The sequence below is a fragment of the Trichoderma harzianum genome (genome assembly GCF_003025095.1).
Source record: "Trichoderma harzianum CBS 226.95 unplaced genomic scaffold M431scaffold_14, whole genome shotgun sequence".
Taxonomy (NCBI): Eukaryota; Fungi; Ascomycota; class Sordariomycetes; order Hypocreales; family Hypocreaceae; genus Trichoderma; species Trichoderma harzianum.
Genome location: NW_020209262.1, coordinates 859,200 through 985,311, shown reverse-complemented (window position 1 = coordinate 985,311; position 126,112 = coordinate 859,200). Strand labels below are relative to the sequence as shown.

Sequence of the window (126,112 nt, the reverse complement as noted above, 5' to 3'; positions counted from 1 at the left end):
AGCTTCTTTAGCTCCTTAAATTATACTTATTTTATAACTTTTTTCTTTTCTATATATTTTTATATTTCTTTATTTAATACAGGGGTTACTAATCCTATCGTCGGGGATGTCGTAGTATCTTATTAATCCTCCTAATCTAGTTACAGTATATCTCTAAAATTAATTAGTTTAAGGCAAGTTTACTATCTCACCTAGCCTCTAATCCAGTTAATATTAAGGTTACGCAACTTAAGCTAATCGTATCCTAAGAGTACATTATATCCTATAATATTTATAATATTAAAACTAAATATATCTTTAATTTCACTAAACCAGATCTTAAGGAGATTAATTTTACAGTTAATAATTCCATTATTATAAGTGAATTATTATTTCTTAATACTCGCAAAAGTATATAATTTCTCCTTCTTACAATTATCTAACTATAGGCGGTTAACTAATTAAGGCGTAATATAGCTTATTATAGCTCCAGAGTCTATATAAACTATAATTAGATATCCTTCTAAGGTGCCTAGTACTTAGAATTTTCATAGTTTCTTTCCTCCTGTAAAAGTATTTAGGTTGTAGTAGGTTATATTATTAGCACTGTCGTAATAATTATTACCGTAAGGGTTAATATTAATATTATCTAGGTCTAAAGTAATCCATCCTAGTTCTTTATTTTAAATATTATAGCGTTTACACTAGGTATATTCGGGCTTAGGTATATATCTGGTAGTAAGCTTATAATACTTCCAAAGGTTATTCCAGTTAATTCCTTATAATTCATTATCGTCGCTATACTTTATAAGGTTAAATCCTTATCATTCTAGTTTATAAGTAACATATATAAGGGCTTAGTATTAGTACTAGTGTTTCTTATAATAATCTTTATTACAAAGCGTAAATTCCTTTTATCTACATTCAGCAGCTCCATAATCCTTATACTATTCGTTAAGCTTAATTATAATATATTATTTATATAGTAGTAGCTTATAGTTAATAATATTAGCTTTATTACATTAGTCAGTAAGTAGAATATCGTTAACATAGTATAAGATCAATTCTAATATCTTAGCTATTAGGTATTCGTCTACGTTAGTCTTAATATATTATCAAAACCAATTTCCAGGCAATTAGATCCAGTCGTAGGCAGTACTTAAATCAATCTATTTAATCTATCCCTATCGTTTAAGAAGCTTCTAGTAGTCCTCAAGTTCCTTCTATTATATAATTTCATCATAGCGTTTATTTTCTTTAATAATACCTTATATTCTATATCAGTCTTTATATTATTCCTAGTCCATTATAATTATTTTACAAAGGTAGTAGATACTTTTAAGTTCCACTAACCCACATTAGTCGCACATACGTTTCTCAAGGTTATTAATTTCTTTCTAAGTTATTCCTTCGCAAGGGTCATATTACATTAAGGACGCTATATCTCATTCCGCTATCCCATTCTTTTCTAAGTACATTTAAGTAATCTCTTCAAGTATATTCAAGGTTTATATACACCCCTTAGGGTACCATCCAGAACCTTATTTATCACTGCAGTATATTTAGCAATTATTATTATAGTATACTAAGAAGTGCAGTTTATTATAATCTACCAAAGGTTTCATAGTATTAATAATTCAGTTCTCTTTAGGTTCTAAGACAGGCGTAAATTTCTTATTGCCATCTTTCTTAAGGGCTCGACAATATTTCTTTACATATCCTTTCCTTCTACAGTTATAACATTTAACGTTCTTACGTTAAGCCTTAATAATACTAAGGTCCATTAGGCCTAGTTATCCATCGTTAAAAAAGGCAACATAATCGTTTTACTTCTTTCCTTAGTTAGCTTAGTATCCTTAAGTTCGCTTAGGTTAAACATTATAAAAGTTCCCGTTTTTTTCTTACTTCCGTTCTTTCTGTCGTTCCCAATTATAATTATTAATCTTAATAGCTTTTTAAATATAGTTAGTAAAAGTTATCTTTTTATAGTTAATTTTAAAAAGTTTATCCTTAACTTTAGGTTTTACACTATTATAGTAGACTTTTTTCTTAGTTTCCTTAGTCTAGTTGACCTTAGTTAACAGGCGTAAGAAAGTTAAAGTATACTTACTTAGTAGTCCTTTTTAGGTAATAAAACGAAGTTCTTACTTAGCTTCTTATTATTTATCTACAGTACTAAAAGACTTTTTAAGTTATTCCTAAAATTCCACGTATTTAGTATAGATTTCTTTAGTTTATATTTTAAGTTTTTTTAAATTAATCTTTCCTTCCTTATAATTCTGTATAATAGGTTGGAACTATATTTCAGCATCTCCTGTAAGGCAGCTACCTATAAAGATAACTCTATCTTCGTCATCCTTCAAAGTACAAGGAAAATATCTAAAATAAATTACAAATTCCAAGAAAAATTTATCCATCTTACGCAGATCTCCGTCAAAAGGTTCAAGCTTCATTAGTTTAATAACCTCACCCTTCTCTCTTTTCCCATCTTAAAGGTCCTAAAGCTAGGTCTTAAGAGCTTTAAACTTGGCCTTTAATTTATTATAATCAGCTTAATTAGCCATATTTTCAGCTAGCGTATTTTCAAACTTAATATCGCTATCGTAATTACTTTAAGCTTCGCTCTTGTAATTAGTATTATTATCTAAAACTCTAAAGCTTATAGGCTGCTAAGTTCTTAGTATCTTATTACCCATAGGTCTAAGGTAACCGTCTAAACAAAAGTTATTATCGTATAATAAACCAGGTCCTATAGGTACTATAGGTTAACTATTTCCAAGGGACAAACCTTAAAATAGTTCTATAGTTTATATTAGCAAAGCAATCAGGTTAATAACAGACAATCTTATTACCAGCTAGTAATATAAATAAAAGTAAATATCTATATTCTAATCTAATTATATTATAAACGCTATAGCTATAATAATAACTAGCTATCTAAGTATTTTAATAAGTAATATAAAGTAAACTTATATATCCAGTTGTATATTCTAAAGTCGAGTAGAATCGCTTATAATCTTAATTAATTCGTTCCTGCGTTAATTAGAATTAACGTTAATTCCCGTCGACCGCTTCTTAATTAGCTGCGCGGCCCAACGTTAATCCGGGAGTACCTACCCTGGAGGCCCCTTGTCGCGACCATAAGAGCTGGGTCGTGACAGGTTGGATGATTGCTAGCAATCCATTAGTCTAATTCATCACTTTGACAAATAAAGCACTAACAATCCAGGTCCGGAATATCTCTTGAGCTGTGATTAGTTAAAGGTATGATATTAGATAACATCTTTGGAAGACTGCGTAGAGTCAAACGCTCTGAATATTGGTTATAGGCATCCTGGTTATTATCAAGGATATTCCGTAGCGTATTCGCAATGAGGCCAAAGATATGACTGCCGGGTGAAAGTTTAACCATGTTAGAGTGGTTTTGGTCTATTTGTATGGTTGACGCAGGATCGGAAGTACAGCGATTGCCCGCAATCCAATATACCTCCATCAAGCACTCAGCGCAAGCCAGGTGCCTTTGAGGTCATCCAACCCAGCAGAGGAACAGCTCGATATACGTCTTGCGACCAAGTTGGGTAAATTAAAGCCTCAAAGGCTTGCCCACAGCGACAGGAAGAGACTTTCTCTTGCGCAGCAAATGAACCAGTTGTCACAGATGTTTGGGACTTGACATAAGATACAATTATTGTCTCGCAGTACACACTCGGTTAACAGAGTAATTCAGTTCCTGAGTACTCCGGACTTTTTGGGTGACAATGTCAACGTTGAGTAATCTTCCAAAGTAGAGTAGTCGTTATAATCCAGCCAGGATGTTTGGCTGAATTGAATTGAACTGAAGTTGGTATCACCTGCTGGCGCCCTAGTGAAGGCATGAGGCGTGCTAGCTAGTTTTTAAATGGGAATACATAATTCCTGGATACCCTAATTCTAACAAGTAACGGGTTGTGGACAGTTTGGTTCGCAGAATCAAATTACAGATAGCCCCTGCATCAACCTCGCAAGGCGGGCCGGCTCACCCACGCTTTTATCCGACTGAGTCCGGAGCAGCTGAGTCACATCGGCGACTTCCAATTCTAGAAGGCTATTTTGGTCTTAAGCTTACCAATTCGTGCTCTACTGGTCTGTGAGCCCAACTTTCCTAATAGAGGCCACGCCTGCGATTGGCGTCCCTTAACATTCAAGAACCTCGGCTGTGGGGCATGCGAGCTAGCCACATCACCGCAGCGGTTACAAGCCTATCATTTAAACCCTAAGGCCTTTCCATATTTTACTATCAGAGCATGTCTCCATTTCTTCGTCGCTGCAGCCTTCTGTGTTGTGTTGCCGTTGAATATCCTTGTACGCGTCCCACTTCTTTTTGTTTGTCCAAACCTAGGTAAGCTGAATGATCTCGCCGTTCGGAACTCGACTAAAATCCGGACAACATGCATTTCATGGAGAAGCTACAGCGGCTTATTCCTATGCGAGTCACGAACCGGAACTATTGTTGGATGGGCGAAATCTCAGAACTTCCGGGGTGGCATGGACCGTCTGAGCTGTACCTGACACCCAGTTGATAACTTGCCTCTAGAATATGTAAACAAGGCCCAGCTCTTATGACTACATTCAATCCTTTGGTTTAGCACGTTGACAATTCTTCTTATTACTTATGGGCATTAGACTAGGCTTTGTACCAGGGGTAATCGCTCGCACCACAATGTTACTTCCTTATCTCGTATTATTTAGCCCACTTTAGCATGACACCACCGATGTATACGAGTGGTAGCACCACCGGTTCAAATGATAGGCTCGTAACCGCTGCGGTGATGTGATTATTCCACTAGTCACCATCGTCTTTAATGGTAATACGAGGAACAAAAAAAGCAATACGAGGAACAAAAAAAGGGGGTGGTGGCACTAGTAAGGCACACAATCTTTTGCCGTGTTGTTCCCTAAGACGCAATGCAACCAACAACCCGCGATATTCCAAACCAGGCTAAGCCTTGGCGGTCTGGACCAACTGAGACCACCTCAGACCGGGGCATAATGCATTACATCCAACGCTTGCAAAATCAGCTTTTCGGAGAGAACATGCTGTGAAGTCTTGCTATATCCACGGCCTCAACCTCGCATTAATGAGGAGGACTCTGTGAGATTTTCGGGTTTTGCGCCATTGGGCCAGTAATTACACAGCCCAACGAGATGTATTCCCAATTCATTTTGAAGAGGATAGCTTTAGCTGTCAGTCTGCTTCTGTCTATACTATTATTTTGTCGATATATAACGATTTCCGATATTCGCCAACGATATCCAATACTATACAGACCCCATGGGTCTTCAGTTAGTGGAAATACTTCTTGCTTCTTGCAGAGTGCTAATAGGAAATGCACACAGATACTACCTGGTGTTACCACCTGGAAAAGGCCAGGTCATGTTTCCAAGGTCATGGCGCTCGTCTTTTTTGGGAGGCGGCAAACGGTTTCAATTCTTGACTGTTACTTAAAGGTCAGTTGGAGGATCGTCCCCAATGTCACCTCATGGCTAAAGTCCTAGAGTAATATAGCGGAATCTTGTTAAAAACGGAGGAGTTCTCGATGGTGTTATATTTGTCGTCCGAACGAAAGATGCAGCGAACCTGGCGTTATTAGATAAGATGGTGGCGAGCGAGCCGGCATACGAGAGGTTGCCAGTTAACCTCAAGTCCGAGGGATATACGAGTTCTTATGATTTCATCCAAGACGACGTGATGTATATCAAGATGGACGATGATATTGTAAACCTGACTTTGCTGCGACGCTGTTACTGGTTATCCATTCTCACAGAAAGAAATAGGTATATATCGAAGACACAGCGATCAAGGCCATTGCGAGTGCCAAAGCGTCTCGGCCAGACGTTTACATCATGTCGGCTAACGTCGTTAATCAAATTCTCTTCAGCTGGCTTCACAGAAACTTTGGCGCTGTGAAGCCGTACCTCCCAGAACTCACCGAAAGACCGGCCGATAACGACTCTGTGCCGCTCACGGACTGGAGAACGTCTGTGTTGCCATCATGGGAAGGACCAGCGGATTTTCAACAAGAGACTTGGAGCACAGAGCGGCATCCCAATCATAGATGGCTTCCAGTGAGAGGGAGAAACGCATCATATCCTCTAAACGACACACCAATAGCCAAGGTGGACTATACCTATGGCTATTCTCATAAACACTGGCAAGTAGCCGCGCAGGAGCACTACAGTTTGCTGGAAAACCTGGAGAAGGATGAATTATGGCGATACAGGTTTCCTACCTGGGATTTTCAGCTTAAGCGAATGGGTATCCAATTCGTGGCAATGATGGGTAAAGACATAAACCTAGCGAAGCCAATTCCTCCCGATGACGAGCATCATTTTACAGTGGAAATGCCAACACGGCTTGGACGACGTAAGTGCTACAGCCCCCATCAATACCGCCTTGGAAAGTTGGTGGAGGGGGTATGTGGTGTTGAATATCTTTCTTCAGTTCTGTCGATGAAGAAGATCAGTCTACAGATTGCTATTTGGGACACTGTACCACTTTTACTAACTAGATCTAATAGATGCCGCAGCTGACGGCACCGGAGTCGTAGCTCACTTCTCTTATGGGCCGCAATCAGGCAACCCCGGCGTGCAAAGTACAGATCTTTTAGACAGATATAGATTGTTCGCTCAAGAGAACATATGCAGAGGGGATTTATTATGGACACCCCGAGACGATTCTAATTCATAGAGGTAAAGTATTATTGGAGTATAAAAAAACAGCGTGACTATGAAAACTATTAAAATCAGAATCAACAGTAATGTGATCTTTGGTGTAGACGGCACAGCCTTCTGCTAGTATGAATGTGGGAACAGGAGGTCTGGGATGCCCCAGCAATGCAGCAGAGGCAACAATACACAGCCTCGTAGATAAACACTCGCTCAGCCAAAAAGGCTTCCTCATAAGGGTATCCTTATCGTCGATGGACTCCGTCGTTGTTTTTCTCTCTCTTAGTGCTCAAGCAGGTATTGAATAAAATGTGCGAGGACAGAGCGGGAAAGCATATGTTTTCCCATAAGTGGACGCCAGAGAGAATACGGATCGGGGAATAGCCCAAACTCGGATGTTAATTCAATCCAAAGCTCACATTTCTTGCCGCCTGTGTTACGGTGGCGTAGCTTACATGAATTGTGAATGCCTATCGTAATATCAGAGAGTTATCGTCGCAACACAGACGAAAATAGGAGCCGCAAAGTTAGACCCAGCCTGGGAATGTTTTGGGCGGTTGTCGGGCGGTATCACGAAATTCAAGAATTTAGTTCCCTCGTCCCCAGACGAGAAGTGCCACTTGGGGCTCAGGCCACTAATCATCTTAATGATCCTTCTCTGGCAATGATGTTTCATTTCGTGCATCTTCCATGCATCCTCCGGCGCTTTCCCTCTGTTGGGTGAACGGTATCCAATGATCAACCAACGTTGAAGATTAGACCTTTGGATGCTGGCCCATTTAACGAACTAGGATGCGTTGTAGTTCTAAACCGTGCCACCCTTCGCGTCCACAATCCGAATATTCAGCGATGAGCCCGACGGAGCTGGCCTGTGGGTGGCAACACTTTAGCCGGCGCCTGACAAGCTGTAGGACATATTCGTATTACCAAACATGAAGACATGAATTGCATCACTTGCTTCAATTGGAAATGGGGAATTGGCCAGCATCGACGGAAGTCTTGTTTTCCTCCCTCCAATGCAACTGAGAAGAGTAGTGGACGTAGACCAAGTTCTCAACATCAAGTCTAGCATTTGTATTCTACAGCAGGATAAGCTGGAGAAGCATATCCCATTTGTAAAGATGGAGTTGGACTTCAACTCAAAATTGCAGACCTTTACATTGACAATTCGCCTAAGCAAAGCCGTAACTCTCTTAACAGTCTTCATCTAGATCATCATCATAGTCATCTGTAAACTCCTACCCATCTCTACTCTTTAGGATCTGGATAACGCGCGCTTGAGCAACCTGGAGATGTACGTAAGACATTACCTCACATTTACGTTCGTTCTTAGCAATAATATCTAGGATATCTACGTTAGATAATAGTAGAGATACCATCCTTATCCTATTTAGCTAGAAATTCATTTTTTAATTATTGCAAAATCTTCCGTAATATAACTTTAACTATCCAGCGTTTCTGTCGTCTAAAATCAGTGTCACTGTTCTTGTAAGGTTGTTGGCTATCCGGGGAGTGGCCAAATATATGTGGATATTCTCTACCATCCTGCAACATTTGATGTCTACTACTATCTAATAGATACATATGCTTATACCGCCCTCCTATCGTCTGTAATCACAACATTGAGCTCCAATTGCAGATTTTTCTTTGGCACCTTGTGCCAGTGTTCTAATACTTCATCTTCTGGGACAAACCCGGAGCTGCTGGTCCAAGTCGCCGTTGCTGAACCTTGATGTACGAAATACCGAAATCCATGCCAATATTCATATGGCGTTAGCTCTGCCACGAGTTCCATTTCTTTTAGTACGGGCATCTGCAAGGCCGCGCGTGCTGCAGCGAGGTAAAGCCGCTGTATGGCTGGAGTTGCAATATCCAGGGTGAGCGACGACCTCTCTGTCGAGGCACTTGGTGCATCGGAGAGTACTGAGAACGCATCCAAAGAAATAGAGTCATCCGCATCTGGGTCGGGAAGAAAGAGTGGTTCACCCCAGGGATCATATGGCTGGTAATACAAGCCGAAATAGACGAGTCGGTCCCATCGCGGCTCTGCCAAACTCGCAGGGATCGTTCGAGGAAAGAGTATTTCATCACTGACTGGAATCCTTCTAACGCCGAAATCTTTAACGCGTTGAGATATGACGTGTAGGGACTTTGAAAGTCTATCTTCTTCCCCTTCTCTCAACATCAACACCTCAGTAGCCGCAGTTGGAGTCTGGTTATTACTGCCACCGTACGAGTCGCGCAAGTCAAAGTCATCGATTGGATGGCTGATTTGGGACAAAGCATCTGCAAGATCTATTACCCCAAGTATTAATAAATCGAGCGTTTGTTTAGCAGGGAGAGAGCCAGTAGAATTACCATTTCGCATTCTTGCAAATCTATCCGCTTTCCACCAATCGAGCCACACGTTTTCTGTTGCTGCTGGTAGCTTCGCTAACAAAGCACAAACGGCCACCACAGAGATTAGTCTCTGTCGATCTTCATTATCGGGTATTGTAAGTTTAGTTATGGTCGCAGCAGAGGGCAATCGCGCAATTCGCCCAGGATCAGTCATCTCCAGCACCGATTTTTTATATCTGGCTACCCATTGTTCCAGCGGATGATCGCGCCCCTTACGCGGCAAAGGCACGAAAAAGGTGACCTCGACACCATCTTTATGCCCCTCGGCCACATCCCACTGGCTCAGAGACTGCAGAAATGCCTCCAACACTGCTTGGAATGCCTGGTTGTTCCGTAGTTTCTCGTCAGCCGTCTCCTTGTAACTCCACGACCAAGGCTCGGGTTTAGGCAGCTTGACGCGGAGCCGAATATGGCGCACATACGCACGGCGCCGTGCCGTCACGATGGAGTTGAGCTGTAAGAGTGACTGCAAGTCAAGATGCAGGAGGGCAAAAGTCAACGGCTCAATCTCGTTTTGCCAAACGCGGCTAACGCTGGCATAATGACTAAGACGATGGCCCCGGTGGGGATCGTCAACCAGATAGGATATAATGCGCTGGAAGATTTCGGGCGGAAAAAGGACAGGTGCCATGATGATGATGCTTGATTCATGTTCTCATGAGGCGACAAGTGGAAGTGCCTTGGTCTGCTCAATGTTGGCGGTTGGCGGTTGGCGGTTCTTATACTGGACTGGACCCGTGCAGCTTTCAGTTTCCGTGTACCCACATGGGTGAAATTAAATCCTTGCTGCTTGGATTGCTACTCCGTAGTACACCAAGTGTATGTACAGGTACTTGCATACTCTCACCAACGCTACCAACGCTTTTCATTATACCCGCTTTAGGCAGGAGGCTTTTCTCTGACCAACGTTGTTTGGATCATCGACAGCCCAACAGCTCATGCACGCTGTATGGTTACATGTGCATGTACTGAAGCTGAGCCGAAAGCTTATAACGATGGAAATAAGAGAGGTTTTTCATACTAAGCTAACGCAGAGGTCTTAAATAACGGACTATACGATATTACGACACATAAGCACATGTATCTATTAAATAGTAGTAGACATTAAATGTTGCAGAATGGGAGAGAATATCCATATATATTTGGCCACTCTCCGGATAGCCAACGAGCCTCTACATGACGTACTCTACTTATGTATCACGCATATATAGAGGTACATATGCCCCTATCTTAAACTCCAACAACACAATCTAAGCAGATACTCCGATACAGTACGCCTCCGCGGCCCAGAAGCTGCAGTGACGTCAAAGGTTAACAAACTGCTCAACTTTAAAGGAAAAGAGATGTTCAACTCACTTCTTACAAGCATTCTCCAAAACCGGATTCCAAGAATCTAAAACAACAACGTTACTCGTTAGCCTGTTCTTTCAACTAGTTTGTCTCTGGTTGGAGAAACTTACAAAGCTGGGTAACCGTAATTTTGTTTCTAGTCGCAAACGATTCGCATCCATCTCCGGTCTGTGTAATTGCAAACTTGTTACATTTGGCAGGGATTCCAGATTGCGTCGGCCCAGGCGCCGTAACTTTGGTGGTGGTGCTGGAAGCTTTGGCAGTAGTGGAAAGCTTTGAGGTTGATGAGGGAGGCTTTGAGGTTGATGAGGGAGGTTTCGAGGTCGATGTGGGCGGCTTAGAGGTCGTTGAGGGGGGCTTAGAGGTCGTTGATGGGGGCTTTGAACTACTAGACGTGGTCGGTGCCTTGACACAGTAAGCATAGTCGGGCCAGAAGCCGTCGCATGTAGTAGCTGGTATTCTGTATTAGCCCATCTGTACTATAAGCGGAATCTTGGGGCCTTTTCATCTGCTTACGGTTGACGTCTGCATTCCAGGCAACAAATTGGGCGATAGTGATGCCGTTACTAGTAGCTATATCGCCGCAGCTATCGTCGGGCTTGGCAACATACCACTTCTGGCACCCTTGTACTGTTCCGGGTCTTGTTGGAGCCGGAGCACCGCCACTTGTTGTCGTAGACGCACGGGTGGTGCTAGAGGTTGTGCTTGAGGACGTCGGAGTGGGATCTTCACCCAAAACGCAGTACTATTGCATCTGCAGTCAGCAGGGCAGAGTCTTGCTTCACCAGTGGAAGCACTGTTTCGGTTCAAGAAACAGAAAGATGAAAACCACAGAATGAGAGTAGCTTACCGAAGTGCCAAGCCAAAGGCTCTGGCAATTGTTCCCTAAATGCCGCAAATTAGACAAGAGCCAGCGAAATAGAAATGGAAGTCATTCCACTGAGGAACTCACCAACAGCAGGATTCCAGGCGTAGAATTGATCGATTGTGATTCCCCATTCGGTCATGAATGTAGTGCACAGGTCATCCGAGCTAGTAGTTGGGGTTTTGTCCCAAGTATAGCATTCATCAGTAGCGCCTGCAGTAGCATCTGACGGTTTTGGTTCGTAAGGAGAGTCTTCGGTGTTGTTATAGACCGAACCAACTTATGTCAGGTAGACAGGTTAGCATGTGGTTTACTCTTTGAGAGACAGTTTCATTTCCTGACTTACGTAGAGGGTCCCAAAATAGACCACAGTACCTGGTTTCCGCATCCAGATAGCATGAGTCTCCTCTCTGCACACTAGGATTCCAGCGCACCCATGTCTGCATATCAACACCGAATATCTCCGTTACCCAAGAGCAATCCAAGCCATCAAGGGTGTTGTCATACATGATATAACAACCTGCGATTGATCCTTCTGCTAACGCATATGTTGGGGTAACCCATGGCATAGCTGCCGTCGCCGTGTTTGTTCCTGTTGACAGCGGCTCATGCGTCCAGATGGTGGAAAGACTGCTTAACTGATCAAATCCCACTGTAGTCGCTGGCGCTGAGCTGCTCGTCGTTTTGGGGCCTGATCCAGTGTTACCGGGAGGCGTGTATGGCAGCGGATTGCCGATGCACACCACGTGTCCTACCATGGCCGCAATATCTCTATTGCAGCTTAGCGTTCCAAGCATGGGATTCCACGATAGAAATTGCACGTCTGCGATGCCTGCCTTCTTGACAATGCTTGAGCATGTGTCGTTCATTGCAACTGTGTATGTCTTGCATGATCCTTCGACACAGAGGGATGACCTTGATCCTGGAAAGCCAACGCAGCCTGATGTGAGGCCATTGAGCGATAGGAGTTGCTCTGTGCCGATGTTGTGAGCGCGTGCAAAGTCGTCGCAGTTGGCATTGGTAGCTACTGGCACCATTGTTCCATGGCAAGTTTGCGTGGTTGTGCCAGTCGCGGAGCTGACGTAGACGGACCTTGTTGGAGTTGCGATGGGGGTGAGCGACCTGTGACAGGAAGAGACCCGCGATGTGTACTGCACCGCAAGGTCAGCATCATAATGGTCCGGGTCCTCCATCTGGGCACGGAATGAGCCCAGCTCACAATCATCACACTCCTGCGTGAGGCCTTCTTGGAATCGGAGATAGCACCATGCGTCTGACCCAGAAACAGCACTATGGCTTTGGTCAGTGGTCGGTTGGATATTGATGTTCTAGGGAAGAAACTGACCTATCCTTGAGGCACCCAACCTTGTACTTCAGCAAGACCAAGTCTAGTGCAAGAGATGGCTTAATGGTTTCGCCGTTGCCGCCAAAGATGTTCTCTTGGGTGTCTGTTCCAGGTAGATATACGGTGCTATTGGATGATGGAAATGTCAAGGCATCACCACTGCAGGCTGATTCAATTGCCTTGCTCAGCGAGGCAAGAGAACTAGAGCAGGAGGCGGTGCATAACGAGTCCAAATCGTCCGCTGTCAATAATGCTGGCGTGGCGATTCCGCTCATGGCATCATCTTGAGTGAGCATCGTGATTCCATCACTGAGGCATGGCACGGGAGATTCCATGGCCTGAATGCATTTTGCCGACAGCAGGTCTTCAGTGCCGGTCATATTAAACAGCGGCGCAGTGCCATCAGCAGAAGGGTTCGGATTGAGCCCGTGGGCAACAATGGCGAAACCAAATAATGACAACAACAACATCTTGAAGTCGTTGCCGAAGGAGCATAGCAAAGGGTAGAGCCAAAACTTGGAGGCACAGACTTCAGCTATTTTCTATCAGTTGCAGGCGCATAAGTATAGAGTCATCATCAAAGTCATTTCCTCGCTACTCATCTAAAGGGAACATGGGCCGGTTTCTGATTCGGCCATTCGCCTCTCCGAATTCCGCTAGAAAACCAGAAGTCAATCTACATTCAAGACCTCAGTACAATTTCTCTTTCGTAGGATCATATACCATGTTGCACTTGTGGCAAAATCTCAACAAATCCCCGAAGCAACTGTGGGTTTGTGGCTCTGCAGCGGCAGGGATCTTTTGTGCCCCTTGCGGCTGACAAGGATAGGTGTATTTAGTGTAACTGCGACGTACAGTATAGAGTAAACAAGAATTAAAGCATACATTTAAGTTTAGACAGCTTCAATTATACAAGGCGCTCTGTTCATATACCCGCATCTCCATACGTTTATCTTTACTAATATCATACGCATGTTCATTGGATCTATTATAGGAGTAACGGTCTCACTCCAGCAGACATATAATAAATGTCTGAGGTATTTAGCGATGAAATGCGGCTGGTGAAAAAAAACTTCGCCAAGTCGGCTCGTATTTCGAGCTAGTAGGTTCCATGTTCAGCGCTTGTGCTTGAATCACAAGCCGGCAGGACGAGTAATTGATCTCATTCCATTACGTTTACGGAGTAGCGACGTTGACATTACTCTATATCCATAGCCTTTACTCCATACGGATATAGATACTGTACGTAGTTAATCCGCTTTCGGCAATGCTTTCTCTGGATAATGAACGGGTCTTTCATCATTTGCGGCCAGCTTCCGGTGGTTCCAGCCGTAGTAAAATGAGATGTCCATTGGAGATGGATCCCGCACAACCAACAACATCTTGGCATTTTACAACTGCTAGGAAACACTGGTCATGACAACTGCTGTTGGTCAGATTCAATCTACAGAAGGAAACTCGTTTCTTCAGGGTCCGATTCCCCCACATATGGTGCCACATTGTTGAGAAGCTGAACATGAGTCTTGACTATCACATACCCACAAGTCTTGGCATTTTGTAGCCGCGGCTCCGAGTATATCCATGAGAAAGAGATTTCTGAGGGTCGATATTGGTCTAGATGAACCGGGACGAGAAAATACATTATTACAAGGTTGTATAGTCTGTCCCAAGAGTCATCAGAGCACTAAAAGTGACTCCATTGGTGTAAATATGTAACTGAAGGGTCTTCGGGATATCGGAGTTCATAACCAACAGCATGATTCCTCAAGTACAGATACAAATTGCTCTATACTGAGTGACTATGATAATCCGGTGGTCCTTCATATGAATACCGTCGACCCTTAGAAGACTCATTACTTGAATTCCTCTAGTTCTAACTTCCTATACCTTCTGACGACGCTCATTCACTTTTGTTTCTTATCTTAAGGTCATCGCATTGCATTGATCATTTTGTCTTAGAGTATTGCCAGAACATCACTGTACTGAGAGAGCTGATCATGGGGGAGAAGCGGGCCGCGAGGCCCCAAAATGCCAATGTTCTTCTCATGATAGCTCTTGTTGCCATACTATTCATCTTTACGTCTCCTGTAACGGCTGCTGGACCAGAAATTGGTCGAGACTTGGAACTAACGAGACGGGCGATACCCGATCTTGGAGAACAAACCAAATTGATCAATCTCTTTGGACGAGCTGCTGCTGTGGTTGACGATCACACATGCGCCAAGGGCCGTCCATGCCTCAACGGAGCTTGCTGCGGTTCCAGTGGTGCATGCGGTTACGGTCCTGTGTATTGTGGTATTGGGTGCACCTCCAACTGTGATGCTAAGGCCGAGTGCGGTCAGTTCTCTGCTGATGGCAAGACAACGTGCCCGCTAAATGTGTGCTGCTCTCAGTTTGGCTTCTGCGGATCGACATCAGTGAGTGCATTGAGATTTCTGGCATGGCTTCTGTATAACTAATTATATCCTAGGAATTCTGTGATCCTAGCTCTGGGTGTCAGTCTAACTGCGGAACGCCTCAAAGTCCTGGATCAGGAGGCAATGTTCGCTCTCAGATTATAGGCTACTATGAATCGTGGAGTTCATATTCTGGTCGATGCGGGTCTCTGAAGCCTTCTCAGCTTCCCGTATCCGCTCTCGATATCCTCAACTTCGCATTTGCATATATTAGCCCTGAAACGGTCAGTGATTATCTCCATCAACCCGGCTTTTACCTTTGCTCTTAGGTTCTAACTGAAGCAGGCGCAAATCATCCCTATGGTAGGGGAAGATGGAAGCAGTCTGGATGACCGCGAGGCGGACAAACTTTACAAAGCGGTCACTTCTGCCAGATTTGGAAATCCAAAGACAGGCTTTTGGCTGGCCTTGGGAGGATGGACTTTCAATGATAACAAGTAAGACCGAGATGATCTTCAAGTCATCGCAAGGACACAGTACTGATGAGATTTACAGCACAATCTTTCAACCTGTATTTGGTCAAATTGCGTCCAGTGGAGTTTTCAGAAGTCAGTTTGCCGAAAACCTAGTCGCATTCATGTCCGAATATGGGTTTGATGGCGTTGATATCGACTGGGAGTATCCAGGTGCTGGTGATCGTGGCGGCACCAAGAACGACTACGATAATTTCCCGCTACTCTTAAAGGCTATCCGTCAGGCATTCAATGATCACGGCCATGGGCGCTGGGGTATTTCTATTACTGCCCCAAGCTCATATTGGTATTTACAATGGTTCAACCTCGGGGAATTGGTCAAGCACGTCAACTTTATTAATCTTATGAGCTATGATCTTCACGGCATCTGGGATCAAAATAACGAGATTGGTAAACAGATCTTGGCACACACCAATCTCACCGAAGTTGATCACGCGCTGGAGCTATTCTGGCGTAATAATGTTGACCCAAAGATGATCAATCTCGGCGTCGCCTTCTATGGCCGTTCGTACAAGCTTGCCGATGCCGCTTGCAGGCTGCCAGGGTGCAGATTTAGTGGCCCTGGTGACAAAGGAGAATGCAGTAACACCGAAGGCTATCTTTCATACCGAGAGATTATGGACAAAATAAAGCAGGCTGGTGACTCAGCAGAAGAAATCTGGGACGAGGTAGCTGCTGTGAAGATGCTTGTCTACGATAGCAACAACTGTCAGTCTCCTTTCACACTTTTGCATCAGTTGGCACTCTGTCTACATAGGATAACTGACCATGTTTGTCTTCGACAGGGATCTCATACGATGACAGCACCACATTTCAACAGAAAGTAGATTTTGCCAACGAACGTGGTTTGGCCGGCCTGATGATCTGGGCTGTTGATCAAGACGACGATGGTTTCAACGCACTACAGGGACTTACAAACAAGAATGTCGATTCTGTCATCCCGGAGAGCGATTTGATGGGTGAATTTGATATCTCACGTTGTTATATCACCGAGTGTGGAGGCGAATGCCCAAGGCAATCGGGGCTTAAGGAAATAGTTTGTCACACCAGTCATATCTTCCCGCTCTGTCAACCTTTTTATTTGCCTTCACTAACTTGGTGATCGCTACAGACGAGGCTGAATCTAAATGAACAAGGAAAGGGCTGTCCCAAATCGGGCAAGGATTCTCAGCAGCGTGCCTTGTGCTGCCCTCCCTGGGGAGCGCCAGACCCAGCAACGTGTTACTGGACTAAGAGTTGCAAGGATAGATGCGACGCGGGCGAGGTAACAATCCCTTTGCTTCATTCCGGCGTTTCCAGGTTTTGAACTAACATTTTGAGTTTCAGACAACTCTAGCCCTCGACGATTACGGTGGAGGTGCTTTTTGCTCCGGCAACCGCAAGCAGTTCTGCTGTCCGGCTTCAAACATTAACAGAGCTTTGGGCGAGTGCCAGTGGTATTATGGCTTCGTAACATCCTGTCCCAAAAAGGAGAAGCCACAACTGCTCGCTGCTCTTGATTCATCAGTATTGTGCTGCCCCAAAACTCCAAGGTTCAAAAGATCTACTTGCAATTGGTATGGTAGCTCTGTCTTTTGCAATAACGCGAACTGCCCTGTGGTAAGTCTCAGCTACTCTTTGTTCTCTCCGTTTAATTGATATCTTGCCACCTTTACTGCAACAGGCTAAAGATTGACTAATCTTTGATCAGGGTAAAATTACAGTTGCGCGAACTTCAAGGGCCACTCCCCAGCGCCAAGGTTGTTACACTGGAGGCTTAAAGTCTTACTGTTGCGATTCGCCTTACGGGTAATTGAAGCATCCGCATCCGCTGAAATCCATGCGTACTAACCTCGAGATTATAGCGGCGACGCAGGTGGGACACTACCTGTTGCTCTGGACCATCTTTTTCCTGAGTATCAGGAGATTCCTGCTGATGATGAAGCTGTATACCAAGAAGCCCTGGATAGCACCTGGTCATGGGATATTGACCCTGACACTACACCGTTCGGTTCGTTCATTATAGACCCTACTTGCTTGAGCCTCATCTAAACGCCGATTATCCTGTTTGCTGTTTCTAACCAGCGGTTCTTTTTAGCTTGGGTCGTAATGGTCGGTCCCCCGGAATCTGTACAATCACTTGATAAACGGGACGGGTCTTCCCTTGAAACTTTCGATTGTCCCAACCCAGATCCCGGAGATTACAGCGTGCAGACCTTCAGGGCTATCTGCTTAGCTGAATCGGAAGATCACGATTGTGAGGATCTCCTTCTCGGCGATGGCGCCTACGGAACTATCGCTCGCCTCCCTAAATCGTGCGGACCAGACGAGTGGGTTCGCGTCGTTGACTTCAAGGAAATCCATAACTCGACTCTACCGCATCATCTCGTCAAACGCTCGACGCCCTCCTCTAAGGTATATGAGATCAAATACGATTACCGCATTCGCGATGTCGCCAGTGACGAGATATTTGTGCGAATCGATACTTCCAGCCATGAGCACTACTGGAGCAAAGTGGTGGCATCAGAGCTACAGACTAAAAAGCGCAGCGAAGGCGATCTTCAAAACAACAATGGTACCAAGAAGAGGTCTGATATCTCGGACTGGCGCGAGCCTCACATGGAGTGGTTCCGCCAGCATGAGCTACGAAAGCGCGGCGCGGGCAATGACGGCTGGTGGAAGAACTTGTTCAACAACCTCCTAACGGACGGCTCCGATGTCAGTGGTGAGAAAGCCAGCTATAAGTTCAACCAAGTTTTGTACGAGGCATCCATCAGCTGTCCGCCAAACTTTGATGCGTACATATCTGCTAGAGTCGCCGGTTCAATATATGCTGATCTCGACTATGGAGTGAGCTTGATTGGTAGAGTCAAGGACACCAAATTCGAACAGGCCTTTGCCTACTTTTCAATTAAGGAATTTGGGGCAAATGCACAAATCTATCTCGAAGGCGAGTCACAGTTCACCTTTGAATCACAGGAGGCTCATCTGCGTAAGTTACAAAATACTTGCCCCCTTGTCCACTAGAAGGCCCTCATACTGACCTGTGCATTATGTACATGTAGTTTCCAACTTCGCGCCTTGGGGGGGGAGTTTCAATATCAAAGGACTGGTAACTATTGGGCCTTTTATGGACTTGACAGCGCAGATAGACGCCATTGCAACAATTTCTGGGTAAGTACACATCTACTCTTTCATCTTTCGATGGCATTTCAGCCACTTATATATAAGCTGCAGGTTCTTTGGAAGCGGTGTGAACATTGACAACACAGACCCGACAACTGGCAAGACTTCGCCATTGACATGGATGTACCCACCCTCGATGGAAAGCCTTCCAGACCCTAAAGCGATTTTTTCGGGCATGTATCCATCCTCTACTACTATTAGACCATACAGGAAGGTTTCCGTCGCCGCTCAGGGTTCTGTCGCTCTCACGCTCACCCCGAGTATATCATTCAAGGTGCAAATCGATATCAACGGCCTTCTTCAGACTAATACACACATCACCGCTGCTTTCCCCAACCGTATGGTCGTTGGGGCGGGTACTTCCAACACTTGTCCCAATGGCCTGCAGTACAGGATGGACTACGAGCAACAGTTCAACCTCATCACCAACACAACTTCTCTGGGTTGGGATATACCCATGAAGAAGATCTACCAGGCAACCAAGCAACTGTTGCCACCCCAATGTTACTCTTTCACTGCAGACAGCGTCACCCCAGACAGCAAATTGAAATCCAGAGCTACAGGCAACGCAACAGAAATTTCCGGTCTACACTCAATTCGGCCACGCGCTGATGGGGACGATCAAGGGCCAGCCGTCAACCCACTCTTCCCTGATCCGCGGGGATCTTGTTTGGTATGCCCGAGGGACACGTACTTTGCGAGCGGCGTCTGTAGCGACTTTTATGATCAGGATGGCAATCCGATTAATCAAGAGTGCAGAACAATTGATGATGATTTCGCATCAAAGAAACGCAGCAAAGATACAGACCCTAAGTCCTTGAGGCCAGAATACGAGAGTATCCTACGATGGTTCCAAAAGCGAGGATCGATTGTCAAGCGTGCCAAGGACGCAGTCACGATTTGTGGGAAAGATGGGAAAGGTAGGAAAGATGGGACGCCTGCAATCAATTTCGCTAGACTCAACTTCCCGAGTTCGGGTACCTTGATCGGTGGTTATAGGGGCAAAACATACAAAACGTATGCGCCTGATAATGCAGGCGACTTGCACAACTACGGTAATCGCTTCCTCGCCTTCATGGGTGTGCTGCTGCTAACGACCGAATAATTAGACTTTAAGCAGCAGCCGTCGATGCCTCCTCCCACTAGTTCCAAAAATTACGATGCAGAGCATATACTCGTGAGTAACGCCAGGCACACATTTTATGATGTCTTCAATAGTATTGTGTTTACTGACTGTATCTGTGAACATAGGAATTCCAAGTTGTAAGCCTTTTAGTCACATATATCATCAAGTTCCTCGTCACCGCTAGTGCGCGAAATCGCTAACACAAGTACAACATCAGCTCAAGCAATTCTTTACCAAAGTGGTAGAATACAAACAAACCGAAAAGGATCCTAAGGCCCCCCCAAAACTCAAAACATACAATAACGCAGCAAGTGCAAAATTTCAAGCTTCTAAGACCTTGAAGAAGGATGCCTGGGTCAGGAAGTCGGAGTGGACCTTTTGCGAACATCTGGCGTTCTGGCTGGATTCGATCCCCATGACGGCCACCTGGTACGACCAACTGGTGTACCAGGATGGAGCTCTCAGCCAAACAATGTTTCAGTCGCTTCCCAACAACAGGTTTTATTTTGAAGAATTGGTTCTGCTAGATGAGAAAACAAACGGAGTCAAACAAGCGTAAGTGGTGAACCTGCTAACCTGCCGTAACAAAAGCGCGATTAGATGCTAATCACTCTTGGATAGGGCATGGAACCCAACTGTAACTTTCGTCAGAGACATTCAAAATTGTATACGAGCAAATAACTACCAGGGTGCGATTTGTTATATGCGCCAGCTTATCTTTGCAATACGTTATCATCAATTGACGACTGCGACACTTAAAACCCAAGCCCTCCGGGTCGTTGACTTTCTGTCAGTATTCACCGCTTACTCAAGCTCTCGTTCCAAATTTTTGTTTCTTTTATTTTTCTCCCTTATTTCTTGCTTCCATGTTAGATGGTATGAAGAAACTAAAAGGCTTTTTCTTCCAGGGAAAAAATGGAAAACAGCGCGGCAGTTATGATAGACCCTGATTACGTCACTCGACCATATGAACGCCTTGGCTTGGCTAGCTGTTTCAAATACTTCATGTTCGACAAGACTAGACTAGCAGGCCAGAAGCTGGGGCAGATAGATGAAGGCATGAGGGACTTGGCTAAGATATTTGAGCCAGCAGCCCCTGGAACGGCAGGCGGTGGCACCACAACGGGCGCGCAGCAACTCAACCCGGACATTAAGCAGCAATGGGAGGAGCTCAAGGAGGCGTATTTTGGCTTGGGGTCCTGGTCATGGCGCCCAATCCCTTTGAAACCAAATGACCCTTCTCACAATCCTTTTGAAGATTGGGAGACCGAGACTAAGTGTTACGAAGGCCAACTTGAATGAAGGCGAGCAAATACAGAAGCTTGTCAAAATATCAATTGTCATGCTACATCTGCATGCTATGTACTTAGAAAACTAGGAGATGCTGGTGGGATAGCATTCGATTACCTTAAAAGTGTATTAATGAGCTGTATAAGATGATAAGCTGAAAGAAATATGAAACATTGGAGATAATAATCCCGGCGTTTGGAAGATGTATGTTTATCATAAATGTAGTTTCAGGTGGGTAGAGAAAAGAAAAGTCGTTGAAGAGATACATCAACGTATGTGTCAACTGACAGCGTTCAAATAGAGTAGGGATGATGAACTAGGCCATTGAATGGCATTTTGATCATCAGGTAAATTATATTTTATAGATGTTCGCAAATAACTTCGAAACGCCTAATTCATGCTTTTTCTATAATTCTCTAAGCGATATACTATACAAATCTTAGTCCAACAAATAATTAGTATACGTTTCCTTCGCAGCCTCTTGTAGCTCGTCATTTGACAAGCTCGCCAACCTAGTCATGCTCGCTGGATCTTGTAGCGTACCCGCCCAGCTGTCTACCACCAGTCGTAGAGGAGTAATTTCGTGTGGTATCGTCCCTTTATCCCTATGGATATACCTTGCATATATCGTCATACCTGTTGCTGCAGATGCCGCTACGATGAGACTAATGAGGCTAACAAAGAGCAGCGTTGGAACGTAGGTGAGGTGGTAAAACTGCTGCATTGCTTCGCCTGTTACGTTGAAGAAATATTCGGGCCTGTCGCGGGAAGAATTCGTTGCAGCAACGTTGTATAGCATTGTCTGGGCACGACCCGAAGCGAGTACAAAGTTGGAGACAAATGTCGAAAAGTTGGTCGTACAAGCCACCATTTGCCCGGTAATGCCTGGTAGTCCGCAAGCCAGGCCTCCTCTGATGGCAGGCGCAATACCGGGGATTGTGCCTCTCTCTATAATAGCATGATAATTGAGCGCAACCTGCCAGTCTGCGATGAAAGAACGCGCGGCGCTCTTGGATGGCTCAAATCTTGACCCAGATAATTCCCAAGGCTGCCCTGTTGAACGCGTGTAGTTGGCGACTCCTTCTTGTCGAAAAAGAGAGCAATACAGAGAGTAGGCGGTAAAAACTTCGTTGATTTGGGTGATGTTCAGTGTTACAGGCTGAATCTCGCCAAACGAAGTTGATACACTGGTGTTTTCCGAATGTGATTGCAAATAACCCAGAACTGCATGCTGATAGTTTAACGAAAAGAAAACGGTTGGAAACTGCGTCGAATACTGATCCTTGATATCTTCAATAACACCGGGATACCAGTAGCTGTGCAGCTGAGCAGTTGTATTTGGGGAAGCGAGCACCCCCGTCAATTCGACTGTTGAGGCGCCCATCTGCACAGGGCCAACGGCTCCAGGAAGCAGCTTCGCAGGTTGGCATGTCGCACTCAACCGAAACGCAGGTATATCGTACAATGCTACCACTGAAGATGACAATTTATTCAAGGAAGCATCCGTCACGTTCACTCCAACGTAACCCCCATCGGAATCGAGACTTGATGAGTTCAATAACAGCATCTGGTTCAAAAGGTTTGTGAGCTGCCCGGATACGTTGGCTTGTTGTGGTATGTCGAAACCGAAACTGGTTGATGGGAATTGAACATTCACATGTTGCTCTACCTTAGAAGCAACGTGCGTTGCCGTGCTAATTTCCAAGTCGCTGAGTGTTCTAAGTGTATATTTGTCATTAGACGGCATTCTTTGAGTGTAGGCTTCGTAGGCAATGACGTTGGATAAAGTCGTCCATGCAATTGCAGAGGATAGCGTAAGTAATGTCAGAAGAAACAGTCGCCATGTCCGTCCGCGTAGCAGCGAGAGGAAGTCGACCAAGTTATAACTCCCGGTAGACATGCCACTGACGGTCACCAGAGTTGCCAGCGGTATTCTGCGCCGCTGCTCTTCTGGGACGTTTCGCGATGCCCGGATAGCCACCCGCGCATAGCTAAACCAAATGAGGTTCAAAGATGCCATTATAATCGGTGCGATAATTGCGCTGCAAAGAATGTCAATGGCTTTTGCCGCGCCTTGGGAGAAGCGTCCGCCAATCACCAAACCGGCAAATGACCCAAAAAGCTTCGATTTTGGTGCTGTGAGCGCAAGCCAGACAACCAGCGCAATCACAGGTATGACAAGAGTCGACAGTAGCATTGGGAACTTGATCATATTGTAAAGTCCACTGTGGGACGCATGGCTGCGCGTCTGTCTTCTTCCATGGCTGGGGATCTCGTCATAGGCGATATGCGGCACATCCTTCCCCGTTGGAAGTGAATGTGACGGTTGTTGATATCCTTCCATGGAGTCCGCCACGGTGGGCGAACCAGGTCGCATGTCGAGCTCTCCCGCAAGCGTCTGCTCCTACTCAGCAACTTAATGAATCGCGACGTAACACTGCCGAGCGCCGCGTGGGTAGACCATAAAGATGAAGTAGATTTTGAGCCTCCAATGGCTCGAGCCGCACACGGCAGACCGAGTTCATATATAGCGTCAAAATGGAATACTTGCCCATCTCAGCCTGAGCACCACTAAAAGTGCCTTGAGTGCTTTGCGGGGCGTCTCAAATAACTGACGAGTTTCTTTCCAGGGGTCTTAAAAAAGACTAAACCCCCTTGTGATGCTATCAATAGCACAAAGGATCGCTTGTTTTTGAGCCTCCATGTCATCTGGTTGGTTCGTTAATATTTAACCATGTAATAGCCTAGCTATTATTGGAAGTTTCAGGGTATAACACGGCGTATACTGCAGCTATTATGCAGTCTAACAGTACATTAGATAGGGTTCTCGCAGGCGAAAGCGTCCTTCAGGATTCAGTGATACTACATCGCCTCAATTAGGATTCGCTAGGTTTTAGTCCGCATGGCTGGCGGTAAGGCTGGATTTGCCGCTTGAGAGCTTCACGTGGATCCTGACCGTCTGCATCAATAACTATAAAAATTAAGTTGTCGCCCAGGTGTACAGCAAGAGCCACGTCTTGAGACGTACATCTCTCGGAATCATCGACGGAAATCGTGTAGACTCTCGCGCGCTCATCGACATAGCTTCTGGTGCCGCTGGGATCAGTGCCGAAACATACGGTGATGGAGCCATGAGATGGAACAGCCGCTTGACGAGAGTATCTTTGCCGACGCGTACAAAATACCGAGCTGGCGCGGTTGTAGGGCTCGTCTCTACCATCGTGATGGCCTCTCCCACGTCTTGTCAACCCTGCTAAGCGGAGGTTTGTTGGGAGAATTGATGAGGTTATGGTCACTCTGAGATCGTGAAACCATGCGAGAATGATTGCTTTATTGGCGTCTCAGAGTCCAAAGATTGGAATTGTTATGGTTCTGCCCACACACAGAAAGCAGATAGGAGTCTATTGCTGTCCGGATATTGGTCCCGGACAGGGCGTCGGCCGGCGACGAGGGGGGTGATTTATCGAATGATATATAAGCGCGCAGATACCTCTGGTATAAGAGTGGGGAATTTATTATATAGGTAGGATGCAAGTGCGCAATTGCCTCTGGCATAAGAGTGGATAGTTAAACAATAAATACGCGCGAAATGGTCCAGGTTGCCAGGGGGTTGCGCTCGACCCTGATAAGGAAACCTTCATCTACTGCAAATTCTTTGAGCTTGCAGTTCGAAATTTATAATACCTGCAAGCCTAGCTTATTGTTTTTAAGAATAAACTCGACCGACAAGATGGAAACGATACCAAGAGCGACGATATGGACCCGGGAGATGCCATCCTCGGCATTCATGGCCATTCATGGCCCAAAAGTTGCGATCACCATTGAATAGCAATTCCACGACTTCAAACATCGAGCCTACTGGAGCTGGCGTGCGGTGTTATATCGCCTGCGCCAACACCGTTATCCCTAACAGGTGGTCTTAGCAATAGTCGTCCAACCTTATAGTCCCATAGTAGTCAAGTCAATTAATTATGTAATGAAGATCTAGTTCCTGAGATTCGGTTAACGGAGACTTCGACTCTATCCTCCCTCTATTGGTCAGTGTAGTGACGGGGTCAAGTTCTCGATATTAGGCATAACATTTGTGGTCTCTATCAGAATAATCAGAACAGCATATCTCAATTGTGGAGGTCTCTAGGTGGAGTTCGGTTCAAATTGCAGACCGTTACATCGATAGCACGTCTAAGCGGAACCCATGATACAACCGATACTCTCTATCTGCTAATTTATTTCCACGCTTTTCATCCATATACCGTCTAGATTATAACCATAGCCATCTGTAAAGCTCTAAGTCAACCTCTCCTCTCTACAGTCTAGTATCTCGTGAGCTTAAGCATTTTAGAAATGTACGCAAGGCATCTTAATTCAACCTCGAGCCAAACAGCAGCATCGAGTAGCATTAGTCTAAAGTCTCCGCCATCTAATAAACCCCATCAGCGAAATCAACAACAACAGCCTTCTCAAGAAGCCCTCCAATAAACTTCATAAATTCCTGATGAACCGGGTCCTTCGTAATGTAATAGTCTCTATCCTCAGCTGAGGCGAATTCGGCAACAACACCATGAGTGAGCCCACCCTATCCAGCGTCAGAAATGACAAACCCACGGCAAACATCATGCAGTCAATGGTCGGGCAATACCTGCATATTTTCGGGGGAGTTGTCCTTCCCACCCTTCAACGAAATGATGTATTTCTCTCCGGAGGTCGCATGAATACAAGTATCTTTCAGCGCAAGAAATCGCGCGAAAGCCTGTAAAAAACATCCCAACAACTGGTCAGTAAAACGATGCCATATAACTGTGTTTTTGTAGATAGACATATAGCACGGGCCGCTCTCACAGCTTTGACATCGTCGGCCGATAATTCTGCCTTGAACTGGAAGAGAACGGTGTGAGTGACGCCCATTGTGCCTTGAAGCGTAGAGTATAAAAAGCAATTATAAGCCTGGTTAAAGTCAATCACTACAAATATCGTGAAGAAGGTAAAGCAAACAATTTATCACAAGCCGGCGACTATTTATTGTTGAACTAGATGTAGTGATGATGATTCGAGAGCTCGGTCAAAAAGTCTCCGCGCACGTCACATGACAGCTTTTGAACAATGCGGTTGTGTTACATTGCATACCTTACAGATAGAAGATTGCAAAATAAATACTCCGTATGCACAGATAAAAGGAGAATACGCTTCCTATTATAGAGGAGTTTAGTGCAGCGGATTGTCTATTTTTGGATGCTGATCATTTCTCAATTCCCTCGGACATTTCTTACACACTCCTTGTATGGCCAATAAATATGCTGGTTGAGAGAAGCATCATCACCAGTATCAAAGGATCGGAAACATCGGCATCCTCATCAGCCATGACAAATGACCATTCTACCAAACATTAATAGCAAATCATCCCTATCTACTACAAAACGAAAATCCCAAATGTCTTTTCATCCCTCCCCAAAAGCTCCCAAAACTCCACCAGCCAATGAGCAATAATGCCAAAGCAAATGAGAAGAGAAAAAAAAAGAAAAAGAAAGGGAGGTATCTACATATGGCTCTTGGCTCTTAACTGTCGTAAAAATCCGAAAAAGAAATCATAATGCTTTTTTCTTTCCTTCTTCCTCCAGCGATATTTTCCCCAGCAAAGTAAAACAAGAAAACGCTTTCCCCGTTTCACTTTACAGGTACAAGCTCTGGGCGGCCACGATGTCTCTCCTAATCTTCTGTAAACTCTCATCAAACTTCTTCGTCAGGTCATCGTTGCCCATGACCTTTGCGGCCTGGGCCATCTGTCGCAGGAGCTCTTCGAGGCGGCGGAAGATGCGGATGAATGAGCCTTCGTAGACATTTGCCATTTTGCTGAAAAGAGTGTCAGTAAATTCGCCGAGGTTAGGGATGTAGGAGCTTCAACTTACCAAATCTCAGCAAACGTTCGTCCCTGAGCCCATGCATACACAGTCTCCATAAGCTGCCACTTCAAGCTCTGGACGTACTCATCCTCGTTGACATCCAACTTGGACTCCTGGCTAACCTTGGCAATCATGCGAGCCTTGGCCTGAATCTCACGGAACGGCTTCTGCAGCTCCTCCTTCAATGCCTGAGCCTCCAGCTTCTCGTCAAAGACAAAGCAGCTGAGCACAGCGGCAATCGCCTCGGGAGTCATCTCGTTGAAGAATCGATCAAAGAGAAGCTCCGACAATAGGAGTTCGTGACCCTCTGTAGAAGAGATTTCGCAAGCAACACGAGCCTTGAGCTGAACGACTTCGGCATCGTTGATGAAACCAAGGCGGCGCAACACGCGCTTTCTGGACTTGAGCTCGTCCATCTGCGCAATGCTGTGAGCCTTTGCAATCTCCTTCTTCTTCTCCTTGATCTTGTCCAAGATTTGAACCTTGGCGTGATACTGGTCCCATAGGGATGGAAGCATGGGAGACAGATGCAGAGGGTTTGTGACCAGTCGAGACTCGAGAACTTCAATCTTGCGGAGAAGCTGCTTGAAGGATTCATCCGAAATATCCATATTCTCCAGCGGATCCAAAATTGGCACGCCATCCGGGAATCGACGCTGCACTTCGCTCAAGGCTTTTGAAGCATCTTTGCGCTCGTCATCAGATTTCAGGCCGTCCTTGGGAATGAAAATTCGAATCTGGCTGATGGCTTTGATGCATGTGAGGAGGCAAGGCACCACCGCAAACATGCCATCCTCCTCGCCTGATGGCTTAAGGCCCGGTGGCATGTCTCCAGAGAGCTGGCCAGGAATGATTTCGGCGCTGTCCTTGGAAATATACAACAGAACCTCGATGATGTGGGATTCCTGGGGCGGGTAATCAGGCTCACCAAGCTTGGGAGGTCGTCGCGAATACGCATCAGTAATGACACCCCAGCCAAAGTCGAGTCCACCCCCAATCTTCTCTGCCGACTCTTTCACATTGTGGATCTGCACAAGTCGACCGGGCTGCAAAAAGGGGAGGCAGTAGTTCGGGTGCTGGATGACTGCTCGCATATCTTTCGTGTAGGTATTCAGTGATTGCCTGATGGTGTAGTAATCCTTGACAGTGGCTTCATCTGGTATTGTCAGAGCGTCCTTCTCTTGCTGCAGTGCCATTAGATCTTTCTCCAAGCTGGGAACGCTGGCCGCGTTCTGGAACTGGTGGAAACATCGCTCCAACATGAACTCGGGGGAGATGGCTTCGATTCGGAGTAGATTGAGGATCATGTTGTATCCCAGATAAAAGGCAGAGTTGAGTCTGTCCTGCTGACCAGTGACAATTTGCTTGGCGACTTCCGGCTCAAGCTTGTCATCAATCATCATAATGACAACACCTCTGGCATCGAGACCACGACGACCAGCACGTCCTGCCATCTGAACGTATTCAGATGAGGTGATTGGTCGTCTCTGTACGCCGTCCCACTTTGTGACCTGGGTAAAGACGACAGTCTTGGCAGGCATGTTGAGACCAATGGAAAAGGTTTCGGTCGCAAAGAGAACCTTGATCAAGGATTCCTGGAACAGAATCTCAATAGTCTCCTTGAGAATGGGCAGCAGACCTGAGTGATGGACGCCGACACCCTTTTGCAGCAGAGGCAGGAGGTTCATGATTTGTGGCAGCTCTCGGTCCTGTTCTGACAAACTGTCAATAGCACTCTGGAAGACTTTGTTGACCATGGCCTTTTCGGAATCGTCGTTGAAGTTCAGGTTAGAGATCTTGAGGGCCATGTTTTCACACTCCCGCTTGGAGAAGTTGAAGACAATGACGGGGTTAAAATTCTTTCTAACCGTCATTCGGATGATCTTGTTGATATCAGAGCCTTCGTCAGCGCCACCCTTATTGGTCTTCTTATTCTTTCCCTTTCCTTTCATCTTGGCAGTGGGGTCAGCCGGGTCAGCGCCCTTCTTTTCCTCCACCTCAGCCATAACAAGGTTGAAGTTTTCCTCGTTAAAGCTACCCTTTTCATCCACCACCATTCTTGCGCCCTTTCCGCCGGCGGGATAGAAGTAGTTTTGTAAGGGTGTAGGTCTGAAATCGGTATAAACGACGTGGCACGCTTGGTGGTGGATCTTGGCAATCCACTCGGCAAACTGGAAAGCATTCGGAATGGTGGCCGAGAGGAAAACATATCGGACCTTGTCAGGAAGCATGATGATGGTCTCTTCCCAAACCACGCCACGAGTCTTGTCTCGCATGTAGTGGATTTCGTCAAACACAACCCAGGCCACCTCACGCATAATCTCGGAACCACGGTACAACATTGACCGCAAAATCTCGGTTGTCATGACCAGACAACTGGCCGTAGGGTTAATCGTAACATCACCCGTCATCAAGCCAACATCTCCAAAGATGGCCTCAAAGTCTCGATATTTCTGGTTACTCAGAGCCTTGATCGGACTAGTGTAGATGACCCTCTGGTTGCGCTTGAGACATTGTGCGACTGCGTATTCCGCCACCACCGTCTTTCCCGCACTTGTATGCGCTGATACAAGCACGCTCTCCTCGCGCTCAATGGATGCGACAGACAAGCTCTGGAAGGGATCCAGCTTGAAAGGGTATGTTCGTGCAGGCTCCTCGGGCGACTTGTGCTCTGAAAGAGGAATGTATTCGTAGTTGAGGTCCGGCGGAAGAGCCACTTGATGCTGGATATTGTGTGACAGAACGAGCGATGAATCTTGCGAAACGAATGTTGAGGCACCCGCAACCTCTCTTGACTCTGCTGTCTGGAAGTTGTCCGTCATGACGGGCCCAGCGCCGTCAGCCTTCTTGCGTCGCTTCTTGTCCTGCTTTTCAGGCGTCTCCGAGTCCTCTTCGCCCTCGGAGTCCTCGTCTCTGGAAGTCTCGGCGGCATCAGCCATGCCAACGTCGGCGTCGTCGTTGTTCGCATCCATGTCGGCATCGGCATTTCCATTCATAGCTTCGTCGGCCTTCCGCTTTTTGCTCTGGGCTCTGCTGCGACTCTTCTGAGGGGTTCTCTCGTCTTCGCTGGAGCTTTGAGGCTCCGCCTTGCCCTCGAAAACATCAAATAGGTCATCCATCTTGGCTGAATTTTACCACTCAATTGTGGTTGTGGAGAGGGTAGAAAATCAAGGTGATACGAAAAAAAAAAGGCACGGGTCGATTCCAGTAAATGGTCGAACCAGCCGTCCTGTGGTCTAAAATCGTAGAGTGTGGCTCTTGAATAAGCTGTAAAACAGAAAATTTCAGGTTGGCAATTAAAATGGCATATCACAGCAACCACATTAGCTACCTGGAAGACCGAAACTGCTCCCAGGGATGAGAGAATGCAAAGATTGCTTGCCCAAACTTTCCCGAGAAAGAAGTGGATTTAGGACGGCAGAAAAGAAAATAGTGGTGCCAGCAGGAGAAGGCGGTGACGGACGCATCGAGATGCAGCAGCTTGGCTCGGTCCATAGAACCCGAACTAGCCTTAGTCAGCACAGATTGCTGCAGAGCTGCACGTGACTCGCAGCGCCAAGCCTTTCGTTTTGACCTCAATCGAACCATATTGAACCCGGGAAGCTTTATAGCCGCAGAACAAGAATCTCAACCTCGCTGCAACTCCACGCCTCGCCAATCTCGAACGCCTGTCAAAGTCCGCAATTCCCTCTACGAAATAAACCATCCGCCGTGCTTCTTCCAGCTAATTGACCTCGTCCAGATGCTCTCCCGCGCCGCCACTCGCACCACCTCCGCGGTCGCCCGCCGAGGCTTCCACACCACCCGCCCTCGCATGTCCTCTCCTTACCACTACCCCGAGGGCCCTTACTCCAACTTGCCCTTCAACCCTCGCAGCAAGTGGTTCGGCGCCGGCTACTGGGCCTTCATGGCCACCGGCTTCTTCGCTCCCTTTGGCATTGCCGGTGAGTTCGACTTGCTGCCCCGCCATGGATCGCGGTTTTCGTTTTGCGCTGTGATGCTAATACCCGAGGCTAGTCTACCAAACCTACAAGACCCAGTAAACGGATTCTTCGATTACAAAAGGCTTATATGGGTTGGACGCTTGGTGCTTTGAATTGGTGGCGGACTATTGCGACAGAGTAAATAGCTCGAATTAGACGTAGGACCATTTCACAAGTCACATACATAACAAAACTTGTTCCGTGCCGGTTCCATTTTGTGTTCACCCTTGGGATTGCCACCTGGATATGATTCAAAACTTGTCATAAAATCATTGCTGCATTGCATGATGATCCCCATCGACGTAGGATAGGGCTAGTCTATATGTTTGGCAAATGCTATCTAACGTACATGAACACTTATATACAATCACACAAGTCGAGACCTGATCATAGCCACGACGTATCCTTTCTGCTCCGCTGATACTGGACATCCTCATTTCGCGTAGACTTGAGATCTTTGTCATGCAGAATGTTCTCAAACAGTGCATGCATAAACTGCTGGCGGTCCGGGTTGATATCCCACCTCTGGGACATGGAATCGAAGGTCTCGAGAAGCGTCTCGTTGGAGCAGCATTTCTTCACCGCACGCAGGGCCCAGATGACCACCCATTGGTCTATACGGAACCCCTCGGCACGCTCGTCGTGGGCCTGGTAGAAGGCTGCCAGCACACCTTCTAGGCGCTGCTCAGACCAGTCCGAGCCAGTAAATCCGCCATGTATGTAGAAGCCCTTGAACAAAGCCAAAAAGATGGTGGGTTCGATGGAGATTTTCAGATGTTTCATCTCATCCAGATATTGGGCAACCTTTTGTAAGTTGCCAATGCGAGTGGCATAGTGGTCAATCAGCAGCTTGTAGGTGTGCAGGTTTGGAGTAAGGCTGACGTTTGTCTGAAAGGATTTCTTCAGCTCTGGATGCTGCTTGCCAACTCGAGTAAACATCATGAGAACTTTGGTGACCACCTTGTTCATCATGTAGTCCTTTTGGGGAATTTCCGCTGCCATATGATGGTCGTTTTTCATCCGCTGATACGTCTCTTCAGCTGCCCCTTCCTCGCCACACCTGAGAAGGCCTGAGATGACGCAATTGAGGACAACAGTATCAATCATCTCGCCCGATTCGACCATTTCTCGGTATGCCGCTCGAAGTCCCCCTGAGTCAAGCTTCAGTCCAAAGTAATGAATGAGACTGACGTGGTGGAAACGGTTAAACTCAATCCCCCGATTCTCCATTTCCTTATAAATCATGTCGGCCAGTGTAAAGTTGCCTGCCTTGGCGGTAACGTCGAACAGAATGTTAAACGTCACATCGTTTCCCATAACCTGTGCTTCCTTTTCCATTTCTTTCCAAATCCTCAACGCCGACTCCATCTCCTCGGTTGTAGCCCTGGCAGTATATTTGGAGGCAAAGGCCAGCGCGAAATTCCACTGTGAACGGCGAAGAGTGAGTCCGGCGTTTTTGACATCCGCAACTAGGGCGAAGTAGCGCAGCATTGTGTCCATGTCTCTCTTTTGAGGTGTACCCATGACTTTCAACAATCTGTTTCGCCACTGCCACGTGAGGCATAGCATGCGAGGCTCCGGAAGTTGGCAGTATAGTTTGTATATCCCGTCGAGAGTGTAGCGATGTGGATGCCGCAGTCGTTGACCAATGGCAGTCTGAAGTCGAGTCAGAACACCTTGAGTCCCATCATCCACCATGGCTGTCTCATCCGATGAGGGATACTGCACATCGCCTTTTCTCTCCGACACTCGCAGTTTTGGTCCATCTGGAGCGGCATATCCTCGGCGGTACGGGTCTTTGTAAAAGTCAAAATACTCCTCGGCAGTCCCTACTTCGGCCTGGTCGACATATGAGAGCATCTTGTCCTTGTCTTGGATCACGACAGGCGGCGGTCGTTGTCGTGTGCCCGCGGCTAACGAGGCAGCGGCTGTCCCGTAGGCGCGGGCGGTGCGTCGTGGATTCTGCGTCTTCTGCGTTGAAGCGGTGCGGTGCTTTTCGAGGCCCGGCACAAACGTCGCCAGCAGCCATTGCGAGCTCCGTGGGCAGACGAGGCTGTGATGCGTTGCTACTGGCGTTGTTACCGGCGTTGCTGGTCTCTGCGAAGCATCTCGGGGCTGCGGCCTCGGAAACACATTGTTGCGCAGAGTTGTCGCGGCTGATGATCGGGTCGACAGCACCGCACCGCAGAAAGAGCCGTCCACTCGCCCGGGGAGTTTCATGGGCTCCTCCTCATGATGTTGTGGAGTTGATGAGGTTTTGCTGGTAGGCCGAAAAAAGCAATGGGAAATCGAGATAATTGCAAGTGGGGGCCTGAGGTTGGGCTTGGTGGGATGTGTGTGCAGCTCCAGCCAATGAGGGGCGAGGCAAATGTGTACACAGGTTCATGTAGCTGGGTGCGAATATCGTCAATTCGCACAGTACATGTATTCATGTTAGGTTTCGATGAATTATTCATTCAGGATGATACAACGGAGAAACATTGTCATGTAAATCTTGTAAATAACATGGTTTGTATAATAAGCTCATTGAAAGTCTGGCCAAAACCCTGCCATATTCACACAGGTGTCACCAAACGTGTTGGGCCTCGACAAGTTCATCATTGGCGATAATTGGATGTAGAAGCATTCATTAATGATGTACTACCTTATAAATTAAACAGAATGTACATGATCAACTCATCATTACTCTAATTCAACCCCTAGTATGTTCATATACACTCATCCATCATCATATGCACAATCATTCAGCAGTCGAGTTTGATGGCGCCGGGCTATACAGCTGCTGGCCATCCTTCTTGAACCCGACAATCACAGCCTGTCCTCTCTTCCCAACCACCCATTTGGCAAAGTCACTGGCCACCTTTGGATGAGGAGCCTTCTTTCCGACCAAAATATGGGCAGGGTTCAGAAGAGGATCGTCAGCACTGTCCGAGCCGGCCTTGTAAATGACCGTCTGGTTGCGCAGCTTGGCATCCAGAGACAGGTAAGTGCCACGGTCAGTGATAGTGTATTCATTCAGCAGAATGGCAGCTGTGAGGGCCTGGATGGGGAAAGCAATGTATTGGTGATACCAGGTAGAGTAAGCAGTCGCCCAAGGGACCTAGAGAAGAGGATAGTTAGTTACAATTGACTAGGACAATGAAAATTGAGTATAACACTTAGACGTACCTGGCCAATGCTAGCCCACAGCAGGGTGTCCTTAATGTTAGTAGCAGACTTGTCGTAACGGCTCAAGAACCGCACAGGCGGTGTAGTCACTTCATTCTCGGCAACCTGTCTGATCTGAGAAAACATGGTGTAAATGTCCGTCGACTTGGAGATATTGGCAGGGTTGAATATAGGACCGGCCAGTATAAAGTGGTCCCGGAAAGCATAGTAGCTAGGAGAAATAGCGATGCCTTGGTCAATGGCAATCTTCTCCGCAGCCGGGTTGTATGTGATGCCAACGTCGATGAGGCCAGACTGGAGATACTGGATGCTGTAGGTGGTGTCGCTGGTGTACCAGGCGACTCTGAAGGGCTTGGTGCCGTTGGAGACGGAATCTTTAATGTATGCATCTGCGAGAGCTGTTGGCAGCAAGACGTGTTAGATCTCCATTGACAAGAGATGTGATTATCCTTTCATAGTTTGCATTTACATACCTTTGATCAGACCACTCTGACCGGCACCGCCATTGCCGATGGCAAGCTGGATTGTCCCATTGTTCCCCTTGATGCCTCCATCATAAATAGCATTAGGATCAATGGCAGCAGAAGGCGCCGCAACAGCCAAAGCCACAACGGCTGCAAGCTTGCACAGATGAACCATCTCGATGCCTTATCCTCTTAATTGTAAGAATTGAAAGAGCAACTGTTCTGCCAACAACATTCCCAAGCAAAACAACGAGGCAACCGCTCTTTATATCCAGCCCTTCACTAAGGAGACAAACGCTCAACATGTCTCAAATTCCTCATCGCCCATATCCAGCGCTTGCTACTCTTGCCAGGGTTCGACCTCAGCTGGATGCTTAACGGCACTTCTAGCTTCTTTGATCGTGTAGCCCCACCGCGATGTGAGCTGTAATTGATGAATCTGGCCGGGATGGAATGTGCAAGATCGGCCATCTTGATAATTAATGGTTAGCGCTGATGAGCTAGATGAGCAAGCTTGTTTTTTTCGGGGTCCAAACTGGGACACGGCAGTGAGTCTTCGTGATGCTACTGGCGACACGTACGGGGGAGCATGACGCATGTCTCAGTTCAATGTTTTGGGTCTCGCCATGGAGGCTGTTTACGGGAAGTTATCCCCATTGTCTGTTTGTACGGTCAACAATGAAAAAAAAGGTGAGATGGCGTGACGGTTGTCATAAGTAACATTACTCGATGTCAAGTACAGGCACCGTATCCAAGATTGATGAGCTTTATGGGATGCATGATTGGCTTTTCTAGATCTATGGGCGAGACCGTGATAAGATTCACTGATAAGCTCATAGACGATCTTTAATCTAGATAGGTTATTTCGCTAGAGGAAATCTACCGAGAGTCAGGGGCACCAAAAAAGTCTTGGGCCATACGGGGATAGTGTGTATTTTATTTTATGGTGGTCCGGGCAATCCGACGAACTCCAACTCCTCATTTCAATAGTTTGGCTATTCCGAGGGTTCCATGCTTCTTTTCCTGTTCTTGTTCGATTTTTTATTCTCAAAATGCTGTAAGTGGCTCTGCTTAGGGCTATTCGTTTAGTGACGGACAGTATTGGTGTTGTCCGTCCGTCGCAGAGCGGTTAGTGAGACTCGGTGATTAAAGCTCACAGCACATGTCCATAATCGAATAGCTGGACAACAATTGACATACTCTTAAATGGAGACTTTATGATATATATGCAACCGCTGTGCGGATTTACATTGTACATTAATCCTCATATGAGTATAGGTAGAGAAAGCGGTAAGATAAATTTCATTATACTGCTCTGCTTTGCTCTAGGGTATCACGTACGGCAATGCGTCTATGGATAGCAGTGAGATAGCATCTACATGTACTCGGTAGATTCGCGCTGCCGATTTATGTACATGTAAGTACTCATCGAGGAGACCCTCGCCATGTCGGTGTAAATTCGTGCCGTTGTCGTATCATTGATCCCTGCCGAGGGAGCCGAGTAAGAATGTCCTGGGAGTAATACTGCATGCATTCAGCTTGGCACTTACAATTGCAGCATCAAATTACATGTAGGCAAAGACACCACTAAGCAAGCAAGCAAAAACGTGGGAGCCAAATTCAATTGCATCCACCTCGCCATGGCGTTATGCTCAGCCCAATCTTGAGACAACCGCTCGCCCTGCTTGAACGCTGCCAAACGCCGCTTTCAGCAAAAGCATCCATTCGCAAATAACTCTTACCCCGTATTCCGTGCTAGCAAAAAAGAAGAACAAACCCCGTCATACTCCAAAATCGTGGGGGGATTCCGGGTCTCCTTCTTGTGGGCAGCGCTCTGATTGGCCTGCATGTCATTGGTACCCTTGGCTTTCACATGTCAGCAAGCCATTCTCGACGCCTCCAACCGTCGTCACGAGGACGTACAGCGTTGCCCCCAAGGCCGAGAATCCTACCGAAAATCGGATTTTGGGCATGACATGTGCCTGTCACAAGCCTGCTCCTGCTCCAATCCCGCTTCTCTCGTAATCGGAACTCTCCCATGTTTCCTTTTGTAATCTCCATTATCCCTGGACACGCTCTTACATCAATACTACACACTACACCATTGCCTGCTGTCAAGAACTTGGGTATCGCCACCTCCGACCGACACACGGACGTTTTCGAAAGCGTCGGCCTCTAGTCGTTGGATTCAGCTCTGGATTGGCTGGATGTTTGGGTTCTTTTTCGGATTCCCTTTCTTTTCCTAATTCTCTTTTCACGAACCCGACCGACCGCCGTATCCGATGAAAGCCGCCCATCTGCAAGACGAGACGACATCCAGCGAAGCGAATCAGCGTGCTCCCTTGACGAATACCTTCAAAGCCTCGACAAACAATTGAAGACTCGAGTGTCGAATGAAATGATCCGCCATTGCACGCACGATCCAATACTACTCATAATAGGCCCGTCGCATCGAGCCTAGACGCACATAACCCATGTATTATTACACTTGACGTTACACACCCGCATATAGATCAAAATACCCTCGCGGTCTCTGTTTATTGCGCTCTTGATTTTGCTTGCTTTCTTTTCTTTCAACCTGCATCATGATAGACCACGTCCTTGGACGGCCATCGTCCAAGTCAAGGCGTCTACAAGTCCTGGCCGTATTGTCGTTTTGGACGTTTTACCTCTACAAGTACGTCTCTTGCCCTTATTGATAGATATGACCATCTCTGACTGGAACAACAGAGGCCACAAACATGGCCCATCGTTTGCACAAAAGATATCCAAATTCTTCTCTCGACGCTTGACAGCATGGCAGACAGTCATCATCACCATGCTCTACCTTTACGCCGCCCGCAACTTCAGTGCACTCGTCGGCCTGGCTAGTCCAGAGCCCATGGCTAACATGTATGATCCCACCTACTATCGGGCGACTTGGATCTTGACTGCGTTGGACGCCGGATTCTGGACTGCCATGAAGATTCGATCCAAGTGGTTGCGTGACCTTGCTAGCATCGTCTTTTCTTTATACTATGTCGTCGCCGCCGAAAAGGCAGACGAAAAGGTCCGCAAGGTTCGTGGAATGATTACGGTTGAGCACCTGCGAGTTGCCTGGAACAAGGGAACAACTCCTTACTTGGGCTTCTTGCAACGTCTTGTGCGACCACGATTCACACGATGGCCGCCGAGACAAGTCCGTATCCCGCGACCTACCAACAGTGATTACAAAGAAGCCGTTTCTGCCTGGCTTTACTACGACGGCCCGCTTGCCGATCTGGAGCACCACAACAAGCTCGTCTTGGACGTACCTGGCGGCGGGTTCGTAGCCATGGATCCTCGATGCAATGACGACAAGCTGTTTGCCTGGGCTTCAAAGACTGGGCTGCCCATTCTCAGCATCGACTACAAAAAGGCACCCGAATATCCGTACCCTTTCGCTCTGAACGAGTGCTTCGACGTCTATGTAACACTCGTCAAGTCCCGGGGTAGATGCATCGGCATGTCCGGCAAAGAGATTCCCAAAATCGTCATTACCGGAGACAGCGCAGGCGGAAACCTAGCTGTTGCAACGACACTAATGGTGCTCGAGACTGGAATCAGCCACTTCCGGCGCTCTTCAGGCGTTGGCAAGCTGCCGCCTCCGGACGGCCTCGTCTGCTTCTATCCTACGCTGGACATGAATATTGGAAACTGGATGTCGGATGAGCAAATGTCGCTTATTCGAGACAGGAGGATGAGGAAGACGAATAAATCCATCATGAAGAGGAAGAGCATGCAATACAACGACCTCGTGGGAACACCGCATCACTCTGATGATGAGGACGGGACACCTCCGCTGAAACAACCTACCGATTCCCCTGCTAACATGAATGGTGGATCGCGACCTGAGTATTGTCATGCTGGCCCCAAATCACTCAGTACTTCTCAGAGCCCCGATGAGAAAAAGGAGGGAGCGGTCTCTCATCGCGCAGAGCCCATGAAGACTCGCTTGGCGACGTCATCTATGATATCCTACTTCAACGACCGGGTCCTCACCCCCGAGATGATGCGAGCCATGATCATCCTATACATCGGCGCGCACAACCGCCCCGACTTTACGCAGGATTATTTCCTAAGCCCAGTCCTCGCTCCTGAAGAGCTGCTCGAGAACTTCCCCAAGACTTATTTCATGACTGGAGAGCGAGATCCCCTGGTCGACGACACCGTCGTCTTCGCAGGGCGTCTGCGGCGGGCAAAGGAGGCGGCAGCGCGACGACAACTCTCCCGGTCGTCCGTTGTAGATGAGAACTGGGCGTTTGACGATAAGGAGGTCACAGAGGTGCTTCTCATCCCCGGAACTTCCCACGGCTTCATGCAGTTCCCAGGCGTCTACCCGCCCGCATGGAAGCACTTTGACCGCAGCGCAGCCTGGTTCGACCAGCTCTTCCTCGACGCCGAGACGCAACGCGCAGAACAAGCCAGACGAGCAGCTCCCCCCAAGACACACACGACAAACGGCGACTTTCGACGCCAATCCGTTGCCGAGTCCAGCGGCGACGAGGACCGGCCCCTGGAAATCAGCATGACCAAGCTGTCTCGCGGACGGACCTTGACGCAGCAGAACGGGGACACAAATGGCCACACAAACGGCGACACGACAACAGAGTCGAGCTCGCCGACTATCAACGGGGAGAAGAACGGGAACGGCAGGAAGCCCAAGAAGGGGCTTCGGGGAAACAAGAGCCTGGTCAAGCTGACGAGCTCGGATGACTTGCTGGGACGCAGGATGCACGGGCTTGCGAGTGGGTTGACGAGCACGGGCGATAATGAATAAGAAGTAGCATGATTGGGAGCTGAAACAGGAGAGAAAGGGATGGTTCTTTTGTTTATTGTTTATTGGACTTTTTGTGAATTATAGAGCGCGCAAGCCCATCGACGTTTGTACATGTACCAATCATATTCTGTTTACATGTAATTTTACGTGGTTTATATGACAGACTACGAGTCATAGTGGCTTTAACAGAAGCCAACATCTGAAAAAAAAGCACCTGTTGCCAGCAAACGGCCAAGAATCGCAGCCCGTTCATTTCATCTATAGCCTGCTGAACGTGAATAAGAATAAGAAAAGGAGCTTCTGGAATGCAATGTCAGATGCCTTGTGGTGTGCTTCGTAACCCGTGTTTCCCCTTTCGGATGACGAGGCTATGCTGTTAAACACCACTACTGAAATTACCAGGCTCTTATTCGCGCTCCCCGGATATGCCTCATGCGGTGTTTTTTACAGCTCGCCGGGCATCAATAAAGGAGAAAAAAGTAAGGAGACACGATCCGCGGCCTACGAGTAATACAGCATGGGCATTAAGTACAGCCAAGTATCTGCACTTTTCAATGGGCTCCGTTTGTCTAAATCGGCAAAATCCCCGACTCGTACACCGAAAACAAGGCGAAGCAACAGAAACATGCCACGTAAACCCGCCCTAGATAAAGGAGAAGTACGAATAACGAAAGAAAAAAAGTTCTCGCAGTGTATCTTATTTGTCGAGGTTCTCGATCTGCATCTTTCTGTCTGAACGGCGCCCAGCGCCACGGTGGAGGCCGCCACAAAAGCTTTTTGCAAGGCCGGGTCGCTGGCACATGTAATGGGATCGGCCGCTGCCAAGCTGTGACGAAAGCGACATCATCTATTTGTTTGGCAACTGGGGACTTTTAGCCGTCAGATCCGATGAAGCGCTAGTGGAGAACACTTGCTTGGAAGCATCGGCATAAGAGCAAGCAAGCAGTTCTAGGAGGTGTTCACTAGCACTAGCTTGCAGGATAGAGGGGGAGGGGCAGCCATAAGCAAGGATTGGGAAGAAGAACGACTGGAAGATGACATCGAAGACTGAAAGAGGGGCAGGGCAGAAAACAGGAGCTGGGCTGTGAAATCCCATCGCCCCGTGTGTGTTAAGTTACACGTAGTTACGAGACTGAAAGAGAAGGAAAACTCGCGTTGATTAACGTAGTTGGACACTGAGAAGGGAGAGAGGCTTGTCCTAGATGAAGTCAAGCGTCTAACATTACAAGATGTGACAAAGCTCCAGCAACCCCCGCCAACTTTGCTGCCATTGGGAGCTTTCCCGGAGCTTCAGCTCGCTCTCGAATAGCTTCCCGTGGCTTGAGGGGCCTCCATGGCCCGGAGATGGCGGCCGGCCATTGGTGATCCGTCCTGCATCGACTAGTTGGTTAAGGGAAAAGGACGTTTTGCAACAGACGCAGGAGATAGGTCAGGAGACGAGACGAGCCCCCCCCCCCCGTGGATGCTTGCTTTTGTTCCAAGTACAGGTACCCTCTGGGAACCCCTCATCATGACATGCCGGGCAGATGTATGGCGTAGTTGACGGGCCTCGTGTTGCTCTGGGAACATAGAAATAGTACCCGCTCGCAGCCCAATCGCCCGGATCGTCGTCATCTTGCGAGCTGCCCTTATATATTTCCCTCTCCCATTCATTTTTCAATTTTTGAATTGCTTCTTCGTCTTTTTCTATTCTCATCCTCACCACTCTGATATTCCAATCCAATCAATCAATTCGTCCATCATGGTCCACCTCAGCGCCATCAGCCGATCCGGCTCGGTCACGCCCTCCAGCCAAGAAGCCGCCGGCGCCCCCTCGCTCTCCGTGGAAGGAAAGCCTCTGCACAAGAGCCTCTCGCAGGTCAAGCTGTCTAGCTATGCCGACGAGTTCACCACCAGCGTCTACGGCTCGCAATTCGCCGGCCAGGACCTGCCCAAGCACTGCATACCCAGCGGCGCCATGCCCAAGGACGTTGCGTACCACATGATCAAGGACCATCTCAGCTTGGACAACAACCCCAAGCTCAAGTAAGCTGTCTTATACGAGAATTGAGACGAGAAGAATGATATCTAATTGATGGCTTTGATTGACAGCTTGGCTTCCTTTGTTACGACTTACATGGTGCGTTTCTATTCAAACTCTCCAACCATTGCACCTCATATGCATAGCTTGACCCAGGTCTAACATTTGATCCCCAATCCAGGAAGAAGAAGCCGAAAAGCTCATGACCGAGGCCTTCTCCAAAAACTTCATCGACTACGAGGAATACCCCCAGTCCGCCGACATCCAGAGCCGCTGCGTCAACATGATCGGCGAGCTCTTCCACGCCCCCGCCGGCGGCGACAGCCTCGGCACCTCGTGCATCGGCTCCTCCGAGGCCATCATGCTCGGCGTCCTGGCCATGAAGCGCCGCTGGAAGCTGCGCCGCCAGGCCGAGGGCAAGCCCACCGACCGGCCCAACATCATCATGTCGTCCGCCGTCCAGGTCTGCTGGGAAAAGGCCGCGAGGTACTTTGAGGTCGAGGAGAAGTACGTGTTCTGCACGGCGGACCGGTACACGATTGATCCCCAGGAGGCCGTGGACTTGGTTGACGAGAACACGATTGGTATTGCTTGTATCTTGGGAACTACTTACACAGGACACTACGAGGATGTCAAGGGAATCAATGACCTGCTGGTTGAGAAGAATCTGGATGTGCCGATTCACGTAGATGCTGCCAGTGGCGGCTTTGTTGCGCCGTTTGTTCTGCCGGACCTGGAGTGGGATTTCAGACTGCCCAAGGTTGTGTCCATCAACGTCTCTGGCCACAAGGTATGCATCTTCTGCTCTTCGTTTCCCCTGCCCCCCTTCTCTCTCTTCTCATTCTAATCAACAAAACCACACCAGTATGGCCTCGTCTACCCCGGTGTTGGCTGGGTCGTCTGGCGCTCGCACGAGTACCTCCCCCAGGACCTCATCTTCAACATCAACTACCTCGGCGCCGAGCAGTCCTCCTTCACCCTCAACTTCTCCAAGGGCGCCTCCCAGGTCATCGGCCAGTACTACCAGTTCATCCGCCTCGGCAAGAAGGGCTACGAGTCCATCATGAGCAACCTCACCCGCACCGCCGACTACCTGACCGAGGTCCTCGAGCGCGACGGCTTCGTCATCATGTCCGAGCGCGCCGGCCAAGGCCTGCCCCTCGTGGCATTCCGCTTCAAGACCCCCGACGAAGGCGGCAAGGAGCGTCATTACGACGAGTTCGCCCTCGCTCATCATCTACGATCTAGGGGCTGGGTGGTTCCCGCGTACACCATGGCGCCGCACACGGAGCAGATGAAGATGCTGCGCGTGGTGGTGCGCGAGGACTTTTCCAAGAGCCGCTGCGACTTGCTGATCCACGATATTAAGCTGTGCCTGGGCATGCTGGAGAACTCGGATGCCGAGACGATCAAGCGACAGGAGGCGTTCATCAGGGACCACATTGCGTCGCATGGCAAGAACAAGCATCAGAGCAGGCACCACGCCTCGAAGCACTACTCGGTAAGTACGAATAAAGGATATAATAGCTGTTTGAAAACTAACAGAGGTGTGTGTGTAAAGGGCGAGGGACACTCTTTGCAGGGGAAGACGGGGAAGACGCACGCCATCTGCTAATCTGGGAGGGAGAGACGTGCTTGGGATATATAAGAAAGGAAAAAAAGAACAAAAAATGATGGAATAGGGGGGGAACAGTAAATACCACAACCTACTTCTGATGAAAAGAATGATCTTAGCCGTAGTCTATTTAACATCTTATGGGTGATGTTGCCGGGCCACTCTAGTCTTTGACCATGAGAGGTTGGAACGACGATATCCGTACTTTTTATATAGGACATACTCTTTTACTTTTTCTTCTTCTTCTCTCCGAACATTGATATGTAAATGTAACCATCGTGATGCTTTTCATATCTAACACTCAACACCTTTTATACATTTTTTGAAAACTCCCAACCAAACCAAGACCATACTGAAACCCGCCAGAACATTATACATATAAAAACCAAAAAAACCAGGGCTCATAAAACAAAGGGAGTTTCAACAACATTTCTCCCCACTACGACCGCGTAGCAACAATAGCCTCCTCCAAGATATCCAACCCATGGTTAATCTCCTCCTCCGTCATCACCAAGCTCGGCAAGAACCGCAACGTGTTCGTCCCCGCCGTAATCACCAACAACCCCCTCTCCCTCGCAGCAGTCACAATCTTCGTAGGATCCTCCGTCAGCTGCAGTCCCAGAATGAGTCCCTGGCCGCGGTGCTCCGTGATGAGCTCCGGGAACTTGGCCTGCAGCTTGGCGAAGCGGTCCGTGAAGATGCCGGACTTTGCCACCACGCTCTCCTGGAGCTCGGGCGACGAGAGCTTGGACACGACGTAGTGCGCCAGACGGCAGGCGAGCGGGTTGCCGCCAAAGGTGGTGCCGTGGTCGCCGAGCTTGATCTTTTCGGCGACGGCCTCGGTGACGAGGACCGCGGCGATGGGGAATCCGTTGCCGAGGGCCTTGGCCGTGGTCAGGATGTCTGGGTGAGCCTCCTTGGGAAGGCTGCCGTGAGCCCACAGCTTGCCAGTGCGGCCAAGACCAGACTGGATCTCATCGTAGATTAAGATAGCGCCAACTTCACGGCATCGCTTGGCGAGCGCCACCATAAACTCCTCGCTGCCGGCGTAGATGCCTCCCTCGCCCTGGATAGGCTCGACAATGACACCGCACGTCTTTTCGTTGACCAGGTCGTTGATGCCAGCGACGTCGTTGTACGTACCCTGCTTGAAACCAGGCACCATGGGCGCAAAGGGCTTCTGGTACTTGGGGTTGTGCGTCGCGGAGAGGGCGCCCATGGTGCGGCCGTGGAAGCCATGTTGGAACGACACAACGTCAACCTTTTCGCCGGACGGATCGACAATCTTGCCCACTTTCCTGGCGAACTTGATGGCAGCCTCGTTGGCCTCGGTGCCCGAGTTGCAGATGAAGACCTTTGATGCCTCGTGCATGCATCCCGCCTCGAGAGTCTTTTCGACGAGCAGCTTCGACAGCGCGCCGGTCCAGGGATTGTAGTACAGGTTCGAAGCATGGATCAGTGACTTGGCCTAGTTTTCACCCATCGTTAGCTCTTGTATCCCAGTATTCGACACATGGAGTATCCTCTGTACCTGCTGAGCAATGATGTCCGCAAACTCAGGATCGCTATGACCCAAACTCGTCACGGCAATTCCCGCCGTAAAATCAAGATACTTGCGATTCTCAACATCCCACAACCACGAACCCTCGCCCTGAACAAAGACAGGCGGCGGTCGCGCATATGTCGCGACCATGTACGGCGCGAATTCGTTGACGAGCGCCGCGCTGGGAGAATCTGGAGCGGGATCGGGGTTCGGCAGAGCTGCATCTCGCTGCAATCACTTTGTCAGCCAAATGTGAAATACCAAAGTAATAGCCAATCAATTGAAACGTTTCTTGCAAAAGCAATACATTTAATTGATCCCTTGGCCACAAGAAAAGATCACCAAACTCACCTTGATGCTCTGCTTCACTCTCGCAGACAAGCTCGCAACCGCCCTCGTCGTCGAAAACATCATGCGCCCGCCAGCGCCAGACCCCCTCGCCAAACCAGCCAGCGAAACCCTCAATGCCGCCATATTTTCCCAGACCCAGAAAAATAAAATAAAATACAGTTCGCAAAGTTGTACAAACCGCAATTCGCACCTCTTGTACGAAATGCAGGAATTGGGGAAACTTGGAATGACGCTGAAAGTTGCACTGCTTTTAAAGCTGGACTGGTGGTGGGGAGCGATATATAATTTCCTACACGCCCTTGCGTTTGTTTTATCGATAAAGCTCCGCTATCGCTGGGCTTGGGCGAAATGTGCTCTGTGACGACACAAATTTTTTTTTTGCTTGGCTTGGATGCATGCAATTGAGTCATTCCATTTGTCTAAGCTGTTGGGTCGTCAATCGACGGAGCCATCGTATCTCCTATCTTGATCTCGGGCCAAGCCTGGGCGTGAGTCTTTTGTTCTGCAGAGGACCGCTATTTGCTCCATATATCGGGATTATAGTCTACTCCATACAAAGTCTCTTACTCCATACCAAGTGATATAGTCATCATCATCATTTACAGTCCAGTAACGGCATCACGAGTGAACAAGCAAAAAAAAGGATAAAACATATTTTTATGGGATTATCAATAGTAGAACCCAAAAAAATAAATACAGTCTCTACAAATACCGCCCAAACAAAACGCAACGAAGTCTTAGTATGCAACCAGAACGCCGCCTTGCCAAAAACTGACAAGGGGATTAGGAAAAAGAAAATCAAGTACCAAGAACCCCAAGCATTGTGCATTGTATAACCCTTGTTCGCAGCCATCGCGTCGTGTCCCACCTATCCCATCCCATTCCACCCCTGGGGCCGTGAAAATGAGTTCTTTTTGTTATCGCTCAGACAGCGCTATAGCCTCCGCGACTGCCAGCGCCCTGGACGGTGTTGAGCACCCGGCGCGTCCAGTCCTTGAGGAGGTAGGGGATGTCGCGCAGGGTGTCGCCGTGGGGGAGGAGATCCCAGCCTCGTGCGCCGTAACGGTTGTAGTTGAGCCAAGAGCCAAAGATCAAGTATGCCGCAATGCCAAGGAAGACGCTGCAGAGAGGGAGAGGAACCGTTAGTCAAAATCGTCAGATCCGCATGGAGCAGTTTGCGTTGCACTTACATAATAACAAACCAAGTAAAGAAGCCCCAGCTTGCGCTTGAGTCGCTGGGTTCTTTGTCCTCATCCTTGCCGCCATCACGCTTCTCGCATGCATGCTTGGTGTACCAAGTCAGCCGCAACACGTCGGCATCCTTCTCCTTAGCATAGTCCTCCCAGATGAGAGCAGCGTTCTCGTTCTTCAGCTGGTGCTCGATGGCCGAGTCCTGCTTCCCATCATCGTCCTTGTCCTTGTCGCCATCCTCTCCGCTCTTATCATCATCCTTCTCCTTTTTGTCTCCTTTGTCATCCTCTGCTCGTCGTCTTGTCGAAGGAGCCTTCTCGTACTCATCCTCAGAAGCCCACTCGCCTTCAGTGCCAGTCTTTTCCGGGTCACACAGGAACTCGATGACGGCCTTTTGGGTCCTTCGCTCGGAGACGGGCCCGGTGAGAGGGTGTTTACCGCCCTTGAGGACCAGTCGAAGGCCCTCTTTCTGAGAGTCCGAGTTTGAGTCGCTGTTCTTGAGCCTTGTCGCCTCGTATTCGAATTGCGATCCGCCAGCGTTTTCAAGCCCACCCGCAATAGCAACGACTTTTGTGACGGAGTCTTGGTCGTCCTTGAGGAACCGGGTAATGGCACAGACTGCGAGCTTTGGTTAGGACATTCCGAAAGCGAAGATGATCAAGTAACAAAGAAAGGTAAGATGGCCCTCACCTCTTGTTCCGTTGGGACACTCCTCCTTTGACTTTGCCTTTCCGCTCTTCTTCAGGGGCTGGCAAATATCCACCGTATACGTAGTGTTGGAGTGAGCTCCCGTGCTAGATTCGAATCGCGACGTCACCACCGAGTGCGGTCCTCCAAGCGGCGACAGATCAAAGTTGTGCCCGTCCACCAGGATCTTGTTGCAGCTCAGCATCGTCGCTGCGTGCACCGGCGCCGCCAGAAGCAGCGACAGCAGCAGCGCTGACGACCGAGGAGGCTGCATCGTGACGAAAAGGGCCAAAAGTATCGTGAGGAGAAGGAGCAAAAATTAAAGGCGGCGAGTCGGAGGGGAGAGAGACAACAGGGGAGGCGATGGGGTCAAAGAGGCAGATACAGATAATGCTCAACAGAGACACTCCCCCGCAAAAAGAAAACAGGTAAAGACGGAACCGACAGCGATGCTCAAGTTCCGGCAGAGGCGGTGATCAGGCACAGGCTGCAAAAAGAATGGCTGCTTGAAAGGATGCACAGGATGTGCTTCAGCCTGGAATCACGTCAAGCTTTCGCGCAAAGCAAATGGGGCTAAGCTGGACTGGACGCTTGGATATGCTTGACGTGACGCTCCGTCATTGCTTTGGGGACCTCCCCGAACAGGCCGGGGGCACGTGACAACCGCCGTTTCGGGGCTGGACGATGATTTTCGGTTCTTTATAAGCGGTGTGCAGCAGATTTCGGCGGGAAAAAGGGGGTTACAATCGCGGGCATTGATAGTCCGTAGAGTGGGATAATACAGGGGATAGAGGATATAGTACCCGAGCTATTGATATTCTTCCAAGTTATTTAGGTATGAGTTGTGAGCACAGAGTGTTTTGGGCAATGGAATCAAGACATCACCTTAGCATGAAATAGCAGCACTACTAGATAGGTACCTGTTCTAACGTAATAGCAGATGCACGTTCTGTATGTAGGTACAAAGCTATCCGACCATTCTACTGCGCACTACTGCACCAACAAGAGGTACACAATGCATCGCTGCATTAGGTGTAGTACCTGGACTGAGGTACCCAACCATAGATTGATTCCATCTCAGCAAACCAAAGCACACTACCATGTCAACACTTCGTCACCATAAGGTACACAGAAAATAGTCAAACTCTTCATTTATTGCAATACGCAAAGTTTCTGCTGCTCTGAAAACTGGTAATATACAAGCATGTCAACTCCATTACCTCCACCAATCCTAGTGAACCACCCCCCTTCCAACGCCAGTTGCCGAGCGGCTTCGTTAGATTCATACTCGTATGAGCCAGTCCAAAAGCCGACATATAATGCCCCGTTCTCCTCGAAGCACAAAAAGAAGCAAAAATAATAATAATAAAAGAAGAAAAACAAAACTTCAAAGCAAGCTCATTGTGGTTAACCTGCCACCACAGAAAGCATCATTCCATAGGGTATTAAAACATTGTTGCCCAAACGCGGTAAAATCCTGACGTTGCCGAAATTTGTAACCAGCCTTCCTGAACTCCGTGTGTGAAAAAGACATGTATGTCAACAGCCGTCATTTCCTTTCTTTGGCATCGCCCATGTTCCAAGACGCTCATTCCCAGGTGTTTCTTGGACTGGAGCTGGCGTGCTTCTTCCCTTCTTTTTCGTTTGCCCACATCTCTTCTCGTATTTACATTCCTTGATGCCCCATCATACCGCCCATGCCCTGCATTGCTGCCTGCTGCTGCTGCTGTTGCTGCTGCATCATAATCTGTTGTTGCTGTTGCGCCTGGGCTCTCCGCTGAACCAAGTCTCTCACTGATTGTTGGGCTTGCGCATAGGATTGCTGCTTGATTTTGTCCACCGTATCCTGTGGTATGTTTTCAGGACCGCCGAATTTAGCTGCCGCCACTCCCATCAGGCGATTGTAGACAAGGCGGGCATGGGCCTGCATTTGCACTTGTAAGGTAGCGTTGCCATGTGCTTGCTGAGGTCCTTGCCCTTGATGCTGTGCTTGCGCCTGTGCCTGCGCCTGCGCCTGAGCTTGTGCTTGAGCCTGAGCGTGTGCTTGCTGGGCTTGAGCCTGAGCGTGTGCCTGGGCTTGAGCTTGAGCCTGGGCTTGAGCTTGTTGGGCCTGCGCGTGAGCCTGTGCCTGGGCTTGGGCTTGGGCTTGGGCCTGTGCCTGCTGCTGCTGCTGCTGCTGCTGTTGCTGCTGCTGCATTTGCATGGCGACTATGGCTTGCATGTTGTTGGCATTGACATTGACATTACCATTCATCATCTGCCCATTCATCTGGCCTCGCATCATGTTTCCTAGCTGTCCATTCATCTGGCCCATTCGCGCCATATGCTGAATTTGAGCCTGCATTTGTGGTGTCATCTGGCGTATCTGAGCACCTTGCATGTTCTGCAGCTGTTGAGCGTATTGTTGAGCCCACTGTTGCTGTGCCTGCTGCTGCTGTTGCTGCTGCTGTTGCTGCTGCTGTTGCTGCTGTGGGTTCATCTGCTGTTGCTGTTGCTGTTGTTGCTGTTGCTGTTGCTGTTGCTGTGCCGCCTGCTGCTGCTGCAGCATCATTTGCCGTTGCATCATTTGCATCATTTGCTGTTGCTGTTGAGGAGTCATGCCTGCGCCTTGTGAAGCAATGTTAACACCATTAAAGGTACCATTCTGCAGAGCGGCGGCCACCATCTGCTGTTGCTGTTGCTGCTGCTGCTGCAACATGGCTCGTTGTTGGGCTTGCTGCATCTGGGCCATAACTTGAGGGTTGGCCTGGTTCATAACTTGGCCGTTCATCATCATCTGCTGGCCCATCTGAGAGTTCTGGGCCATCATAGCAGGAGGAGGACTCGCTTGGGTCATGCGGGGAGTTGCAACCATTGTCGGCCGGTTAATAGGCGTGGCATGAGATATATTTGGCGTCGAGTGGGGCATACGAGGTGTGTTGGAGGGATGACTCTGCTGACTGTTTCTGTTGGACATGGCGTGCGATACTTGCGGGTTTTGTACAACAGAAGCAGGCCGAGGGGGGCTTGCTGCCATGCTGGAGTTGGTCTGCTGCATAGGGACGCTTCCCACCATCGGCGACGACATATTCTGGGGAGTACCCTGCCTGATGACAGGCGAGGACACTGGAGCCTGAGACATTTGGGCCTGGAAACGGGCCTGGGCTGGGCCAGGTATACTGTTTGGCATCGCGTTTTGCTGAACTGCCGGGGCGCCGTTTTGCATACCGTTGGCCACCACTCCGCCCTGAGCGGAGGGGTGAGCGTGCTGCGTCTGGTTCATTTGCGCTTGGTTGTTGTTGGCCTGCGCTACGGGAGTTGACGCTGCAGCACGAGCAGCCAGTGCCTGTCGCTGTGCTTCGGCTTGACGAAGCTGACTCTCCCTGGCCGCAGCCTCGCGTCGCGCCCTCTCTTGTTCCGCTTGCCTCTGGGCAGCGAGTTCTGCTGCCTGTTGTTGCTGTTGCTGTTGCCTCTGGAGCTGCAGTTTCCGGTCATTTTCAAGTTGCTTAAGCTTCTCCTGTTCCTTCTTTTCGGCATGCTCTCTCTTAATATCTTCAATGAGCTTAAAGCGTTCGAATCGAGGCTCAAAGGTAGCTGCGCCAGTTGCACCATCTCCATCTGCACCACCAGCGCCTTGGGCGCCGGTGGAGTTTGAGGCAAGCCGATCGTCCAGCACCAACATATAGCGTTCCAGCTCCGCAGCAGCAGCCTCGTCCGCGGCCATTTCGGCAACAGTCCTTTTGCGCGTCTTTGGTTTGGGCGGGTCCTCCTTGTGGCTGGGATGTGACCATTCTTCCAGCAGGGCAATGGTCTCCTCTGCGCTCTTGGTCGGCTCGAGCATTAGAGGTGCGTTGGTTGCGAGTAATACCTGGCCTTCGAAAGCATATAAGCCATTTCTATCCAGTTCATTCTTTTCTCGCTTCTGTTTCTTCGCAGGCGGCTGCATATTTGCCGTAGTCGGTGTCGGCGGCACCAGCGTTGAGGGGGTTGATGGAGGTGCCATGACCGAACTGTCATTAGTAGCACGGGCATCGCCATTGATTTTGGATGTGGAAGCTCTGAGCACGAGATCCATTTGTATACTCTCGGCCGTCGGGTGAAGGACGACAGTATAAATCTTTGGCTTCGCGGCAACTTTGCTTGATGTGTCCACAGGTACATTCGGGGTAGGCTCTTTATCAGCGTCCTTTTCATCGACATCTGCCTCTTTTGAAGCTTCTTCCTTTGGTTTCCCAGCCACTTCACCGGCGTTCTGCTCTTCCTTGGGGTATGGCACGTGGGGTGAAGGCGTAAGACACTGGTTGTAGTTGTGGATAGACGACGGTACAACAGCGCTGGAGGCGGATGAAGGTCGTTTGACGCCCTTGGCCTGGGCCACAGATTTGTGGTCGTGAATCTGTACAATGAGGCATCCCTCATAGAATGGCACGTTGCCTTCGATAAAGTAGGAGAGAAGATCGTGGGGAATCGTGCGGTTCTTCACATGGTCGAGAAACATCCTCATCGGCGACTTATACTGGAACATGCCGTCCTGACCATCGAAGCGGAAATGTGTGGGGTGCATATGGACGACCAGCGAGGGGGGTCGCCCCAAATGCTTCTTTAATACGTACGCATCGGTGACAACTGTAGATGGATGCCCTGTTAGAGTCACGCCAATATGGTGCCAACATGGGTCATGATATTACCATATGGTGGGGGTTCATAGCCATGAACCGCCATATCTGCTGCAAACGAAGCCGATCGCATTCCCGCGCTGTTTCTTGAATTGCGCCCGGCCGCCTGGTTGAGGGTATCGCGACGGATCCGGGCCATGGGCCGAACCGTTGAGGCCGTGATGGCCCGATCGCTGGCGGAATTAGGCGGCTGCTTCGCGCTGGGCGGCTTGTTGTTCGCCATGGACGGCGACGGCGACGAGGCTGACGAGGCAGCCCCGCTGGTCTGGATTCCTGGCGGCACCGGTCGCTTAATCTTGGTTGAGCCGTTCTGCTGCACCGCCGTGGTGGTGGCGGTTGCCGTGGCAGTGGTGACGTTGGTAGGTGCCATCGTGACGCCGGATGCACGACGGCGCGCGTGTTGCAGGACCTGAGACCCCGGCTTCTACCGCGCTTGCTGGGCGTGTCTCGCGGCGTCGATCGCAAGCATCTACTTGCGCCGCAATTGCAGTTCGGGATGACGAGACGTGAAGCTGGAGTCGCGGCGCGAGATTAGTGGGTTGTGGAGACGATTGCTCAGCGTGGATCCGGTGACCACGGCCGAACAGAGGCGCAAGAGGTCGAGATTAGCAGTGATCCATCAGTCGGTGATGGTTGAGCCGCTGGCGACGTCTAGCAGAAACGAGAGTATAGGGAGTAGTTGGATTCCGCCGGCGACTTGGCGATTGCGCATAAGGGACCATCTGAGGTGAAGTTGAGCAGACGTTGAACTGACTGACAAAGCCCGAGGCTCACCTATCACGTGACTCCGCCTCAACCCTTTTTAACCAACCACTCGCAAAGTATACGAGAGATGGGCGTTTTCACATGAGTACCTAGTAATACCAGTGCATGTACTAATATTCGTTTGTATTTGAATAAGGTAGCTTTGCAACGACAGCGTTTTCCTTGGAAGAAGAATCTCGGTTGAGGTTGAAATAGATCTGCGCGCCGCTATTGGCTATTGGGGCCAACTGCCTGCTGCATAAGGCACCTCCAGAATCAAAGCAACAGCAAAACAGCAAAATAGAAAAGAAAAAAAAAACATCAAGTCTCGAACTTTAAATCGGATGTATTTGAACCTTAAAACATGTGGCCTTGAGCCCTGAGCAGGTTCTATCCGTAATATGTGAGCCAAATCGGTAAAGCACGGTGTTTATAAACATGCCATGGGTAGATACAGGTACGTTACGATTGCGATATCCTCTTCATCTCCCCAACTAAGAGTAACTATAGCACTAAGTCGCACTGGTAAAAATAAGAGATCAAGTCCAAAAAATATGTATATACAAATTTACAAAATCAACGTCCTGGTATCTTCCCTTCCATTTCATTAATATCCTGATACGTACCGTCTAAGCCTCATTCCCGGCCCTGAACTCTTCGCGCCCAATCATCATTAACGCGCACGCTGTCGACAACAATGATGCCTCGTCCGCGACCGACGCGCTCGGGCTTCTGCCACCACTTCTCGACCTTGTCAGCTCTCTCGGCCTCGGATTCGCTATCAGCCAGACCGCCAGATCCGTCTTCGGCGCCCACAACAAGGACAATGTCGTGTCGAAGCCAGGTCTGGATGTTAGTGATGTAGCTACCGCTGTCGCCAGCAAGCGACTCCTGGAGGTAGATGATGTCGGGCTGCAGGTGGCGCAGGATGTGGGTGTGGCCGTTGGGGGTGGTGAAGGGAAGGATCATGGTCTCCTTGTCCACCAGAGCCAAGGCATGCGAGTACACGGCATTGAACAAGGTGTTTTCTGCCGTAGCGCCAAGACTAAACGAGAGCATAGCCATTAGCATTATCCCATAGATCAACATACACGTCGGTAAAGAAAGGGGGCTTACACTGGGCTTTTGGCCTCGGGAGTTTGAGCTTGATCATATCCAACGTTAGAGAATGACGAGCTAACCGAAGGAGGCGGGCGATTACTCGTAGCAGCATCAGCCGTGCTGTCCTTTAAGCCTGGTGCATAGATGAGGACAAAGAGCTTGATGGCAGACAGGTCATTGTGCTTGGGGATGTGGCTCAGGATGGACTATTTCAACTGGTTAGTAGCTGCGGGCGATGACGACAAGCAAAACAAAACAGGGGTTCACTCACGGCATGCTCATGAGCAATGTCATCGTCGTCGTCGGTAAAGTGAGAATCGGCAGAGATGACAATGGCGACCGTCTTGCGCTTCTTCAGGCTGGGCGCGGGTCCCTTTTCTCTCTTGAGCTCTCGTTCTTCAGGCCAGGCGCCCGTTTCGTGCTCGGGCCGGTCCTCTTCGCGGATCGAGGCCAGCGCCTTGCCGACAGCTGCGCCGGCGGCAGCGACTCCGGCGGCAACCGTCTTTCCAGCCGAGTCGAAGAAATGCTGCGGCTGCGACGTAAAGGCGCTCGCCGTTCGCGTTCCCCGTTGATTGCCCTCGGTCATCTCAGCGCCGGTCGCATAGCTGTCGCGTTGCGCATGCTCCGGCGGCGGCGCCAGTCTGCGGTTCTCGGCGCCATACGCCGGATTCTCTCCATAGTCGGCATTCTCGTAGTCCAAGTCGGGCTCTGCCTCAGCGTGGTCTTCAACAGTCTCCTTGCGCTGACTCCATACCCAAGCGGCGAGCCCGGCCGTAGCAACGGTCAGGGTGATGGCAAGAGGCACCCAATGGCTCCAGACGCCTCGCCTGCGGGAGGAGCCGTGATTGTCGTAAGGAGGCGACATTAGACGGAAGAGCGTGGCATCGCTTGCAAGTGCGGTCACGAACGGAACTGGCTACAAATGCCCAATCCGAGGGCGGTCGAGAGAGGCTGCAAAGATGCAAAACAAGATGCAAACAATGCCGCGGTTATACAAAATAATGCTCGTACTGAATAAACAAGCTTGGATCTTGTAAGTGCTGAGCTGAGTGGGGGAAGAGCTGAGCCCGGCTTAGTCGAAGGTGTGTCGCAACAAGTCGGTGGCTGGGGGTTCAGCTTGCTTCATGTCAACAATGTGGAGTTCTCTCTCCAGCAACGCGCCGCTCCCGAGGTTGCTGCGGCGGTGGAGCAATTTAAATCCCGCGCCACCGAGGCTGCGAGCGCGCACGTGAATGCCGTGCTCTGATTGGCTGATTTATTGATAGGATACCAGCCACATCTAGGAAGCTGCGCCACACATGCAAACTCTCTCTCAGCCTTGCCTTGTAGCTATGACTCTTCACTGCAAACTCGCAAGTGGGGGAGATTTTTAAAGATATTCATAACCCCGGTCAACTCTCCGTCTACAAGGCGACATCTGCATCTCACTATAACCTCACTCGACAGGCCCTTGTGAGGCATCCGTGACCGTCTCGAATATCTCGAATATCCCAGTCAACAAGCCGCCACAGCCTTTTATTCTGCGTGTCTGTCCGCCATCACAGACCCCTCCATCCAGGATGCCTCACGCCTTGTCGATGGCCTCAACCGGGCTTCAAGCCCTCATTCTGTGTGGGCCTGGCTCGTCATTCCCTACCTTTACCTCCAACCCAGATGAGAACCCAAAGGCTCTGTTACCCATTGCCAACCGCCCTATGGTGTGGTACCCTATCGACTTTTGTCTCCGTACCGGCATCACAAGTAAGCGCACCTCTGTTAATTCTCCAGCTCTAATATTTCCTGTTTGGGATTTGTCTCAGCAGTTGAGCTTCATTCTTTGTGCAACATCGATATCCATACCCAAATACTCCGTATCCCGCATATGCGGTCGTACTATTATGCTCCGACAAGGACCCCAAGTGATTCGGATCCAACGATGGCGGCTGACAACTCTTAGGCATAACTCTCATCTGTCCCCCATCAGCCTCAAAAGCATTGACAGCTGCTCTCAACACCAACCCCTATCTCACAGCTCTGCCATTGCCGCGGCCAGATGTCTTGGCTCCCGCTGATCTAGACCAAAACACGGGCACTGCTGAGATATTGCGGCTACCCGAGGTTAGAGAATTAGTAACTGGTGACTTTATCGTCTTGCCATGCGATCTCGTCTGCGAACTTGCTGGTGAGCAACTGCTCCAGGCCTGGATGGTGAAATCAGCCAGCCTTACGGATCTCCTCGGCGCCAAACAGTTGTCAAACGGCCACCAGACTCGATACAGCGGCGGTCTCGGTGTGTGGTACAACACAAAAGCCAGCGCGCCCGTCAAGGGCGAGGAGACGGATTTCATTGCTACAGCTCCTTTGCCGACTTCGCCCACCGTTCCTCCCAAAGGATCCATCTTCCCCAATGTGTCAAAACTGGTATACTCTATGCCCACAGATTCATTCAACGATCTTACAGAGGAGAGGAAGGCTATTCCCATCCGTCACGGACTAGTCAAGGCCAACCCCCGAGTTCGCATGTACACGACTCACAGAGATGCACACATCTACATCTTTCCCCGGTGGATCCTCGACTTCATCAAAAAGAATGAACGTCTGGAGAGCATTGGTGAAGATGTAGTGGGGTGGTGGGCCAAGGCGGGATGGCAATCTGGATTGGCCGAGAAGCTCTCTTTCAGTGAGGTCTGCCGCGCTGGCGACGACGACAGCGATGAAAACGAGTCTGAGCTGGAAGGCAGGTCATCACCGGCCGAGTCCGCCCCCGGCAACCAGGAAAATTCGAGGCAATCCATCTCCTCAATCAACATTGCCGTTGATGGTCAGTACAAAGGCGACAAGAATGGCTCCGCCTCAGCGGCATCAAAATTCGAACCCCCGTCTATCTTGGCCTACATTCATTCACAAAAAGACCAAGTTCCTGGTTCAATAGTTCGCCGTGTCGACACAGCACAGCTGCTGCTCGCCATTTCTCTTCAGCTAGCTAAACTTCCCTCCATCGAGGAGGATGCCGAGAACCACTCTCCATATGCTCACCCAAAGAAAGTCGCGTATCCCGAAGGCGTGAAGCCCCGCACCACCATCACCAAGCAGGACAGCTTGATTGCAGAAAATGTCACAGTTGAAGAGAAGACATCCATCAAGGAGACTGTCATTGGCGCCGGCTGCCAGATCAACGAAGGAGCCAAGTTGTCCCAGTGTCTTCTCATGGAAGGTGTCGTTATCGGAAAAGGATGCAAGCTTACAAGATGTATCCTGGGCAAACGGTGTATCGTTGGAGCGGGTTCCGTCCTCACAGACTGTGAGGTACAGGAGAACCTCATTGTTGAGCCTCGCAGTAAGTATTTCTCATTTTCTCCTTTCTCCTCTTATCTCTGACTACATTATCATTACTTCCATGTTTACTAATACGTTACTGCTATATAGCCGAGGACAAGGATAACAAGCTCATGAGCTCTGAAGGTCTGGAGGCGACCGAGGCGGAAATGGAGGAGGTCCTGCACGATATGGATGAAGAAGTCGCTGCTACGGGAGAGGATGTAGACATGGAATAGGCTATCTAAAAGTCGAATAGAAAAAAGTGAAATTACTTTGCTCGTGAAGGAGCATCTACGCATCTGATTCCCTATACATGATTAGAGCATCGCTAATGACCGGGGTGCCGTGTGTGAGGATATTACCAGCAACACAACACAAGTGATATATTCTACCCTACGTCTAATTCATTCAACTTGATATTTACTCTCCAAACCAGTGTCACTTTTAATAACAACAACAGCACAATTTCAGCAACATCCATTTACTCTGAAATCATCCATCATTCTCGTATGTAGCATGTTACAACCTCCACACCGACCTATCGACCTACCCTACAACCGCAACCTCGCAACCCCGCGCAATGACTTATCGCAACCACACTGAGACATGCATATCCCGCCAATCCAATCCAAGAGGAAATCACACCACTCTCAAACATTGCTCAACAGTAGTCCAAGTCCACCCAAGTCCAGCTGAAAATTCCAAGGCAGAGAGCCTGCCTGCAGTCATCGCTTATGTCGAAAAAACTGACAACGATCGCGGTGCTATCTGCCTTAGGCCTTGTTTTCTCTTCACAAGCGTCTTCTCTCTTCACTATTTTTCATAAGCGATCATGTCTTGCAATCCAATGGCAGACCAGCTCATCAGGCCACCCAGGAGTGACGATCGCTGCGCTAGCCCTATCCTTCTTTTTTTTTCTTTTCTTTCTCAAGTTAGACTCTCTATTTTTCATCCTTGGCCACCGCCACACCGCGTCCGTCCTTGTTGGCACTCAAACTTGCTTGCTGCAAGGGAATCAAAAAAAAGTCAAGCCACCCACCGATGCCACCTTTGATCGGCTTTCATTTGCCATTTAGAACCCGTCCATATTTTCGGCCAATGAGTAGCATGTAAAGCGCCTTGTGACCTTTTTTTCGTTGCCATTGCTTGCTTCCGTGTTCCATCTAGCTTGAGGGGGGCGCTCTGAGGACGAACGCGAGAGAGCCGAGCTGCTATGACGTCCCGACTCCAAGGGAGGGCTCTTGGCATAGACACGCTCATTTTGATAACCATTGTCACTACCGAAATCCCCCAGAAGTGTCATGTCAATACAGTTCGACCTGATCTGAAACCCCCATTGCCTGGAACACGGCCTGTGTGTGTGATGATAATGATTTGCCTCGCTTCCCCCCACACGAGAGATGCCTTTTGCATGTCAACCGAGGAGAAAAGTGTTGGGTTATCGGCGCTATCCCCATTGGAAGAGCACACCAAGATCTCGAGGGTTGGAAGGGGGGCAGAGGCTCACTCTTCGAAGCTGTCGCCCTCTCCCGGTACCTGGCAGTGTGTCTGCCTCGTGTGCTTAGATCATCCCTGAAGTAGCCGATTAGGTGCCCGAGGCATGGATCTATCATCGGCCGAGTGTGCTAGTAGAGCTGAACAGATTAGCATGACGGGAACTTTACAAACTCTGTCAGATATCATCTCTAGAAGATTGGTCGTAAATTGGGGTTAATAATAGGGCGTAGGTTTAACTCAGTAGCAACTCTTGGGAGTATTAGCAGTTGCGCCACGCTCATAGATGTCACTCGAGTTGACACACAGACGTATCTCCCGCTCACAAGATCCGTCTGCTGCCAACGCTGTTATCCAGAATATGCGCTCACTTCTCCATCCAGACTACCGAGGACTTGGCACCCGTATGGCCTTGTGATTCCAGTACCATGTTCTCGGCTCCGTTGGTCCTCCACTGCCCACCCCTGGATCAGAGATTGATCACCCTTGTTCCTAGCTAACGCTTGGACCTGATGCTTGGAACGCCCCCCCATGGCGTATATCAGCCTACCACGACTCCCAAAGCGAGTGATCCTTGGGACCAACGTCGCATTGCTAGTGCCCTTTCCAATGGGGTTGTAAATACCGGAGCAGCATGGCGTAGCCCTAACAGAGCGGCTACGATCATAGAAAGATCGCGGATATGCTGCCATCAGCCCCGGGCACACCCATCCAGCCCTTCTAGACACATCTTTGGTAATCTGCCCTGCCCGAGGTCGCCGAATATGTTCGGGATGGGGCATCCACCGCAAGTGGCGCTCCTTGATCTTCCCAAGTTTGATACATGTGCTCACGCACAGTCCACCCGCTTCTCTCGGAGCCGCGCCGGTATTCACCCGACAAATGGTAGGAATACGACGCTGCCAGTAAGCGACCGGGTATATACCTGCAGGTGATGTTTCCTTGGACGGGCCGAGACTGCGTGGTTTGTTTCTACACTGAAACGGAGAATTTCTTGTAAGAACCAACCAAGGGCATGACTAGCTCCAAGACCAGCGGCCAGGATTCACTCGGTCATGTCAAGACATTGGTTTATCCCGTGAGGTCACACCATCGACGATGGGAGAGCTTGATCTTTGGGAAATCCATGAGGGCTGTTATCATTAAGGTTAACATGAAAGCACAGCGGAGCAGCGCACGTCAAGGGACGGTCCGTATAGTGGAAACTCTGATTTTGGATATCCGCGTTGGCGGGATGTGGGAGGGTGGACGCAGCGTAAAGGCAGTAGTCATGACCTAACAAGAAGACGAGAGAACTGAATTATTCCCGCAAGCAGTGTGTGCCTGCGGAAGTACGTCCGCGTTCTCCAAGATCCTCCCCAAGCAAGATGGAGATGGGAGCGGGCCGGTAGACAGGGGTCAGAGGCTCGAGCGGGGGAAACAAAGGACCCCGATTGACGGGTCCCCAACATCCGAATTGGCCTGGAGGTTCTGGCCCGTTGTGGCGTGCGTTGCTATCAACATAGTAAAGCGACAAGTGACAGCAGCTTAATTGAGTGCGTTTCTTGACGTATACCTGGCGAGATGGAAAGGGTCGCTCTCCTTGGCACCTCATTCATCAGCACAGACTCAGCTCTGTTAGACCTGTCTGTTTCACCCGCCATCCCTCATCAACTGATACATCTTCAGCCAACAGGCAGAGACATACATGTTTAGTCGTGCAGGCACACTAACAGCGGAGGAGACAGACAAAAGCAAACACCGTCCAGATGTGGTGTGTTTTCCCGGATTGATAGATTCTTGTGATTAATTACAATCCGAGTTAGTTGACGAACACTAGCTCGAAGTGATAGATCATGTTCGGTTTGCCATGGCTCCTAGGACCTTTTGCTTGTCGTAGTCAACACTTGGAGAGTTCGAAGCGAAGAGCGGGAACAACTTGAGGCTCCGGCCGAGTATCCTTTGGTATGGAGTATCGCCGGCTTGCCTGGTTCGGGCTTGGTGCGGAGGGGGAAGAAGGGCCGACATATGCTTGGCTGGCCGGGTATAAGAGGGAAAAAAAAGAACAATGAGGTAAAAAGGGACCAAAATACGAGGTTCACCAAGAAAAAAGAAAAGAAAACACTTTCGCAGAAGCGAGTTGAGGCTGAGAATCGCCGTACAGGGTAAATCGCCACGGCCTCCGGGGTTCGATATGCAAAGAGAGCTGAACATCGCACATGTAGCGGGGCTTGACCAGGTATCTCTCGGGGCTGTGTGCCTGGATTGTGAGTTAAACCCGTTGGGTTTGGCATAAGTGCCGCAGCAAGTGATGTAACAAGGTGGTAGCAGCCAATAACTTCGCTGCCCTTGTGCCTTTCTTCCGGCCTATCGGCTTGGTGGTGATCCACGCGTGAAGCTAGGAATATGACATGTCGATTTCTCTCAGAGCGAGCTACCCACCAGCCAGGCTTCTGTCACTGAGATAACAAGACAGGATTTACAGAGGTGCATGTTGCAGCTCACTTCATTCTTTTTTGCCAGATTGGCAATATGATGCATTAGCCTTCTCCTGGGCGAATGTGAACTTGGTCTTGGCTGTCACACCGATGCTGCATGAACTAAGACATCCCCAACATCAGGATGCGCGACAGCTGTCGATTTGGAAAGAAAAAGAAAAAAAAAAAACCGACAGGTTGGTCATCGGCACTGCTGTGCTACCCATCAACCATCACCCAACAGCATCCCAAGTCTCTGGGATTTGGGTGTAGATGTATAGGCTGCGTCGTGTAACCTGAAGTGTTGCACCCCATGCAGTGTTCCTTACAGCCGACACGAGGAGATGGTAAAGCCTCATTCAACCAATGTCATTGCGGGTATTTCAAATATATCGTTCATATGGCCGTCCATGACATTCTAGTGGGGCCTTTGCTTGGTGTCTTGGAGCAGGTTGCGCGGCTGACATGCGGCAGCAGCTTGCTGGTGAACATACGGCATCCGGTGTGCTGTGTTGGAACAGCAATCTCTCCACGAGACTTCTCGGATCGTGCTGTGCTGTAGGTACAACAGCTACTACCACTTGGTACTAGGCATGATCCTATCCGGAGTACACGGAATCCGAATTAGATCAGCACTGACTGTACCTGGTTCGCGGGTGGCGGCATACTTTCTCAATTAGACTAGATGGACTCCGGACGTGGGATCGAATAGCCACTTGGTTAAGCGGACACGAAATAAGTGTATAGCGGGCTACCTCTCATTAAGCATGCATTATTCATGAAACGCCCGTTCTTTACCAGTGTCGTACCCCGCGTGAATAATGATGCTCAGAGTTGGTCGTGTTATCCCTTAGTCACTTTTGGGCCGCGTAGTACGCTCGCCCAGGACGAGCCATCGATTGACACGCGGCCTCTAAGTTGTTTGGTAGAGAGAAGTGCCATTGCTACTGCATGAGCTAGGCCAGCTGGAGTTAGAGCATATGAGCGGCCGATGCTCTGTTGCAGGACATTTCAGCCTAGCCAGCAGCTTTTGGACGGCGCGGCGGTGGGATTGAGTATCGGTATGGCGAGATCGAACCAAGCAGACGAAGTGCTCCGGAGAGATTGTGGCCCTTGCTCAGCGTCGAGCTACGGCAAAGATCCATGTCCCTGTAAGCGATGAAAGATCATATTCCCCCCTTTGGCTGCTAGAGGAGGAAACGAGCATGTACCCACTGAGTAGGATGTGGTATTAAGCTCACTGTCATCAGCTCGCATAAGTATTATGGCCGGCGTGGCGAGTTGCATCCAGCTTGAGTAGGGGTATCCTACACTTGTAGGTAGAGATTCAACTGCATCAGAATTAGGCAGCAGAGATCGAACACGCAGACAGAAATATGACACGTCAAAGGATCAGAGCACTTGAGTTGACATTTGGCGTGGTCCTCGCATGGCACTCGAAGCAAGCGAGCGCGTGGCATGACTGGGCTTCGTCCGCCGCACTCCATGCTCCGATGAGGCCAGTTCCTGCATACTCGTACATCTGCGTATCTCCGTGGAGTAGCTCGAATAAGCACCTTATTAGACATTGTTTTATAAAGGGATAGAGCTGGGGATAAACGGCGTGTGTGTGCTGGTAGTCCACCAAGGGAATGGTGTCGCCGCCGCCCTGCTTATTCCCTTGGGTATTAGCACATGTACTCACTGAAAGACACACATTGGTTTGGCCAGTAGATTAGATGTCAAACATGAGATATTACGTTACTCAGGCCATAAGCCAGGGATAAGCAGCGCAGCGAATCACCGCGAGCAACGGTCCCAGATAATAGCGGCCTCCCTTGAAGTCTGGACGCGGCTTGTACTGTAGCCGATCCTGTTTTTGGCCGGCGAATTTGCGAGAGAACTCATCTGCATTAGCCTGTGACGACAGACCTTGGCCCATCTGGGGCACTTGGCTGCGCGTGAAATGTGAAATGTAGGGCGACTGTGGTCTGCAGAAGTGAACACACTGCAGTGAGGCCATCTCCGCATGTTGTAACGGTAGCGTTGTATCGAGGGTTGCTGACACACCGAATACATCCCCGATAGCTGCATAACGGCATAACGGCACTGCGGCTTCTCCGCTCACCGATTTGCTTGCTAGTGACATCACGTACCAAATGCAAATGCCCAGCATTAATTGCGAATCACTTGACGCCTCATGCCGAGATACGAGTAATAGAATTGCCATGTCAAGCCACGCCTTATCAGCCATCAAAGCCCTAGCGGATAACTGCCCCTGACTTGTCACGGCGCGGCTCCCTCGGCCCTAAGAACGATGGACGGGTTCGTCATGAGCTAATCGCAGGGACCCGTGAACTCTATCTCTAGTGCGCGTCCGGCCCTCTTGGGTCCCTCTTGGGTGGATGCTGATGGTCTGAGCCATCACGGTGCACCAGAGGAGGCGAGCGCCGGGCGAAAAGCTGGGGCCACCTCGTACCTGACTGGCGACGGCCTCAAGAGTGGACGAGAGTGGACTCTGGCCTCGATTTTGGCCTGTGACTTGCCCTGATGAAGAGGGCTGGATGTGTCAGACCTGCGTGAACAAGCGCCAAACTCTATCCTTTGCTCTTTTCCCTGATCTGATTCTGCTGCACGCTTTCCAGCCGTTCGTCCACTACGATGAGAGACAAGTCTGGTCTCGAGATGGCGTGGCCGTTGGAACTGCCGTTCAGGTCGACATGGGATTCTTTGTCTGTAATCTGCAGCCTTCTCCCCCGGACCATGTTCTGTGGAGAGAATATGACAGCGGCTGCCGTTGCCCACGGCTTCTCATGCGGCCGAAGCCAGTGGCAAGGGCACATGTTCAAGAGAAGCACGCAAAATCCTGTTTTACATCCATGGATGCCGGCAGTTTCTCCGTGGCTGGCCTAGAAAGATAGCTACTGTACCTATGTAGCACCCTTCACACACGCTATCTGAATCTTCGATACCTTGGTATAAACTGTCTCACATTTTGTACGAACGGTGTTTGACTTGAGCAGAGGAAATTGTGGTGGTTTATCGTGCCCACATTCCAACATGTCTCTCCGTTCCATTGCCGATTCAAGTGGAGTGATTTGTGCGGAGGGTTCATTTTGGGAGCATCTGGAGTTGACACAAGCATGGGACAGCATCAAATCTCTTCCCCATGACTACGGAGTACAGCGGAGATAAACTTCCTCCCGCCATGTGGGCTTTACCTAGTACTAGTACACAGCGACAGGACTGTGTCAACTCACCGACCGATGGGCTACTGTGCCGGACGGAAAGCTGTATTCGGCTTTGGCTAATATCCATGACCATGATTTTCCAAGTTTGATTCATCTAGCGGTATACAGCACACGGCACACGGCAAGCATACCCATACTCACAAGCGCAAGCTTGATATGATAGCGAGAGATGAGATCCGTCCGCTATGCCGGCCAGCCTACCCATTGGTAGATCATCATGCAGAGACCCCAGCAACCAACCGGGCACATCCGATCTTCTTAGCGACAAGGGGGCCCCTGCTAGGTAGTGGCTCTCTGCTACTCATTGCGGAAGGGGTGCATGCAACTACCACTACGAGTACGAGCATGCACTATTACTGCTAGCAACAGAGCTGCTCGCTGCGGGCTGGGTTGGTGACATCGCTTGACAAAATGACGGGACACCAGCTCGGGGGTATCCTTTGCTTTTTGCGCACACTGGGGTTTCTTTTTGGGCTGACGGACGTCCTGACCGTTCAGCTAGCTGGCCCGTGACTTGTACGAGTCCAGGTAGGTTGGCCTCTCTTTTGGCCGTGTGTCTTTATTTCCCTGTTCTCCAGGCCGCATGCAAGTGCATGAAAGGCGGGCTGTTAATCTCATCTCATGCGTGTTATTGAATCGCAGGTTCCGTGTGCTTACACCAGCTTGGCGCATGTATTGTATGGACCCCATGTGCATTTCAGTCATCTTTGTTCTCTTTATGTTGCCGCTGCATCTTTTGGCAGCTTGGCCCAATATCCAGCCTCCAGCTTGTACGACTCTCCCAACACCACAAATGCTTGGACAGGGCGCCCGTGCCAAGCGGTAAGGCCCCCCTCCTCTCCCCACAAACAAGGCCACGATAGTCTGGGAGATTACGCTACGCGGGAGTCTACTGCATGGCAGTATAAGTGGCCACCGCACATCTATGGAGCACTATCAATTCTATCTGTCGTTTTCTCTTTCTGGGCATACTACCTAGTAGACCAGGGCAAATTGGACCCCTTCACCCCTGTATCCTGTATCCCTTCACACCCCCCGGCCATGAGCGGATAAGAGTCGAGATGGATGGCCAAAACATTACAACTACGATACAAAGTACAGCCGGTGATAAAAGTCCGTGATTCGCCCTCGCCTGACTCGGTCCTGAACCACGCCCCCCCTAGATCTCGATAAGTTCGATCTATCGAGCTATCCTTGACCTTTGCCAATACCCATACCGCACCCACAATTTCTTTTTGGTGTCTCGGTCTCTCTCTGTCACTTACTTCCAAAAGCCTCTTTTCCCGGGGATTGATCTGCAGGTAGACTTGTCTCAGGCCCGCTAAGAGCATCCCCATCTCTCATTCCAGGACGATACTATATCTTCAGTCGTCCGCCCTCGAGAAATAATCCAACATTCCCGATCAGAATTCCCAATCATTTCCCAAGTTCTTGCACACTCGATCTCTTCTCGCCTGTCGTGGTCGTTGTGCTTTTTCTTGGAGTACTCTCTCCATATTGAAGGGATTCTGTCTAAACTTACACTCCTTCAATATCCAAAACGCACTCTGTTAATTTATCATCATCATATTACCATTGAGCTTGTTGTTCTCGTTGAATATCTTTATTCTGCTCCCTTTGGCTTACTTTCTCCCGGCTATCTTTTTGTGTGCCTCTTTCTCTCTCACTCGCTCTTCATCACCACCACAATCATCCAAAATGCAACTCGCCGAGCCAGACACTTACCACCACCCCCGATTCGAGATGGAGGATTACAACAATCTGACCATCTCGTGTCCTGGGGCCAGCTTTTCTTCGGCTTCTTCTAACTCATCTTCTCCGTACGAGGTCTTCACACCCATTTCTCGTCGTTCCACGCCTAACGATCTCAGACTGGAGTTTGACGGCTACCAGTCATATAGCAGCCAAGGGGACCTCACACCGCCTACCATCATGCCTAAGTACATGTTTGGTCCCGTGAAAGCGGAGCATGACCGTATGTCTTTCTCTTCCACTGACGGAACTCTTCCCCCTTCGACTCCTCTGAGAAAAATGAGCGACATCATGCCCTACGACCACATCCTCGACATGAACAACATGGCCTCACACTCAATCGGTTCCATCACCCCTTCCGGGCCAGTGGTCTACACTGAAGCACCTCTACAGCCCGCTCCCTACATCATGGCACCTACACACAGCATCTCTCCCTCAGAGATGACAGACAGTGTACCTTCGTGGCCGTGCAACAATGACAGCCCAATCTCTTTCTTCAGGCAAAAGGTGCAGTCACCACATGATGAAGCTATGGACCTTCATCGATACTCCCAATCCCCCATGGGAAGATATTATCTTCATGGACAGCCAGTGTCTCCCAACAGGGTATCAGGTGCGCGGACACCAGTGCACGCTCTGGTTCGTACCCGCATGAAGACAGCAGCCCTTGAGCGCCAGATGGGTGTTCCAAGAAAGGTGCCCGAGAAGCAGTCTCACGACAACTCATATGATGTTGTACGCAAGGCCATGTGCAAGTGTGATTATCCCAACTGCCAAAAGGCATTCAGAAGGAACGAGCATCTCAAGCGTCACAAGCAAACGTGAGTACCATCACCTAGCTCTTTAGCTTGCGAACAGTAACAAATACTAATGCATCCTCTAGATTCCATGGAGAAGGTCCCAACCGATTCTCCTGTGAGTTTTGTGGAAAGGACCAGTTCAACCGTCAAGATAACCTCAACAACCACCGCAAACTACACGCTCGTCCAAACAGCCGCAACCGTGGGGTTGAGTTTATCCCTGCCGCGGTGCCTGTCATTGAGCAAGAGGAGCGAAGCCGCAAGAGGCGAGCACCTCCCAAGTCAAGACTCGCCGCAAATGGGGCGCCAGCGGGCGAGAAGCGTGGCAGCCCCTACTGAGAGCATTGTCTATCACTGCCCGCTCCAGAGCCGGTCAGACTTGGGCGATAATATCCTGAGTCCATTCCATACCTCGCTTCGTCCATTCGTCCACTTGTCAGTGGGGCCAAGCCACACCCGATAGACGCCGAGGCGGCGTCGGGAATGACTTGGAAGGTGACTGGCTTGCAACACGGCATCGGGTAGCAGCAACAAAAACTCCTTTTTCTTGTCTTTTTTTGCATACATGCAGGGGACGAAATAATCCTTGCCCGCTGAACCGAGTTTACTATTGGTTCGTTCTAATCACAACATCCTGCTTGACGGCTGCTGCCCAAGTAGAAGGCCTCTTCTTTGTCTATCCATTTACACCGAATACCGCCACACACACACACACACACACACACACACACACACACACACACACACACACTGGTGGTCAGCATCACAAAAAAAACAAAACAAAACAAAACCCAAAAGCAACATCGTTAAACACAAAGCATCTACTGGAAGAAACATTCCATTAATTTCCTTATTCTTATTTGGACCAAAGGTGGGAGTGGAGGATATGGGGGGAAGGGGGAAGGACACCGGCGCCTCTTTCTGTGGATCTTTACATCTCTTGATATCCAAGGTGGGAGTGGATGGATACTACATACATACATGGTTTATGCTTGGTTTTATTTCCTTTTTCATGTCGGTTTTTGTCCTTTCATCATTTCTTTCTCTCTTTTTTGCCTTGTTGACGGCTGCCCGAGGTATCCCTGCGGCAGTTGCCGCGCTGGCCCCCAACTATTTCATCATCATTACTTTTTTTTCTTCCCACCTGTTCAGCTGGGCCGCATGGCTTGGCGGCCGGGTCTTTCAGCTTTATTGTGGTTGGGAGAAATGTGTTGACGTTTTACTGATACCAAAAGATATACGAGACGGTATGGCCCTACATGGACTGTCAAGATGTCCTAAAGACACCCCAAATCAAGTGTGTATATTAGCATACACACTTGACAATGTATAATATAGTTTAATTGTGATGAAGATTTTTTTTTTGGCTTTACAATTGTTCCTCTCCCAGTGTTTGACCACACTCTCTCCCAGTGTTCCTTCTGTCTCTGTCTCTCTCGTTCACCGCTTCAGGCATTCTCGTGAGTGTTGGCAATCACGTATATTAAACTGCTGCATCATGCAAGTCTACGAATGGCAAGCCGCCATTGGCCGGTATCTTCTGATATGAGGCTGCCTGGAGCACGTCGAACCCAATGATCCACCACCAACATATCGGTAACTCTACCTTCCGAAACGGCGAGCAGGGTCTGGTCCATCCATGTCGAGGAGGGGGGGCGTGTGGCGGCAAAAAAAATTCCCCAGCCTCCAAAGGAAAAAGGAATAGCCGCCTGAATCACCGAACGAGCTCTCTCTCAAAAGGGGAGGGGGGCGGGAAAGAGACACAGACAAAAAAAAAAACAAGAGGAGAAGAGACACACTCGACGCGGGCTGATAGGAGGAAGGCCGCGCGGGTGGAACACGAAAATCCATCCCACGGCTCTCGGCGTTTGTGGGGTGGTATGTGTGCCGGGTCGGTCTGGAGGGTCCGATGTTGTCTGGGACTTACAGGAACTCTGCAGAATTGGGGCACATCATTCATTTTTTGTCTTGGGAAAATGCTAACGGGGGTCCTGTTTGGAATGGACGATGGGGGATCTGGACTCTGCGGCTGGGGAACGGGTGGCCCATCACTCTCGCTTTTTACAAATGTATTGCTCATAGACTTGAGCGTCCGAACAAAGCAAAGTTCACGGCAGACGGCAAAGGAAAAAAAAAAAGAGGCTTCGAGCTAAGCGCAGATCCTTGATCCCTTGCTGGCTCTCTCTCGGGAACAGCCAGAGTGTAGTTTATGCTCTTTCTCTGGCCCTGGTCTAAGATCTACCCAACTAGGCAATGCCATTTCCAAGGGTTACACATACACAAAAAAAATTGGGGGCGTGTCTGTCGGCCCAGGGAGGGATGGATGGAAGGGGAGGAGGGGGCGTGTAAAGTGGCAAGCGAATGAGAGCAGTGGCAATGTGTTGGCAACCTAAACAGCTGTGCTAATCAAGGTACACATGCATTTTGGGCGAAGAGTGTCTTGGGTTCCTTGGGAATATGTTGAGGAGGGGAAGTAGGGCGGTTGGTCATTTTGTGCTGGGACTCGTTTTGGAGATGGTTTAGATGAGAGGAGGGGAGAGATGGAGAGACCCAACACACGTTTTTCTGTTTTAAAACTCTCTCTAACCTTTCTCTCTCTCTTAGAGTGAAAAACCGTTGAGTGTTAAAGTTAGGTCTGTGAAAGTTGGGCTTTGGTTGTGTCTAATTTTATCCCCATCTGATATGAAACGAGAGCTTGGGATGGGCTAAGGATAACATGTTGGTGATGCATCTCGGCCGGCTTTGTGCCAAGGTTCGTCCCCTCCATGACTCCACGCATCGTAATCGCTTTCACCATTAACCGAAAGCAAAGAAAAAGAGATAGTAACGGGTCTCCCAACTCTTAGTCCTGCAGCCGGTAAGGCTACGATGACGCTTGTATCTGCTATGCCAGCGCCGAAACTCAAAAAAACCAGGCCAATACAGGGAGGGAAATGAGGATATTGGCTGAGATACACCCACGTAGATACTCTAGACTTGCCTTAGCACGGGCATTAGACGACCAGGGGGGGCCAGAAAAATAAAATGGCGCGTGAAAAAAAGAGGATCACCAGTGCATTAATCTTGCAGAAGCAGCCCTTTTTCTGGTTTCAGTTTGCCAGCGCCGATTAATATAAAAGAAATACGCAACGGTCGACTTGTCTTATGAGCAAAACATGAAGCAGATCCCCTCCCCCAAAAAACGAGGGCTGGGGATTTCGATATCTCGCTGCTTAAGCGCACGCTATTATGCACATCTAACACAGTCTCAAACACAGACACAGACATGGTTTCTTCATGTCTAGAATGCTGTGCGTGTGCTAATGCATCCGTCGATGTACGTGCATACGAGTACACGTCTGTATTAAAGTGTTTCAGCCAACGGGATGTGGCGGGAGGGATGAGTGTCTGACGAGCACAAATCTCGTCCCAAGTGTCATTGCCGTGCGCTCATCTCGTTCATCAGTGCCATGAGCGGGAGAGCAAGGCAGCGGGATGCTCCTCAGCCAGACTGTCGGGACGGACTGTGCGTTTTGCTGGGTTTGTTGCATGGGATATTGGCTTGTACAAGCGCTTGACATGTTGGTCCGCAGCTGTCAGGGGAGGGGGCCTTGACATGGACTCGGTTCCTTAATCTCCTTTTCTTCCTGGTCAGCCGCAGCCGATGACCACTTGGCTTGGCTGCGGCAATCTATCACATTTTGCCATCGTCACTCGTCACCCGTCCGTCACCGTCAGTCCTGATGGTGTTGCCCAGTCAAGTTTCGCCTGACCGGTCAGTTCGGAAGCGGCTTGAAGCGTCCGAGAGGTATGACCTGGCCGTCTTAGCGGCGTTAGCTCTCCGATGGGAAAGCCGGGACACGTTCCGTGCCGCCAAGCGGATGGACTTTGGTTCAAGGCTTGGCCCAACCTGTGTGCATGGACACGCAAAGTTGGTGGTGACTGAGCCCGTGGGCACGGGCTTGCTTGCCGGCGGCCCGCGTGACGCACATTCGGAGGCGTCCGTACCCAAGCCGTGAGCTGGGGCCGTAGCAACAAGTCACTCTGTCGTAAGTACGGTAATAGTACACAACTGCAGTTGAGTTGTAGTTGTCCATCTGTGTTGTCATTTGCTGTCCTCTAGTGTACTCGTCTTATGTGGTCACCGGATAGAGTCGGACAGCTGTCACAGCACAGAGGGGGTCCAAGGCACGTAGTGATAGGCCCAAAACCAAGGCCGTGACAACTGGCCCCAAGGCTCTGGCGGTGAGAGAGTGAAGTGAGGCTGACTGCTGTTTCAGTTGCCCGTTGGCGGTCCATGATGAATACTCGTATATTGCAGTACATAGCTCGGGGCTGCCACGACACCTTGATCCCGCTTCAGCTGCAAAGCGGCCTATCAAAGTCACCGTATCAGCTGGTTAGCCCGACCACTTGCATCATGTGCACGTTAGCTGTCCATACATGTCCAATCTCGGTATGAGATGAATGCAGCTTGTGCGGCTCGTGTGGCGTGGTTGATGTTCAAAGTGCGGCATGCAAGTATCTGGAGAGAGAAGACGGATGGAGGTTTTCTGGCTTGGTCTAATGGAGGCGCCAGGGACAGGGACAGGGGCAGGGACCGCTGTGGCGCACGGTGGATAGCGATCTAGCCGCCATGGAGCACGCTATGGAGTAAGCCACAGCTGCGGTACAGGGGACAAGTTGCATTGAGGTGCGCTGACCGAGCTGCGGGCGAGGACACTTGCATGAGACGGACGAGGTACATGCAGCAAGGCGGTTAATTGTATGATGCAGCTAGGTATACTCGAAGAAGGTGTTAAGATGCAGGTGGACGTGCGATCAACTTGAAGGCGGTACCCGATACTTGCTGGGAGAGTCAGGTGCTACTGCTACCTCAGGCACAGAAGCATGGAAGGTACAGTGACGTTGCTGATACCTTACATGTACCTTATGCTTGTCAGAGGCACAGCACAGCATGGCATTGAAAGCATCCAATGGATGGCATATGTATATAGGACCATTACAGCCACAACGTGGTCTACTTTACGGGTAGACAAAGTACCAACTCGTACAAGGCCCAAGCCAACGCATTGCACTTGGTCAGCTGCTGACTGCATCAATATAGTAGGTGCCTGTATCAGCTATATTGCATTAGATGGAAGCCAATTTAATCGTCTCAATGGTCTTCTTTTCTCACTGGAGTCGCATCTGTCGTTGCATCTGCTGAACTGGGCTCTCAACCAATCCCGTGCCTGTATTACTGCTGTACAGTACATAAACAGGCTTAGTCGTAGCAGTGGTACCCTGCTAGCAGTGCAGAGTACCAGCTCCGTCACCAACATGAGGGGCGATACCTTTCGGCTCCATTGAGCTACTTGGCACGATGCCAGAGCTCCACCGCTCCTGCTGCAGCTGGGAGCCCATGAGATGAGATGCATTGATTTGATGGCAAGTGCGCCCTAGCCGTAGCGCTTTCCGACTCCACATGCTTTGGTGAGTGATGATGCGTCCATGCTCTGATGCCAAGATGGTACTTATGACTTGCTCCCTTTGCCTCACTTCGCCATGTACTGTAAGGTATCTGCCTTTGCATGGCCGCTCCTTCTTTGCTGTTTAATAAGATACAATAATTTGGTAACTTGATGCAAAGCACAGCAAGTACCTTCCGTGCGTCTTCTTGCGCTGCGGATACCTGTCTGCCAAGTCACCACACAGCCACACCGGCTTGAATCCCGTGCTCGGCTCAATCAAACCTCCATCATCCGCCTCAAGATCCTCTTCCTTGCGCCAATATTCTCGCTTCCAACTGCTAGTCCCATTCCATTCAATACCAGTCCAAACTACCAGGCATCAGCTTTCCACCGTATTTGCGTACCGGAATCCGCCTCTCTACCGCTATCCTTTGTATGTATCCCTCATTAACAGGGTACTTACAACTCACTCCCGTCTCGACTACACCTCTCGATTCTCCGGTTGCTCTCCGAAATATGCAGCATGGATGTTTTGCCAACGTATCAGCAAGCCACCACTCGACCCGACTGGCTGCAGCTAGCCGCCCCATACATAGCATTCACGGATTATCCATCCCTTTGTAGAGTCAGCCGCCGTTTCTGGTCCGTCTTCGCGCCTCAGCTCTGGAGAGACCCTTGTGCGGCGTCTAAGCGTTTGGGATGGAGCACGGACGGTGGTGAGTCTTCCCTGACGGCATCAGCACCTGGGCGGCACTCATCCGTATTTCGGCAGATACCAGACAATGGTGGGCTAATTTCATGTCCCGGACGCTACTCCAGCTGACGCCCAAGACACGGCTCCTAATTCAGGTGCTGGATGTAAGAGGCGCCGCTGGGCCGCGCGAGTTCGCCATGTACTCAGAGCTTACTGCAAACGCCTTTACGCTGGCTCTCCAGCTGCTTCCAAACGTCACGGCTCTTGTCTTGGATGACCAAGAAAGCCTTGACATCCGCTTCCTTGGCCGCAGCCCCCAACAGACCGTGCCATTGGGTCGCGCATTACGGGTGCTAAGTCTTGATAATGTTAACCATGGAGTTCTTAAAGTTCTCCAATCACCTGAAACCCTGCCAGAGTTGCTATACTTGGAGGTGTCTGGCTCTTCATGGCCCAGGCATGACCGCCTAATTGAGCTACAGCTACCCAAATTACGCATTCTCAAGCTTCGCCGTTGTGGACTCCGTAGCGATAAGCCACTTTATCTCAACGTTTTCGACGGTCGCTTGTGGAGTCTAGACGTGAGTGACAACCAACTATCCGACCTCTCTGCAGCACGATTCCTCAGCCAACTCAACTTCACCCGTCGACTGCGGACACCGCAGCATGCATCAACCGAGGGCTTGGTCGAGCGTTGGACAGAATTCGACCGCCATACCTCTATTCTGGAAGTACATGGCAGCAGCGACGTTTTTCTTCCTGGTGCCAGATATCTGGTCGATGCTCCCGCATTTACAGCCTTGGCTAATAGTCAAGAGTTGCCTGCTGTCCGCTCCGACGGCTCTGTACCAGTACGCCAAGACACGCTCGACGGTGTTTTACGTCTCCTGTCTCGGAATGATGGCATTGCTGCCACGGACCACTTGCCCGGCTCCATCGGCCTCACACATCTGCACTTGTCGGGCAACCAATTTTCGGCGGCGGGAATTGAATCGCTGCTGCGCCGCTCCAACGGACAGATAGAACACTTTGATTGCGATTCAATGTGCTTATTTCCACCTAGCGGCCATTTTCGTGTCGATGAAGAATCGGGTAGAGATTTACATCCCACTTATACTGGTAAGCTTGGCATCCATGAGTCAATCAGAATGTACGGATTCTCGGGTCTGTCACATTTATTTCGCCCTGTTTGGTGCTCCAATCTTCGATCCCTCAGGATACATCACTCGTTTGTCACAAATATACCTACGGTCAGCATTCCTGGTCTTGGTGATATTGACCGAAAATATTTTGCTGAGAAGCACATCTTCCCCGGCCTTGACTGGGCATACTCGCTAGCCTTTCTCCCGGACATGAATCCCCGGCTACAATCCTTGACGTTGACTTGCGTTCCCCGCCAATCCTTTGGCCCTCTCGTACACAAGTTGACCTTCTTCCTTCGGCTCTTGGGCTTGCAAGAGCAGGCGTTATCCATCATGAACAAGGCGGAGGCATCAAGACCAGGGCGGTCTGTGCGGTTTGTGAGCGGCCTTCGGTACCTGACACTGGAAATGGAGTCAATGGAGAATAAGCCAATGGAAATGAGCTCACCTCTCGAATTGGATGCTGAGGAGCTCATGACTAGTGGTGAGACACCATTCAGCTTCTTTAATGAATCGGCGGAGCAGTCGCCGCCGCCAAAGGAGCCGCGCTCGTACTACATCCCAGTTTGGACCTATATTATCCCCAAGGCCCCCTTGAGGAATAACCGTGTATTCCAAGTTGAAGAAATTGGGCATGACGTAGCAGCAAATTATAGCCCGGGAGCCCCCCCTGGCTATCCGCCCAGAGACCTCAGTAAGGAAAAATGGATTCGATATAGAGAATCCACGAAGAAGCGACTGGTAGCAGTTTGGGCTGGCAATACCTGGTCACGAAGTCCTGTTATCCAGAAATACCGCTGCTTGGTACTCGAGTATGGAGTATACGAGGGACTTGGGCCCACTACTATTCATCACACGAGGGCGGGCGCTCCGGTAGGATGCTTCATCTTCCAACAAACCTGGCTCTATGCCGCGTTACCGCAAACATTGGAAGTGCCACCAACTATCCAAACACCAGAATATGAAGATGTAGCCGCTGAGCTACGGCGACGCCATGTCTCGACATATGAGGAGTTTGAGCGAATACGGAAAGAGTCACCTCACCGTCCATGCTTTTATTGGGGCGGCACATTTAAGATTATCCATGCGAAGCCGAATCACGTCAGTTGAGTAGACTTGGAGTGGCATGATACAACTTGTAATGAAGCGTGTTGTTGGCAAGCAGTAGATGGATTGAGCGCCACTACTGCGAGGGCGTTCCGTAACGACGTGTGGAGATATTATGTATCTAGCATTGTATAACACCGAATCTCGATAATTCTATACAGTCAATTAATTTTGACTAGTAAGAGCTCGTGATACATGGTTTGTTGTTGTTCTTGTTACAGTGTTGAGGCGCGTATCTAGCAAAAGCTGAGACATGCATCTTCATGACGCCGCTGTTGTCTACATGACGGGTACGAAGCCCTCTGACGCTCATCTCTGCATTATCACACACCGCCACTCGAAAAGAGCTCAATCTCTAACCTGATTGTCGTATGAAGTGAAGTATCCGGGGAAAAGAAGCCGGTGTGTGGGCATCTATCCGACAAACTACGACTTACTCCGTTGTACAACGCTTTGGAATGTGCGCATCTGCATGATTGGTTGGAACACCTGACGTAGTAGTTATTCTTGTTCAGCTCATTGGGCGGCAAAAAAGCATGCACGATGGGTGTTTCTCATGCATGCTCTTGGGATCGAGCAAATGAGATTGGCGCGTTTTTTCGGAGGGGGGATCCGGGAGAGGAGGGGGGCGGAGTTAGTAGGAGTGAGTCTGCGGCTGAAACAGCGTTTTCTCCGAGAATGTGGCGGTATGTGCGGCTGAAACAGCGTTTTCTCCGAGAATGTGGCGGTATGGAATGGGTTTGCGGCCGATGAGGAATAATCGCCGTTTTCTTTTTCTTTTTCTTTATTTTTGATTCGGTGAGTTTTCTTAATTTTGATAGGTTACGGGTTAGAATTGGGGCGACGTTAGAACGAATACGGCGCGGGTTTCTGAGTGGTGAAGTGTATGAGTAGAGCTATCATTGGAACCGTTTTGACGTAGTCGTATTCCTTGTTTCATCTATTCCGTGTCTATTTCGCCGAGCGGCATGTGATAGTTTCCCAATAAAAAGGAGAAAAGAAGGAAAATCATAGTCAATAGCTCAGTTATACCCTGTAACGCGGAAATATGTCATGCACTTTTCTTTTTCCTTTCTTTCATTGATCATGTTCATATCTGTCTCAGCTCTCGTCTATTTAGCAGGGGTATGCAATTCTGCCTTGTGATTTGCTCGTCGGAGCCCAGTCCGAGAATGACACGTCTGATTTTGCTAGTGCTTGTGCGGCTGATGGAGTCAACATACCGGTTGCTCTGAGATGGTGATTGGGAGGCCAAGATTGTTTGCTGCTAGCATCGTCCCTGTTACAAAATTTACATGGGCACTAAGCCAGGAATAATATTGATTGCATTATGCAGGCTCTGTTAAGACGGGTTGTATTGTGGCCAATCAGTACCCGCTGATTTACTGTTGTGTTAACGCGCTTGCTGAAAACTAATGTTCTCTTTTCTTTTTTGGGGTAGTTTTTGCTTTCATCTAATAGAGCGGTGTCGGGACGTGGAATTGCGTCCTGGGCTTTCTATTACATACGCGAATGTAGGAATGGTTCGGCTTAGTCTGGGGATATAGGCAGCCAAGACAAGGCGAGCGTTGGGGTCTAGTTTAATTACGACGATGAATGGTTTGATTCGTTTTCTTTTAGAGTGAAAGGATCTGATTAGTTCGCTCTATGAGCACCGAACCGAGGGGGTGGCTGTCAGATGTGATGCGAGGAGTTCGATTCAGCTTGCTCAAAGGGGAAAGGAGACAACAAGGTGAGCGTAATTTGGATTAGCTGCAGCGCAAGAAAGAGCCGATGCTGTGCTATTCATGCTACGGTAAGTGGGAAGGGGCGGAATGGAGAGTGGAATAGAATTCACTTCCAAGTGATGTTCTCATGTCTGTGCGTAGGCACTATCATGAACAAGGGAGCGGTGAGAGGATGTGGAGGTGAAGAGGGATGGATCGGGGTAAGTTGTATGCTAGCATATGAATGTGAATATTTTAGGGTAATGCCATGTGTGAATAGCGGCTGCTCTTTATTGTGAATTTCAAAGTGTTCGTCAGAGCCTCGTCTTGACAAGCATGATCAATGGATTGGTAGATTGAAAGATGAAAGCCGAGGGTGGAACAGTATTGCAGCCACGACAAGGGATTCGTTTCCTAGGGAACACGGTGAAAGCTGAATGGCATAAGCGAATAAGACTAACAAGACTAGTGATGGAAAACAGTAAATGAAAGAACAAGTCTTGATTGGCTGAGTAGTTGCACATACAGTATTTAATTGGGGAGATATTATACATGTTGTGTATAATTTATGCATGGTCAAAAAGAAAACTAATACCAACAAAATGGTAGACGAACATGGAATCATATCATCCAGCAGGATACTCTGCCTCATGAGCATGAGAAAACCACATATATGTTCCGTAAGGGTTCAGAACCTATGGGCTCGGTTGCAGTTGAACGTATTGATGTTGGTCATCACTGATACTGTTAATGAAGCGGAAGATATAGCAAACTATATTATCAGTGTTAACATGATGTATTCATATAGTCATCCTTTTTAGTGCTAGAAACACAGTACATAATGTTGTGAGCGGTATGGATATGGCACGTAATATTATCTGACGATATCTGGCTCACATCTATACTTCTATTGGATCGCTTTCACGCCAGTATGAAAGAAATTACTTGCAATCTGGGCTTACCCTTTAGTAAAACATATTATTGTTTCAGAGATGGAAATAATCTTCATATTCAAACAGATATCAACGATCTGATTCATAAAATGGACAGAGTAACAAGGTTAAAGACTTTTAGGTATGAAACCAACTAAATGTAGCTCAGTGCTCCCTAATGGATTTGCCCTTGACCACATTGCTCAAATCACCCACTGGAATCTGAATCGGAAAGTCGACTATCGCAAGCGAAATGGCCAACAGAATGTACCATCCCGCCAGACACGTTACAAAAGCTGAGGCGCCAGCTCCCTAGAAAGCAGGTTAGTTTACACGGCTCTGTTGTATAGAGAGAGTTGCTCTCATTAAAAGGATGTACTTACCACAAGCAACTTGTTTGCATAGTGAGCATTGCCCACGAAATCCTCTGCCATTGCCCAATACGCTCCAGTCAACAGCCCAAAAGCAATAACCAGTGTCAGGAAGATGATGAAGAAGGCGACATTGGTACGCAGTGAACAAATAAGAAAGACAAGACTAAGTAGTCCCATGAAGAGGAACCAAAAGCCTACAACACCATGATTAGCACAACAAGTCATAGTACATATGAGTGTATACATAGGATGGCTTACCCAGGCTGGCATTGAAACCAGTTGTCTGAAGCCCCTCGGTACCATCTTCGCCCGCCTTTGCGTACGAAGAAAACGCAGCAAACGACGGGTTCAAAACACCTCCGTAAGATAACCAAAATGTGCCAAACGAGGTGAAGACGACGGCAGGGAAGCTGTTGCCGAGGATCCATTCGAGGAGACCGCCAACCGTCATGAGGATGCCGGCTTGGAAGAAGTATACCGGGCTAAAAGATGGACACGATACAAGTCAGCGAACGTCTTCTTGTAATGTTTAGGATAAGGGGAGGATAGAGTATTGTAAACACGTACATTGTTGCTGCGCCGCCACCGCTTGCTCCTCGCCAGCCCATAAGAGCACATGATAATGGTGTAAGAGCCATGAGAAAGCCCACAAGAGCACTATCCAATTGACACAATAAGTCAGTCTCATATAATCACATCATCCACGACAGTAACAAAGATAGACAAAGAGTATCAAGCATCTTACATTGGTGTTGGGTTTCCAAATGTATCTCTGAGATGGCCCTTGACCTTACTCTGCGGCGCCAGGTACAGCTTCTCGAACAACTCGGGTGTCATGCTGATGCTCGCCGCCGAGCGAAACCTATTCAACGCCTCGGCCCGCTCCGAGTCAGAGTCGACGCCATGACCCTTTTCCTCTGCCATTGTCGATAACGTTTCTGTTTTCCTCGGTATAACAAAGACAAAAGGTCTATTGAAAAGAGAAGAGATAGAAAGCAAGAACCCTTTCAATTGTAATCTAGAGAAAAAGAGAAGAGCAAACAACCCTGGATTTAAACCCCGTCTCGAATGCCATTCCCCCCAAGATATATGTACGGTAAGCCCCCTTATCAAAAAAACAAATACTCTCCGATCCTCGCCTCCTTTGTCCCGGAACCAGCATCAAAAGAGAGAATACGCCACGCACGCATGCACGAAAACTTACGAGACCGGAAGCAAGCAAGCAACATCCTCGTAGCTTCGAATCCTTTCCCCAGCTGCTGCTGCAAAGTAAGCCCCCAAAACTTCCTAGGTTCCGATTACCCAACCAACCAGCCCCCCAGCCCCCAAAATAGTCGGAACCAGGGCCTCTCTCTCCCGGCTGCCCGATATCAACAACGCATCTTCCTTACCCCAGATCTATTAGTGTCCTAACACAATGACTCCTCTTCCCCGTACGTAAATCAAGCCCCCCCAGACTATCAGGTCATCTCCCCGTAACCCCCACAAAATCTAGCTTGTCTAAAGCTTCAACCCGGTCAATCAATCTCGCACTTGCGGACAACTCCATTCCCGCTCCTCCACACACAAAGTCACAAGTTGCTCTCTCGTCATTCCCCGTCATTTCCCCAACCCAGCAATCTTTCCCTCCTCTTACTCCTCGTGCTTCTTTCTTTGTTTTACCCCAGATTTCCCGGCTTGCCCTCTTTGGTTGAATCTCTCCACTTGTCCCCCTTTGCCTTCTCCGCAAAATCCACTTACCCACTGTTTTCCGTTCGCCCGAGAGCTTAACTGGTGCGGCCCTTGTTCTTAATTGGACTTGCACATGCTTGGTTGGAACTGGAAAGCTGTACTTGAAGTCTTTATTCAGTTATGTTCTACAATGACTATTGCAATTGCTTCTAAACAATGAATCAATATTCCAGACTAGTAGTCATTGAATCTCTCTGTCTCCTCATAACGTAATTCGGTCAACACAGTCTGGACAACTTCTCCATCCCTTGCCTTTGCTCTACCCCACAGTGACAGGCATCCGTCCTCCCTCGACTTGGATCCGATCCAAGCTAAAGCGCCGCTCGTACGATGGCCATGCAAGCCAGAAAAAACGCCCACATCCTCCGTCGTCCGTCCAATTCGTCCTTGAATCCGCGGATTCTGCTCTATTCGCCAATAGACCAAAAGCCGACTCAAGCGACTCGGCCAATCGCACTCAAGAAAAGCCGTGACTAGATCTTCTCTCGTCTTTGTGCATTGGCTCTGTGACTGTGGCTTCATCTTTCTAGGACTCTGCTTTCTCTTATTCCCGTATGTCCGTTTCAATCGGTTCCTCTATTCGCCGCTCGTGCATGAGAGTTTCCCCCAGATTTGCATTGCTCTAACCCTTTTGTCCCACACTCTGTATATGCCGTAAAACTCCTGCTGCACACCAGTCGCCAAAACGCCAAATTCTCATTCCCATCGATCACCCCTTACCCCAAGAATTCCACAAGAGAGACCAGTCATTACCTATACCATGAAATGGGGCCGCCGCTTAAACCACCATCTCCCTGGGTACTCTTGCTGTAGGCTCTGGGGATCGGCACAAATCACCAGCATCATCATCACCTTTCCGGCCATGCGCCTCAACCAACTTATTCCAGGTCTCGACCGCAGCCACATCTTCCACTCGCAGAACAATATTAGATTCCCAATCGCGTTCAAAAGTCGAAACATCCTGAAGCAACAAGTCAGTTCACTAAATATGAGCGTATAATGCCCCAAGAAGCACGGCAACGTTGGTTCAGGAGGTATCTACTTACATGTTCAGCGCGATAAGGACCAAAGTCCAGTATGTCGCCGACCGAGACACATGAAGATCGCTGGTCGATCTATTGACGATCGCCTTGTTGACAACCTCATACATTGGTGGTATCCAGACAGCCAGAATAAACAGCTCCACAAGCATTGACCAGTGGTACGTTCTCATGGCATGTCCTCTGATAGAGTTCAATAAAGTCGCCCAGAAGCCCATGATGAAGGCAAACTGTTAAAACATCTTGTTAGCTCGCCACACATGCTACATAGGGCCGCAATATTAGCAAGCAAAAAGAAACAGGGGCTCACACTCACCACGACAGGGATGATCACCATCAGCTGGTTTTTGAAACAATGCCAACACAGCACCGAACCGGCAAGCACTACCATCCACTGCGCCATCCCAATCGTATAATGAAGGACTATAACCCTCTTAAACTTTTCATAGCAAGGGACATGATACTCTGGCTGGTTCCATCCCGTCTCCACCGTCACTGGAATCCCGCACCAGCGACACACATAGATGGCCTCCGAATTCGCCAGAGTGTACGGTTTTCCGACCATGAAGTACGACCGTCTCGCTATGCAGTCGAAGCACTTACTGGTGAACGGGTATTCCAAATGCAACGCGCTCCCCATCACGATTTCATTTGACTCCCTATATCTCAGGCAAATGTAGCATGTCCTCAGCATCCATTCATTGAGACGAGGAAACAGGTACATCATCACCTCCCTGTTGATGTTCTTCCGAAATAGACGGCACGTCTGGCGCAGCTGCTGAATCTCGCCAAAGTCGAGGTATCCCAAGATTTTAAACTGCAGCTCCGGCGGAAGCTGCAAGAAGCGCGAGAACATCGTCTGTCGTGGGATGAATCCATGGCTGCCGCGCGACCTCTGAATTGATAGCGGCTTCAACGCAATCTCGACCAGTTCTCTATCCCTAAAGATGATGGATCTGATGTTTGAGAGATATCGAGTGCTTCCAGAGAATTGCTTCGCCACTTTTTGTCGCAGACTCTGTTTCTGATTGTTGTCCATCTTCGCTTCTCGTTCTGACTCCCTTGGCTCACGGCATGAGGCGGATGAAGGAGGACGCCCGCTTCATACAGCGCCTGTCGCCGAGAGAAAAGTCGCTCCTATCGATAATACCACGTAGCCTTTATCTCTTCTGATCCTAATTGTTGATAGGCTTTGCGCTCTTCAAGCCACAGCCCACTCGCAATGTGAGATACAGCGGTTCTGTAGAAAGTGTATGCCCCCCACGGCGTTATAAAGTATTGGCCTAGGCAAACCGTCTGGGGCGCCTTGAAAAGGGCGAACAAATAATCGTCCAACGAGCCCAACAAACAAACAGTTTCAATAAAATAAAATGTAGAATAAGAAAAGACAAGCCGTTTTCCGACGAAAAGATAATGCGCAACCCGTATTTTCTTTTATTGCGAACGGCACATCGTGAAGTTCCCAAGAAGGAGGCAGAAAATAAGTGCCCAGATTCAGCCTCACCGGCCTCGCTAGTGGTGGGCTGTTTTCAGCTGCTGCCGCTGCGACCAGGCAGACAACTAGCACTGTAAAAAAGAGGCCGCCTAAGTAGTTTAATGGATATTCGTATTTCGAGCGGGTGGCGAAGTGAGACTGGACGAGTAGAAAATGCGATAAGATAAAATGGAAATGGAAGATGCAGAGATGCGATGCGATGCGATGCTCTGAAACTGCCGACGAGATGCGATGCAGGGCAGAAGGCGATGACGGCATAATCCACCGTTTCGGCAGCAGTTAAGCAGCTGCTAACTTTAACGGAGCAGCCAATCGCCGCACAGAATCTTGTTTACATTCTTTGCTTCACCAGCCGCAGCCCAAAATCCAAATTCGTTCGGCAATTGCTCTCTCCATCTTTGAACTTGGTGGCGCAGCTTGTGGCTGGTTCGCAGTTTGGCCCATCTCTTTATTTTGTCAATGTGTTCCTTGAGTTTGCAAATGAGTCTTCCTATGTTCACCGTAGAATATTCCTCTTTTTACTGTGGCAGCCCGTGCCTGTATTAAAAGTGATGCGTACCTCTGCACCACCAATCCCATCAACCCACACCAAATTACAGTATGGCGCCCTGGTACGTTTCGTACCTAGGTACTTTGCAACACCACACAAGAGTACCTCATGATATCATGAAGTTGAGGACTCACAGAGCAGTCAATCAGAATCTCCCAATCACGCACAAATTCGCAGGCTCCGATAGCTACAAGAGGACGATCGCGAGGATTTACAAAGACTTCATCCACGGGGAGGCTTGCAGTGATGGTTGCAGCTGCGTTGTATGAGACTGAGGCTGAGGAAGTCATTGAGGTTATCCCGGCTACCTAAATCGCGGAAGACGAGTCGGCTGAACTAGCCCGCCCATGATAATGTGTGCATATCGAATCAAAAGGGCCGGGAATGCGATTTTTGAAGGAATGAGCACTCATTGATAGTCAATAGTGTTGCTATATGAAACTTTGCATGATGATATCCTTTCCCAGTGTGCTGTACCGTATTTTGGCGTGTGGGTGTGGCAATTGCGTTTAAGAGAGTAAATGTAGCTCCTGATGAGGAGTACTACGGTGACAATAGGAAAATTTCTGCAAACAGTTGAGTTGACACCGATTTGTGCATAATTACGCTCCCGCGAATACAATGCCTCTCTCCACGTTGAACTAAGTGATGACTCTCTCAGCTGCTTCGCGATGAGCTACTATCACTATTCTTTACAATATAAAGTATCATTGTCATTCTTACTTATCCCATACATAGTTATCCATCATGTCTCAACTCCATCCATCCTATTCTTCCATAACGTGCATCATCAAACATAGTACAAACTCCCGTCAAAATGCTGTAAACATCATCACCTCATTGGCAACGCGCCAATGTACCGAGGCCCCGAGCGAACTCCAAGATAACCTCCCACCCTTCCGAGCCTCTTTCTAGTCAACAGCTCATTCAGTTCCTTCACCAGACAGCTCGCCGCCACCACTCGGAAGCTCTGAAGCGGCTTTTCGCTCTCGTGTTGGCCGTCGGTCTGGCTATCTTTCTCGCTCCCCACAACCACACAAGCCCAGCACAGTTCCACGGCATTCATTCTTTCCCTCTCGCTTTGCCCGTCATTATCCGTTGCGACCGACGCCGCGTCATCTGCAATACCCGTAGCACCCCCAGTACGATCGCGTATAAGCTTCGCAAAGAAATTCATGACTCTGTCCATCTCCTCCTTCAGCTTGATGGATGAATCTCGTTGCCGCCGCGTTTGGCTGCCTCTAGGGTTCAGAATTGACCCGCAAAAAGCTTCCACTTCACTGATGGGAGCGCGAGGACTGGTTGAAAACTGCCACATGGAATTGGAGACTTGCGTTTGATACCTATTTCAACCCCAGTTAGCCGCTTCAAAATATTGAGATGGAGGGGGGGGGTCGTACAGTTCACGAAGCTTCCATGCGTCATCAATCCGATGAGTATAGTCAACGTCTGACACGGTATATCCTTCCTCCTTTAGAGCAGCGCGCACATGCGTGTTCAACTGCTCCCATGGAGAAGGACCGCTCGCTGCCACCGGGCGCTGGACATCGTGAACCCAAATTTTCTCTTCGTCCACACCGCGATACAATTCCCCTAATATCTTCTGAGACTTGTAGTATATTTGCTTATTAATACCCATCCCATCCTCACCATCTCCATCCGATTCGGGATCTCCGATGTGGTCAATCTCGCCTCGATCGTATAAACGGGTAGGAGGAGCAGGCGCAAGGCTAGCAAGAAACAGCGAAAGTTAGAAAGTGTGCCTCTTCCAAATCGGCATGCTCAATCAAGCAACTCTTGTGGGGGAGTATAGGACAGCGAATGGTACTTACAAATCTGGGCGTCCACGTGGTGCCTTGGGCAGTTCTTGGATTGTCACTGCAATGCCCGTCTTGGAGTAGTCGACTGCGGTTGAGTGCAGCTCCGCGAGCTTGGTACACTCTTGATCAACTGTTCCCTCTTCTTTGAAGTCTGCAAAAATCTGGTGTCGGTTGGCAATCATGCCCAGGATATCACTCTCCATAAACTTGACAAAAAAGTCTGCAATGTCGTCACGCGTCACCACTCGGTCAAGTGCCGGTGGTGTGACTCTTGGATAATCGGCCGGGGTAAAGTAACTCTTTGGGATGACAAAGGGATCCCAGAAGATGCTGTACAAATCTCCATCGAGGTCTCCCCCGCTCAGCTGGCTTGGCAAATCGCGATCCCCCTTCTGACTAAAGACGACGCAATTTCTCAAATCACGAAGTGGATGCCCAGGTGGCGGCGTCGTCAGTTGAGCAAGCTGAATATCTCCGGGATGGAGGGCAGGTGAGCGTGTGACAAGCACAAACCCGTCCTTGACTGTCCGCTTCTTTCGACCCTGGGCCTTGTCATAACTTGAATCAAAAGTGACGTATATTTGGCCCTCGTCAAGATATCCCGTTTCGTCCATGATGCCAAACAGAGTCACTCCTTGGTCCACCGGAATCCGCGCTTTGTGCTTCAGCAGACGCAACTCTCGAAGAATGGTATGATCTACAACATTCTTCATGAACTTGTCTCGCCGGTAGTCGATCCCAACCTTGTTCAAGTACTTGATGAGCTTGGGAAATCCCACATGTGTGCCCACAAGTTGATGCTCCAAAAAGGCGCTGGTGTTTGGTGCTGAGGCGGTGACATTTCGAAGTATGTCGAGGGCTTTGTTCTGCTGATCTATGAACCACTCGGCGTTGGTCCCCATATCTTCCAGAATCTTGATTGTTTGGCGATTCAAAACAAGGCGCAGCGGCTTTGAAGCCGTATCACAAATGCCCAAACTCGTTTGGTCTGAGCTTGGAAACTTCATCATGGATTCTTTCCGTATGCAAATTACTTTGCCCTTGAGCCTGGAGTCGAGTGAGAGCATTCCCTTGATCCCTCCAAGGCGGACTTGAAAGCAGGTAGGCGTCGAATTTGTCGCCGTGAGGTGGTCCCAAATCTCCTCCATAGCATCCGACGAGATGGTACCAACCCCGTCGCTGAATACCCGGTTTCCGTCAGCCGTTTTCACGTCAGGGATGTACTTGATCTCAATGCCGCACTGGAGAATATCCACGGCATCAGGCGTTTCGGAAAAGGCTTGCCCGATACGCGCGGCACATTTCGCGGGGACACGAATGTCGCTAAAATCGCCCAGCGACTTGATGATGCTGTTGTTGTTCTGAAGCTCCATCTTGTCGACAAAGGGTGCACAAAACCACGCCGAGTGAGAGCGAAGAGAGGAGTGAGAAAACCCCAAAAACTCAAACTTTCGGCCAGCAACATGAATACCATCCTTCATGATCTTTCGGTATCGTTCAAAAATTGCCGAATTATTCACACTGGGCAGCAACGCCAGATCCTGACCGTCTTCGTCACCAAATATGACTCGGACAAAGTAGTCTGAATGCTGCGGGAACATCCTCAAGACTCTGTTCTTGTTCTCGCCATCAGGTCCGTGTAGCATAATGCGGGTTGGTGTAACCATGATCTTCAACACCCAAGCCTGTTGTTCCGAGAGTCGTGGGCCATAGGGCGAGGTGCGCATCGGATCCTCTGCCCGATGCATTTGCTCTACCTCTATCACATCTTCAACCAGTTTTCTTGCAAGGAGATGCTGTGGATCTATCCCAGGGCACGGGTATGGAATATTTTGGAACAATTGCTTCATCGAGTCAGTGGTGAATGGCAGCTGTTCTCCGGCCCTCTTGCAGTCCTTGGCAATCCGGTCCATGATTTCCAGCATTTTAAGCGCCGTTGCTGGATGCAAGTAGTTGTTCCACACCAAAGCCTGAAGCTGAAATAGTATCGCAAATGGTAGTAGTCGTAGTCTTGAATTGCTGGCGTTTTGGATGGAACCTTCGAATCTACTCATGCAGGTGGAATAGTCTTCCTCATAGGGTAGAGGGTTCCTTTGCACAGGCAGATGCTGTCTTGTAACGACAATGATTTTTCGAGATCTCAAGTCCTGGAGAGTTTCCGCATAATTCGCCGCGAGTGTTATGCGGTAAACCAAACAGTGAGCCACATATTTCTGATGCGCAGGCCACAGGCCCAAAAATGGTTGTCGCTCCCATTTGACATATTTCGATGACATCTGCTGAGCATAAAATCTTGGCACCTCTGTCAAGACGAGAGTCATTGACGCATCAGATGCCTCGGTGACGAGATCTTGGATAATATCGTAAGAAATATCAACGCGGTAATCGCAATCTCCTGAGAGCGTAAGCCTCAACGAGCGGCGTCCAAACTTGGCCACACCCTGAACGAGGAGGCCACTCTGTTCGACAAATGTCAAGACATCAGATTCTTGTGTAAAAATATTTTTTCCGCATCCGATATGGCGAATTTCTGAGCTGATAGCGGGTGCCTTTGGGTTGCGATCAACGGCGGCTGGCTTCCGTTTCTCTGGCTTCTGCTGTTCTGCCTTTCGTTCATCCTTTTGGTATTTGAGGTGCATGAGAATAGTCTCGTCAGCTCGTTTATTGCTCTTCTTGACAAAGATTTGTGTCTTGAAAAGGATTAATCTTGCGATTTCGTTGTGCTGAGATCTGAAATGGCTGTTGTAATTTTGGCGACCTGCGGCCTGTGGTGAGATGCGAGTGCCAACCCCATGACTTTGGAGAAATTTCCCTCCATCGTTTTCATTGAGAAAGGTGATCCAGGCATGAGGTTTGTTGAGAGGTTTGTCGCAGTGCCAGTCGAGGACACTTAATTTTTTCATATGTGGCTCAAGCTCAGCACGAAGTTGATCATCTGACAAACCCTGCGGCACTTTATTCAGAAACACCTCCATCGTGGCGTCTGCAGGGAACGATTGCCGCTTCCTGGCCTTGCGGCATCGAGAGAAAAAACGAGGGAAAAAAAAGGGCGGTTCGCAACGGCTTCTTAAAGATGATGTCTCGCTCTCTCACCCACGGAGACGAAAAATCGACTAGCGTAGGTGGTCAACACAACTCGATCACGAAGGGTCTCGACCCACGCAGCCTTGCAGCATGATGGCAGCAAAAGAGGGGTTAATCAAGGCCGTTTGGTGGACTCGAGTGTTTGACCCTCCCCGTTTGCTCTGTGGGGATGCTTCATTGGCCCTCTTCTAGCAGGCCAACCATGCGGGAGGCCCGCGAAGGCCGCACGGGGCGTGCAAACGGACATTTTGTGCGGTGGATGCCTGGTAAAATGAGCCCACGATGAGCTAGTTGCTGCACGGTGACTTGAGAGATGCAGCCCACGCGGCCTCTGCAGTGGTCGAGATAGCGGGGAAGGATGAGAGAACCGACGTGGTGAAGTGAGAGGCCGTCGTTTGTTGTTTCAGTTTGATTTGCGGTAGATAAGGTGGAAGAGGAGGATTGGCACAGTGAAATAATGGTTGCGAGGCGGTAGGAAAGGATTGGTGCAGCACTTGGGTGGTTGCTTGCTTCTTTCCAGGTTGCTCCGGCACGTGAATTTCACTTCACCAAAACCCCGCATCATGTCATCGAATTCTATCAAATTGCCAATACCAAAGTGGTCTTATTCTACCAGCGCTGAGATGAGATGCCCATCTAGAAATTGATACAACAAGGAAATGCTAAACTCGTTTGGTTCCCATCTCAGGACCCTGTCATTAACTCCCCGGTCAGCATCCGGCGAATCTTTCCGAACCCACGTGGGGCAGCTCCAGCTCCAACTCCAACCGTCCCCAATTGCCGAAAGCTCCAACATACGCGGGGCAGCCCGATTGAATATTTATCCGGCAGCGCCTCAACTCACAAGATGATGGTTCGGAAACTCACTCATCTCTGTAAAAGAATCTTGTATATTTAATTTCTCTCTGTATCTCATTTTTACAAAGAAGATAGAGAGGGAAAAAAAAAAAAGAAAAAAACGTAGGATCCGTTGACAGCAAACAAACAACCAACCAACCAACTACACCTTCACAATGGCGACCCCCGGCAACCTCTACGTCACAATGCAGCCTCACGACGGCCTCTCGCTTGACCAGTTCCACGAGTGGTACAACAACGAACACGGCCCAACGCGACTGCGCCTCCCGCAAATCTTCAGCAACGGCCTCCGCTATCGTGCCGCAGATGGGAAGCAGCCCGAGTTCCTCGCCGCCTACGATGTCACGGACATGGCGCATCTCGAGACCGAGACTTACTTGACGCTGCGCGCAAACCGATCCCCGAGAGAAGCAGACACCATTGGCCAGGTCGACGTGAAGCGGTATTTCTACGACTTGGTCCACATCGAGGAGTCTCCGCTCTTTATGCCAGTTGAGAAATTGACGGATGGCGAGGCAGAAGGTCTTGTGGCTGTAACTACTGAAGTCACTCTCAAGGATACCCCCGAGGCAAGCGACCTGTTCCGGAAGTGGTTCGTCGAGGAGCATGTCGGCTTCATGTCCAAAATCCCCGGCTGGTTGAGAAGTCGCTTGTTCAAGACCTCGAGTCTTGAGCCCGACCAGCCCACAAAGTACTTGTCCTTCCATGATTTTGCCGAGGAAAACGGACTTCAGGAGGCAGAGCGAAACGCTGCCACTTCCTCCTGGAGCAACGCCGACTTTGAGAATTCCGTCGCATCCAGGAACAGGCGCATATACTCTCTCTTCTACACCTTTGGCCCAGCTCCAAGAGATCTAGACCACTTGTCGAGGCTCCCTACAACAGCATCCTTCACTTCATCAGACTCCAAGACATCCACCATCGCCAGCCCAACTCCCATCATCACCTCCTTCATCACAACCCCAGACAATCTCTCCATCCCCTACCGTCTTGAAGGAAATCCCTCCCCCGACGCTCCCACCATCGCCTTCTGCAACTCCCTCCTCACCTCCCTCCACATGTGGGACGCCTTCATCGAGATCCTCAAGGTCAACCGCCCTCTTCTCCGCATCCTCCGCTACGACACCCGTGGCCGCCATTCTATCCCACAACCACCCGTCTCCGCCACTCTCGACACTCTGGCCGACGACCTCCTCACCGTCCTCGACGCTCTCCGTATCCCAAAACTGCACACCCTCATAGGCGTATCCATGGGCGGCGCCACAGCCCTCAAATTCGCCCTCAAATACCCCACCCGCCTCCACCGTCTCATCGCATGCGACTTCAACGCCTCATCTTCCCCCGCAAACTCCCAGGCGTGGAAAGATCGCGTTGCCATGGCTGAGCAGGATTCCGGCCGGGGCATCAAGGACCTTGCGGACCGCACCGTCGCCCGCTGGTTCCACCCCGCGTCCATGGAGAAACCCGAGCTCGTCAAGTTCATGACTGACATGGTTGCTGAAAACGACGTCGAGGGATTCAAGCACAGCTGCACCGCGCTTTCAGATTATGACATGAAGCCCGACATGCCGGCTAGCCACCTTCCCTGTGTTTTTGTCGTCGGAGAGGGAGATGCGAACGGAGCACTGGTGAAGGCAATGGATGGATTCAAGGGTCTCTATGGAGACGGCGCTGAACTCAGGATTGTTCCCAACACAGGCCATTTGCCCATGACCGAAGACCCCCAGGCATTTTGGGAAGCTATCCAAAATGTAGTATACCAACTGTAATACAGACGGTGTGCTGTAATATGCAGCGAACCTGATTTGATAGAAATCTGTACATCTGTAAAAAGGTAGAAAGATAGAGTATGTATAAAAAGGAGTGTAGTCAACAAAATTAACAATAATAACCGTCCAATTCTTTAGGGTATTTCTAAACTCAATAATGCTATTTGACAGCTCGCGTTTCCCTTGTCTCCCAAATGCCTTTTGACCATGGGTTGTATAAAAACCGTACTCCGTTTGCGCCTGAGCCCCCGGATTCCATTCCGTGACACAAATCATCCAATCCCTAAAATCACCTGATTGCTGAATCACAAGCTGCATCACAAGTACCGCCGCCATTACATCCGCCTCCAGTCCACCTCAAACGTAAACTCAAACGAATTGTCTGGGTTGCCAAAGATAAAGGGCACATTGGCAGCTACCACGTTTGGGCTCACCGACTTTGCGTTTCGTGACTTCCGGCGAAGCCGCTGCCGACGCAGCGCATGATCTTCGTACATCATACGCTTGTTCCGACCCTTGGGAGCTGGTGGTGCAGCTTGCGTCTTGAGCGATACTGGCGGGACAATATCCCACTCGCATGCCAAAACACCAAATCGCACCTTTTCGGGGCTTTTGTGACGACTCAACTGGCTTGCTTTGGCATATCGGATGAATCTGTCTTGCAGCCATTCCTGCATTCGAAGGACCTGTGGCTTCATGTCCCAAGCTTTGCTGTCTGCTTCGTAGTATGTTCGCGGGCCGCATTTGTATTTGCGCGGTGGCCAGTTGTCTGCTATATATGAGAATGAGAATTCGCTAGGATGCAGCAGCGAGCACTTCAACGGTCAAAATACTCACCAGAATCAGGATTTGATGGCGCCGCTTTGCGCAAGAGGAAGTAATCCACAAAATAAAACTCCTCCAGATTGGGCAAATGCCTTGCCAGAAAGTGATAAAGGTGATTCGGATAGATTACGTTGTTGTTCGCGGCTTCATGGACGAGTCCGCATAAGGGACATACTGAAGGTACTGGCTTCTCCTGCCACTGGTGGCAGTATCGCACCGCCACCCGTCGAATATTGTCCAAGCTGGGACAGTTGGGGTCGATGTCGTAGCTGCACCCGCTTTCAAAGAGCTCAGAAGGGAAATATTCCAGAAAGATGATGTCAGATGAACCTGCCAAGGCCACCAGCTTGCCGCTGCTCGAGCGAACAGTGCCTTTCTTGCGCATCAGGTTGTTCACCATGTCGTGAGATTCTCCACATGTCGTGAGGAGTGCTGCAAGCTGCTTGTTAAGGCCGTGATAACTGGAAATGTCGGACTTTTGGTTTGCTGACATGGGGACAAGGCGCGTATCCCACAACCGCCGGGGAGCAACTTCATTCTTGACCTCCAAAGCGATCTCGTCGAGGTCATCGCTCTTGTTGGAGCCACTATCGGAAATGGCCTGTGAAAAGGGCCTATTCAACGACACCCATCTCCAGTTCCGGCCCCTGCTCTCTAGTTTGACGAAGCTCATTCCTGGGGTCGACACGGCCTCTCTCCATATCTGCTGACGGAGCTCAGGCGGAAGGCGGGGGAAAGGCGAAAACGTTCGATGTTCATCGGGAATCTCGAATTTGATGTGAGGGGAGTCCATGGTGAGCCGCAGTCGCAGCAAATGTGATAGGTGATACAAGGATGAGGAGATGAAGAAGGCCGCTTGAGCAAAGGGGAAAGGAAAAGGCGATAAGAGCCCCAGGTGTCGGAGTCTGGAGAAAAAGCAGAAGTGTGTAATTTAGGGCGATTTGCAGGATGCAGCGTTCGATATTCTTGTGCGCGAGAGCTGCCCAACGGGATCGGAATCTTTTGGGTACAAAGAGTTAAAATAGTCCACCTGCCGATGACGTACTAAAAGCTGCATGTGCCTCTGCTGAAAGAAAAAGGAGGAAGTAGAACAGGAACGATTGCAGTGAACGGATTCCAGAGTGCAAATCGTGAGATGACGGTGATGATGTTGGAACGATCGTAAATATGGGTGGGAGAGGAAAAATACGGGAAGCTGAGCTGAGCTGAGCTGGAAGAAAAGATAAGATGCCGATGCCTAAATATGCGGGAGACAGAAAGAAGGAAACATCCGAATCGTTGAGCTTGAAGGCATCAATCACTCGTGCCATGTGAATGAGGTACATGTTGGCTCACAGTAGGCGCAGCAGGTACCTGACGGGTTTGTACTGTGCGGTGGTGCTGAATAGCGGCGGCTTACAGCAACGTGGAAGGCGTCGAGGGGAGACAGCGGTGAAGTTCAGTGGACGCCACCTGCTATAGTTTAGCACATGCCACAGTGCATATACAGTGTGTTCTTTTAGGTAGTGGTGCACGCACGCTTCTAATAATTGCGGCCCAATGATCAGGTTTGGTTCAGATCAAGCTCGCATTCAAATCTTCAACCTGATGGTTTCTGCATGAACATCACAGAAAAATTTCCAAGGGTATCTTATACTATTGCGATCGGAATCATATAAATTCTACATTCATGCATTGGCAAGAGAGATGTGACTCTATACATATTGCTGGGACGGGCTATGGCCTTATAGAATGCTGAAGGGGACTGTGTTTGCGAACATCGTTTGATGCAAATCAATGACTGGCACAAACATCAATTATGTACTGGCCAGGATCTCTCGCATACATTTGGGTAAACAACATCAAATGTCAACATGCTCTCCAGCTCATCTGATACAGGTACTTGCAAAAACCAGAGTGAATCCGAGCGCATCACCAATAATTCACTCATGGCGGCGTGATTCACTGCAACTGAGCTCAATAGATGGCCAAGTTCTGCGGCTCTATATTTGCATTCACTTTTTCTTCAACTTCAAACGTTAGGATGCAGTCAGTGGGCTTGACGAAACGAGGCTCAGGATGTTGAAAGATTATGGATGCGCATGACCTGTCGCTACACTGAAGATATTATACAAACACAGCCTGTACCGGATCGAATGCATGCATAATGCATAACCGAATTCTTCATGGCTTGCCCATTCCCCAACCCCTGTTCTAGGCGGCAATATTCTCTAGCCTCTTCATCTTCTTGTCAGATCACAGCACACATGCAGCCTGCCGTCAATCGGGATGAGAGTGGACAATGCAGGCCTCAGGAGACATCAAGGCAGGACAAAGGCCACCAGACTAGCAAGTTGCCACCACCGAATTTGGAAGAAAGTACATGGAGCTGAATGAAAAGGTTTGGAGCATCTGCTCTGGAGAGATCCTAGCCAACGGGTCGCTGCATGCGAAACAGCCTGATACTCCGGAGCCAGCCGCTCAGATACATTCGTGGCGGCAAAGGCGTCCAGCCATCAGCATTAGTGCTCATCTCATGGCCTGGATCGCAACGCCCGAAACTCGCCTTTCATATAACTTACATACCGAGAGTTTCAGGTCGAGCTCAGCAAACAAATGCCATTTGATCATAGACCCAGGACAGTGGTACAGGCTGGTAGTGCGCTGTAGATGATGGGTACCTTGCAGATTCCAGGTGAAGATTCGGAGCGCAAGATGCCCCGTGCTATAACGGGCGACGTTTCGTGGGAAGCGGGCTGAGCCAAGCAAGTCATTGAATCTGATCAGTGCTTGTGCAGTGTGAACCCGCATACAACAGCCGTCGCTCGGCAATAGGAGCTGAGTGTTCCTGGGTCCTTCAACCATACATGCTCAACTAAAAGTGCACGGTTATCCAACCTCTCAAGGATCGCTCTGTCAAGACGTACCACAGATACCATCGGGCGACTGCTCACCATCTTGTTACCCTTGAGACACCAGCTCAGCAAGATGATATGGATGGATCAATAGTACCGCCTACAGGTTAGCTGGCTTGTCATGTAGCACAGCGAGCCTTGCTAAGGTAGCTGTTGAGTCTAGGCCACAGACCCCAGACAAGGCAAAAGAGTCGAATGTAACGTCCGCGTAGATGACTTGAGACAAAAGATAAAGAGCTTTTCAATAGGTACCTTCTAGAGCATGGCCAGCGCTGTCTCCAAACCGCGACTAGATGCGTAGGTAGCCGCATCCGCGCCGCGGAACTCTTCAAAACGTTGCAATCTAAACCCAGCCCCGTTCGCCAGCTGAACTTTAAGGCTACCATCAAAACAAGAGCTAGAGAATTCCACATTGTCCCGGCCTTTCGGATCCCCCCGCGGATCACCGAGTCGTGTTTCCTGGATCTCAACCCCTGTACCTTGTAAATCCTGTTTCCACATCTGGAGGACTCCACATAATTCTCTTTTATGTAATTCAGATACTTGTATTAACTACAAGTATATTATGAGAGTCTCGAAGCTGGAGTAGGCCACCAAAGAAAGCGAACTATATTCACAGTACTCGTGCCTTTCAAACGTGAGAGTTACGCAGTATAAGAATGCTCGTGATCATTTCACACTGCGAATCACATAGACGATCTTGCCAATCAGGATGAAGTGGCTTTGATCTCTATTGGGTACTTGTAGTTGTCGCATGTCTCGTACTTATACTAGGTACGCACAGACTCTGTATATTCTAGTAGATTGCATAAGATAGTTCCCCCCTTCAAGTTTCAAGGGGACCGGGACGGAAAACCTACCATCCGGTTGATGCCCAATTTGACAGGTTGGCCTGGGCAGGGAGTTGAGGCGTAGCTGCTTGGGAACTAATTGGACTTGTAGGTTACACAGCAGCTATATGTCTTACTTCTTCCGCTAGTTGAGTGCTTGGCCGAATATTTTAGGATCTAGCAATATCCGATGCTCCTTTCCTTTACACTAATGGGTACATCTTCCGTTTAGTAGACATAGCACCGGCAGACTGTAACAACTGACCGATGCAGTTTATTTAAGGGAAATATAAAGACGTACGAGTAGCTGGAGGTATATTTAGCGCATGTTCTGAGTATGTATATGGAGCGCATATATCCCCATGTCCTCAGCCTTAAACCTCATAAGGGATATGCCAAGGATATGTACTTCTCGCCTACCTTGATCCGTTCGCCCACAAACCAAAGTTAGGCCCCGGCCCCTATCAAGCCTAATCTGGAAAACAGAGGGGGGATGCGAAAGAGGACCGACAGGGGGTTTTACACGGGAAGAGAAGAGTGTCGAGGCGCGCTGAGCTTGATGCAGCTGTTGGAGAGGTCTCTCTCGTCCCTATATATTCTACCTCCCCTCATATGTCACGTCATTAGCGACACAGCCTTTGAATCTTGACTATACCACCTATTTTATTGAATTAACGCCAGAACTTAGTTTAAAGTCCCGTCCGTTTACTCTCGGAACTATCTGTATAGCAACCGTTACGGCTTTACAACCATGTCTCCTTCATCGACCCGCGCTGTTGATGGTAGTAACTCGTATGTATTGTTTTTACAGTGGCCTCAGCTCTTTATTCGGGATTATAGCACCCCAATCTCGAACTATTCATCACCTTTCCCTACACTGTGCTACCTAGCTGTTCAAGGATACCTGTACTAATAACAACGCCACCTAGTACCACCGATTCCGAAAATACCACAGCCAACAGCCAGATCATCATCGTCCACCACATTCTCGATAATTCCACATACAACCTTGATCGATTTCTTGGCCACGTTGGGGAGGTGCCCACGGACCAACAACGGTCGCCGCCTGGGTTTGGAGCAACGCAAGGGAGAGCTGTTACTGAAGCGGAAGTTGAAACTAGAGAAAGGGAGCGTATTTCGACACAGCTTCAAGAATTTGACGTAAAGTTTAGTTCTTGCAGCGCCGTATCTCGTCGCCAGAGGAAATAATGATAAAGAATCGCATGATAGTTGGCTTATTGTATAGCTTATGAAGGCCAGATAAAAAGGTCAATTATTGATGTACAAACATTTAGGCAGAACATCCTTACTATGAAGAGAATCTTGCGATAATCACTCTTAGGATAAGCTGAGTTATGAGATGTCTATATTTAAATACCTGTGTCAAGCTGCCTCGTTATGCATCTGAGTTATGCATATCTCATGTGATCTTACAAAGCTTAGTCATGTTGATCAGAGCAGGGGATGTATTTAAGCTATGGATCCTCAAACCCCGCCCCCGCTCGAACGATCCGATCCCATCTCCACCCAACATCACTTCTAAAGGATATACCCGACACTAATACTTGCCTAACATGGCAGCTCAGTCAACTGAATTCCACCAATTTTCCCGTCTGCCTCCAGAAATTCGCCTGAAAATCTGGTTCAACTGTCTTCCTCACAGGGTCGTACAAAGAGACGACCCCCTCTCTCTTGGAGATATCCAAAGAGAGCAGATGTGCTGGTCTCTGCGATCGTCTCAACGGAATGCTTCCCTGCCGCTCATTGCCTCCGTCTGCCGCGAATCGCGGGGCGTAGTGAGAAAATGGGGCAAGTTGGTCTTGCAAGACTACTGGTTCAATCTGGGGCCTATATGGGTCCAGCCTCGCCTGGACTTTTACAACCTTAACTGCAATGGCATGTCGTGCTGGGAAGGCGATGATATTCACATCGTCATGGAGTTTTTCGAGGAGAGGTTTAGCCGATTGGACATGATGCCGCTTGCGCTGAGAGCAGAATTTTTTTTCCCATTCAGCCTGGATCCGCCGCCAGAACTCGATGAGTTTTCAGACTACCCTCATCTTGAAATCTACGAGAGAGCGAGACCGCGCGGCATGCCCAGTATGGACGACCCATACAATGAGTTTGCGAAAATTTCAGAGCGACCATTTACGAGAGTTTCTCAATCTGCTACCTTGGCTTTCATCTGCATTCATGCCACTGAAGCGCAAGCTGCGGAATCTGGTCTGTTCGGCCTACTTCTCGATGCGCCCGTGCAGCTGGTGGATTGTGATGACGAGAAAAGGCTAAGGGCATTCCATGATCTCTTTAACAACGGCCGCCGCTCTAACAACAAAAGACTCCATGTCCGCAAGCAATTTGACTCCATCTTGGCGCCTGACTTCAAGCGTCGAGTGCAAAATTGGAGAGAAAAGGTGGATTGGCTTATGATGACCTACGCGTGGCTGCGAGCGAAATATGGCAATAAACATTTCATCCCAATCGATGGGGATCCAGGTTTGGCCTGGAGTCCACCAGTTTTGGATGACCACGCCATTCTCTACATGAACAACAAAGAAGAGCCGAAAAAAACAAACGTGTTCAATGACCGTCACCCGTGGGTGATACAGGCGAAGAAAGAGTTACCAAGAATCACACCAAAGATTCAGTTTATTCTTTGCACCGATGAATGTGATGCAGACGACGATATTAGCATGGAACGCGACATGGGTATCCCACGTGGCGGTCATAGTCCCTGGTTTAGGACCAAACTTACGTATGCTGATCTTCCAGAAATTCCATAAATCATAGATAAGACTTATGACAAATCAATACACAATAAGTTTTACTGGGCTTGAAAATAGAACTTTGGCGGAGCTATCTAACAGTCATTAAAGATCAATCGTAGCTCTCAAGCTCTCTCCACTCTACTCATTCTTTAGATACCAAGAAGGTGTCATATACTGACCATCCAAACCCATCATGTTGTTTTGGACAGGAAGATTCACACTCGGAGCTACCCGTCTAGCCGTTGTATCCGTAACTCGCAAGACCAACGTGCATTGGGCATGCCACTAGCACTCACCTAGCTTGCTTGGCAGTGGTCAATTCAGCTGAGCTGTTCGCTGATAGTCTGCGTGGCAGTGCAAGAAATGATATTGGAACAAATATTATCTATAAGGCGCAGCCAAGTTGAAAGTGGAAATCGCCGAAGGGCAGAAAATCACGCATACCAAGGCCCGGAAATAGTTTCCAGCTCGCTTGAGTATTCGACGATACGTTCACGAGAATAATCATCAACAAAAAGGTACAGTTCGTGTCCCAGCATTACTAACAACTAGGCTCAATACGTCTTCGCAACATACAGGCAGATTTAAGCTTCCTTCTAAACAACATGGAAGTTAACGTCTTAGTGAGTACAAATCAAGCATCGTGACCCAAAACAAAGCCTGCCATCAACATTGCGACGAGTACGTATATAATTTGCATGTCCAACTTGGTTGAAATCGACCCGCCAGACGTAGTAGTAGACGAAACTGTTCCCCTCGACGTAGTGGTAGATGAAGTTGTCTCACTGCATGTCGTGGCCGAAGAAATTGCCCCGCTAGATGTAGCAGTAGATGAAGGCGTCTTGGTAGACGTGGAATTGTCAGGTAAATGCGGAGGAGGATCAGGGTAATGATGGAGAACAGGGTCTTTCCAAGGATCTCCGCCGGACATGCAAGCCCAAGTAACTCTAGGAATTCTTATGGTCGTAGGGTCGGTTCCCCTGCTAAACCCCCAAACCGTAGCCACGAGGTAAGTCCTGTTGTAGGCGAGTTCACGGGCAACGGGATCAAGATGGTGATGATAGCCAGTTCCAATGCGCCAGCCGTATTGTTGCGGGTTTGAGTTTGTCTGCAGAGGACCAAGAACCGGATTGGCCAGGGTGGTGCTATTGATAGCTAAGAAGTAGTCAGAAAAGTCTGCAGATTGCGTGCTTTCTCAATACACATACTCAAAATATCCTGGCGAGAGAATCCGAATGTACCAACACAATTTTGAGGAATAGGATCGGCTATGCGCTGGGAACACATGGAATCCTCATTATTATAGCCCCAATCGTTGGTCAAAGCGGCGGCGAGGTCATTCTTGCAATCCGAGGGCAGTGCGTCACAAGTATTTTTATCTCCCGATTTTTTCATTGCGGCATTTGTCGAGATGAAGATGTGGCGGCAGATGTACCACGAAGGGTGCATGGGCAAGGGTTTGCCATTGGACTTCATGCTCTTTGGGATATTGAACGTTAACCCGGTCAGGACAGTGGTCGACTTATTCGCAGCGGTTTCATCCATGAAAAAATCGTCAGAGATCATCAGGCCCATTGTGTGACCCTCATCAATGATGCTCTCTCCTGGATAAGGCTCTGTCCAATCGTAGCCGGGGAAGGAAATTACGTGTGATGTCAAGGGCTTGACAAATGCCTCCGACACTTTTGGCCAAGAGAGATTGACGACATTGCTCGAGTTCATGAAGAACTCGATATTGTCCAAATAAACAGGGGTAAAATTAGTAGCACTCATATTTGCTGGTTGTTTGAAGTAAGAGGCAACGAACCCGAATTGCTAGTAGGGAGCAGGAGGGACGAAGTCTTATAAACACCCATTGCTCTTCCGGAGAACAATGAAAGAATGACAATGTGATATGTAGGGACTCTTATCATGGACGAGGCTGAGCCTACCACGTGTAAATTGCAGAATCTTGGCGCATCTAAGCGAGCCTAATGGGTCGATGCGAAGTGACTCTATTCCCGAACGCGTGGTTGGGCAAATCCGTTTCCATATAGCTTCTCCCAAGGAACCAACATACAGAGTTCCTCTCCACCGAAGACATTTTATGGTTAAACGAACTGTCTATTTAACCTTAAAATTTGGGTTGCTAAACCAACGATCCTTGCATCATGCCGCATTGGGCCATACTAAGGAGCATGTAGCGTGGCTGTGTGGCGGCGCCATCATAAACACCTGGCACGGCTGGCAGGTATATGACTATTTTGGTCTGTAAAATGAAGCAATGCTAGATGTTTCCAATCTGGTACACATTCAAAATTCTAAGGAAGTCAAGTCTTGCTATTAGTCTACTCTCTTTAATGCCAAAGTCGAGACTTTGGTGAAAGATCCCAAACTATTCACACTATTCGCGCGCGTGCGTGTTCACTGGTCGAGAGACTTACACAGCCTCTATTTCCGCGTCAGGTCGAGAACATCCCAGAAATCAGCCTAGAGGGAAGCCTCGCCGCATCTAAAAATCGTTACAACAAGGAAATTTACACGTGTACGACGCTTCATATCGGTGGAAGCGTATCTCGTCCCGACTTTGGAACGAAATACCGAACACAAAGGATGGCTTGTCAGACCCGCCATCTTGTACGGTTACTTCAAAAGTCCGCCCAAAGTGGCGCCAGTGTTATTTTTTACGAGTCTGCAGCGGTAATTATACAGGGCACTAGCTTATCTAGGGTCCCCTCGACTCGTGAACCAGGTGAAACACCGCCGCATTACATACCGGGTATGAACGAATACAACGCAACCTTGATTCTATGTGTGTATGGTGAGGACTTACCGAATCACGATGCCTCCCAGGCAGCAGTAACCATGTGGACCGACGGCCTCTGCAAGTATGGAGGTGGCTGTGCGTAGTTATCAACGCAGCCATCATAATTCCGCTATTTCCGCTGCTGAATACCAGCTAAGAAACCCCCAAGCCAATCCCACTCGAGGAGGCAGCAGGTTATGTTTGGCTATATCTCTGTCCATACGGTTATTCTCTGTGGCATCTCTACCTGTATCCACAAGCTTACCAAATCAACCCACCCTCCGGTTCATGCACATTCCCATGTCCCAATCTATTCTATTAATATTATTGTTGGCATAAGGCTTTTTGACCAACTTTGATGAAACTGCCGAAACTGACTGCTTTTGTGTCTTCCGCGCTTCTGATACACATAGGCCAATACTAAGATACATTCAACCAGAACACCTTCGCTGTCCTTGTTTGTGGTTATCCAGGTGAGATAACTAGCGCTAAACACGTATAAGACCCTCCTTCTTGTCAGGTACTCTCTGCTCTATGCTCAATGGCAGCCTGTCCCTGTTCTCTGCCAGGTCGCAAAATTAGAACACTTTCGGACGCTACCACAACGGATGGATCAAGTGACTCATCAATCATAAGCTAGCTATCTTTATTCGGTTCAGTTTTGATCATAGAAACGAATTCATCGATCATCGGGAGGAGGCTGGCGATAGTAGGGGGTCGTGTACTTGGAGTGGACGTTTGGTATCTAGTAGAAATTGGCGAATGAGAATGGGTTCCTGAAATGATAGGCCTGTTAGGCTGGGAACTGAAAACTCCAGGATCGTATGGGGAGGCCTGGTCAAACATTACTATAAAGATGCCAACTCGACGAACATACCTGTTAGACCTGGAGAAGGCGGCCTTTCTCTGCCGTGGCAATGCATCTTCTGGTACCGCCGTAGCGTGCCCGTTGTGGCCTCTGACGACGATAGCATAAGTCGTCTGCCCCAAAGAGATGACTGTAAACTTTTAGACCAACTTCGATAGCCCGCAAGAGTTACTCATCGTAACATTTGCGACGGTAAGTATTGCCATCTACCAGGATATAAACGTGATCAGCACCAAGCTCGACATCTCGTCATTGTTATGCAGCTGGCCGAGTCCATTGGCAACATGAAGGAGATCGAGGACATTGGAAAGGGAGACAGGCGAGAGAAGAAACGCCAAACACCACCAAGAGCCTCACTTTATTTTCATAGCCGTCCCCATTGGTCACTGAAACTCGAAGCTTGAATCTCTTGGTCTCCACCAGATGTGGAGAACAGCACGGCTCCGGCCCGCGTCACGTTTGTCTCCAGCAAAGCCGGTATGCTGCTATTGCTGTGATTGACTTACTTATAGGCCGCACCATTGGCTGGCCAAACTCTGAGTGACTCCATCGGCTGTGGAACACCCGGGCCGAGCCTTGATACCAATTTGGATAATGCCTTTGCTACTCGGCAGTCGGCACTGCTGGCTCCGCACACACTTTATTATGCTCTCCAATAGCATGTGCAGCCAATCTTCAATTGACCAGCTAGCAACCAGGCGCATTCACCTACTTTCCGGCGGTCTAGCGGGGAAGGCTCTAGTGATATGTAGATGAGCTTGTTGTCTCACAGCCGCACGCCGCCCATTGGACGCCGGGCCTGAACACAAAAAAAAACCTTACATGTAGTTCAAGGGCTGATGACGAGAGCTTTCCAATCAGGTATGTTGCAAGGTAAGGGTAGGAGAAATGGAGCCTATCACAAGTACCATGGCTCACATGAATTGAAATCAGTTTGACAAGCAGAACGACTAGCTCACACAGTGTTAAGTAGGAATATTTTTATCCTTGTTTCTCTCATGTGAATATAAATATTGATTATGTCCACCTCTCTCCTTATCGTTTTACCTGTACAGCAGTCTGGATCACCCTCTCCTATTACACTGACTGCCATTACTTAGCTCATCTCTATATAAACTCTCTTCAATTGCAGTCTCTTTGGCTCTCTATTCAGAATATGCCCGGTTCATCTGCTCATATCGCCCCTAAGGTTGCCAATAGGTATGTGGCATTTACAAGTTGCTTCATTCCTCTCTCTTCTTCTCTTGCGAAAGACTTCTTCTTGTCATGCACGTGAAGCCTATACCTACTCAAAAATTTGTCCAGCATTTTTATGTAGGTAGCTCCTAGTCTATAATAATATGCTCACGTCTTTCCATGACTCATATTATGAGGCACAGTATTTGACGAGATTAAGATGTAAACAATTATATATACTTCTTAACATTGAGAGCTAACCAAAGTGTTCTTTATCTACAGCAGCCTCGAGGCTGGTGCTACCACCAGTCCCGCCCGTTTGGCTGATGATCACGACCCCTCGTACAGTATCAACCGTTTCCTCTCCGAACCAAACTACACACTTGGCTATGGTCCAGCACAGAGTCCAGCCGAAGCAGAGAAACGCGCGTTTGAGCAGTTACGCAAATTCGAGACGAAATTTTCCTCGAATAGCGACGCTTCGCAGCGTCATTAGCAGCTGAGGAAATGGGCTGCTACACACGTACGCGGGTGCTGAATTTGTTAGAGAGATATAAGCGTTCATACCAATCTATATGCATATGGCACAGATAACAGTCGTTAAACTATAGATGTTTGAATAGAAACGCTATTTATCTTGGTGTCAACTAGTGCCCTTGCTCAAGGTTGTAGGTTCTACGAAAGTCGACTGTTTGACATCCGCGCAAAATACCTCGCCTCTATTAGCTTTGTCTCTCGGGCTGAATATGTGTTGACGATGATTGGATGTCTCTTTTGACCCCGTAGCACTGAGACCCGGCAACATTATCAGCATGTCGATTATCCTCCTGGTTAAGTGACAGACATGAGAAAGTTATTGAGTAGCATCGCTCTTGATGATTTCAACCTGTTTTCAATTAATGAATGCTTCAATGTCCACGGCTTTTGCATCATAGCAGATGACTCTACATCTTCTGTCGCCCGCATCTGGGCGTCGAATAGGTTGTCGATATGAACGGGGCCCTCAAAACACCTCACATTGGCTTGGATAAATACCTGCGGACACCCCTTTCTCACGGGAATAATCCATCTGTACAATAATGGCCTTCGCCATCTCTTTTCTTATGTACATTGAGATAGTTCAGGTTCCCGTTGCCTTTATTTATGTACATTCGCCCTCTACTCTGAAACCCCCATTTATCAAAATGCCTGAGTCTTCCGCTCGTGCCTACAACGGCAGTAATGTGTAAGTATTATCTTAAAGATTACTTCTCGTACCTCCAAGTCTCCTATCTTCTTCTTTTTTTTTTTTTTTGGCGCTCGATGATCAATCTTTCCATGGCTGCCGTATGCAGAATCTACCCTCGCTCATATTACTCCTATTCTCTGTTCACATGGATGGCTCGGAAGATTTAATCACCTACCAACCCTTTTTATCAAAACGCATACAGTAATTAATGCTCTCAGGAATTGGGCGTTCTCATTTGTCGATGACTTTTCAGAAGCTGACAAGCCTCCTTCTTTGCTAGTGCCAGCAATGACGATGCTACCACCGCCAACAAACCCGTTCATGATCGCGAACCCTCGTACAGCCTTGGCCGTTTCCTTTCTGATGACCAAAACCATCCGCCCGGGTACGGACAAGCAGCGACCCTCCTCATCTCAGCGACCCTCCTCATGGTGGCGATTCTTCCGCTCGCAACTAGAAGTTGACAAATAGGGCCGCTGCATGCAAGCGCGTCTACGAAATGCATTGGAGCTATATAGAGGTATATTGGTATTGGATATGGGTCATGGGTATTGCATGGTTATTTGCATTAATTCTTAATTAATTTTGACATCTGCGAGGTTATTCCGCTTGCTCCCAAGTCTCCGTGATCAAAAAACAAGTCGTATTAACGTGATTTCGTGTGTACCCTTCCAGTTGGTGAACACATGGTATTAACGAACACCAAAGAGGTAAGGGCTGGTTGCATCGCCGACCGGAAACAACGTGGAATTTGGCCTTAGCAAAACACATCGGGACAGGCCTCCAGATAAGCGCGAGAAACACAGTTTTGAGATCTTTATAACAGCACCGTACTCTCAACTGGCATGGCGCAGGCTCATCAACAGCAGCAACGCACCACCGGACTGCCACATTTGACAGCCCGTGCAACTAAGCGCGAGAGAGCAATACTCTGCTGCCACGCCCTTATTCCGAAGGGCTTCAGAGCACCCTGTTAGGTCCCGGTCCTTTCCAGCAGTGCCTCTGCGCCGCCTGCCATTGTTGCCAACTCCAAGCCCACTTACCTCCTGTGTTACTCCGGCTCGGTAGGATGAAAGCTGGCTTCTTTTAAACCCGACTCTCCGCAACAGCCATGCTTCCGCTCATGATCGTCCAAACATCTAGCTTCCTCTAATATAAGAATGGGACGCAAATCAAGATTGGCAAGATGGGTAGAGTTGATAAGGGTTGTTTTAACGCAGATATTAATTTTCGCCTGAGAGTGTAAATAAGATGATGTTGGATCTGACAGGAGCCCGATGATGCATTCGAAAAACAATTATTGGGAGATTGGAATTGATGTGACGCCAAAGCCCGCATGTCAGTGATTGTCTTACACGCACGTGTAATGAATGTTAAAGGGTTGAAGAAAAGCTGCGACACCATGCTGTGCTACGCGCCATATGTAGCGGGAACGAAACCACGTGAAAGCTACCATACACATTCGGCGCAGAGAGAAGTTCCGTATGTAGCCGAAGTCGAGTTAGGAACTTTCATCCGCAGCCTCACGAAGAGCCGTGGAGCCGTATGGCGGAAGATTTTGAGCCGCATCCCCCAAGGCAACTGGTCCGCGAACTACATATATTCCATTGTTTGAGCCTCTCTGCCAAAAAAAAAAAAAAGGCGTCCGTGCGTCCAGTCGTGAGCCCCACAGAGCAGTCGAATCTTCATAACCCACTCAGCAATGTTTGAGCGGTGGTTGGTGGTTGGTCATCTGCAATTCAATATTTCACTCTCTCATTGTATATACGGCTTACAGCTTACTTTGATATATTCGTGCAACTACATGTTTGTATGACCGGTAACAGAAGACGTATGGCTATACCCGGATCGATACTTCGGTATGGCTGGTTCATCTGCTGGTGTGCTGCCATCATCAATAACCGCGATGCGTACGTGTCACCATGGAACCAATTCACTCTCTTTGAACTACCGCCCTTTCGGCTTGTTCATCCCAATTTGGCGTGTGCTGCAAATCGGAATTATCCGCTTGAGTGTTGACAGGCATCCTCAATAAGTGAGGCAAAATACATGAAAACTTCAGAGAGACAGGACTTCTTTCACCGGCTCGGCTTGGAGGGTCTCAATTAATCTCGGCAGTTTTTATTGGATCAGCGTGGTATTCAGTTCGATGGAGTTTCGGAAATGCAAATGTTACACACGTAGAGGGACTGAGCGGCGGCGGCGAAAGCACTCTTGTGACAAGGCTGCGAAAACTCGGTGGTGGCTCGCGGACCACCCCAGGTTGCCTTAAAAGTACCTATGTACGGTACATATAGACTTATGGGTGATTTCCTTCTGTCGTATCAGTACTAGATGTACTAAGTACATGCATACAATAGGGGACAGCACACATGACCGAGGGTAATACAGCCTAAATTCCGACATAAGGTGTAACAGATGGATGTAAAGGAAGAAGAAAAGAAGTTTCTGCATCAAATTAGTATTAATGGCTTACCACGAATACTGGGCATTGCCAGTAGGATTGCACAAAAGTCAAGCTCCAACTCGCGACGAAGACCATTGCGAGGATTTGAAGTGAGATGACATCAATAAAATGGTAAAACACATGAGTGAAAGTCACGAGCATTGAAGATGACGCAGAGCAATGGCCCTTATAGATTGTGGCGGTCTTGGCGTCAACGCATCATGTCACTCATTGTCCATTTGCAGGTGGGCCGGCTTCCGGCTCGGCTCCCGATTAGCCATGAAACCCTTGACCGTCCACTGTAGTACTTTATGGCGAGTCACAGTGAAAATAACGGCATCTTGAATCCTTAGACGACAGCTGAAGCCGCACATGTATAGGGGATCGACGCTTCCAAGCCTAACCTACATGCTTCACACGGGTTAGATAACTTTTGTGCTAGTTGCCGAGCATGGGTTGAAGACAGACTAGGGGGCGGTACGGAGTAGAGACAAAGAAGGCCACCCGCAGGCCGTTATCCCCAACGGCGTTAATCTCCTGGATGTGGACCGATTGAGGGGGTTCTTCGTCTTGGCGAGCTGAGATCAGGAGCTTAATACTCTTGTGTCCACGTTGTGAGTTCCACTACTAGCGGGGGAGCTAATGCGGGTCAGCGCATTGTCTCGAGGGGAGAAGGGAAGTCCCGAAATGTAATCTACCGTTTTACTGTGTGGGTGAGTGACATGTCATATCGGGCTTTGAGATGAGACCTTCCCTGCCTTCTCCGCCATTAGCCTTTGAAGCTTAAGAGTTAGTAAAATCACTGACAAGGTAAACGCAGACAGGCCCAGGCTCCTTGCTCACATACCTTAGCCAACACCAAGGATCAGCTTGAACTCCAAGCGCGAGCCCCCATGACAGCTAGAAAGTTGTGGGCAACTGCACTGGTGCTTAAATCAGCCTTGATCTGACTGATAGATGGCAAGGGTTAACAGATAGATGCCACTCTCATGCGCTAGAGTAAACTTTGACCTGACTAGGTAGCTCTACGGTGGCGATGGCCTCCATGCTATACCATACCACACCAATGCGGCTCATGTATATCGGACTTTTCATCTCCGTCGGGCTAAGCTACTGTAAGAAAACGAACCGACGCGTTGGTTGTGGATGATTTTCGTTTCTTTTCTCTTCTTTTCCCGCCTCTTCTTCATCTTTGCATATATATCTACTTGCTCACCCATCTAATTTACTCCCAGCCGTCCATCGCTACTCTTCTGACTTGCTAGATTTCGATTACTAAAGCTCGTGTGTCCAGCTAGGCTTCGCCATTTACCTCCCTGAAACACCTGACCACAATGTTTATTTCATCCACTAGTGCCGTCCATGGCAATAGCAATACGTAAGTATGGTGCTGGAACAAAATATGCTTTCTTCAATTTCTTTGCTCTTTCCCTTCGTTCATTTGATACAGTGTGCGCTCCTGGTATACTCGCTCTGGTGATAGCATACAAGCCTTGACTTATATACACATGTGTAATGTCTGATCTATGGTGTCACAATCCTCCTTCATCATCCTCCAACAAACTGTCTTGAATTCATTCTGCGAACAGTACTTTCACTAATTGGAAATCTGGACAGCTGCAACGAGCTTCAGGATCCTTCGGATGATTGTACTCAACCGGCCGCTCTCGCCGGTGTCCCCGACAATCCTACCGAGAACATCGATCGTTTTCTCAACAATTTCAACAATCGCAACAGCAGCACTCCCAATATAGCTGCTGAGTACCAGCGTCCGCCTATCGAATTGAGGGAGGCGCAGGGAGAAACCGAGGCAGAAACTCAAGCAAGAGTTCGTATGCTTGCTCAGTTGCAGGCTTTGGACAAAATATTCGCCTTGAGTGGCGATCAGAATTCGTGAATTATTCATTTTCTATTCAGCATGCATTAAAGCTTCGCATTGGTGTTTGTATTTTGTATAATGAGCTTTGGGCTCTGGGTACATTTCTTTCTCTAAATGAATGTAAATGGCATGGTATATGTGATTATTCGCTGTGAACCGAGAAACGGGAACCAGTTTGTTAAAGAATTCTCCTATTTGCACCGTAACGAATTCCTATTTAAACCGTAGTACTCCATTAATCAATGCGCACACACCACAACTCCCACGGGGCCACGCCCAAATATAGTGCAGCGCCCTGGTGTATTGCGTATATAAGACCATGTGCCTAGATAACATCGCAATTTCGATTAATGGCGGTTAGAGAAGAATTCGCAGTGACAGCGGCGATTGAAGCTAAGAGCGTACCGCAATGCCTTTGAAGTTGTGGGCTTATAGAGGCCGTCCCCGAGCCGAAGTTACGGCCGCAGCCGGGCAGCCGGGCTGAGGAAGTTATTGAAGTCATCCCAGCTACCCAACCCGGCGCTAAGCTGGATGAACTAGCCGGCCCGTGAGAAGCGTTTACATTGAGTTAGAAGGGCTGGAAATGCGATTTGAACGAATTGGACTGATTGATAGCTGCTGGACTTGTGTGGGATTTTTATAAGATATCTCTTCCTAGTGCGTTACACTGTATTTTGCTGCATAGGTGTGGCAATTGCGATTTAAGGGTGAACCTAGCTTGTGATGTGGAGTACTACGGTTCAAATAGGAATTCGTTACGGTGCAAATAGGAGAACTCTTGTTGAATGCTACCTCAAAATTAAAGTATCCAGAAATTTTTTAGGTAAAGATAATTTGATTGAGATGGAACACACTGCGACTATATTATTTAGTGGCTTTGTGTTCGTTAAGGTGTAAGGTGTAAGGTGAATGCGTGGTTCATTCTCCAGACATCGTCCTCTAGTATAGTAAACAACATCGCAGAGGCCCGTGTCAGCTAAGAGAAAGCGCCACTAGAGAACACCAGCGGAAAAGCAGCTAGAAAGACAAAATGAGGGTGGGGGGAGGGTTTGTTACGTCCATTGCAGGAATAATAGGATGGAGAGAGGCACGTGTGTGGGAGACTCCGACACTCCGGGCGATTTCCTTGTGGTTCGCGGTAAAGATGAGAATCTCTCGCTGGAGAAGAATCTGGCAAAGTGAACACCTCCAGCTCCTGTGGGTCTAACGGTTTACGGGCCGCCGGTTGGCGGATAATACGGGCATGAGAGCTAAACATCGGGGAGCGGCAGATTGTCCAGCGGCAGACGCTGCCGATTGGTGTAGATACGTCGAATTCCACGGAGCATTGATGCGTCAAAGGTCCGTGATGGCGGAGATGAAAACGGTGTCCCGGTGGCTCAGTGGAGGTTTTCTTGATTGGCTTTTGATACGCCACTTACACTGGTGAGAGGACACGGACCAGTAGGTAGAGGTACTGCGTAATGCAACAAATCAAACACAATGATTGGGGATGAATAAGTCGGAAGTCGTCGTTGGAGGCATGTAAACCACTATGCAGGTAGCCCGTGTACATATGCCATGGAACGCCCGATCTTGTGGAGATTGGATTATCATTGGTGCTGTTACGGCGCTTCTGCATCCACTTCTAGATTTGGCAGTGCAAAGTATACGTATATTCGGTCAAAGAGCAAACCTGTCAGCCACAATCTTTTTAACGGATTCATCTATTGGCCAGCATACGCCGTTCTTCCTGGAACCTCTAGATGACAATGGATTCCAAGGTAGATGAATAGCAGTGAAAAAGGAGTCTATCCTTTGTCTACGGTTGTTATAAATACGGCTCAAGCTCTTCCACTCATCAATCGCCGAAACGTTCATATCTCTGTGCCATCGTACCTGTTATCATAGAGTAGGCCCACTCTCTGGAAAGTTCTTCTTTGACTGGATTGCTCTTCTTTGGCTTTCTTAACAACTCACATTACACAAAATGTCTGGTCCATCCACCAGCTCAGTCTGCATTGGTAGCACTCTGTACGTGTAACCTCATCGCTGTAACAAACCTGGGACGGCTTTCAATTGCGAGGGGAATGCTCGCAATCTCATCTCAGAGCTAAACCACTGACTTTTTTTTCTCTTTGTCTTTCCTTTTTTCTTTCACTTGCAATTTCCACACACGTACTTTAAGCTAACGAAGGCTCAGATCACAAAGCGACAAAGAACACCGCGTCACCACCACCAATCACATCCAATCTTTCGAGGTCCCTCACGACCCTACCTACAATATGGATCGCTTTCTCCAGCACAACAGCGATAAAGCTGGACAAAACTACCAGCGACCTTTGCCTGGATTTGGAGAGCCGCAAAGTGAGATTGAAGCAGAAGAAAGGATACGGAGACTGATACAGGGCTTTGATAAGAAGTTTGGCCAAGGGGGCGATCATAGCGGTAGCTAAAATTGGAGCCATATGGGTTTTGGGGCACAATTTGATACCAAACACATGGTTGAACAGTCGTGTATCAAAGGTAAAATTTAGGATTGACGAATGATAAATAATGTATGCTGTTAAATAAATAAAGAACTGTTTGTATGGAAGAAGTATAAGTGAAAGAAACCCCATGATCCGGTGAATCAATAAATTTGTACCAGACATCCTAAATTTAGTCGACGAAGCTGTGAAAGTCTCATCATCAGGCATTATATACAACAAAGGAGTCTATTGACCATAGTTTTATCGCTATTTCTGTGCATGTGATGTTAAATTACAATTTGCAAGTGGAAATTACGGACAAGATCCGTTGACCCAAACAGTCACGCAAGAGGTGCATCAACAAGAAGCAGATGAAAGTGAGAACAATGCACGTACCTACCTACCACTGTAAGACAACATGCTTGCAAGCCGGGCGCCTTGTCTCATACATACTAGTACCCAGTAAGTTGCAGTAACAGCTATACAAATGTTTCAAGCATAAGATGAGAAACCCGCCAGAACATTTGTGTTTAACACTACAGATAATTGGACAGCCCTGACGCTAGGCGACATGACTTCATGGGAGAGATGATGTACAGTAGTCACAGCATTGCGCTATTTGGCTATATAAGATGCGAGATGTCGGGCTCGGGTAATTTTACGGTCTGAAATAGATATTGCTTGTCAAGGCTGTTTTCTTAATGTCCAATCGCTATGCGCATGTACGCAGCATATATGTGCAGCTACAGTTTGTGCGTGCCGAGCCTATAGCGCAAGTGTTCAGCATATAACAACGTAAGACACCCATTTTCTGCTTTGAGCTCCCAGCATGTAGTTGAGATAAGCATACATACTACATTCAGCCACTAGATCTAATAGTTGAAACGAAAGGACCTCGATATGTTTAGGCCGGTCTTTTGAGGCTAGTGCTTTCGTACCATCGGGCACTCGACGGCGTCGCTGGTGACAATGACCCCTTCTGCCCACTTGTTTCTGCGCCACTTCTGTCAGCGACCATCCTTCTCCCTCCTCAAAATTGGGAACGAAGACTTCAGCAAGAGCTAGGTCTTATGTAGCTAATTGGCGGAGGAGGTGTCGGGCTCAAATCAGATCGGACGGCAGCCACATCAATCGGTAAGATTGAGTATGTACCTCAGGCGGCAAAACACCTACTTTTTCTTCAAGGGTAAATTTTAAGGGACGTGACAGTTGCCGATTAAGGCAAAAATCATATGTTGCCTAAGAGATGCCCCGCACACAAATGCACGTCTCTAAGATGCAAGCATCCACCAATCAGTGAATGACCGAGCATGCTCAGCTCACCTTTAACGAAGGCTCCAAGGGGTCTAAAGAATTAGGTGCTCCAGAATTCAGATGCATAAGTCTATCAGGCCTGGATGCAGAGCGCTCTCAAAGACCACATGGGCAGTGTTGCGGGAGGAACCACTGAGAGCTGGCTCATAATCCTGGTCATGTGTTTTGCTAACTCGAGCAGATCAAGGGGATTCACTCTGTATACGGAGGGCTGGGTACAGATTTGTCTGGAGATTTACAAGGTCTAAATTTCTCTCGTCATCTTTCAATACTAACCATTTATTCCCTATTTGCGTCTATGAGGTATAGGTACAAGTAGCTTGATGCCGGCGCATCTGCCTTGACCGGCCGGCTGTGAGACTTGCCATTCCCACCTGCGGATATCAATTCTGCACAATGGCCGAGACGGCGACGCCAGCACATCACAAAAATCGTACATTAGTCTACTACTCCAGCCGAGCGGAGCTGGCAGGAATCAAGGTTATTAGGTCTGGCACTAAGATCCTTGTTGACGCTGCTCCCAATGGATTAACTGGTCATTTTGCAAGTTCCTCGTTCTGCTAGTGTCTCAGAGATTGTCGGCAATATTAACGCTAGGCTGACAACGCAAGAGTTACATGCGGCAACAGGTGAAAGAAAACACTGCCGGTCTACCACTATAAATTTATATGTGATAGGCGGCGCTGTCCATATTTTTTTACCCCCTTGATGTGGGTCAACGGGTCAACGGGTACTTCCGGAGGATCCATAGCTGCGCTAGGCGGTGCATACTGTACGGAAGGAGTACGCTAGCACTGGCCCCAGTGGCTGTATCTGGTTGGGCGAGCGCTCGGGAGCGTTAGACGACACCGAACTGAAGGTGCATTAGTTCACAATGGATGCTTATTGGTTGCCAACATCTCACTTTGTCCGGGGCATCTTGGTATTACGATATATAAGGAGCACGAAAAAAGAGAGGATTTGGCCATAAGGCCATACGTGCTCTTACATGCACTCGATATAAAGGCTACTCTCTCCTCTCAACAATTTATACATACCACTCTCAGGCAATTTCGCTCATCTATCTCATCTATTCAAGTTGTCGGCCAAGTACCTTAGTACCTAAGTAGTATCGAGTTATTGATAGAGCATCATCTACTACCTATGTCATCCACTATGCCGCCGTCCTCTACTCGCGCTGATTATAACGGCAGTAACGAGTAAGTCCTGTCATCTTCTTAGTATCTTCCATTTATTTCTTCTCTCTTTTTTAGTTCATCTTTACCACCACCAGAGCATCATTGTAAAACGCATGTGTCTAAGATGATTCCAATTCCGTTGATTGGCTAGCTGCATGCTCCAGCGCCACTCAATGTACCTCTATACTTGCATGTACGGATCTGTAGCTGAATACAGGTACTCGTGCATGCACTCACGAGTGTGCGGCTGCTTACGGACTCTTCATTAGAGGCAAGGAACCCCAGGCTGTGTCATACAGCCTCGATCGCTTTCTCCGTCGCAATAGCCATGTCGATCATGAGCGTCCGCCTGTGGCTCTTATGCAAGTGCGCGACCAGAAATCGGCTAAAGATGAAAGAACGGCCTTAATGCGTGCTCGTCTGGATGCATTCGATCAACAGTTTAGCTCAAGCACTAATCACTCCCGCAACTAAATCGCCGTGCTGGAATTGACTAACAGGTCCACATTTCAGGTAAACCTTTACCTTAAAAACTCTCTGCCTATTTCCAACCACTTACGTAGATGCACTAACAATGATAGCGCGTGTTTGGATGAGGCAGGTTGTGATAATGCTGCAAGTGGTGCGTGGTGTTGAGATGTGAGTAAATACACATGTCACTGGATGACGGGGGAACCAAGGGGCGAACATAGAGGGGGACGGGGTCAGTCCAGCCTTAGTCCTCCAACAGAAGTTCACATGTAGTTCCATTGCTTATGTATACATGTAGTTAGCCACCAAATGACACACCACTAATTCCACAAAGCATGAAACATGCAAGCTTTTGAGAGCAGATGTGACATACTAAAGCTGACAGCTCAATGGTAGGTTTAGACCATTTTCGAGCATCAAAATAATCTTCGCAAGTCGCAGTCTACGTAAAGGTCTATTGATGCGACAGAATAAAGGCAGTTGCTTCTTTGAGGCAACCTTGATGTGTGCTGGTTTGGGAGGAGGGGTTTAGAAGAGGCGCATAACGCACTAATGCGGTTGCCTTTTTTTCCCTCTGCTCTTTTGCGAGTCATAATACAGCACGATCAAATCAAAAATAACACCAATGGATAAGTGCAGGTTAGTAGGCAGGTCAGTACGGTGCAGTGGTTCGCGTCCTTGCTATGTACCTATACATGTAGACAGTGCCTTACATCAATGGAGTTGATGTTGGGTTGTAAATGGACGCGCACCTATTAAAATAGCCCGCCCAAGCACCACACACACTAAAGCACAAGATCAAGAAATGATCCGCTGCGACGGTATCTACGGACCTGTCATACCAGGCGCGAATACTCAATCGGGTTTCTCTTCTAATCTCTAAACATAAGTCAAAATAACTTCCTTCATCCATTCGTCCCGCACAAAGCGAAAACCATATATCAACGCAAGCCCCAAATATTACCTAGGCATTGGTTAGCGGGGGCCACTATTCGGTCAGCGGACTTATAGTGCAATTTGGCATTAACATGGGCGAGGCGAGCACAAGTGTTCTATCAGCGAAACGCAAGTCTGTGATTACCAGCACCAAAAAGGGGGGCGGCGGAAAAAAGAAACGAGAAGTTGTATCTCTACGCAGGAGATCAAGAACAGAACTACGGTGCTTAATACTAGTTAAGTCGGTTCATGGGCCCGGGCTGAAGAGAGATTGCCGGATCCCGGGCAGTCAAATCCTCCGCTCTTTTGCCTCTGGATAGCCAACGGACACAAGATCCAAGCTTGCCAAGCCACCACCCAAAGAGGAAGTAAAAGAATAGGCGAGAAAGGCAATCGCACTAAGATTTCCTTCTGGAGAATGACGACGCAGAGAGGTGGACCTCAAAAGTAACAAAGCTATGTCATCAGAGAGGTGTCCAGTACTGGTGTTGATGGGATGATCTAGCCCACACAAGAGTACTAGGTACGTGTAAGCACCGGTTCAGGTTACCGGTTGAGCTGCTTGGCTCGCAAATTTGTTACTTCACCCCTCTATTGGCCGCCTATCTCAAAGCCCCCCTCCCAAGGATGAAGTAGCTGGACCCACGACACAGGTCACCATCTCAAGCCATCGAACCAGTGTGAGAGACTCCGGAGTTAACACTCGGCTGGGAGGGAGTGGCGCAACCTGGGTCCGGAGCTGAGCCTGGAACTGGCGGTCCATGGCGCTTTTTCTCCGCCGGCAACCTGTTTCATCCCAAACCGCTTTCTTTCTACGGTCAAAGTTGCCAGGCCGGGCGCCGGTACTTGCAGGCTTGCCTCAAGTTAGCACAACGGCTAGGTATCTGTACTTGCGCATCAGCTGTGTCGCAACAGCCTCTCCCCACCTCCTCCGTCTTCAATCTTCCCAATCTTCCCATTATTCCGATTTCTTCAATCTTCCCATTATTCCGATTTTCTCATCCTGCTCCCATCTGAACTTGACCACATATATAATAATGTCCTCTCGCTCGGTGCTTCATCTAAATATCAGCGGTCATCGCTATGTTGTCTCATGCCTGATACAGAGTACTCTCTAAGCTATTTTACCCATCGATTCAATTCTTACCTGTGTACCTGTATACATCAATCGCCTGTTATATATCGCTGAAAGGCCCTTGAACCTTTGTTTAATAATGCCGTCCTCTTCTACCCAAGCCGTCCAGAACTGTAATAATGAGTAAGTAATCTCATAAATACTTTTTAATCTTCCCTTTTATTACCAGCAATAAATACGTGCATTATCGCAAAGATGATGTGTTGTATGCGAATGTCTGCTAGATTGTCCCTCTGTTAATTAACCAGATTCTCCGGTCGCCAATTAATGTTATATATATTCTTAGCTCCATACACAGGGATGACCTACATGTAAAAACAGATCAGTGCACCTGCTTACACATGCTTTACCAGAGACAAAGAGCCTCAATCTATTGAACATAACCTTGATCGCTTTCTTGGTCAAAATGGCCATGGCGATCATGAACGTCCACCTATAGCATTTATGCGACCGCGAGATACGGCGACAGCCGAAGCTGAAGAAACCGCCGCAATGCGTGCCCGTTTAGATGCATTCGATCGGCAGTTTCACATAAGCGCCAATCAAAGTGCCAATCACTCGCACAGCTAAGTCGCCGTATGGCACTTAATTAACAAGACCACACACGAGGTAAGAGTTTGGCTCAACGATTATTTCCGCCTACCTATGCAGATGCGCTAATAAGAGTGCACATGGTTAAGTGAAGTAGCCGATGTAACAGGTTGTGATGACGCTGTATGTAGTGCGTGTTATTGATCTATTAGTAACATGTTGCTAGGGAAAAATATGGAATTCAGTTGAACGCGGCGGTGCATCTGTCAAAAAGTTAATCCAGTCTCAAATCGAGTTCAAAATCATAACTACAGTTAAATAACACCGTCGACCCCACAAAACACGATGGTTTTTTAGGAGCAGACCCATCACATACTGGACCTCAAATCTAGTGGTATAGTGGTGACTCTGGTTGTTTTCAGGCTTTTGTAATAATTGCAACAAGCTACAAATCATACCTAATGATTGATGTGACATTAATTAAAGCGTCGCTTCTTCGAGGCATGTGTCAGAGTACCTATATAACGCACTAATGCGGTTGCCTCGTTTTTAGAACAGTTGCCACTTTTTTTAGAAGAGAAGAAGATTGCGAGTAATGCGCCATGCCATACATACTTAGGTGCCTGGACGTGCGTGCATGCCCGAGGAACAGGAAGAGAGATAATCAAGAACGAGAGAAAATAAGTACACTTCGTCCAAAATATGAGCACCCATCACACCGAACGTTGATGACTTCCAGATGCGCGTATTTTGGCGTGTGTGTTCGAAATTTCTTCACTGCTAATCCTCCCGTCCGTCCCCCTTGCGGGGCTGGCAGGCACCCCACAAAGGCACTCTCGGGTGTCCCATCTGCGGGTCGGCGAAGTGCGCGCCCTAGCCAACTTCAATGTGTTACATATCAAAGTACGGAGTATAAATAGTGTAATACTCCGCCCAGCTACTTGCTTTATGCTGCCAGGTAGATGACCATGGAAAAAGGCCGGAGAAAAGGTCTTCCAAGGTTGTTTTCTTAGACACTGCTATTATTTCGACAACTAGAATCCGATAATCATTCACGCCCAAAATCTCAGAACCCTTAAGGAACAGCGGGTTGATCTTACTGCTCTTTTTGGACCCTGCCCGCCTTGCCACAACTACATGACCTACTAGGTAGTTCTGACAAATATCTACGCCCATCTATCCTAAAGCATTAAAGAATAGCAGGCCTTTCGCCTCTATTTTTTTTTCGTCGACACTGTTCTTCTTGCGGCATCGCCCGTCTATCTATGAACTCCTACCTATTGAAGAGTAGCGTGTGTCCACCACAGCTCTTCTAGGTAGACACTGTTCTTCTCGCAATAACCACCAACTAATACCCTCGGGCATCGCTCCCTGCCCACCTACATATACCCATCTACTCCCGGTGGCTGTATTTAATTCCATCAACGCCATATGATACTGCAAGTTACCTGAGGTGCCCAATATGTTGTCCTCGTCTACTTGTGTGATATGCAATGGTAGTAGCAAGTAGGTTTTACTATTTAGCTGGAGATATTCTTTGTTTAGTTACAGGACAATACCTAGGTACCTAAATGGAGTAATGCCTAAATACCTATGTACCCTAAGGGATTTATCATGCGGGACATTTAAATGTCGGCTAGGTGGCTGGACGGTGCTAATGAAATGCTGACGCAGTAACACCAAGCCACACCCCGCTGTCAACGGCCACCCTAGCCGTAGCCACAGCTGTGGCATCGATCGCTTCCTTGCCGATCAGGAACAACGCTGCCCCCCGGAATTCGGCAAAACTCAATCTCCAGCAGAGGCAGAGGCTGCTGCCAAAGCGAAAATGATGACTAAGCTACTTGAGTTCGAGCAGAAGTTTGGTTCTGGCAACAAGCCGCCAGCCAACTAACCTGGAGTCGGCAACAACCAAATTGCCGTTCGCAAATGCATCAGTGGGCTCTTGCAAAGAATAGAAGGTGGAGAAGGGAGGATTTTTTTGGAATCAGGCAGCCTCAATTATTTTTTGTATTCGATGTTGTTATTAAATGGAATATTCTCGTTGCTTAGTTTCTTTTAGATGAAGATCGCATCAAGTGCCTGCTTCAGCGATGTACCGTGCCTGATTTCCTTTTACCGAATTACAACTTTCTTCCCATATGAGGCCCCAGATACCATCTAGCTTTCGGTTTCCCCCAAGTCTCCCGATTGAATCCGTCCTTTCTTCTTGCCATTTGGTTCAATTGTTGATCGCAAGTAAAGCACATGTACATATCACGAACTTCCCCATGAAGCGGCGGTGGCTTCCATGCTCCACAGCGCTAGATTGCTGCCACCGCGTGCTATAACAGCCGGTCCCCATTAGAACATGGAAGCTTAAAAAAACTACGTGCAATCGATTTCCTCTTGGGTTCCGCTATGAGGTGAGAGTTGGCTAGGATGAAGTAAATTTATTGCTAGTTCTCCATTCTCAACTTAGATATTCTAATATGAGTGTCCAGGCGAAGCCAACGTAAGCACCATGTAACAGACATTAACCAGAAGGAACTACATGCATTCATGGACGAGACGGCCACAGGCGTTTCACCCAAGGTAGGAAACGCAAGTCTGAGAGTACTTCCACCCAAATGGGGCGGCGGCCGAGGGAAAAGGGGAAAATTATACTGAGTATGCAGGTGATGAGAAACAAAAATCAGTGCAGCGCTTTGTACTCGTATTACCTAGTCAAGCTCTTTTAGGAAGCTGGGCTGAAGAGAGATTGTCGGTTCCTGGAAACTAACACATCTGATCGGCTGCGAGTCTGCGGAATCGGGCTGATCGGGCTCTGGCGCTGCACTGGACAGGGGGTGCGCGAAGCTGGAACTTGGGAGCCCAGGCGAAAGGCTTCGGTGAAATGATCGGCGCATGAATATGGACTTCGGGGAACTCGTCAAACTCGCATGACCGGCACACAGTACTTGTGTTAGTGAGATAATCTGGCGCACGCAGAAGTATCGTAATGTCTGCCGTCATCATTTTTTTCGTCCTGGGCTCACTTCGCATTTGTAAGTCGCTCCACTTATTTATACCGCACCTTTCAGCGCCAGCCAATCATCGTTTCCAAAAGAAAGAGTTGGCCGTCATTTTGCAACCCAAGTACCTGTATCCACCTTGTCTCTATACGGTCTGGATACAATATAAGGACTTTATCCGCTAGTAAAAATGTCGCCTGATCGCCGCAATGATCATTAATGTTATGTATCTCAAGGTACTGATCTAAATTTCGAGACTTGTCTTCGAAGCTAATTTTGGCGGCAGCTGATGTACTCTCGGATTGAGGCGATTTAATTGGCCACTATCCTAGAAAGATACTTCGGATAGACCATCTGGCACTCAGTGGGATGGCTGAGCTCCTGTTGTCCAAGGCGTCGAGGTTGCCTTCCAATTCCATCCATGAATGCTATTACCGCTTTCTACCACAACCTATATTCAATGTACGCAAAAATGAGGGCAGATACATTCTACGATTTGCATTATAAAAAGGCCTTCTCCTCTCAATGCTTTAGCTGGATATTAGCGGCCATCGCCAGTTTGCTCATGCAATATATAGAGTGCTCTCTAGGCTAATTATTTGTCTATTCGATTCAATTACTGTCTTTCTGTCTATCCATCATCTATTAAGTATCACTTAAGAGAACCTTAATACTCACCTAACATGCCGCCCTCTTCTACCCAGGTTAATCACAATGGCAATAATGAGTAGGTAACCCGTTACATTTACATTTTGTCCCCCCTTTCATTACTAACACGATATATGTCTTTGCAAAGTTATTCCCTGGGAATATCATCCAGATACCCCTCCACTGATAGGCTAGACATCTAATCAACACGTCCATATGTGTGGCCCCGCCTACATGTATACACTTACTTACAAGCGCTTTAGAAATAAAGAGCCCCAAGCTATTATATATAATCTCGATCGCTTTCTCGGCCGCACAGCCGACCATATTGATCCTGAACGGCCGCCTGTAGCATTTATGCTGGTACGGGACTACGCGACAGCTGAAGCCAAAGAAATCGCCACGATGCGTGCTCGTCTGGATGCATTCGATAAACAATTCGGCTCAAGTGCCAATCATTCGCGCAGATAAAGTGCTGTACTGGAGTTGAACGACGGATCACATCGAAGTCAGTGTTTACTTTAGAGAATGCCTCCAAGTATCTGGCTACATATATTTCAGGTCATGTTGTATTAACGGCATTAGCGCTTGGCAAAGTTGGCGGTTTAACAGGCTGGGGCGGTGCTGGTAAACCTGTCTATGGCGATATCGCTGAAAGACTTCAATTGTTCTTTCAGATTCCACCGCAGCGCGCGCATATGTTATAGAACTGATTACGTAAATAGAATATAATATTGAATATCGCCGTTGAGTTCACTACGTATCTGGACTTTTGGGCGCCGCATCTCATCAAACATGGTGGCATTGTGGTGAATTAAATCGCTGTCAGGTTTTCGAAACAATTACCTTAAGCTGCAGCTTATAGGCCTATATGAATGGCGGATATCATTGTAGCTGATACCTCTTTGAGTTAACCGCCGATCTTTGTTCTGTTGCTACTTTCTCTTTTTCTTTTCAAAGCTAGGGGTCTGGCATTAGCGGTGCTAGCAAATTATCTGTTCGGTTGCGCATCCAAATACAAGCTTCCAGGTTCGCGCACCAAAGCATCTTAGTAAGAGCAAACGATTACAAACGATTTCACTGACGAAACCATGAAAAGACCCCCGTATTTCTAATAAACCGATGTAGAATAGAATTACTTGCCTAACTGCTACTGGCGGATACTAATGCTGAGCTGAACACGGTTAGGAGTTGCAGTGGCCTGCCGCCTGATGGATTCAATAGAATGCACGAATGACTGGGGCATCTATGGTTATTGGGCAGAGCCCTTAAGTGTGGGGTTTAACATAATGGGCGGTCAGTGTTTCACGAGCGAAAGCAGTAAAAGTATTGGTCCCTGCAATCAATGGCAGGCTGTTGAAAAAGCCCTCCGCAATAAGCTTCAACTTCCAATATATTTGGCATTTCTCATATATAAAGCTCATGCTCCTACCAGTTGCCATGGTTGTAGATCAATTGCATTCGCTATTGCTTCCATTGACCAACACCTTGCCCTTTTTGCGACAATTCGGGCCCCAATATCACCACTTTGCAAGCGGGTATATAATCTTATCTGTCTGTTCGCCTTCCGTAGGATAACTTCTGTCGGCCAACCATCTCTCTATTCCTTAGACATCTGCATCAGACATTGGGCGTTATCTATCCAAAAATGCCGATCTCTCCTTCTCAAGCCGCTTATAATAGTAGCAGCAATAAGTAGGTCACACTCAAGATTATTCCAAATAGTTCAATTACTATCTTCTTTCTTCCATTTTTCAGTTTTTAGTTATATGCCATTAATAGGAATATGCATTTATCTGTCTTCAGTTGAAGGTATATAGGCGCATATAACTGAAGTATATATGCTTACGTACATGTAGTAACACCAAACCACATGCCACCAAGGATAGCTCCAGCCATAGCTATGGCATCGTCCGCTTCCTTGCGGATCAGCAGCAATACCACCCTGTATTCGGCAAGGTCCAGTCTCCAGCTGAAGTAAAAGTCTTTGCTGAAGCCAGGATGACGGCAGAGCTGCACGCTTTCGAGCAACAGTTTGGCCCGAGTGGCAAGCCTTCGAGTAGTTAATTCGAGGCTTCAAAAATATGCAAATCGCTGGTCACAGATATTGGCATCATCGGCTTCTTACACGTTTCACTGAAGAGAATGTCAAGTTCAGAGAACACACGAAATATCAAGAAAGCAGGCGGTTTCATTTGTATTTACACTTTATATTTTATTTTGTTTCATTATTTTCTGTTCTCTGCGTTAAGTAGAGATTGTGAAATTCCTTTCCAGCCGAGTCCAGATGACACTGCCTTGAAGCGACAATTGAAAGATCACCGGTGAATTAACTTGTCCACTACACGGCCTGTCGCTTGCTCCACAGCGGTTTGGTAGCAGCCACACGTGCGCCACGACAGTCCCACGATGTGTTAGCCCTGGAGACGACGGAAGCCAAATTAGCTCCCGTCGCACCTACTCTGGACCACCAAATTAATAAAATCGTTGCAAGGTATAGATTTACGAGGCCAATATCATTGTGAGACTATGTTGATTGAAAATAGAGGCATTTGCACGCTCATTTCGGGTCGGGATTAGGGTCACTGCTTTTTCACTGTGCAATGAATCCTCGCTAGTAGCTTGCACTCGAGTACTTAGTACCACACCTAACTATATGTATTTACCTACTCCAAGCTATATACAGGTATTCACACCTTCCACTCATCGACTATAGCACCTGCTAACTGCTTGTCGTATGTATTGTATACATCTACACCAGTAAGATGAATCTTGATCTTGGGTTGACCTGAATGAGACCACTGCTCCTCCTTAATGCACCTGAGTAGAACTTCACCAAAATAATCTTACAAGGACTCCCCAAACTTAATGAAGAAATATCATGTTCATTATGGAACAGTCCTCAATAGTAATCAAGTCCAGTCTGGCATTAACATCAGATGCTCTCACTTAATGGATAAATCATGTATAATATTCTATCCATCTTAAGACAGCATTGGTTTGATAGGGGTTCACATCTTGATGCATGTCTCAATTGCACATAATTCATTCCCTCAGAAGCACTCTGGGCCATCAAGAGCTGTGCCCGCCACACTATAGGTGAAACTTCCTTGCTCAACATGACGTCTACTTGCATTATATAGGGAAAAGACTCAACGGTCAAGTTCAGAGAGGTGGTGGATATGCCCAAAATATGGCAGGCTAAACAGCTCCTCAAATTGAGGCTCTCGACCCATCTTTTTTGACGTAATATGCTCATTAGCCTTCTCTAGTGTTCATCACTGTCTCACTATCTACCGTCACCCTTTTTAAATGGCGGATCGTTTACCGTTTAATCGTCGTATCTGTCGCCACAACTCTGGGTTATTCCATTCCTTAATAAGAATATATATACAAGATACTCCCTTCTTTCACTGCCGCCATCTATAGCAGCCATTTGTATGTACTTCAAAAAAAAAAAATCTTTTTGCTTAGTGCATAGTGAAACCTTTGAACCTGAAAGAGACAATTTCTTCATATACATTTGTATAAAAGAAGCATTAACAATCCACTAAGCATCCACTGGTCAGTTCTTCAGTATAAAAATTGGTTCAATTTTTGCTAATACTTCTACTCTGATGGAGAGAATAAATCCCTACCAGCAGTTGCCAATGGAACTCAATCTACCATCTCCCTCTGCGCCCCCCATGATATTACATACAGCATCGATCGCTTCTTAGGCTGTCTCAAAATCGGCCGATGAACACTCACAGCAACATAAACTTGGACGAGCTCCAAGCTCGGCCGAAGCGGAGAAGAATACGAGGGCCTTATTAGACATGTTTGACGCAGTTTTACTCTAGCGGCAAAATTCTTGATGAATGGAAATTGGTAGGAAACCTCGGATACAGAAAGACTTGGTGATTTTTCTTCGTCTCTTTCCATAGGCTCTCCTTCTACGGATGAGACATACTGCCGCTGTATCCACGGTAAATATTTCGTTTATGTATAGCAAACAATAACAAGAGAATTGTTTTGCTGAGCCTAATAAGCTATAGTGTGCATGTAATACGCGAATGTATTAAGATAACAAGTAGATGAAGCTTTCAAGTTAGGAAATCTGCTCACCGCAGGTTACATGAGCGCAGTTATGGAAGATTTCACCAAATTAAAAATTACGAGAAATATGTTTGTAATTGTTTTCTTTGCGAGAAGAAAGAAATGAAAGGCTTACAATTGGAATAACACAAGCGAACGCTTTGTATTTTTAGTTATTGAGTAGATCAAGGATGCAGTAAAACACCTAACCCTTCGTACGCATGACGTTGGGGTATGTTGCCAAACTGAGACAAGCACCGAGTCATGCAAAATGCATATATATGGATACCGTGGGACTTAAGTCTAAAAAGTAAAATCGTCAATATGGGAATCCTAGCAATCGCCTCTTTCTTGGGGAAACTTGAGCGACTCCTGTTAAAACCTGTCCTTGCTGTTACGGCGCCGATAGGCGAACCTCTCCAAGCTCTAAGAACTGTGTATCATAAAACATTAAACGTTTCAAATTAAAGCAGATTTTAAGGTTTTGCAAAGCTCATCATTTGCCCCTAAGGCTAACTGCCGTAGGATAGTCGCGCAAGAAATATCTCACCGCCACTCGGCCAGCACGAATGACACATTAACGGGGCATGTCAGGGTTTGCATTATGCAAAGCATCTGTCTAAGTATACTATTATAGTCACAGTATTCTTTACGTAGTAATCGGACCCAGATGATAGGTCATCGTTTCTAATCGCCACGTGTTGACGTCTACCATACATGCATATACATACATGCCTCTACCGGCTTTCGAGCTCCGCTGCGGCGGGGCTTGTGAATCGTTGCACTGCGATTCATAGCATGAACCGAGATATAATTGGACACAGATGTATGAGGATGTATTTACGCACATCTGCCTTACCCCGAAAGGCGATCGCCCGAACGTTGGAGGTTGCATACGCAAGGGAGAAAGCCACCCACACACACCATTTCTCTTTCAGCAGATTACAATGCACTTATCAATAGGCAGTTAATATTCGAAGGATCATTGGTTAAGACACATGGCCACTCATATGCCACTTGCGCAAAAGGTTTGCGCCGCGTAAGTGCGCGTTGCGCGCGATTCGACGAACGAAGCGCGCATGTACCCCAAATCACATCAGCAACACGTGGTTTAAATGACCTGTAGGAATTATATTACATCTGTACTACTGTAGGTCTCTGCTTAGTGTTGTTGATATGTGACTGCGACCAGGGGATCTTTGGGGTTGCCTTCTCTGGCCTATAGATTCCTCAGCTTACACAACCCCGCGCCATAAGTCATGAGTTTGTTGTTTGGAAACTCCAGATTTGCCTATTGCATTGTATTTATTTCAGATACATGTGCTTGGAAGGCGTGCCAGATTATGATGCTCTCAAATAGGGGTGCTGGGCTAGATCCTTCATGTGCATAGTAGGGACGGGACGGGATATAGCATCCTTCACACACAAGCTAAGCTACAGCCAATCGGGAACATCCACCTACATCAAAGACGCAAAGCGTAAGGCTCTTCAATCGTACGCCTAATTTCAAGCTAACCCAAATTTTGAGAGTTCGTAATGGAATGAATAACTTATGTAGTTGCTTCGTAGGTACAAAAAGGCAACTCATGTCACACGGCCATGGCGGGATTCTCATCAAGTCCCGGGATTCGGGCATTTAGGCCCACCACAGTTAGGCTGTCTTCTCTCAACTTCTCGAGAGAGTTTTATACTCTTCACCTCAATCTTGACCATCTCGTAACTTCACCCAATCCAGGACCCGCGTTCTTTCCCGCCGCCCATAACAGCATCATTATCCGTATTGCCTCGACGGCACGCGCGCATTAAAAGCGGCTTTATTCCCCGCCGCCAATGTATGAAATATCGCCGAAGCGCGGTATGCCTTAATTTGGGCACCAATGCAGAAGACTGGAAATTTATGCGCGCCCTGGGTACCAAAAAAGCAGGCGACTGGATGAATGGAGTAGGCAAAACAGCCTAGTCAAAAGGCGGCGACAGGTAGAAATACTCATACACACCCAGCTCTCAGCATGTGAGTTAAAATGAATCCAGTCTGCAGGACAATGGTTGGACCTGGACTGTCGAGTACATGGACTTTTACTGCGTCGGCCCGTCCGCGAAAGTTTTCTCATGATACCTGTCATACGCAGGTTCCTCCCACCTCAGGCAAAGGAATAATTCCACGGCGCCCCCTAATGGAGCAGCAATTATCATGTGTATAAGCCCCCCCGTTGCCTCTTGAGATTGGACGAATGGAAACACGTCTGGCGCTGGGAAATACAGCAAAGCACAGCAGAGTTACTACAACACCCCTCGCGAGAAAACTGCCTTACTTGCCCTTGCCGGCGCTTCAGGATTCGCTCCAACAACTCAAGCATGTGGCGATTGGCTCAATATGCGGTAAGCCAACTTTTGTCCCCTCATCGTCTCTCACTGTGTATATAATGCTTTGTCCCGACATTTGTTGGCCAAAGTTCCTCTGTAATCACCGCAACCAAGTCGTCATTCACTTGGCAGACATCGATGCCAAAGATGTCTTCCCACAATAGTGCCACGCACAAACCTGA

At 48.5% G+C, this 126,112-nt stretch overlaps 35 protein-coding genes across 35 annotated transcripts in view; 16 read left to right on the top strand and 19 right to left on the bottom strand.

The window, feature by feature from the left end:
- Positions 1–5,406: 5,406 nt before the first annotated feature.
- On the top strand, positions 5,407–6,801 carry M431DRAFT_151963 (hypothetical protein; the record flags this gene model as incomplete). Its single annotated transcript, XM_024912850.1, has 4 exons — positions 5,407–5,466; positions 5,525–5,734; positions 5,794–6,382; positions 6,537–6,801. 4 exons carry the CDS (start codon positions 5,407–5,409, stop codon positions 6,704–6,706), a joined length of 1,029 nt encoding a protein of 342 aa, XP_024770305.1. The 3' UTR covers positions 6,707–6,801.
- A 1,394-nt stretch (positions 6,802–8,195) lies between these two features.
- On the bottom strand, positions 8,196–9,747 carry M431DRAFT_19992 (hypothetical protein). The gene is made up of 2 exons (XM_024913309.1): positions 9,043–9,747; positions 8,196–8,979 (listed from the first exon to the last, which is right to left on the bottom strand). The coding sequence occupies exons 1-2, from the start codon at positions 9,713–9,715 to the stop codon at positions 8,273–8,275; spliced, it is 1,380 nt and encodes a 459-aa protein (XP_024770304.1). The 5' UTR covers positions 9,716–9,747; the 3' UTR covers positions 8,196–8,272.
- A 450-nt stretch (positions 9,748–10,197) lies between these two features.
- On the bottom strand, positions 10,198–13,188 carry M431DRAFT_124624 (carbohydrate-binding module family 50 protein). The gene is made up of 8 exons (XM_024912224.1): positions 12,645–13,188; positions 11,646–12,589; positions 11,387–11,578; positions 11,285–11,319; positions 10,951–11,179; positions 10,545–10,886; positions 10,441–10,477; positions 10,198–10,377 (listed from the first exon to the last, which is right to left on the bottom strand). Exons 1-8 carry the CDS (start codon positions 13,112–13,114, stop codon positions 10,335–10,337), a joined length of 2,292 nt encoding a protein of 763 aa, XP_024770303.1. The 5' UTR covers positions 13,115–13,188; the 3' UTR covers positions 10,198–10,334.
- Positions 13,189–14,641: 1,453 nt separating this feature from the next.
- M431DRAFT_124622 (glycoside hydrolase family 18 protein) lies at positions 14,642–21,331 on the top strand (the record flags this gene model as incomplete). Its single annotated transcript, XM_024912223.1, has 16 exons — positions 14,642–15,061; positions 15,115–15,324; positions 15,386–15,537; positions 15,596–16,281; positions 16,359–16,609; positions 16,685–16,837; positions 16,900–17,172; positions 17,264–17,361; positions 17,418–17,563; positions 17,651–18,544; positions 18,618–18,726; positions 18,790–19,793; positions 19,848–19,919; positions 20,071–20,419; positions 20,486–20,653; positions 20,773–21,331. 16 exons carry the CDS (start codon positions 14,642–14,644, stop codon positions 21,164–21,166), a joined length of 5,379 nt encoding a protein of 1,792 aa, XP_024770302.1. The 3' UTR covers positions 21,167–21,331.
- Positions 21,332–21,526: 195 nt separating this feature from the next.
- Positions 21,527–24,374, bottom strand: M431DRAFT_19989 (hypothetical protein; the record flags this gene model as incomplete). Its single annotated transcript, XM_024913308.1, has 2 exons — positions 21,527–23,558; positions 24,183–24,374. The coding sequence occupies 2 exons, from the start codon at positions 24,372–24,374 to the stop codon at positions 21,594–21,596; spliced, it is 2,157 nt and encodes a 718-aa protein (XP_024770301.1). The 3' UTR covers positions 21,527–21,593.
- Positions 24,375–25,574: 1,200 nt separating this feature from the next.
- M431DRAFT_485981 (hypothetical protein) lies at positions 25,575–26,059 on the bottom strand (the record flags this gene model as incomplete). The annotated part of the gene is made up of 3 exons (XM_024916348.1): positions 25,575–25,730; positions 25,794–25,904; positions 25,994–26,059. 3 exons carry the CDS (start codon positions 26,057–26,059, stop codon positions 25,575–25,577), a joined length of 333 nt encoding a protein of 110 aa, XP_024770300.1.
- Positions 26,060–26,820: 761 nt separating this feature from the next.
- Positions 26,821–29,990, bottom strand: M431DRAFT_95190 (hypothetical protein; the record flags this gene model as incomplete). Its single annotated transcript, XM_024924674.1, has 2 exons — positions 26,821–27,001; positions 27,058–29,990. The coding sequence occupies 2 exons, from the start codon at positions 29,988–29,990 to the stop codon at positions 26,821–26,823; spliced, it is 3,114 nt and encodes a 1,037-aa protein (XP_024770299.1).
- A 680-nt stretch (positions 29,991–30,670) lies between these two features.
- On the top strand, positions 30,671–31,242 carry M431DRAFT_151947 (hypothetical protein). The gene is made up of 2 exons (XM_024912849.1): positions 30,671–30,995; positions 31,069–31,242. Exons 1-2 carry the CDS (start codon positions 30,794–30,796, stop codon positions 31,092–31,094), a joined length of 228 nt encoding a protein of 75 aa, XP_024770298.1. The 5' UTR covers positions 30,671–30,793; the 3' UTR covers positions 31,095–31,242.
- Positions 31,243–31,421: 179 nt separating this feature from the next.
- M431DRAFT_95015 (hypothetical protein) lies at positions 31,422–32,894 on the bottom strand (the record flags this gene model as incomplete). The annotated part of the gene is made up of 1 exon (XM_024924644.1): positions 31,422–32,894. The coding sequence occupies one exon, from the start codon at positions 32,892–32,894 to the stop codon at positions 31,422–31,424; it is 1,473 nt and encodes a 490-aa protein (XP_024770297.1).
- A 742-nt stretch (positions 32,895–33,636) lies between these two features.
- Positions 33,637–35,097, bottom strand: M431DRAFT_523955 (hypothetical protein). The gene is made up of 3 exons (XM_024920562.1): positions 34,676–35,097; positions 34,203–34,600; positions 33,637–34,134 (listed from the first exon to the last, which is right to left on the bottom strand). Exons 1-3 carry the CDS (start codon positions 34,839–34,841, stop codon positions 33,775–33,777), a joined length of 924 nt encoding a protein of 307 aa, XP_024770296.1. The 5' UTR covers positions 34,842–35,097; the 3' UTR covers positions 33,637–33,774.
- Positions 35,098–37,251: 2,154 nt separating this feature from the next.
- Positions 37,252–39,464, top strand: M431DRAFT_95431 (hypothetical protein; the record flags this gene model as incomplete). Its single annotated transcript, XM_024924703.1, has 2 exons — positions 37,252–37,343; positions 37,397–39,464. The coding sequence occupies 2 exons, from the start codon at positions 37,252–37,254 to the stop codon at positions 39,462–39,464; spliced, it is 2,160 nt and encodes a 719-aa protein (XP_024770295.1).
- A 1,436-nt stretch (positions 39,465–40,900) lies between these two features.
- Positions 40,901–43,147, top strand: M431DRAFT_512213 (hypothetical protein). Its single transcript, XM_024919801.1, has 5 exons — positions 40,901–41,489; positions 41,556–41,583; positions 41,666–42,274; positions 42,350–42,985; positions 43,046–43,147. Exons 1-5 carry the CDS (start codon positions 41,206–41,208, stop codon positions 43,097–43,099), a joined length of 1,611 nt encoding a protein of 536 aa, XP_024770294.1. The 5' UTR covers positions 40,901–41,205; the 3' UTR covers positions 43,100–43,147.
- Positions 43,043–43,429, bottom strand: M431DRAFT_258085 (hypothetical protein). The gene has a single exon (XM_024913843.1). The coding sequence runs from the start codon at positions 43,318–43,320 to the stop codon at positions 43,096–43,098; it is 225 nt and encodes a 74-aa protein (XP_024770293.1). The 5' UTR covers positions 43,321–43,429; the 3' UTR covers positions 43,043–43,095.
- Positions 43,063–45,156, bottom strand: M431DRAFT_151933 (hypothetical protein). Its single transcript, XM_024912848.1, has 3 exons — positions 44,994–45,156; positions 44,631–44,870; positions 43,063–44,567 (listed from the first exon to the last, which is right to left on the bottom strand). Exons 1-3 carry the CDS (start codon positions 45,114–45,116, stop codon positions 43,539–43,541), a joined length of 1,392 nt encoding a protein of 463 aa, XP_024770292.1. The 5' UTR covers positions 45,117–45,156; the 3' UTR covers positions 43,063–43,538.
- Positions 45,157–45,917: 761 nt separating this feature from the next.
- On the bottom strand, positions 45,918–47,145 carry M431DRAFT_9284 (hypothetical protein; the record flags this gene model as incomplete). The annotated part of the gene is made up of 3 exons (XM_024924409.1): positions 45,918–46,113; positions 46,184–46,802; positions 46,875–47,145. The coding sequence occupies 3 exons, from the start codon at positions 47,143–47,145 to the stop codon at positions 45,918–45,920; spliced, it is 1,086 nt and encodes a 361-aa protein (XP_024770291.1).
- Positions 47,146–48,537: 1,392 nt separating this feature from the next.
- M431DRAFT_95181 (hypothetical protein) lies at positions 48,538–51,896 on the bottom strand (the record flags this gene model as incomplete). The annotated part of the gene is made up of 2 exons (XM_024924673.1): positions 48,538–51,476; positions 51,539–51,896. 2 exons carry the CDS (start codon positions 51,894–51,896, stop codon positions 48,538–48,540), a joined length of 3,297 nt encoding a protein of 1,098 aa, XP_024770290.1.
- An 818-nt stretch (positions 51,897–52,714) lies between these two features.
- Positions 52,715–54,503, bottom strand: M431DRAFT_512209 (hypothetical protein). Its single transcript, XM_024919800.1, has 4 exons — positions 53,643–54,503; positions 53,472–53,577; positions 53,387–53,414; positions 52,715–53,315 (listed from the first exon to the last, which is right to left on the bottom strand). Exons 1-4 carry the CDS (start codon positions 54,234–54,236, stop codon positions 52,907–52,909), a joined length of 1,137 nt encoding a protein of 378 aa, XP_024770289.1. The 5' UTR covers positions 54,237–54,503; the 3' UTR covers positions 52,715–52,906.
- A 427-nt stretch (positions 54,504–54,930) lies between these two features.
- On the top strand, positions 54,931–56,904 carry M431DRAFT_9281 (hypothetical protein; the record flags this gene model as incomplete). Its single annotated transcript, XM_024924406.1, has 3 exons — positions 54,931–55,111; positions 55,308–56,687; positions 56,777–56,904. 3 exons carry the CDS (start codon positions 54,931–54,933, stop codon positions 56,902–56,904), a joined length of 1,689 nt encoding a protein of 562 aa, XP_024770288.1.
- Positions 56,905–59,887: 2,983 nt separating this feature from the next.
- M431DRAFT_257871 (hypothetical protein) lies at positions 59,888–60,683 on the bottom strand. Its single transcript, XM_024913841.1, has one exon. It carries the CDS (start codon positions 60,433–60,435, stop codon positions 60,019–60,021), a length of 417 nt encoding a protein of 138 aa, XP_024770287.1. The 5' UTR covers positions 60,436–60,683; the 3' UTR covers positions 59,888–60,018.
- A 1,600-nt stretch (positions 60,684–62,283) lies between these two features.
- On the bottom strand, positions 62,284–63,020 carry M431DRAFT_541592 (hypothetical protein). Its single transcript, XM_024921101.1, has one exon. The coding sequence runs from the start codon at positions 62,849–62,851 to the stop codon at positions 62,363–62,365; it is 489 nt and encodes a 162-aa protein (XP_024770286.1). The 5' UTR covers positions 62,852–63,020; the 3' UTR covers positions 62,284–62,362.
- A 680-nt stretch (positions 63,021–63,700) lies between these two features.
- Positions 63,701–63,970, top strand: M431DRAFT_512206 (hypothetical protein). The gene has a single exon (XM_024919799.1). It carries the CDS (start codon positions 63,767–63,769, stop codon positions 63,935–63,937), a length of 171 nt encoding a protein of 56 aa, XP_024770285.1. The 5' UTR covers positions 63,701–63,766; the 3' UTR covers positions 63,938–63,970.
- Positions 63,971–65,615: 1,645 nt separating this feature from the next.
- Positions 65,616–66,739, top strand: M431DRAFT_61248 (hypothetical protein; the record flags this gene model as incomplete). The annotated part of the gene is made up of 2 exons (XM_024921579.1): positions 65,616–66,421; positions 66,484–66,739. Coding segments are annotated over 2 exons (1,062 nt in total), but the record flags the coding sequence as incomplete, so codon positions are not given.
- A 344-nt stretch (positions 66,740–67,083) lies between these two features.
- M431DRAFT_512202 (hypothetical protein) lies at positions 67,084–68,124 on the top strand. Its single transcript, XM_024919798.1, has one exon. The coding sequence runs from the start codon at positions 67,413–67,415 to the stop codon at positions 67,731–67,733; it is 321 nt and encodes a 106-aa protein (XP_024770283.1). The 5' UTR covers positions 67,084–67,412; the 3' UTR covers positions 67,734–68,124.
- Positions 68,125–71,926: 3,802 nt separating this feature from the next.
- M431DRAFT_485967 (hypothetical protein) lies at positions 71,927–74,778 on the top strand (the record flags this gene model as incomplete). The annotated part of the gene is made up of 4 exons (XM_024916347.1): positions 71,927–71,938; positions 72,017–72,265; positions 72,287–72,548; positions 72,605–74,778. The coding sequence occupies 4 exons, from the start codon at positions 71,927–71,929 to the stop codon at positions 74,776–74,778; spliced, it is 2,697 nt and encodes an 898-aa protein (XP_024770282.1).
- A 2,800-nt stretch (positions 74,779–77,578) lies between these two features.
- M431DRAFT_485966 (hypothetical protein) lies at positions 77,579–78,711 on the bottom strand (the record flags this gene model as incomplete). Its single annotated transcript, XM_024916346.1, has 5 exons — positions 77,579–77,725; positions 77,797–77,981; positions 78,046–78,269; positions 78,355–78,444; positions 78,533–78,711. The coding sequence occupies 5 exons, from the start codon at positions 78,709–78,711 to the stop codon at positions 77,579–77,581; spliced, it is 825 nt and encodes a 274-aa protein (XP_024770281.1).
- Positions 78,712–80,560: 1,849 nt separating this feature from the next.
- Positions 80,561–81,597, bottom strand: M431DRAFT_9277 (hypothetical protein; the record flags this gene model as incomplete). The annotated part of the gene is made up of 2 exons (XM_024924401.1): positions 80,561–80,788; positions 80,875–81,597. The coding sequence occupies 2 exons, from the start codon at positions 81,595–81,597 to the stop codon at positions 80,561–80,563; spliced, it is 951 nt and encodes a 316-aa protein (XP_024770280.1).
- A 1,838-nt stretch (positions 81,598–83,435) lies between these two features.
- M431DRAFT_95176 (hypothetical protein) lies at positions 83,436–87,398 on the bottom strand (the record flags this gene model as incomplete). The annotated part of the gene is made up of 3 exons (XM_024924672.1): positions 83,436–83,946; positions 84,004–84,333; positions 84,436–87,398. The coding sequence occupies 3 exons, from the start codon at positions 87,396–87,398 to the stop codon at positions 83,436–83,438; spliced, it is 3,804 nt and encodes a 1,267-aa protein (XP_024770279.1).
- Positions 87,399–88,520: 1,122 nt separating this feature from the next.
- Positions 88,521–90,134, top strand: M431DRAFT_499420 (hypothetical protein; the record flags this gene model as incomplete). Its single annotated transcript, XM_024917797.1, has 1 exon — positions 88,521–90,134. One exon carries the CDS (start codon positions 88,521–88,523, stop codon positions 90,132–90,134), a length of 1,614 nt encoding a protein of 537 aa, XP_024770278.1.
- A 335-nt stretch (positions 90,135–90,469) lies between these two features.
- M431DRAFT_485962 (hypothetical protein) lies at positions 90,470–91,752 on the bottom strand (the record flags this gene model as incomplete). The annotated part of the gene is made up of 2 exons (XM_024916345.1): positions 90,470–90,906; positions 90,972–91,752. The coding sequence occupies 2 exons, from the start codon at positions 91,750–91,752 to the stop codon at positions 90,470–90,472; spliced, it is 1,218 nt and encodes a 405-aa protein (XP_024770277.1).
- Positions 91,753–96,203: 4,451 nt separating this feature from the next.
- Positions 96,204–97,515, top strand: M431DRAFT_512190 (hypothetical protein). Its single transcript, XM_024919797.1, has one exon. It carries the CDS (start codon positions 96,258–96,260, stop codon positions 97,464–97,466), a length of 1,209 nt encoding a protein of 402 aa, XP_024770276.1. The 5' UTR covers positions 96,204–96,257; the 3' UTR covers positions 97,467–97,515.
- Positions 97,516–98,085: 570 nt separating this feature from the next.
- Positions 98,086–99,224, bottom strand: M431DRAFT_95407 (hypothetical protein; the record flags this gene model as incomplete). The annotated part of the gene is made up of 2 exons (XM_024924699.1): positions 98,086–98,606; positions 98,660–99,224. The coding sequence occupies 2 exons, from the start codon at positions 99,222–99,224 to the stop codon at positions 98,086–98,088; spliced, it is 1,086 nt and encodes a 361-aa protein (XP_024770275.1).
- Positions 99,225–107,288: 8,064 nt separating this feature from the next.
- On the top strand, positions 107,289–107,851 carry M431DRAFT_485958 (hypothetical protein; the record flags this gene model as incomplete). The annotated part of the gene is made up of 2 exons (XM_024916344.1): positions 107,289–107,332; positions 107,572–107,851. The coding sequence occupies 2 exons, from the start codon at positions 107,289–107,291 to the stop codon at positions 107,849–107,851; spliced, it is 324 nt and encodes a 107-aa protein (XP_024770274.1).
- An 8,968-nt stretch (positions 107,852–116,819) lies between these two features.
- Positions 116,820–117,683, top strand: M431DRAFT_257522 (hypothetical protein; the record flags this gene model as incomplete). Its single annotated transcript, XM_024913840.1, has 2 exons — positions 116,820–117,354; positions 117,523–117,683. Coding segments are annotated over exons 1-2 (205 nt in total), but the record flags the coding sequence as incomplete, so codon positions are not given.
- A 636-nt stretch (positions 117,684–118,319) lies between these two features.
- M431DRAFT_9268 (hypothetical protein) lies at positions 118,320–121,556 on the top strand (the record flags this gene model as incomplete). The annotated part of the gene is made up of 2 exons (XM_024924389.1): positions 118,320–118,342; positions 121,349–121,556. 2 exons carry the CDS (start codon positions 118,320–118,322, stop codon positions 121,554–121,556), a joined length of 231 nt encoding a protein of 76 aa, XP_024770272.1.
- Positions 121,557–125,612: 4,056 nt separating this feature from the next.
- The window catches only part of M431DRAFT_512184 (hypothetical protein), a 1,267-nt gene continuing 767 nt past the window's right edge, over positions 125,613–126,112 (top strand). The window contains exon 1 of the mRNA XM_024919796.1: positions 125,613–126,112. This exon is cut by the window's right edge and continues 6 nt beyond it. Within this exon, the coding sequence (XP_024770271.1) occupies positions 126,078–126,112 (35 nt within the window). The 5' untranslated portion in view covers positions 125,613–126,077.

Coding starts and splice junctions, on each gene's coding strand:
- M431DRAFT_19992 (XM_024913309.1), bottom strand. CDS start 9,715: ATGGCACCTGTCCTTTTTCCGCCCGAAATCTTCCAGCGCATTATATCC. Junction 8,980..9,042: donor ATTTGCAAGAATGCGAAATG/GTAATTCTACTG, acceptor TTGGGGTAATAG/ATCTTGCAGATGCTTTGTCC.
- M431DRAFT_124624 (XM_024912224.1), bottom strand. CDS start 13,114: ATGTTGTTGTTGTCATTATTTGGTTTCGCCATTGTTGCCCACGGGCTC. Junction 11,320..11,386: donor CGCCTGGAATCCTGCTGTTG/GTGAGTTCCTCA, acceptor TGCGGCATTTAG/GGAACAATTGCCAGAGCCTT. Junction 10,887..10,950: donor CTGGAATGCAGACGTCAACC/GTAAGCAGATGA, acceptor ACAGAATACCAG/CTACTACATGCGACGGCTTC.
- M431DRAFT_151947 (XM_024912849.1), top strand. CDS start 30,794: ATGCTCTCCCGCGCCGCCACTCGCACCACCTCCGCGGTCGCCCGCCGA. Junction 30,996..31,068: donor CGCTCCCTTTGGCATTGCCG/GTGAGTTCGACT, acceptor ACCCGAGGCTAG/TCTACCAAACCTACAAGACC.
- M431DRAFT_523955 (XM_024920562.1), bottom strand. CDS start 34,841: ATGGTTCATCTGTGCAAGCTTGCAGCCGTTGTGGCTTTGGCTGTTGCG. Junction 34,601..34,675: donor TCAGAGTGGTCTGATCAAAG/GTATGTAAATGC, acceptor TGCTGCCAACAG/CTCTCGCAGATGCATACATT. Junction 34,135..34,202: donor TGTGGGCTAGCATTGGCCAG/GTACGTCTAAGT, acceptor CCTCTTCTCTAG/GTCCCTTGGGCGACTGCTTA.
- M431DRAFT_512213 (XM_024919801.1), top strand. CDS start 41,206: ATGGTCCACCTCAGCGCCATCAGCCGATCCGGCTCGGTCACGCCCTCC. Junction 41,490..41,555: donor GACAACAACCCCAAGCTCAA/GTAAGCTGTCTT, acceptor TTTGATTGACAG/CTTGGCTTCCTTTGTTACGA. Junction 42,275..42,349: donor TCAACGTCTCTGGCCACAAG/GTATGCATCTTC, acceptor AAACCACACCAG/TATGGCCTCGTCTACCCCGG.
- M431DRAFT_258085 (XM_024913843.1), bottom strand. CDS start 43,320: ATGTCCTATATAAAAAGTACGGATATCGTCGTTCCAACCTCTCATGGT.
- M431DRAFT_151933 (XM_024912848.1), bottom strand. CDS start 45,116: ATGGCGGCATTGAGGGTTTCGCTGGCTGGTTTGGCGAGGGGGTCTGGC. Junction 44,871..44,993: donor GAGTGAAGCAGAGCATCAAG/GTGAGTTTGGTG, acceptor AAGTGATTGCAG/CGAGATGCAGCTCTGCCGAA. Junction 44,568..44,630: donor CGGACATCATTGCTCAGCAG/GTACAGAGGATA, acceptor GGTGAAAACTAG/GCCAAGTCACTGATCCATGC.
- M431DRAFT_512209 (XM_024919800.1), bottom strand. CDS start 54,236: ATGTCGCCTCCTTACGACAATCACGGCTCCTCCCGCAGGCGAGGCGTC. Junction 53,578..53,642: donor ACATTGCTCATGAGCATGCC/GTGAGTGAACCC, acceptor CAGTTGAAATAG/TCCATCCTGAGCCACATCCC. Junction 53,415..53,471: donor CACGGCTGATGCTGCTACGA/GTAATCGCCCGC, acceptor GATATGATCAAG/CTCAAACTCCCGAGGCCAAA.
- M431DRAFT_257871 (XM_024913841.1), bottom strand. CDS start 60,435: ATGCCAAACCCAACGGGTTTAACTCACAATCCAGGCACACAGCCCCGA.
- M431DRAFT_541592 (XM_024921101.1), bottom strand. CDS start 62,851: ATGGCTGATAAGGCGTGGCTTGACATGGCAATTCTATTACTCGTATCT.
- M431DRAFT_512206 (XM_024919799.1), top strand. CDS start 63,767: ATGACTACGGAGTACAGCGGAGATAAACTTCCTCCCGCCATGTGGGCT.
- M431DRAFT_512202 (XM_024919798.1), top strand. CDS start 67,413: ATGTCGGTTTTTGTCCTTTCATCATTTCTTTCTCTCTTTTTTGCCTTG.
- M431DRAFT_512190 (XM_024919797.1), top strand. CDS start 96,258: ATGGCAGCTCAGTCAACTGAATTCCACCAATTTTCCCGTCTGCCTCCA.